The sequence below is a fragment of the Salmo trutta genome, chromosome 22 (assembly GCF_901001165.1).
Source record: "Salmo trutta chromosome 22, fSalTru1.1, whole genome shotgun sequence".
Lineage (NCBI taxonomy): Eukaryota > Metazoa > Chordata > Actinopteri > Salmoniformes > Salmonidae > Salmo > Salmo trutta.
In genome coordinates, this window is record NC_042978.1 from 28,369,268 (window position 1) to 28,513,446 (window position 144,179).

The window sequence follows — 144,179 nt, forward strand, 5'->3', positions numbered from 1 at the left end:
GATTCGGGCACCGCAGGAATATGTTGTTTATAGAGTTTCAATTCCCGAATATAACTCTTCAGATATTTTCATATCTTATCAAGTACAGTCTTGTATTAATGTTTTATTATTACATAATCAGTCATTTTCTTGATACGTCACAAACCCTTGGATATCTGCACAAACCCTAGCCTAAATCATGAATCAGCGATATACAAATTGGTTCAATTATTTATTTACTAACAAACTAAACAAATCACAGAAATAATATAGATATAGTATATACAATATAGTTATTGGTTACTAACACAATGCATTGATAAGTCCCTAGTGGGCTAAACCAGTATGACGGCTTGGTAGACAATGGAAAGGGGTGGGGACGGATAAAGAGCGGGAAAGACAAAATGGATTCACTACACACGGTTGATAATTATATTAATTGAAATGCTAATCCTTTGCACATGGACGGCTGCTCATTAGAAAATAATTGCCATATTTATCCCCTTATGTCGTTGTTGTCTTCTCTGTTGGAATCGTCAGTCCGTCTGCTGGAGAGTCAGTTCATCAGAGAGTCTCTGGTTAACTTCCCCAGAAGTCACAATGTCTTTCCTGGTTGTAGCTTTCTCAGCGGCTCTGGATAGTGTCTGTTGTAATGGATACATCAGGAGTACAGGTGGATGTTGCATAGAATAGATGTGTCCGCGGTTGTCGGTATTCTCGTACTAGATTTACGTAATTTCCAGCTGCAGACTAGTAATTCTACATCTAGGATTTGCTCTTATTCTGTAGTGAACGATAGTCTCAGAGTTGAACCATTTCCAGCCGTGTAGCCAACATTACACACTGTCTGGTCTCCTGGGCCTATAGAGTGGTAGCCATTTCAACGTGGGGACTCCGTCCCGGCGTTGTTTGACTTCAGTTTGTAGATTTCTTAACCATTCCAACATGTAGCGACAGCTCCATATTTTCTGGTCTAATGTACATTTCTTCAGGAGTGGGTTTTATACACTTCTGAGAAAAGGGAGGTCCATGACACCGACGTAATGTCTCTCATGGGCGTGGCCACTTATTTGGTTAAAGCTTCATATGGAAACCCATACTCTCATTTAGAAGGCTAACATCACATTTAATCTTTTCACAAATATTTTCATATGTACTCATATACGTTTCACAACATTTAGATAGATGTAAACCCCATAATTGAGAAGTGGACAGAACCAAAGACACATTAATGTCTGTTTCCTGTCCTTCATGAGATCACCAAATGAAACAAACTCGACATGACTGTCCCTTAATTGTCCACGGACCACTCCCACATTCTCAAATATATTGTTTACTTATTCAAACTTTTGATGTCCAAGGGTCTGTCTGTGTTCCACAGTTTACATTCCAACTCGAACACTACAGAGCATAGAGGCAGCATATTTTACGACCGCCATAAAACAGCCGACTTCCCGCTCTATCCCCTCTACAAGAGAGAGCACGCTGTAGAGCGGACCCCCTGTAACCTTATCCTTCAGATCGTCACAGGAGAGTTATGACACTGTTGAGCGTGAAAAACCCACCAGCGTTGCAGTTCTTGACACATTCAAACCGGTGATCCTGGCGCCTACCACCATACCCCGTTCAAAGGAACTTAAAAAAAAAGTTAAAATCCTTAAGGGGATCATAGCTTTCACCTTGACTCACCTGGTCATGTTGTTCTTAATGTTTTGTACACTCAGTGTAGGTCAAATTAAGATCCTACATCGGTAGCATTGATTGATTGACAGGGATAAACGTTGAGTAGAAATAAAAAGTTGAGGTAAGTAATTGTCTGGAGCCCTGTGATGTGTCCAGCCTGTCCACAGACAGCGGGACCATTTGAATACTTATTTGGCTCCTTTTTTTTTGTTGATTTGCAGACGCCAGAAACCGTTCATTGTGCTCCATCCCTGACCTTGTATTTGGATGAGTGGCCAAATAAGGCAGTTAAACCAGGAGAGTAGTCTCCTGTTTGTGACTGGAGTCTCCTGTTTATCAGTTACTATCCAACGCATCCCTCCGTCCCTCCCTTGTTCCCACTCCCTCCTTAACAAAACATTGCCAAAGTCACAACCTCTCTGCATATTCCCACCACAGCTCAGCTTGGATTTAAACCACTTAGATCACCACAGGGCCACGTTCTGCTGCAGGCTCAGACTCTCTGGAGGTTCCTACATGGGCTAATTGCATCGTTGCCTTTTATTCTGTTGCTTTATTTATTTTGGATGGTGGATCTATCTACCCACTGTGGATTTAGTGATTTCTCTTTCTTCTTATCTCTTTTTTCTTAGTCTGTCTCTCCTGCTTCCTGGCTGTCTGTTTTTCAGTCTTTCTCTTCTTCTAAATAAAAATGTTCCCCTTTCCCCTAATTTGCTGTATCTATCTGTGTCTGAATTCAATCACCACTCACCAGTTTCCAGTCTAAAAGATGGTTCCTCTCACATCTCTGTCCTCTGCCAAATCGTCTCATCCTTCAAGGGCTTTCCGTTTGTCTGAACTCTGCCAGCCATCTCCACTCGCATTTATGAATAATTTCCTCTTTTACCATTACTTCAAACGTCTCTTTTTCTTACTGATCCACGCACGCACGCACGCACTCACGCACACACACACACACACACACACACACACACACGCACACACACACACACACACACACACACACACACACACACACACACACACACACACACACACACACACACACACACACACACACATATATATACACAGTATACTCACTCCTGACTTTAATATAGTGTGGAATGTTAGGAACAGCAGGTAGTTCTGGGATGGTCCTGAGCTTTGCTCCTTCAGCCAGTGACTTTGAGGCCCAGAGAGAGGATCAGACCACACTTCACTCCTCTCAGGGGATGGGATTCCCTCAAAACTCCTCAGCATTCTTCAGTACTTCCACACCAACATGCAAGGCACCATCCAGTTTGACGGGTCCACTTCAGACCCCTTCAAAATCTGTGGCGGCGTTAAGCATGGATGTGTATTGGCACCCACCTTGTTTCAGGATATTCTTTTCCCTCATCCTCTGGCACGCCTTTGGAACATGTACTGAGGGAGTTTACCTACATACAAGAATGGACAGGAAACGATTCAATCTTGCTCGCTTAAAAGCTAAAACAACAAACAAAGCTAAAACAAAAGGGACATTCTTTTTGCAGATGACGATCGGATGGACAACAGACAAATTCCGAAGGACATTCCCTATGCAGAATTGTCTTCTGGAAAGAGACCAACGGGCTGCTCACATATCTGGGAAGATGCCGCCCAGGACCTTCTCCACTGGCAGCAGGCACGTCGCAATGGGCTGCTGACAAGCAAAACAACCCTGGCTCAACACCGAGAAGCAAAGACAAAAGAACATCACAACATCCACAACATCTACAACATCCGGGCCGGCCTACAAATGTGACAACTGTGGCCGAGTCTGCCTCGCACAGAATGGACTTCACAGCCACAGCAGATGCTGCGCTAAGACCTAACCCCTCAAGGCACAATAAATCTATGGTCTCCCGAGACTGTAATGCTGACGATTTTGATCCCACATACTGAGCCCTACTTCTCTCTCTTCTCTGACGGCCAATAGCCATGGAACCCCAATTGGTCCTCTCTGACCCATTCCTCCTCCTTCGGACTCATCAGCCACACAGGAATGTGCCTCCTCTCTCCGTATTTCTGTACTGCACTCTGTTTTGTACTCCTCTATGACAGTCCGCCTCTAAAGGCACTACAGTTCCTGCATACTGTAGATTGAGTTTTAATTAATTCATGTTTTATGGTGATTATATGCTGGGGCCAGAGGCAGAGTGGTGTGTGGCAGTTCTAAGCACTGATTAACCATTAAAAACTGTCCACAGTAATAATCCCCAGCTGTAAGGGTCATAGCCAACTCATCCTGCATATATCCATTCACAAATAGACCCATCCATCAGCCTTCTACCACAGGTCCTCATTTACAAGTCGTTCCACAGAGAGAAGCTGGCCAGGCCTGAAAGAGGGAACAGGCGGGAGGTTGGGCACCATCTCTGCCAGAGTATTTATAGATCAGTGTGTTTGGACACACACCTGGTGGAAAGCAGTCCTCTTGGACAGGCCTCGAACACCCACTTCACCTTCAGCCTGTACTGAAGTTTTTAGTTGGAACTAAGCGGGCATGGCGCCAGGCCGTGGCGGTGCGGATGGGCAGAGGACCCTGCCAATATCAGTAATACTCTCCCGCCTCCTCATCCCTGGTTGGCAGCCATGTGCTGCGCCTTGACAACGAGCCAGTCACATCAAACAGGAGGGAAATGGAACTCTGAATTTGGAAAAGCTCTTTGATCATTTAAGTTGCCAGACCTTTACCTTCTTTTCTTTTTTTTTACACCTTAAGTTTATTCGCCTTTCTTGTATCGCACATTAAAATGAATGACTTCCTGCGTTGTGTGTTCTGACTGCCAAAGGCTGACTGGCTACTCTCAGTTCAATTGTTAGACTCTATTTGTTCTTATTTTATCTATGAAGTGAATGTTTGCCTCAAGTTTTCCATGTGTGTTGTAGAATGTGTGAGCGAGCCACTATTCAGCCACGTGTGGTGTCAACCAGAGGTTTGAGGGGTGAACTGAACATAAGGTCTACGTGGCCTATTAGACCATTGGACAACAAAATCCTAGACCAACTCCAGCCATCAAGGACCACCACAGTCCTGTTTTTAATTTCCCATGGAACGTTCAACTGTATACTGTAGCAATTATTCTGCTGTTATGTCCGTCCAGGTTTAAAATAGATACAGTACTGAATTATCAAAAGATGAGGATGAAAAGTCTAATCAGAGGCACATGAGAATATAAATGTGTTCCTCCTAGAGTGGACTGGGTGTTGCGTGCTCTGCTCTGCGTGCTCAGAGCTCTGCTCTGGAGGCTATGATGGTCGCTTAGCTCCACCATACCCCACCTTTCCTTCAGGTAGGCCTCTCCTAGAGTACAGAGAATAGAAATTATAGAGGATTTCACATTCACATCTAGCAGTGTGAATCCTGGCTTAGGAAGGCCACCAAAAATTCTGAGATTTCCATCCCCAACTACAACATTTTCCGTCAAGATAGAACTGCCAAAGGGGGAGGAGTTGCAATCTACTGCAGAGATAGCCTGCAAAGTTCTGTCATACTTTCCAGGTCTATGCCCAAACAGTTCGAGCTTCTAATTTTAATTTTAATCAGTTCACATATGGTGCCCTGGACACCATATGTGAACTGATTGCCCCCCATCTATCTTCAGAGTTTGTTCTGTTAGGTGACCTAAACTGGGATATGCTTAATACCCCAGCAGTCCTACAATCTAAACTAGATGCCCTCAATCTCACACAAATTATCAAGGAAACCACCAGGTACAACCCTAAATCCATAAACATGGGCACCCTCATAGATATTATCCTGACCAACTTGCCCTCCAAATACACCTCTGCTGTTTTCAATCAGGATCTCAGTGATCACTGCCTCATTGTCTGCATCCGCTATGGATCCGCGGTCAAACGGCCACCCCCCATCACTGTCAAACGCTCCCTAAAACACTTCTGCGAGCAGGCCTTTCTAATCGACCTGGCCCGGGTATCCTGGAAGGATATTGACCTCATCCCGTCTGTAGAGGATGCCTGGTCGTTCTTTAAAAGTAACTTCCTCACCATCTTAAATAAGCATGCCCCTTTCAGAAAATGTAGAACTAAGAACAGATATAGCCCTTGGTTCACTCCAGACCTGACTGCCCTCGACCAGCACAAAAACATCCTGTGGCGGACTGCACTAGCATCGAATAGTCCCCGCGATATTGAACTTTTCAGGGAAGTCAGGAACCAATACATGCAGTCAGTCAGGAAAGCAAAGGTTAGCTTTTTCAAACAGAAATTTGCATCTAACTCCAAAACGTTTTGGGACACTGTAAAGTCCATGGAGAATAAGAGCACCTCCTCCCAGTTGCCCACTGCACTGAGGCTAGGAAACACTGTCACCACCGATAAATCCACGATAATCGAAGAATTTCAATAAGCATTTCTCTAGGGCTGGCCATGCTTTCCTCCTGGCTACCCAACCCCGGCCAACAGCTCCGCACCCCCCGCAGCTACTCGCACAAGCCTCCCCAGCTTCTCCTTCACCCAAATCCAGATAGCAGATGTTCTGAAGGAGCTGCAAAACCTGGACCCATACAAATCAGCTGGGCTAGACAATCTGGACCCTCTCTTTCTAAAATTATCCGCCGCCATTGTTGATACCCCTATTAATCAAATCAAATTAAATGTATTTATATAGCCCTTCTTACATCAGCTGATATCACAAAGTGCTGTACAGAAACCCAGCCTAAAACCCCAAACAGCAAGCAATGCAGGTGTAGAAGCACGGTGGCTAGGAAAAACTCCCTAGAAAGGCCAAAACCTAGGAAGAAACCTAGAGAGGAACCAGGCTATGAGGGGTGGCCAGTCCTCTTCTGGCTGTGCCGGGTGGAGATTATAACAGCACATGGCCTAGATGTTCAAATGTTCATAAATGACCAGCATTGTCAAATAATAATAATCATAGTAGTTGTCGAGGGTGCAACAAGTCAGTAACAAGTCAGTAACAAGTCAGTAACAGTCAGTAACACAATTACAATCTGTTCAACCTCTCTTTCGTATCGTCCGAGATCCCTAAAGATTGTAAAGCTGCCGCGGTCATCCCCCTCTTCAAAGGGGGTGACACGCTAGACCCAAACTGTTACAGACCTATATCCATCTTGCCCTGCCTTTCTAAAGTCTTCGAAAGCCAAGTTAATAAACAGATCACTGACCATTTCGAATCCCACCGTATCTTTTCCGCTGTGCAATCCGGTTTCCGAGCTGGTCACGGGTGCACCTCAGCAACGCTCAAGGTATTAAACGATATCATAACCACCATCGATAAAAGACAGTACTGTGCAGCCGTCTTCATCGACCTGGCCAAGGCTTTCGACTCTGTCAATCACGTATTTTAGCGGCAGACTCAACAGCCTTGGTTTCTCAAATGACTGCCTCGCCTGGTTCACCAACTACTTCTCAGATAGAGTTCAGTGTGTCAAATCGATGGGCCTGTTGTCTAGTAAAACTAAATGCATGCTTTTCAACCAATCACTGCCCGCACCCGCCTGCCCGACCAGCATCACTACTCTGGACGGTTCTGACTTAGAATATGTGGACAACTACAAATACCTAGGTGTCTGGCTAGACTGTAAACTCTCCTTCCAGACTCATATTAAACATCTACAATCCAAAATTAAATCTAGCTTCCTATTTCACAGCAAAGCCTCCTTCACTCACGCTGCCAAACATACCCTCGCAAAACTGACTATCCTACCGATCCTCGACTTCGGCGATGTCATTTACAAAATAGCCTCCAACACTCTACTCAGCAAAGTGGATGCAGTCTATCACAGCTCTCGTCGGCTGGCCCTCGCTTCATATTTGTCGCCAGACCCACTGGTTCCAGGTCATCTGTAAGTCTTTGCTAGATAAAGCTCTGCCTTATCTCAGCTCACTGGTCATGATAACCACACCCACCCGTAGCATGCGCTCCAGCAGATATATCTCCCTGGTCATCCTCAAAGCCAACACCTCCTTTGGCCGCCTTTCCTTCCAGTTGTCTGCTGCCAATGACTGGAACGAATTGCATAAATCACTGAAATCAGAGACTTATATCTTCCTCACTAACTTTAAACATCAGCTATCTGAGCAGCTAACCGATCACTGCAGCTGTACATAGCCCATCCAATCTACCTACCTCATCCCCATATTGTTTATATGTACTTTTTGCTCTTTTGCACACCAGTATTTCTACTTGCACATCATCATCTGCACATCTATCACTCCAGTGTTAATTTGCTAAATTGTAATTACTTCGCTACTATGGCCTATTTATTGCCTTACCTCCTCATGCCATTTGCACACACTGTATATAGACTTTTTTTCTGTTATGTTATTGACTGTACATTTGTTTATTCCATGTGTAACTCTGTGTTGTTTGTGTCGCACTGCTTTGCTTTATCTTGGCCAGGTCGCAGTTCTAAATGAGAACTTGTTCTCAACTGGCCTACCTGGTTAAATAAAGGTGAAATAAAAAAAATAAAAAAAATAAAATAGAGCTGGGAAAGAGAAGGAACTATTACAAATGATATTTCATCAAATGATTTTGGCCTTTAATTCAACGGTTCTGTGCAGAAAATAGCATGAGCAAAGATGCCTATTTGTAATACAGACATTTTCACACCCTCAACAACACTAATGGCAAGGATGTAAAGGTCAATGTGTGTGCCAGTGATGCCTCTGGAGCCATGTGTTATAATGAGACATTAGGAGGTTACTTCAGTGGAATAACCCACACTCAGTCATTCACACTATTTCCTGCTTTCCTGCTTTCTCTGACATTTTTCCCAACTTTCATGGGACTTCGAAAATGAGGATATTTCTTTCATAAGAAAATTGGCCAAAACATCTTGAGCTGTGTGTTAGGTGTAAGGGAGGGTCTGAGATGTTTTACCATATTGAAAAAATACTCTGAAGTCTGCTAAATAATTTGAACACAACTTTGGTTTGTTGCCTTTCCCTCCTACAGTGGGCTCAGCTACCTGTTCTAAATATGCTGTTTGAGTTAGTTGTGTTTGTGCAACTGCTGTGTGTCCTAAATATTCTGTTTGAAAGATTTTGATGAACATTTGTTTTGATGAAGCACTACACTCTGAAGTTACATTGTTAATTTATTGAGCTTTCATTGTTAAGTTTCCTTGCAGAAAGTTAAAATGGCTCATAAAGCTGTCCTCACTGCATAATGACTTCTAGATAAGTCATTATGTCATTTTTTCCACATTTTTACTGGAAGCTGAATAATAGAATCAGCTGACTGGCTTGCCTTTTGCCCCTCCTCAGGTGTGTATCATCCTCCTCCTCCCGCCCGGGTGCCGCAGCAGCCTCCTGAGCCGGAGTATTGGACAGTCCCAAGGCCTGGGAACACTATGCACGGCGGGATAGCGTGTAAGAGCGCCACAAGGAAAGAGACAAAACCAGAGAACATGGACATGAGAAAGAAAGGGAGAGGGAGCACAGCCCTTCTTTCCAGGCTGTCAACAGGTGAGTGATAATCTGAGAAGGAGGTTTTACCTCAGTATTGGCACTAGGACTCTTTATGGAAACACCATGATAATAATGCAATTTGAGTGGTTGTTATCATGAAATATATGTTAATCAATTATCTACACTTTACTCTTTTGCCCTCTCTGTCTCATGTTTTCTCCTTAGTAAACACTTCATTCTTCACTCTCTCTCTGTCCTTGTCACGTCCTGACCATAGTAGTTGTTATTTTCTATGGTAGAGTAGGTCAGGGCGTGACAGGGTGTGTTTGTCTATGTTTTGTATTTCTATGTTCAGTTTCTAGTTTGGTATTTCTATGTTGGTTTTGTTTGGTATGATCTCCAATTAGAGGCAGCCGGTTGTCGTTGGCTCTAATTGGAGGTCATATTTAAGTTGATGTTTGTCCCACCTGTTTTTGTGGGTGATTCATTCTTGAGTAGTGTGTTTTCTCTCTGCGTCACGGTTTGTTGTTTTGTGCATTCAAGTATTTAGTGTTTGCATTTTGTTTCACGGTAATAAAATATGTGGAACTACGAACACGCTGCATTTTGGTCCGATCCTTTGAACAGCCGTGACAGTCCTCCCTATGGGCCCCTCTCTCTCATCCTCGTCCTCACCACACACTCAATTGACTCCACTGTGGGGCAGTGCAGAGTGCAGACAGGTCTGAGCTGATCCAGTTTTGCCAGCTGTAATACTGTAGGCTGCTGGGTGCTGGTACTGTAGGTGCTGGTCCATTTCACCAGTCTGGCCTGGCATTCCCTCACACATGTGCAGCAGGCAGAGAGAAAGCGACAGCAGAGGGAGCGAGAGGGGAAATCAGAGAGGAGAAGGAAAGAGGACAGAATAGACAGGAGAGGAACACTGTCTGCAGTCCTCCAGACTAGAGGGTTGTCAGGTACTAATCAAATCAAATCAAATCAAATTTATTTATATAGCCCTTCGTACATCAGCTGAAATCTCAAAGTGCTGTACAGAAACCCAGCCTAAAACCCCAAACAGCAAGCAATGCATGTGAAAGAAGCACGGTGGCTGGGAAAAACTCCCTAGGAAAAACTCCTGAGAAAGGCCAAAAACCTAGGAAGAAACCTAGAGAGGAACCAGGCTATGAGGGGTGGCCAGTCCTCTTCTGGCTGTGCCGGGTGGATATTATAACAGAACATGGTCAAGATGTTAAAATGTTCGTAAATGACCAGCATGGTCAAATAATAATAATCATAGTAATTGTCGAGGGTGCAACAAGCACGTCCGGTGAACAGGTCTGGGTTCCGTAGCCGCAGGCAGAACAGTTGAAACTGGAGCAGCAGCATGGCCAGGTGGACTGGGGACAGCAAGGAGTCATCATGCCAGGTAGTCCTAGGGCTCAGGTCCTCCGAGAGAAAGAAAGAAAGAAAGAAAGAAAGAGAGAATTAGAGAGAGCATATTTACATTCACACAGGACACTGGATAAGACAAGAGAATACTCCAGATGTAACAGACTGACCCTAGCCCCCCGACACATAAACTACTGCAGCATAAATACTGGAGGCTGAGACAGGAGGGATCAGAAGACACTGTGGCCCCATCCGATGATACCCCCGGACAGGGCCAAACAGGCAGGATATAACCCCACCCACTTTGCCAAAGCACAGCCCCCACACCACTAGAGGGATATCTACAACCACCAACTTACCGTCTGAAGACAAGGCCGAGTATAGCCCACAAAGATGTCCGCCACGGCACAACCCAAGGGGGGGGCGCCAACCCAGACCGGAAGACCACGTCAGTGGCTCAACCTACTCAAGTGACGCACCCCTCCCATGGACGGCATGGAAGAACACCAGTAAGTCAGTGACTCAGCCCCTGTAAAAGGGTTAGAGGCAGAGAATCCCAGTGGGAAGAGGGGAACCGACAAGGCAGAGACAGCAAGGGCGGTTCGTTGCTCCAGCCTTTCCGTTCACCTTCACACTCCTGGGCCAGACTATACTTAATCATAGGACCTACTGAAGAGATAAGTCTTCAGTAAAGACTTAAAGGTTGAGACTGAGTCTGCGTCTCTCACATGGGTAGGCAGACCATTCCATAAAAATGGAGCTCTATAGGAGAAAGCCCTACCTCCAGCCGTTTGCTTAGAAATTCTAGGGACAATTAGGAGGCCTGCGTCTTGTGACCGTAGCGTACGTGTAGGTATGTACGGCAGGACCAAATCGGAAAGATAGGTAGGAGCAAGCCCATGTAATGCTTTGTAGGTTAGCAGTAAAACCTTGAAATCAGCCCTTGCCTTAACAGGAAGCCAGTGTAGGGAAGCTAGCACTGGAGTAATATGATCAAATTTTTTGGTTCTAGTCAGGATTCTAGCAGCCGTATTTAGCACTAACTGAAGTTTGTTTAGTGCTTTATCCGGGTAGCCGGAAAGTAGAGCATTGCAGTAGTCAAGCCTAGAAGTAACAAAAGCATGGATTAATTTTTCTGCGTCATTTTTGGACAGAAAGTTTCTGATTTTTGCAATGTTACGTAGATGGAAAAAAGCTGTCCTTGAAGCAGTCTTGATATGTTCTTCAAAAGAGAGATCAGGGTCCAGAGTAACGCCGAGGTCCTTCACAGTTTTATTTGAGACGACTGTACAACCATCCAGATTAATTGTCAGATTCAACAGAAGATCTCTTTGTTTCTTGGGACCTAGGACAAGCATCTCTGTTTTGTCCGAGTTTAAAAGTAGAAAATTTGCAGCCATCCACTTCCTTATGTCTGAAACACAGGCTTCTAGCGAGGGCAATTTTGGGGCTTCACCATGTTTCATTGAAATGTACAGCTGTGTGTCGTCCGCATAGCAGTGAAATTTAACATTATGTTTTCGAATGACATCCCCAAGAGGTAAAATATATAGTGAAAACAATAGTGGTCCTAGAACGGAACCTTGAGGAACACCGAAATTTACAATTGATTTGTCAGAGGACGAACCATTCACAGAGACAAACTGATATCTTTCCGACAGATAAGATCTAAACCAGGCCAGAACTTGTCCATGTAGACCAATTTGGGTTTCCAATCTCTCCAAAAGAATGTGGTGATCGATGGTATCAAAAGCGGCACTAAGATCTAGGAGCATGAGGACAGATGCAGAGCCTCGGTCTGACGTCATTAAAAGGTAATTTACCACCTTCACAAGTGCAGTCTCAGTGCTATGATGGGGTCTAAAACCAGACTGAAGCGTTTCGTATACATTGTTTGTCTTCAGGAAGGCAGTGAGTTGCTGCGCAACAACTTTTTCAAAATTTTTTGAGAGGAATGGAAGATTCGATATAGGCCGATAGTTTTTTATAATTTCTGGGTCAAGATTCGGCTTTTTCAAGAGAGGCTTTATTACTGCCACTTTTAGTGAGCTTGGTACACATCCGGTGGATAGAGAGCCGTTTATTATGTTCAACATAGGAGGGCCAAGCACAGGAAGCAGCTCTTTCAGTAGTTTAGTCGGAACAGGGTCCAGTATGCAGCTCGAGGGTTTGGAGGCCATGATTATTTTCATCATTGTGTCAAGAGATATAGTACTAAAACACTTTAGTATCTCCCTTGAGCCAAGGTCCTGGCAGAGTTGTGCAGACTCTGGACAATGAAGCCCTGGAGGAATACCCAGATTTAAAGATGAGTCCGTAATTTGCTTTCTAATGATCATGATCTTTTCCTCAAAAAAGTTCATAAATGTATTACTGCTGAAGTGAAAGCCATCCTCCATTTGCGAATGCTGCTTTTTAGTTAGCTTTGCGACAGTGTCAAAAAGAAATTTCGGATTGTTCTTATTTTCCTCAATTAAGTTGGAAAAATAGGATGATCGTGCAGCAGTGAGGGCTCTTCGATACTGCACGGTACTGTCTTTCCAAGCTAGTCGGAAGACTTCCAGTTTAGTGTGGCGCCATTTCCGTTCCAATTTTCTGGAAGCTTGCTTCAGAGCTCGTGTATTTTCTGTATACCAGGGAGCTAGTTTCTTATGACAGATGTTTTTAATTTTTAGGGGTGCAACTGCATCTAGGGTATTGCGCAAGGTTGAATTGAGTTCCTCGGTTAGGTGGTTAACTGATTCTTGTCCTCTGACGTCCTTGGGTAGGCAGAGGGAGTCTGGAAGGGCATCAAGGAATCTTTGGGTTGTCTGAGAATTTATAGCACGACTTTTAATCTTCCTTGGTTGGGGTCTGAGCAGATTATTTGTTGCAATTGTAAACGCAATAAAATGGTGGTCCAATAATCCAGGATTATGAGGAAAAACATTAAGATCCACAACATTTATTCCATGGGACAAAACTAGGTCCAGAGTATGACTGTGGCAGTGAGTAGGTCCAGAGACATGTTGGACAAAACCCACTGAGTCGATGATGGCTCCGAAAGCCTTTTGGAGTGGGTCTGTGGACTTTTCCATGTGAATGTTAAAGTCACCAAAAATTAGAATATTATCTGCTATGACTACAAGATCCGATAGGAATTCAGGGAACTCAGTAAGGAACACTGCATATGGCCCAGGAGGCCTGTAAACAGTAGCTATAAAAAGTGATTGAGTAGGCTGCATAGATTTCATGACTAGAAGCTCAAAAGACGAAAACGTCATTGTTTTTTTTTTTGTAAATTGAAATTTGCTATCGTAAATGTTAGCAACACCTCCGCCTTTGCCGGATGCACGGGGGGTTTGGTCACTAGTGTAACCAGGGGGTGAGGCCTCATTTAACACAGTAAATTCATCAGGCTTAAGCCATGTTTCAGTCAGGCCAATCACATCAAGATTATGATCAGTGATTAGTTCATTGACTATAACTGCCTTGGAAGTGAGGGATCTAACATTAAGTAACCCAATTTTGAGATGTGAAGTATCACAATCTCTTTCAATAATGGCAGGAATGGAGGAGGTCTTTATACTAGTAAGATTACTGAAGCGAACACCGCCATTTTTAATTTTGCCCAACCAAGATCGAGGCACAGACACGGTCTCAATGGGGAAAGCTGAGCTGACTACGCTAACTGTGCTAGTGGCAGACTCCACTAAGCTGGCAGGCTGGCTAACAGCCTGTTGCCTGGCCTGCACCCTATTTCATTGTGGAGCTAGAGGAGTTAGAGCCCTGTCTATGTTCGTAGATAAGATGAGAGCACCCCTCCAGCTAGGATGGAGTCCGTCACTCCTCAGCAGGCCAGGCTTGGTCCTGTTTGTGGGTGAATCCCAGAAAGAGGGCCAGTTATCTACAAATTCTATCTTTTGGGAGGGGCAGAAAACAGTTTTCATCCAGCGATTGAGTTGTGAGACTCTGCTGTAGAGCTCATCACTCCCCCTAACTGGGAGGGGGCCAGAGACAATTACTCGATGCCGACACATCTTTCTAGCTGATTTACACGCTGAAGCTATATTGCGCTTGGTGACCTCTGACTGTTTCATCCTAACATCGTTGGTGCCGACGTGGATAACAATATCTCTATACTCTCTACACTCGCCAGTTTTAGCTTTAGCCAGCACCGTCTTTAGATTAGCCTTAACGTCGGTAGCCCTGCCCCCTGGTAAACAGTGTATGATCGCTGGATGATTAGTTTTAAGTCTAATACTGCGGGTAATGGAGTCGCCAATGACTAGGGTTTTCAATTTGTCAGAGCTAATGGTGGGAGCCGTCGGCGTCTCAGACCCCACAACGGGAGGAGCAGAGACCAGAGAAGTCTCGGCCTCCGACTCCGACTCGCTTAACGGGGAGAACCGGTTGAAAGTTTCTGTCGGCTGAATAAGCGACACCGGTTGAGCATTCCTACAGCGTTTCCCTCCAGAAGCCATGAGAAAGATGTCCGGCTGCGGGGACCGTGCGAGGGGGTTTATACTAACGTTACTATCTGTACTTGCTGGTGGCACAGACGCTGTTTCATCCTTTCCTACACTGAAATGACCCTTGCCTAACGATTGCGTCTGAAGCTGGGCTTGCAGCACAGCTATCCTTGCCGTAAGGCGATCGTTCTCCTGTATATTATGAGTACAACGACTGCAATTAGAAGGCATCATGTTAATGTTACTTAGCTTCGGCTATTTGAAGTCCTGACGAACCATGTCCAGATAAAACCTCCGGGGTAGGAGAGTTGAATGAAAAAAAAAAAAAAAAAAAAAAAAAGTTGAGTGAGGGAAAAAGTAAAAATATACGGTGATGAAAAAGTAAAAACCGTCAGGTAGCAAAGTAAAAACGGCAACAAAAACGCACAACAGCGTAAACAAGTCTGCAAGTTGTGACCGGAAACAGGAAACAGTCCAGGAGGTACAGAGTGGCAGACAGGCTGGCTCGTCAAGGCAGGCTGGGGAAGTGGAGTGGATGTGCATGGGTGTTGTACTGGCTCTGGCACTGCGGTAGGAGTTGGGTAGTGGGTGGAACCCCTGGTTGTCTGCAACCCCTGGTTGTCTGCAACCCCTGGTTAACCCCTGGTTGTCTGCTCTAGAGCTGCTGCCGCCACAGGGGGCAGAATAGAGCTGGGAAAGAGAAGGAACTATTACAAAACACACAGGCTGTCTGGTGTTGAGGGGCCAGCAAGAGGAATGGGTAGAGATGGAGAGATCACATTCAGTCAGTGAAGGAGATGCAGAGAGCAATATAGAGAAAGTTGTATTCTTTCAACCAAATGTCCCAGTGTTTTCCAGTCCAGTAGATCTGTGCAGGGTCTCTGCTGCTCTCTTATAGATGAGCCCCGTCTGTCTTCTCTGTACTGGAGCTCTCTGCTGATGACCAGCTGATGACAAGCACCCATGTGATCCAAGCACATGTGCAATGCACAAACACACACCGTACAGTACACACATAGTTGTTGCGCAGCAACTCACTGCCTTCCTGAAGACAAACAATGTATACGAAACGCTTCAGTCTGGTTTTAGACCCCATCATAGCACTGAGACTGCACTTGTGAAGGTGGTAAATGACCTTTTAATGACGTCAGACCGAGGCTCTGCATCTGTCCTCATGCTCCTAGATCTTAGTGCCGCTTTTGATACCATCGATCACCACATTCTTTTGGAGAGATTGGAAACCCAAATTGGTCTACATGGACAAGTTCTGGCCTGGTTTAGATCTTATCTGTCAGAAAGATATCAGTTTGTCTCTGTGAATGGTTCGTCCTCTGACAAATCAATTGTAAATTTCGGTGTTCCTCAAGGTTCCGTTCTAGGACCACTATTGTTTTCACTATATATTTTACCTCTTGGGGATGTCATTCGAAAACATAATGTTAAATTTCACTGCTATGCGGACGACACACAGCTGTACATTTCAATGAAACATGGTGAAGCCCCAAAATTGCCCTCGCTAGAAGCCTGTGTTTCAGACATAAGGAAGTGGATGGCTGCAAATGTTCTACTTTTAAACTCGGACAAAACAGAGATGCTTGTCCTAGGTCCCAAGAAACAAAGAGATCTTCTGCTGAATCTGACAATTAATCTGGATGGTTGTACAGTCGTCTCAAATAAAACTGTGAAGGACCTCGGCGTTACTCTGGACCCTGATCTCTCTTTTGAAGAACATATCAAGACTGCTTCAAGGACAGCTTTTTTCCATCTACGTAACATTTCAAAAATCAGAAACTTTCTGTCCAAAAATGACGCAGAAAAATTAATCCATGCTTTTGTTACTTCTAGGCTCGACTACTGCAATGCTCTACTTTCCGGCTACCCGGATAAAGCACTAAACAAACTTCAGTTAGTGCTAAATACGGCTGCTAGAATCCTGACTAGAACCAAAAAATTTGATCATATTACTCCAGTGCTAGCCTCCCTACACTGGCTTCCTGTTAAGGCAAGGGCTGATTTCAAGGTTTTACTGCTAACCTACAAAGCATTACATGGGCTTGCTCCTACCTATCTTTCCGATTTGGTCCTGCCGTACATACCTACACGTACGCTACGGTCACAAGACGCAGGCCTCCTAATTGTCCCTAGAATTTCTAAGCAAACGGCTGGAGGTAGGGCTTTCTCCTATAGAGCTCCATTTTTATGGAATGGTCTGCCTACCCATGTGAGAGACGCAGACTCAGTCTCAACCTTTAAGCCTTTACTGAAGACTTATCTCTTCAGTAGGTCCTATGATCAAGTATAGTCTGGCCCAGGAGTGTGAAGGTGAACGGAAAGGCTGGAGCAACGAACCGCCCTTGCTGTCTCTGCCTTGTCGGTTCCCCTCTTCCCACTGGGATTCTCTGCCTCTAACCCTTTTACAGGGGCTGAGTCACTGACTTACTGGTGTTCTTCCATGCCGTCCATGGGAGGGGTGCGTCACTTGAGTAGGTTGAGCCACTGACGTGGTCTTCCTGTCTGGGTTGGCGCCCCCCCCTCGGGTTGTGCCGTGGCGGAGATCTTTGTGGGCTATACTCGGCCTTGTCTTCGGACGGTAAGTTGGTGGTTGTAGATATCCCTCTAGTGGTGTGGGGGCTGTGCTTTGGCAAAGTGGGTGGGGTTATATCCTGCCTGTTTGGCCCTGTCCGGGGGTATCATCGGATGGGGCCACAGTGTCTTCTGATCCCTCCTGTCTCAGCCTCCAGTATTTATGCTGCAGTAGTTTATGTGTCGGGGGGCTAGGGTCAGTTTGTTACATCTGGAGTATTCTCTTGTCTTATCCGGTGTCCTGTGTGAATGTAAATATGCTCTCTCTAATTCTCTCTTTCTCTCTTTCTTTCTTTCTCTCGGAGGACCTGAGCCCTAGAACCATGCCTCAGGACTACCTGGCATGATGACTCCTTGCTGTCCCCAGTCCACCTGGCCATACTGCTGCTCCAGTTTCAACTGTTCTGCCTGCGGCTACGGAACCCTGACCTGTTCACCGGACGTGCTTGTTGCACCCTCGACAATTACTATGATTATTATTATTTGACCATGCTGGTCATTTACGAACATTTTAACATCTTGACCATGTTCTGTTATAATATCCACCCGGCACAGCCAGAAGAGGACTGGCCACCCCTCATAGCCTGGTTCCTCTCTAGGTTTCTTCCTAGGTTTTTGGCCTTTCTCAGGAGTTTTTCCTAGGGAGTTTTTCCCAGCCACCGTGCTTCTTTCACATGCATTGCTTGCTGTTTGGGGTTTTAGGCTGGGTTTCTGTACAGCACTTTGAGATTTCAGCTGATGTACGAAGGGCTATATAAATACATTTGATTTGATTTGACATAGTAGGGCTCACACACATCGTACAGTACACACACAGTAGGGCTCACACACACCGTACAGTACACACATAGTAGGGCTCACACGCACCGTACAGTACACACATAGTAGGGCTCACACACACCGTACAGTACACACATAGTAGGGCTCACACGCACCGTACAGTACACACACAGTAGGGCTCACACACATCGTACAGTACACACATAGTAGGGCTCACACACACCGTACAGTACACACATAGTAGGGCTCACACACACCGTACAGTACACACACAGTAGGTCTCACACACACCGTACTATACACACATAGTAGGGCTCACACACACCGTACAGTACACGCATAGTAGGGCTCACACACACCGTACAGTACACACACAGTAGGGCTCACACACATCGTACAGTACACACACAGTAGGGCTCACACACATCGTACAGTACACACACAGTAGGTCTCACACACACCGTACAGTACACACACAGTAGGGCTCACACACACCGTACAGTACACACACAGTAGGGTTCACACACACCGTACAGTACACACACAGTAGGTCTCACACACCGTACAGTACACACACAGTAGGGCTCACACACACCGTACAGTACACACACAGTAGGGCTCACACACACCGTACAGTACACACACAGTAGGGCTGGGATGATACCAGTATCGCATTATTTCTTCCATGGCAAAAATGAAAACACAAAGCAGATATCATGGCACAAGGCGAGACCCAGATGCAGAGACAGGAGGCAGATGGTTGGAGTCTTACAATGTTTATTAATCCAAAGGGGTAGGTGGGGAATGGTCGTGGACAGGCAAAAAGGTCAAAACCAGATCAGAGTCCAATAGGTACCGAAGGGCAGGCAGAATCAAGGTCAGGGCAGGCAGGATGATCAGGCAGGCAGGAAAGTAGTCCAGAGTCAGGCAGGAGTCAGAACTGGGAGGACTATAAAAAGAGAATAGAAAAGGAGTATGGGAAAAGCACAGGAACAGGTGAAACAGATCAGGGCGTGACAGCAGACTAAACTCTTTTTTTCTTTAATGCTGTATGTAAACTATTGTGTGCTATAGCTTTAAAAAAAAAATGTGACTCTGGAGGACAAAATAATGATGTTTGTTTCCAACATTAGGGCTGTTTTCCTAAAGGTGTTAAATCCACTTCATATTTTGTTTCCTTGCCATGATACTAACGCGCATCGAGATACTGGTATCGTCCTGGCCCTAACGCACACACACACACACACACACACACACACACACATACGCCCTACATTTCCACAGCACACTCAGATTGACCAGTAGCTAGATGTGTCATTAATTCATATCAACTCGGACAAATGCCAAGTATGACACACATACGGCCTCTTGCCTCTTACTCACTCCTCCTCATGCCCACAATATCATGCAGCTTATCAACCTACACATTCACACTGTCCCTCCTACACACGCTATGACTATGTTCTTCTTAATCTAGTGTCTCTCTGTCTCAACTCTTTGCTGCAGTGGGTCGTGCTGAGGATCATATTGGGGACAGCTGTGTTCCAGGTTATATGAGGGAAGTGGGACATATGGGCAGCTGGGAAGCTGTGATGTAACCACAGGAGGAGAGGAGGAAGTCAGGGAGGGAGGGACAGCCATGTGTGTGACAGGCCCACTGGGACAGACAGACAGATCTGGCACTGTGGTTCTGTTCTGGTCCCCATGGAGAGCTCCGGTTTACCTGTCTCTCTCCCAGGATGTTAAGACCTCCAGGGTGTTGGGGTGTGTGCGCACTAGGGTTGAATATTTTCCCGAAATTTTACAAATGTTCCAGCCTGAGATTATATCACTTTTCTCCCAGGTAACTCGGTGTGTCATTCAAAAGCATATAAATATGTCTGGATTTGATTAGGGCTTTGATCAGCATGAACATTCAAACCTGATGATACATATATTAAATACATTTTAGGAGCCCTACATTAACAACATTTAATGAGCCCAAGCCCCAAATAGCCCAAATTATTGTGCCGTTATCCAATACATATGTGATATAGGCTACTGCACATTATGCACGTCATAAAAACATAAAACCCCATAAATGTAGCTAGATATATGCTCTCTTGGGTAAATAAATGAAACTAGCTCCAGTAAGCTTTGTTTTTATAGTGTGAACTGTATTACTGTACTGTGTTGTTTTATATTGACTGGAATAACGTCATGATAGAGCAGAAGAGAACATGTGTTTCTTGTGCAGCACATGCACACGATTTGATTTTAATTTTGAAATATAATAGGCCCTATTTGTATAATTAGTAGGCTGTCTTATATATACCTTACATATTATTTCCCTTAATGTTATTAGCCTACCTCCTCTTTCTCTCTCTATTGTTGCTTCATTCATTCCTCGCTTTCAACAGTTAAATTAAATACATTTTGTTGTCATTCTGATGACATCCTTGAATAATATTAGACTAGAATTAGATGCAGAAGGCTTTCACTTCTCTTCACGAAGATTGAATGGTCATGGGTCTGAATAAATAACTGCTTTAGCCTAATGAGGCTTCTAATGTTAACATGCATGAAACCAAGGCTATTACGGTTACAGAAGTCATCAAAAGAGAGCGCCTGGGGAGTAGGAGTGGAGCTAGGCACTGCAGGGCCTGGATTCACCTCTACATCACCAGAGGAACAGAGGAGGAGTAGGATAAGGGTACGGCGAAAAGCTATGAGAATTGGTCGTCTATGACGTCCGGAATAGAGAGTAAAAAGAGCAGGTTTCTGGGGCGATAAAATAGCTTCAAGGTATAATGTACAGACAAAAGGTATGGTAGGATGTGAATACAGTGGAGGTAAACCTAGGCATTGAGTGATGATGAGAGAGATAGTCTCTAGAAACATCATTGAAACCAGAAGATGTCATAGCATGTGTGGGTGGTGGAACTGAAAGGTTGGATAAGGTATAATGAGCAGGGCTAGAGGCTCTACAGTGAAATACGCCAATAAACACTAACCAGAACAGCAATGGACAAGGCATATTGACGTTAAGGAGAGGCATGCTTAGCCGAGTGATCATAAGGGTCCAGTGAGATTCAGACAGCTAGCCGGGCCATAGGTAGCAAGCTGGCAGAAGATGGAGGGAGGTCTGTTTTTAGCCACCTCGTGCGTTTCCGTCTGTAGATTAGTGGGGTTCCGTGTGGTAGAGGGGACCAATCCAATTGGCAAAATAGTTATAGTTATAGTGGCCCAAGAAAATTGTCCGATAGACCTATTCAGATAGCAGCCGATAAGACAGCTAACGATTAGCTGGCCGCAGATGGGCGTTCAGGTTACGTCGCGACGGAGGGGCCAGTTTGATAACTCCATGAAAGTCTACCAACGCTATCTATTTTCAGTATGAACACTTTAGTAGTGAATTACATTTTCTGTGTGTATGTTGCTAGCAGAGTAGAGGCTCTTCCCTTCTGGCGTATGTAGAGGTGTCAGTGGCATGTGTTCTGGTTACATACTGCTCTTTAAAGGGCTCTGCTTAGCACCACTGATACCATCTGAGTTACATCCTGACTGGGACAGCTCTCTCTGGGCACCAGCCTCTGGTGTTTGGGAGTTAGCACCTTGGCTTACACTCTGACTAATGCAACACAGAACAGTCCCACTCAAACCCTCACACATTTAGAGTCACTGGCACATCCCTCCTTCAATCTCTCCCTCTCTGTCTCTTCTGGCCGGTGCAGGCAGCCCGGGCAGCTGGCTGGCCATTTGGTGAACACTTGTCCTCTGAATGTGATCTCATCACATCCCTGTAGCTCAGTATGGAGGGGCTTGTCATCTCTCCAGCTGGCAGGGCATCACACACACACACACACACCACACACACACACACACACACACACACACACACACACACACACACACACGGATTGTATTAGTGTTCTGGGTGTTATTAATGGTAACCAATATGTAAGTGACACAAACGTTATTTTTCTGTGTTAATAGAGACTGAATTTGGAAACACATTCTTGATCCCCAGGCTTAGAGGAACACATAGCTCATTCTCTCGCATACACTTACAACGTTTTCCTGTATGAAACCTGCACTATGAAACGAACACTTCTTCATTCAGTGACAGTGACTCTGTGTGAAGTGGGTATAAGTGTGTTAGTGCTAACAACTGTGGAAGACTGCAAACAGGCCCTCAGGTCTGCACTCCCGCTGCTAAGAGAACTCCCAGTGCCCAAATATTTAATGAGTCCTTCAACTCCACTGCTCTCTCTTCTCTTTTCTCTCTCTCTGCTTTGGCAAGGGTGTTTTTCACGTTCCAATTGGATGAGCTGTCTATGTCAGATGGCTTTTGAGCACCATATGTGTCTATTTGTAAAGTTGATGCACATGTGTATTCTCTCTACTTAAAGAAACTGACACTTTTTAAGAGACTGGAGGTGCACGTCTGTTTCAGTTTCTGTCACTATGTCCAGCATAAAATACCCCTCCACCGTGTGTGTGCGCGTACATGTGTCCGTGTGTGACAAAGAGAGTGCTGGGGGGGGGGGGGGGATTAGTGAATGATGGTGTGAAAGAGTGTGGCCCTGTGGGACCAGGAGTCCTCCAGTAAATAATTGAGCTGTTTGTTGAGCCCAGAGGGGGGCTGCTTTCATCTAAAGGTCACAGGAGGACAAAGGTGGGCTTTGTGTTCAGCACAGGATGCTATTAAACTAAAGCCAAACAGAGAGCCTTGTGGGTAAAGGTGCTGCTATCATCTGGTCCCCTGAGCCCAGCATTTCTACAGAAATGACCCTGCAACACACGAGGAGAGAGAGCAGAGAAAATGGGACAATAGAATGTTACCTGGCTTATCGCACTACTTCTGCCACTCTCTAGTTTCCATTGTCTAACAAGAAGACTGTTTCAGTGATGTCCAGTGAGGAAGCAGTGTTTGTGGTTATTGACCAGTGAGTTGTTGTTGCAGTGAGGAGAAGTGGCACCGGTACAGGGACTACGGGGAGATGAGACACCGAGAGAAGAGAGACAGAGACAAAGAGGGGAGACATGCAGTCTCACACAGGTACAACACACACACTCCTACACACATTGTTGAGGTAGACAGTGTAAGCAACCAGTGATTGTCTGCGTCTGTTAACAGTAGCAGCAGGAGGAGACATGAGAGTAAGAATGGGGACAGCCAACCTATCTGAGCCCACAGTGACTCTCACCAGCCAATAGGAGGCCCCGGTGTGACCCTCATGCATTCTGTTTAACCTGTCAGAGACTGGACGGCTTCTCTTGATATTAATATGTTTTAGTTTACATTGAAGGTGAAAAACCAAATAATTGTTTTGTTTACGTTGAATACAACCTGTATATTTTGTCTCACCTGAGAGAGGTTTTGTTTTGTTGTATTTAAGAGATAGGTTTGGATAAAGGAGCTGACTGGACCTCAGCTGAATAGTTAGAAGTTCAGTGAGCTGTGCTAAATAATATCTTATCCCAGGTTATTTAACATGAACCCAAACCCCCAACCCTCGCCAAAGCGCTCAGACAGGTGTCCTTTTCCAATGACTTTATTGATTATTTTACCAAAGGTACCATCAGATATACTACGCAGGCCGAAGCATGTGACAGAACCGCGTTAAATGGCCCTAGACCAGACACATCCACGGAAACACACAGAAACCAAGTCAGGTTTTTTTTTCTTTTCAAAAGTAGGAAAATCAGTAAGGCCTCCACGATGTCACCTTAATATTACTTTTAACAGATTATGAACACATTTTTACTTAATTGTTTTTACTATACTTTTGCCAGTGGTTTGATAATTTAGCAACAGCTTCTGAAAACATCTCAACACAAATGACTACTTGGCAATGTGTCTTCAGTCCAACAGATGAAGATGATAACCACTGTTAGTACAAACGTAATAAAGCCTATACTGAAAGGCCATCAAACAAACATTGAAAGAAATAGAAACATAGTACAATTGCTTGAATCAGTATTATTTTAGATAGCCAACATTTACAATAAAGAAATGTGAGTCCAATTAAATGCATACTCTAACATAGAACCAATGGAATTGGCAATTTGTGTCCCCTCCCAACCACCCACCCCCCTCATTGGATGCGTTGTCATCGAACAAGCCTCTCCTCCAATCAGATTGCTCTGAGCATCCCAGGGGTAGGGCCACAGATCCAGCTCCTCCCAGCTCAGTGTCTCTGGGGGGTTTGGTCAAATTCCAGTCACATGGATGGTTGGCCTCCTCTGAACTCCTGGCAAAGTCTCAGCTGTCCATCAGGAGTCCGGGTTCTTAAGGCCCGCCTTCCATAGCTACATCACTAGTGAAAGCCCATCCCATACGGTTGGGCTCAGTGTTGTAATCCAGTTAAAAGCTCCGCCCACATTCCTGGGTCAGTGTTGGCCCCTCCCTGTGGCTGCAGCGGGGCTACAGCAGGCTTCCGGGCCAGGACACGATGGTAAGGGTGATTCTGCCGCGCAACTCCTTCAGCAGACGCACCAGGGCTGTGTGGGTCATCCCCCACGTACTCTTGCCATTCACCTCCAGCAGAATGTCCCCACATCTACACACACAGAAATGGGGGGGGTTAATGCAGGGTTTAACAACCATAGAGATGGACTCAGTATAGTAAAGGAGGCCCATATAGCAATGCTATCAGTGTGTAAATACAAGACTACTGTAACGATTAGGTAAATACTGGATATAATTTGTCACAGAAAAATAGAAAATTCAGCAGACATGCAGTGATATAGGTCCTCTGGCCAGTGTGTGAGATATAGGTTAGTAGTCTGTACCGTATCCTGCCGTCGTTGTAGGCTGGTGTGCCCTCCACGATGGAACGGATGAAGAAGGACTGATTGCAGTTGACCTCCTCCTGCCCCCCCACAATGCTGAAGCCCAGGCTGCCTGAGGTGCTCCGGCGCAGCACAATGTCTTTGCAGCAGTACAGGTGCCTGCAAGGGACAAAAAGGGGGATTAGGAAATCTCTAGACTGCTGCCAGCATTCAAATGTGTGCCCATCCTGTACTGTGTGCACATATGCAGCAGTGAGATTGCAGAGTCCCGTGGCAGTCTGTCATAAAAAAACAACGGCTTGGCTGTCATTCAATGAGAATGGAGACGTGACTTTTCCCCCCAGCTGAGGCAGAGCTGTGAAAATACAGTGCTGAGAAGGGAGGGATTTCAATATCAGTCTCTCACACTGCCCGGGGGTGAGGGAAAATTGCATTCAAATCCTGTTGGAACTGTTGCCCATTTGGACTGAATTCTCATGGTGATTCACTAGTTGGTTTTCACTTTTCTAATCAATTTTGTCGGTTGGGGAGAAATTGAGTTTCTATTTTACTCCAGTAGTTAAATAAATAAATAAATAAATAATTACAGTAAGGGCAGGTTTTTATACCAGCAGTGGCAGATCTATAGAGAAATGGACATACCCAGGGATGCAAACTAAGAATAAAAGCTTGGGGGGGGGGCTTTGGTTCACTACTGGCTGTAAACGGGTGATGCGCATTTGTAAGCGAACAAGTGATGCACGTTTGTAAGCGAACGAATGATGCGTGTTTGGTTGTAAGTGAACGAGTGATATGCGTTTGGAGCAATACTGGCTGTATCCAAGGCTCAGCCAATCGTTCACTTAACAACAGAATGCAGCACGCGACTGAAGAAAGAAGAGACAACCAATTTGCTAGTTACAGAATCTGCGTACGCTCTGGAAAGACAGCAGTAGGGTGCCAAGGCAGTTTGCCAGTTACAGCAGTGCATCCCTGAACAATAACGAAGAGGTAGGTGAGAAGCCTGACCACAGAGACGGGTGAGAAGGTGATGAAGTGTGCTTCATGAGCTGTAACCGAAAAACCACTGGCATTTGAAAAGTTTAAGGTGAGGGAGAAAGTGTGGTGGAACAATTAATGTTAGCATTGTTAAGTATCTTGCTATAGTAGCTGGGTTGAATTCTCTGTTAGCTAGCCAGAGAAATGTTGAGCAACATTAGCCAACTTAGCTGATCAAATAATTAAGTTTATTGTTTGAAAATTAGCTGGCTAATAAAGTCAGACAGCTAGCTAGCTAACGTTACAACATCAGATGAGCTAACGTTAGTAACCTAACCAATACGCTATAATATTAACTGGTATACGACTCCTTGCCGTTCGTAAAGTTATAACGCGTTAGTTGCTTACTGGGCCCTGGCAATCTGTGTGAAATGTTAGTAGTTAGTTCGTTAGCTAGTTAACTAGTTATCTGTGAACTAATGTTTTCCCTCTACGGTATGGGGTTAATTTTCAGAATGAGAGAATTTGGTAAAAATGAGGTGTTGCTTGTTAAACAAGTGGATTCAGGGATCAAGTGTATCTGTAGCTGGGATGCCAATAGAGGTGAAAGAAACGCCACACACTTCCCTCTTTTAATACAGTGGATAACAGGGGTATGCTAGGTGTACTCTCTGCCTGAAAGAGATCAATTATGCCTACAAAGGGTATCATGCTCTGCTGGCACATTGTAGAACAGATGTCCACAGGCAGAAAGTGAACAATGTAATATTGTGCAGTGTAGCCCAAAGATATTGCTTTTGTTGTGTTGAACTTGACAGTAACACTTGTGTCAGTGAGGGGGGATTATTACATTTTTTACTCAGTGAACGTTATTTTTGCACACATGTAGCCTTGATCGATGTCTACTGTAAAGTGGTTGTTCCACTGGATATCATAAGGTGAATGCACCAATTTGTAAGTCGCTCTGGATAAGAGCGTCTGCTAAATGACTTAAATGTAAATGTCTGTAGTAGACTGTAGAATGCCTGTTTATTCTACTTTTTTCCCAAGTGCAATATTTAGATGTGTGTGGTCACAAGCATTCTATTATAAAGGCTGTCATGGCTAACCGCAATATTAGTGTATTGTTTTTTCTCAAGACTTGAGTGTCATTTGCAGTAAAGTCTTGGCAACAAATAACAGTGGATTGCTTTCTTTACATGTTTTAGCTGTGTGTTAGGTTCACATCAACCACTTTTTATTTTACACACAGAGACTGATCATGTAGATCATATTCTTTGTTGTTTAATTAGTTAAACCTGCATTTCTCCCTAGCAGGGATTTTTTTGCATGTTTCAGTGCAAAAAAAAAGTATCACCAGTTTGCATCCCTGGGCATACCCCGCGCTCTGCCATAATCTGAACTCTATCCAAACGAGAGACATGGAAGGGGTTTAATCCCTCAATCCAACATCACACCCCAGGAGATGGGAAGACTTGTCTGATGAGCAAATCAACTTTAAAGATGGCAAGGTGAGCCATTTAAAAGAGAGTGATGGAGAGTGTCAGAGTGTGTCCACATGGGATGGAGAGTGTCAGAGTGGCCACTTTCTGAGACTGGGATGTGAGGAAGAGGATGAGCAAGAGACTGAAGGCCATGGCGAGAAGACCAGACGCTGTATACACTAGTGTCTATTCATCATTATAAACTGGGTGGTTCGAGCTCTGAATGATGATTGGCTGACAGCCGTGGTATATCAGACCGTATACCAAGGGTATGACAAAACATGTATTTTTATTGCTCTAATTACGTTGGTAACCAGTTTATAATAACAATAAGGCACCTCAGGGGTTTGTGGTATATGGCCAATGTACCACGGCTAAGGGCTGTATCCAGGCACTCCACGTTGCATTGTGCGTAAGAACATCCCTTAGCAGTGGTATACTGGCTATATACCACACCCCCTCGTGCCTTATTGCTTAATCCTGTCATCACCCTCCTTCTCCCCTTCCCTCTGTCCCATTACGGCCTTGTAATGTAGCCTGTTACCTCTTTAGGCCTCTCTGTACCCTCCAATATCTGTTGGCTAGTGCTTTTCATTAAGGGCCTTCATTTCAAGTAGCAAGCCAACACCTAACAATGTTCATCAACTCATTAAGTACATTGTTCTGTCAAAGGGGGCTTAAAAATATGCCAAACCGAGGCTATTGGTGTCTGGGCAACAGTATGGTTAAGACTGCGTCCTAAACATTGTGAGTGTAGTGTATATAATTATCATTCCTCCTCTCCCATCTGGCCCGGTCAAACACTGAGCTGGTCAGGGCAGAAGAGACTGAGATTGGAGAAGAGAACATTTTACATTTACATTTTAGTCATTTAGCAGACACTCTTATCCAGAGCGACTTACAGTAGTGAATGCATACATTTCATACATTTTTTTTTCCTGTGCTGGCCCCCCGTGGGAATCGAACCCACAACCCTGGTGTTGCAAACACCATGCTCTACCAACTGAGCTACAGGGAAGGCTAACATTTGTGCATTTGACATTTTAGTCATTTAGCAGACACTCTTATCCAGAGCGACTTACAGTTAGTAGATTCATCTTAAGATAGCTAGATGAGACCACATATCACAGTCATGGTACATTTTTCCTCAATAAAGAAGTTATCAGCAAAGATGGTGCTAGTAGAACAAGACAAGTGCAAGGTTTCTGAGATATAGAATAAGAAGGCTAGCTGAGGGGTACTGCTGCTCACCTGGGCAGCTGCAACCATGACACCCACAGTGGGGAGTAGTCATCGGTGTGTGGCAGCGTGGCGAGGCTCTGCTTGGTGCTGTCGGTGGGCGAGGGCGAGAGGCAGGGTGGCGAGGGGAACTCTGGCTGGCTCTCCTCCGGAGGCCTCATCTCCAGGACCTTGAGCACCACGGGGGAGGTGGTGTTCTTCAGGTTGGCCACAGCCTCGCCCCGCGTCACCCCCGTCAGGTCCAGCCCGTTAACATTCAGCAGGATGTCACCTGCAGGCAGAGGGGAGGACAGAACACAGCACCACTCAGCACAGTGTTGTTGCCATGACCACTGTCTGATTCTGATGCCTTTCAAAAGCAAAAGTTCCCAGAGACAAGGACTCGTCTCGTCTGCCTATTGAATATTCAATCTTCTCTCGCAGGAACACAAAGCAGTGGGACCAAATCATTTCCTGATAATCAAAGTGGGCTTAGACAGTGCTGTACACATATCACTGCACCGCAGCACACTGCACAGTCAGCTGGAGTGGAGGCTCATTCAAAGGACAACATCCACCCCCTTTGATTAGGATGCACTATGCAAATACACACACATGCTAGTGTACAATCTGGTTCATTATTATGTAGACAGCTGTATACACAAACATATGCATGTTACTGATACACACAGGAATACACACTCAGAATTATGCTTTTGATAAAGGCTAGGGGAATAACTAGAATAACTCTCTCTCTCTCACACACACACACACACACACACACACACACACACACACACACACACACACACACACACACACACACACACACACACACACACACACACACACACACACACACACACAGAGATGTAGAGTATTGTGTATTCAGAAGAACAGACAGGTGGTACACCCTGGCCTGGTCTCTCTGTACTGTGGTTATCTGAGGCGGATGCCTAGGATGAGTAGTTCTGGGTTTAAATGCCTCCACTGCCCTTTGATGTCTGGCCCGGCACAGAGAGCTCCCTCAGATGTTCTGACATCCCACACCCAGACACCCAAACACACACACACACCCAAACCCAAACACACACCCAAACACACTGCAGTATATAGCTGTAACAGGCCTGCCACAAGTGTATCCAATCATTTCGGGAGTCTGTTTGTGTTTGGTCTATTTCAGAGTTGACAGATTTTGTATAATGAGCTGATAAAATGCAGCCTGTCATTTCCTCTGGAACCTACTTAACAAAATCTGAGTTTGGTGTGTGTTTGTGTGTGTGTGTCAGTGGTTGTGTGTGTCGGTGGGGGGGGTGTGTGTGTGTGTTATACGAGCCCTGAACAGTAACCACCCCTGCATTTCCTGTTGAATAAATAAGCTTGGTAATGTTTCTTCTCAATCACCCTGTCTGTTCTACACAAGGGACATGTCACACACACACACACACACACACACACACATGACGCCTGTCTGCAGTACTGCAGCTCTGGCATCATGAAGACCAGCAGGGACTGCATGGAACAGAGAAACTATCAAAGTCAATATTGGAGCAATTCAGGTAAATATTAGCTAAATTCCCTGCCAGAACATTGGATTTGATTTACTGTATGACTGAGTGAGAGTGTAAGAGAGAGACTGTGCGTGAGTGTTTATAATGATGAGTGTGTGTGAGACTGTGATGTTTAAGGTTTATCACCAGGCTGGTACCTTTGCGGATGGATCCCTCCTGTCCCACCACTCCATTGGGGTCCACGTTAGTGACGTAGACAGGGAGGTCCCAGCCGCGGGAGGACATGCCCCCTGCCACTGTCATCCCCAGGGAGTCATGGGGCTCCTTGGCCAGCGTCACCGTCTTCTCATAACATGCCGGCTTCTCACATGAGTCCTGCAGAGGGGACAAGACAGAGGGGAGGGGTGCAATGTGAGAAATGTTAAGGGTTAAACTGTAATAGATGTGTGTTTACAATAGAGTGTTTCTCTGTGTTAAGGGTTAAACTGTAATAGATGTGTGTTTATAATAGAGTGCTTCTCGGTGAACTTCTTACGGATCATTGAGACGCTAGCGTCCCACCTCGACAACATCCGGTGAAATTGCAGAAAGCGAAATTCAAATGACAGAAATCGTAATATTAAACATTCATGAAAATACAAGTGTCATATATAATTTAAAAGCTTAACTTCTTGTTAATCCAGCTGCGTTGTCAGATTTCAAAAAGGCTTTACGGAGAAAGCACACTATGCGATTATCTGAGGACAGCGCCCTGCACACAAAAGCATTACATACATTTTCCAACCAAGGAGAGGCGTCACGAAAGTCAGAAATAGCGATAAAATAAATCACTTACCTTTGAAGATCTACATCTGGTTGCAATTACAAGGGTCCCAGCTACATAACAAATGGTCATTTTGTTCGATAAAGTCCTTCTTTATATCCCAAAAAAGTATGTTTCATTGGCGCGCTAGACTAAGTAATCCACCGGTTTCCCTCGTTCAAAATGCATACAAATGAATCCTGTAAGTTACCAATAAACTTCTTCCAAACATATCAAACAATGTTCCTAATCAATCCTCAGGTACCCTAATATGTAAATAAATGATACAATTTAAGACGGAGAATACCGGAGACCATTACCGGAGATAAATAACGAAATACGCGCACTCACCGGAACGCGCAACAAACACTACAGCCAAAATGGGAGCCACTTACTAAAACCACAAATTCTAGCTAATTTTTCAAAAAACAAGCCTGAAACTCTTTCTAAAGACTGTTGACATTTAGTGGAAGCCCTAGGAACTGCAATCTGGGAGGTATTCCGTTCACATTCCCAATGACAGCCATAGTAATCAAGGGTGAGCTGAAAAAAAAAATGTATGGATGGGCCTGAGTAACAGGCAGTTTACTTTGGGCACCTCATGCATCCAAACTTCCGAATACTGCCCCCTAGCTCAAATAAGTTAAGGGTTAAACTGTAATAGATGTGTGTTTACAATAGAGTGTTTATCGGTGTTGTTTGTTTGCGTCCAGTGTGTTTTCTTGTGTTGTGTGTGAGAATGAGTGTTTAAGGCTAAGTATGTGATGTTCAGTATGGTTTAGAATGTGCGCGTGTGTGTGTGCGTGCGTGCGTGCGTGCGTGTGTGTGTATTTTTGTGTCTCTAATTGTATCTCTGTGCCTGTGTTCAAATGAAAGGATTGTACAGTATGGTCCTGTTTTTCTTCCAGTAAAACAAGGATTGCTGACGGCCATGGAGTTCCTTCCAAGGCTTGGCTTGGTTTCCCTCCAACAGACACAAACACAACCACTAGAAGCCAACTTCATTAAGACCAATATTAAAACACAATATGAAGCCAACTTCATTAAGGGGGCAGTGTAGTTAAACAGATGATTTCCAGTTTTTCTAATGATATTTCCACATTTTGAGGTCGAAATAACACTCTGAAATTGTGAAAACAATGATAATGACCTTTTTGTGTAAGAGCTGAGGCACGTTCAACAAGGGGAATAGTTTGCAAAAGTTTGCTAATGTTAACTTACGCTCGTGAACATAATAATAAAAAAATTAAAAACAGTTTGTGGCAAGCGTTCGCACAAATAAGCTAAAAGCCCGAAGAGGTAGTGCGTGGTGAACAGAAAATTTACTGGGTTTAAGTAAATGTATATTATTTACATACGGTATGTATTGAATAACTACACGTTATAGACATATGAATCATGTATGATTTTTCTTCATTGCTTCTATTTGTTTTTCACATTGTTTTTGTTTTGTTTTTCCATCTTATTTGACCCTCTTCTTGGCGAGGCGAGGAGATGCACAACAAGATTGTCGGGCTACTGATTTAAAAGGTAGTTAGCCAGCCACGCCAACTTGTACAGTAGCCTAGCTACTATCACAAAACCATTATAGCAAGTGTGTCATTACTTAACTAGATACCCAAATGTTAATTTTCTTGTTGATCAAGAATTGGATATTGATGATGGAGAAAAGCCTAGGTGAGGATTAACGTTAGCTACCTTATGCGATCTAACTAAGTTACCTAGCTAACGTAATAGTTTCCCCTTTCATCTGTGGTTAGGTGTTACACAATATTGTTGTCAAGTTATGAAGACTAGTTATCTATATCTGGATTTAACAAAGTAGCTATGAATTAGCTAACTCGATCACATTGAGGCCCCTTTTTTAGCCGCTAGGCCCTAGCCACATCAGTTTGTACTATGCTTTTGCATCTAAGATGTAACTTGGTCTCACATCTTGCGTGTGTTTTTACCCAGGTATAAGGCTATCCTCGACAGGCATACGAAAACCGGCCAAGGAGGTCTTGTTTCTTTGTTCACTGACACACATCCCAACACCTCCACCTACACACACCGACATATACCTGCAGACCACAAAATTCCTACTTACATCCACAAAAACTGCACACCCAACTCTTACCCTTCTCACACTGACACACACCCCAAAAACTCCACCCACACACAGCCACGGGCACATACAGCACTCAACCTTCACATTCCTCACACTGACACCCACACACAGCCATGAGAACCTAAAAAGGTCAACCAAGAAAAGCGTGACCACAAACATCGAGGCGAAAATAAAGGAAATGCTCAGCCTGCAGACATAGCACCCAGATTCAGCAAGACAGGAACTCTCTCTTGGAAAAGTTTACTCATGCTTTGCAGCGTATCGCTGAGCAGTGATTGTGAAAATGTAAGTAAATCGTTTTTTGTTGAATGAGCAGTGACAAACAGTTTGAGTGAGCAGTGTTTTTTAATTGAAGTAAATGTTTTTTCAATGAGCAGTAATTGTTATTGAAGCAAATTAGTTTTGGAGTAAGCAATGAGTATGTTTTAAAGTCTAGCAAATCCGGTTTTTTTATGTTTCAAAATTGTATATTCGTGTTCTTCATGAATACAATATCATTAAAAAAGTATTAAGTTTTCTCTGTCAGTTATTTTTTTGTTCTCTATGCAAGTTCATTCTGGAATAAAGTAAGTCTATTACATTTTATTTATTCCATCTAAACCATTAAAAGTGCCATTTCTTAAAAAAATGGACACCAGAACAATTTTCTACATTGTGCAACAACAATTATTTTATTGTTTAGAGCCGGCCCATTTTGTTGTCCCTCTTCTGGGCAGCCTGGTTACGTAGGGCCACTCTGTTGTTGTCTGCAGGATTAGGGACTGGCTCGATGTTACATTACATTACATTTACATTTTAGTCATTTAGCAGATGCTCTTATCCAGAGCGACTTACAGTAGTGAATGCATACATTTTTTTTTTTTTTTTTGTACTGGCCCCCCGTGGGAATCGAACCCACAACCCTGGCGTTGCAAACACCATGCTCTGTGTGATGCCCTCATGGATGAGGACCATTTTGTGGAGGGCACAAGCACTGACGAGGACATCTGGAATCTTCTTCAGCAGCAGCATGTCAAGATGTTGGAGCCTCCTCCAAATGCACTTTAAGAGGCCAACGGATCTCTCGATTTGAACTCGGGTGGAGCTGTGGATTGCATTGAATCGCTTGTGCTCGTCCACTGGGTGACCATTGTCCCTGAATGGGACAATAAGATCCAGGCTTAGGGGATAAGAAGGTGGGCATCTAGGTGACGTCGCTGGTCCTGTACACCCTGCATCATGCACAGAACCAGCGTTTCCCCGCGAAGATGGCTGTCTCATACAGCTTGCAGCTGGAAGCTGGGCTGGCCTTTTCGGTTAATGTAGGCATCCCAATGTTCGGAGGGCCCCCTGATGGTAATGTGGGTGCCATCTATGCACCCAATCACACCAGGGAACCCTCTGATACCCTGGAACCCAGCCTCCAGAACTGAAAACTGGGTGGGTGTTTAATGCTTGTCGTCTGTAGAAGAAGGGGACCAAAGCGCAGCGTGGTGAGTGTTCATATTAATGATTTAATAATAAGAAACACTTCAAACAAACAAGAAAATGAACGACAGCCAACAGTTCTGTCAGGTCACAAAATGTACAAAACAGAAAATAACTACCCACAAACCCCAAAGGAAAACAGGCTGCCTAAGTATGACTCCCAATCAGCGACAACGATGTACAGCTGTCCCTGATTCAGAGCCATACCAGGCCAAAAACAAAGAAATACAAAGCATAGAAAAAAGGACATAGAATGCCCACCCAAATCACACCCTGACCAAACCTAAATAGAGACATAAAAAAGGCTCTCTCAGGTCAGGGTGTGACAGGGTGTTGGCCACTTGAGGTAGGTGGGCATCAGCTGGTTCTGGCCATCTACTATTTGAAGCAGTTGGCCAACAGCCACAGAGAGGCCAACACACAATCCTCCAGTCGTTCTCCTCTGTATGGAACCAGAGGGATGAGTTCCTCACACAATATCTGAAAAACAGCAAAATTGGATTTTGTCATCTTAGAGTTTTGTCCTGCCTTTGTTCTGTGTGTAAGACAGAGGCAAATAGCAATGATACAATGATGTATTATTCATTATAGGCTACACTGTACTTTTTTACATTGTACTTAATTCCCCTTTGTGCAACTGTCGATAGATAAGGGGCCGTATAAATAATATGCTTAATGTACAGCCATCTGGTTGGTTGACTGTACACCCCACCCACACAGCTGCCTGGTTGGTCAATTAACTAAGACTCTGGAATGCATTCGTGCTTATAGATAACTTTAGCTAGCTACATCATTGGGGATTTTTATGACACAAATTTATTTAGGATAGTTTAATCAAAACACAGAGATCATCTACTTTCTCGGCTTATCATAAAATGAGATCGAAAGGCAAAGTCGTTGTATCGAGGGATGACTTCCTCCACATAACCCTTGACTCTTCCAATCGGATGCTCACTTTTTCTTGTCAATACACACTAAAATAAGTAGCCACTACGTGACATCAGTACCAGGGTCTAAAGTAGAGGTCGACCGATTAATTAGGGCCGATTTCAAGTTTTCATAATAATCAGTAATCGGTATTTTTGGACACCGATTTGCAGATTTATTTATAAAAAAATTTTTACACACCTTTATTTAACTAGGCAAGTCAGTTAAGAACACATTCTTATTTTCAATGACGGCCTAGGAACGGTGGGTTAACTGCCTTGTTCAGGGGCAGAACGACAGATTTTTACCTTGTCAGCTCGGGGATTCAATCTTGCAACCTTACGGTAAACTAGTCCAACGCTCTAACCACCTGCTTTACATTGCACTCCACGAGGAGCCTGCCTGTTACGCGAATGCAGTAAGAAGCCAAGGTAAGTTGCTAGCTAGCATTAAACGTATCTTATAAAAAACAATCAGTCAATCATAATCACTAGTTAACTACACATGGTTGATGATATTACTAGTTTATCTAGCCTGTCCTGCTTTGCATATAATCGATGCGGTGCGCATTCACGAAAAAGGACTGTCGTTGCTCCAACGTGTACCTAACCATAAACATCAATGTCTTTCTTAAAATCAATACACAAGTATATATTTTTAAACCTGCATATTTAGCTAAAAGAAATCCAGGTTAGCAGGCAATATTAACCAGGTGAAATTGTGTCACTTCTCTTGCGTTCATTGCACGCAGAGTCAGGGTATATGCAACAGTTTGGGCCGCCTGGCTCGTTGCGAACTAAATTTGCCAGAATTTTACGTAATTATGACATAACATTGAAGGTTGTGCAATGTAACAGGAATATTTAGACTTAGGGATGCCACTCATTAGATAAAATAAGGAACGGTTCCGTATTTCACTGAAAGAAAAAACGTTTTGTTTTTGAGATGATAGTTTCCAGATTCGACCATATTATTGACCTAAGGCTCGTATTTCTGTGTGTTTATTATATTATAATTAAGTCTATGATTTGATAGAGCAGTCTGACTGAGCGGTGGTAGGCACCAGCAGGCTCATAAGCATTCATTCAAACAGCACTTTCGTGCGTTTTGCCAGCAGCTCTTCGCAATGCTTCAAGCATTGCGCTGTTTATGACTTCAAGCCTATCAACTCCCAAGATTAGGCTGGTGTAACCGATGTGAAATGGCTAGCTAGTTAGCGGGTGCGCGCTAATAGCATTTCAAACGTCACTCGCTCTGAGACTTGGAGTAGTTGTTCCCCTTGCTCTGCATGGGTAACGCTGCTTCGAGGGTGGCTGTTGTCGATGTATTCCTGGTTCGAGCCCAGGTAGGAGCGAGGAGAGGGACGGAAGCTATACTGTTACACTGGCAATACTAAAGTGCCTATAAGAACATCCAATAGTCAAAGGTATTTGAAATACAAATCGTATAGAGAGAAATAGTCCTATAATAATGTCACGGCTGTCGTTGAAGTGAGAAGGGGACCAAGGTGCAGCGGGTTGCGTGCTCATTATTTAATTTAATTAAAGTGAACACAAAAACAATAAACGACAGCTAACAGATTTGCAGGCTCAACAAACAGCAGTGCAAATACAACTACCCACAAAGAGACAGGTGAAAACAAGCTCCCTAAGTTTGACTCCCAATCAGGAACAACGATGTACAGCTGTTCCTGATTGAGAGCCACACCAGGCCAACAAAGAAATACAAAACCTAGAAAACCTAGAAACCCAAAACAAGAACATACACCAAAAACCCGGAACACATAAATACAATACCCCTCTACATACACATAACCCCCTGAACCATATAAAACAAATACCCTCTGCCACATCCTGACCAAACTACCATAACCAATAACCCCTATACTGGTCAGGACGTGACAAATAACTACAACCTAAAACTTCTTACCTGGGAATATTGAAGACTCATGTTAAAAGGAACCACCAGCTTTCATATGTTCTCATGTTCTGAGCAAGGCACTTAAGCGTTAGCTTTCTTACATGGCACATATTGCACTTTTACTTTCTTCTCCAACACTTTGTTTTTGCATTATTTAAACCAAATTGAACATGTTTCATTATTTATTTGAGGCTAAATTGATTTTATTGATGTATTATATTAAGTTAAAATAAGTGTTCATTCAGTATTGTTGTAATTGTCATTATTACAAATAAATGTAAAAAAAAAAAAATAATTTAAAATAATAAATAAAAAATGTGGCCGATTAATCGGCACCGGCTTTTTTGGTCCTCCAATAGCCGTTATCGGTATCGGCGTTGAAAAAGCATAATCGGTCGACCTCTAGTCTAAAGAGTCATCGATTATTGCAGAAGCTGCAGCTAAAATCAACATTTTACGTGTTCTATCCATTGTTTTACCAGAAAGAATCTGTTGAAAACAAACATAGTTCGCCATGAGCGTTCACAAACAGAAGTCTTGTTGAATGCACCTCTGTTTGGAAAAAAAAAATATCTGGAATTTCAGCCTGTTCAGGTGGGATGGAACTTTTGTCCCACATCATGATGTCACAATGTGATCTGATTATAATAGACCATTGACTGACTGTTCATCTGGGTAAGGGGGTGGGCTCTAGACCATCCTATCAGTCTGAGCATTTCAAGGGCCAAAGAAGAACAATAAATACTGAGTGTACAAAACATTAGGACCACCTTCCTAATATTGAGTTGCACCCCTGTTTTCCCTCAGAACAGCCTAAATTCGCCAGGGCATGGACTCTACAAGGTATTGAAAGCATTCCATGTTGACTCCAATACTTCCCACAGTTGTGTCAAGTTGGCTGGATTTCCTTTGGGTGGTGGACCATTCTTGATACACACAGGGAACTGTTGAGCATGTTCTTGACATACTCAAACTGGTGCCTACTACCATACCCTGTTCAAAGGCACTTACATCTTTTATCTTGCCCATTTACTCTCTGAATTGCACACATACACAATCCATGTCTCAATAGCCTCAATGCTTAAAAATAATGATTTAACCTGTCTCCTCCCCTTTATCTATAGTGATTGAAGTGGATTTAACAGGTGACATCCATAAGGGATCATAGCTTTTACCTGGATTCACCTGGTCAGTCTATGTCATGGAAAGAGCAGGTGTTCCTAATGTTTTTTTCATTAAATAAACACAGACAGTGATTTCTTAGACATACAGTGATGATTTAAAATAAAATTACCAAGACTGCATGGTGGCTTTAAGACCAATATTACAACACAATATAAAGGTCTGGTTAGATTTAGTCTAAATATGATCTATAGTCCTGCTGAAGGTGGCTTAGCTTATCTCAGAACGATAATACCTTGTTATTGTTGCTACCTGCTATCTCTGCAGGGTTCTTTCTATTACAGCCTCATTCTCTCTCAACTGGCTTTGATGCCAAGGACTTTACCTGAAGAATACAGTACCACTCCACTCTGGCGTCACACATTCTAAAGTTTTAACAATGTGTCTGAGAGAATTAGCACCTGAAATAGAGAAAGTGAGAAGAAAGCGAGACGAGAGCTGTGAAGTTGATCATTATCAGAACAACGGAATTCGTCAGCTCCAATAATGAGCTGGAGAAAATCCTGTTTAAGCGTGGAGGTGTGTTCATCCTGTCGATGTTTTCTTCATGGATAATAGTCTCAGAGAGAGAGAGAGGCGGCTGCTCTGGGCCACCGCACATGGCTCTCTGAGAGGAGCGGAACACTTTGGCACAGTCAGGGATGACACGCTCCTCTTTGATGGAGGAATAGTACGGCTCAGGATCATTTTCACATAAAAGGGAATATTTAACATAAGAAGAAGAGGCAGGAATACAAAGAGCTCTTTCAGTCTGTATCTCTGAAGCATTACAGATTGCGCAATATAAATGTTAAGGTAATTTCCGATTGAGCCGACATATGCAGCGTTTCCCGTAAATGCTGTCTCCGCTAATGCAGGAACATTGCCTTTACATTTCAATCACGCTGTAATGCTGAACTTCCGCAATACGGATTGAATAGAGCTCAAAGTCTGGGGTTTTAGTGTGTGTGTAACCTCAAGAAAAGCTCTTCAAACAAACCTGTGTCTGTGTTTTTGTGTTTGTGTGTGTGTGTGTGCCTATGCTTGTGCGTGCGTCATGCATTTTATGCATTGCTAACCAGTAGCGCAGGCGCCATGTCCACTGGGGAGTATGGAGGGGGGCCGTCCATTCCCCATGGAGCCTCTTGCAGGAGGTCAGGCGTGGGTAAACAGATCTGACGAGACACTATGAAGTGGACCTGCTCCTCACTCGCCTACAGGAGACAAACAGACAAACACAACCAAGCTCAGAACCAGACAGACACACATAGCAATTCAAAAAAGAATGCTAAACTAAAAACAGTCACTTTGTAGAAGAATATCATGGTTGAGCCCCATAAATAAACATTGAATAAGGCTTCACTGAAGTTGATCCAGATATCCAAACAAGCCCTTAATAAAAACAACTTCACTGCCACATAACTAGACTGAGACGCAGAAACTATAGCAGCTCAAACAGGCCCATGTTGCTCATCCCAGATGCTGTATTGAGGGTAGAGTGTGAGCGGCAATTCCATGGAATTACTCATTTCTTTCACTTTAAAATGTATGCCAAACAAAAAGCATTCATTTCAAAGTTTAACAAACCATACAACTCCATGCACTTTAGACTAACATTTACAAACATTTATTTTGTGGAAGAACTGTGCAGAAGCAAACTTTGGTAACAGAATTATGATAAGATCTCCCTTAGGTTTTAGTGTGACCACGTGACCACGTCTGCAGAAATAATGTGGTGTAAGCTACTGTATGACATGGCACCTTGAGTTAGAAAAAAATATGTTTTTGTTATTTTACGACAGTAAGTGGACTTACACCCGGTAATGGAATTACGGAATTAAGGAATTACATCATGAATTGCATTCATTTCTGGTAGATGTTTTCTAAGACCCCGAAATCAAAGCCTTTACTTATGCATATTTTTTCAGTTGGAATTTTATGTCTCAATGCCTTCATTTCTCCCTTAGCTTTCACTTGACACCCAATTTGATATAATCCTATGAACTTCACATGTTGGTGCTCATACATAGAAATGCCCTGAGGTAAACCTGTGGACATGTTCTATCTCCTCCTAACAACCCCTTAACACAGCTCAAGGGGAAAAATCACCCACACAGAGCTTGGGCAGGCAGTAAAATATGTAAAACTTTTATTACTCCTGAGAGGTTTACACAAATAATAAACATATGTGGTGTACAAAACACTCACTCACAAACACACATTTCAATTGCACCCTTTTACTTGCTTCAGGAAGCAGCCTGTTTAGTGTGACTCTCACCCCCATTTTCTCTTCTCTCTCATAATACTGCAGTCTTTCTGCTGCCCTCACCCTCTCCCTATGACTTTTCCAACTTCAACTCAAAAACTCACCTTTAAACTTATTTTTCTAACAATCTGTATTTCTCACCTCTCTACAACCTTTCCTCTACCTTTCTTTTTCATGCTCTTTATTACTCTCTTTTGTCTCTTTTTCAGGCTGTATTTCCACCCACTCACACAGCGACTCACTCCCTCGTTCACTCGGATGAACATGCACACTCTCGCACACACACACACTCACAGGCACATGCACACACATTCGTGAGTACACACACACAGCTCTCCCTCCCGTGTTGCTCATTTGAGAGTGCCTGTGCTCTCTGTGCCGCAGAGCTGCCTCCTAAATTACCCAGTCCAGCTCGTTATCGCCTTAATTTGACTAATTTAATCGGTTTCCAGCCAGTTCTTAATCTCTGACAACAACAGTCTGCTGTGTGCCATGTTGGGTCCTCAGAGAACCCCAAGAGCAAATCAGTCTCCTCAGACCCAGAGAGCACAGCTACAGCTACATCCCACAGTCAACCAGAAACACACCACCGCAATTACCCAGCATCCACCAGGAAGCAGGGCCTCAGCCAAGCAATAGAGCAGCGCCCAGTCGACCACAGACACACGACAATTAACCACAATTAACCTCAATGGACAGGGACAAAGCCAGCCAACAGAGTGCAATTATCCAGAACCACACACCACTATTAGCCATAATATCACAGGACCCAGAGACAAGAAATACATACCATTACTAACCATTGTAAACCACAACCAACCAATGCTCCCTAATCTCTAAACCCTGCAGACTGACCTGGATGAGTAAAGCGGCGTGTTCTGGCGCGCCGTAGCGCAGGTCGTGTCCGTTGATGGCGAGGACGCGGTCGTTGACGCTGAGCTGCCCGTCGTGTGCCGCCAGGCCGCCTTCCAGCAGGTGGAAGATAAAGACTCCATGTTCCTCTGGTCGTCTCACCAGCTTGATGCCCAGCTGCTCCTCTGGGGTGCTCTTAGCCAGGACCACGTGGATGCTGTCATCCCTCAAGGGCTGGCCATGGGGGAGGCCATGAGGCGGATAGCCCCCGGCTGCGTCGTGGGGGTGCCCGTGGTGCCCGGAGTGTGAGCGGTAACGGTGGCGCTGCTCTCTCAGCACTGTGAGTCGCAGCAGCTGGCAAGGCTTTTTGAGGGTGGCCAGGGCGTAGCAGTGGGGCACATTGCTGATGTCTATGCCGTTCACCTGAAGATGAGAGGGAGAGGTGGAGTTAAGTCTCAGATTATATGCTGTGATGAGAAATTCAAATACACAACACATACAGGGAAAGGGGATACCTAGTCAGTTGCAACAACTGAATGCATTTGACCGAAATATGTCTCCCACATTTAACCCAACCCCTCTGAATCAAAGAGCTGCAGAGGCGCCCGGGGAGTGGGCAGAATGGCACATTTTTCCACCTTGCCAGCTCGTGGATTCGAACCAGCTACCGGCCCAACATTCTTCACCACTAGGCTACCTGCCGCCCCTCAGTCATATACATGGCGAATAGTACTCCATCTTACTTTGAACAAAAACTGACCTTGAGGATCATGTCTCCGGGCAGCAGGCGTCCGTCCCGGGCGATAACCCCCTCCCTGTAGATGTCCTGGATGAGGATACGCACCAGGGGGGTCTCGTTGCCCCCCACGATGCTGATGGCCAGGGGCTCCGAGGGCTCACGGTTGATCTTAATACTGGTGACCTCACCATCAGGGATCAGGTGATGGAGCTGGGGTAGAGCCAGCACTGAGAGTGAAGGAGGGAAATATACAGTACCAGTCAAAAGTTTGGACACACCCACTCATTCCAGGGTTTTTCTTTATTTTTATTAAATCTATGAAATAACACATATGGAATCATGTAGTAACCAAAAAAGGGTTAAACAAATCAAAATATATTTTACATTTGAGATTCTTCGTAGTAGCCACCCTTTGCCTTAATGGCAGCTTTGTCTAGTACTGTATATATATATACAGTATATATATACAGTATATAAAGTATATATATATATATAGAGAGAGAGAGAGAGAGAGAGAGAGAGAGAGAGAGAGAGAGAGAGAGAGAGAGAGATAATGAGGGAGGGAGGGAGTGAGAGAGAGGAGAGAAAAATAGAGAGTGAGAGAATGAGGGAGGGAGAGACGTAGTGTGTTACTCTGATTTCAATGATGAAAAGGAACTCTCACAGAGGCAGAATGCAAGGCCAAGGAGAAAGCAAAAGAAACAGAGAGAGAGAGCTAGAAATAGACAGAGGGAGGAAGCCAGAGAGGCCGCGTAGAGAGGTTTAGCGTTGAAGCAGCTGTCTCTACTCCCCCAGGTTAGCAACACAAGCCTAAGGGGAAAATCCACTTGGCTGATCATCCTTCCACATGTTTGTACCATTAGTCACATATATCTATATGTACCAAGTATGCTTGGGAAAACCCTCACATTGACTTTTCCACAAGGTTATTGCTTGGGCGGAGATAAAATCACACACACACACACACACACACACACGTTTACACAGATACACACTGACTGTACTGACAGAGAACTGAGATATAAAGTTCTCACAAATACACAACCACAGCCTCATACTGTACACACTACCGTTAACAAAATGGGGGTCACTTAGAAATGTCCTTGTTTTTGAAAGAAAAGCACCTTTCTTGTCCATTAAAATAACATCAAATGTATCAGAAATACAGTGTAGACATTGTTAATGTTGTAAATGATTATTGTAGCTGGAAACGGCTGATTTTTAAAGGAATATCTACATAGGCGTACAGAGGCCTATTATCAGCAACCATCACTCCTGTGTTCCAATGGCACGTTGTGTTAGCTAATCCAAGTTTAAAAGACTAATGTATCATTAGAAAACCCTTTTGCAATTATGTTAGTGTAACCGATGTGAAATGGCTAGTTAGTTAGCGGTGGTGCGCACTAATAGTGTTTCAATCAGTGACGTCACTTGCTCTGAGACCTGAAGTGGTTGTTCCCCTTGCGTTGCAAGGGCCGCGGCTTTTGTGGCGCGATGGGTAACGATGCTTCGTGGGTGTCAGTTGTTGATGTGTGCAAGGGTCCCTGGTTCGAGCCCGGGTTGGGGCGAAGAGAGGGACGGAACCTACACTGTTACATTGCGCGCCACAAAAGCCGCGGCCCTTGCAACGCAAGGGGAACAACCACTTCAGGTCTCAGAGCAAGTGACGTCACTGATTGAAACACTATTAGCGCGCACCACTGCTAACTTACTAGCCATTTCACATCGGTTACATTAGCACAGCTGAAAATTGTTGTTCTGATTAAAGAAGCAATAAAACTGGCCTTCTTTAGACAAATTATGTATCTGGAGCATCAGCATTTGTGGGTTCGATTACAGGCTCAAAATGGCCAGAAACAATGCACTTTCTTCTGAAACTCGTCAGTCTATTCTTGTTCTGAGAAATGAAGGCTATTCCATGCGAGAAATTGCCAAGAAACTGAAGATCGCGTACAACGCTGTGTACTACTCCCTTCACAGAACAGCGCAAGCTGGCTCTAACCAGAATAGAAAGAGGAGTGGGAGGCCCCGGTGCACAACTGAGCAAGAGGACAAGTACATTAGCGTGTCTAGTTTGAGAAACAGACGCCTCACAAGTCCTCAACTGGCAGCTTCATTAAATAGTATCCACAAAACACCAGTCTCAACGTCAACAGTGAAGAGGCGACTCTGGGATGCTGGCCTTCTAGGCAGAGCTTCTCTGTCCAGTGTCTGTGTTCTTTTGCCCATCTTAATCTTTTATTTTATTGGCCAGTCTGAGATATGGCTCTTTCTTTGCACCTCAACTCACAGGTGTACCTGTGTAATGATCATGCTGTTTAATCAGCTTCTTGATATACCACACCTGTCAGGTGGATGGATTTTCTTGCCAAAGGAGAAATGCTCACTAACAGGGACGTAAACTAATTTGTGCACAAAATCTGACAGTGTATGGAACATTTATTAGATTTTTATTTCAGCTCATGAAACATGGGACCAACACTTTACATGTTGCATTTATATTTGTGTTCAGTGTAAATGATCCTAACATCTTCTTTGTGCTATTTTTTAATAATCACACAAACTCAGTAACGTAATCTGATTACTTTCACTTACTTTCCCTTTAAGAGGCATTAGAACAGGGGTGTCAAACACATTCCATGGAGGGCCTAGTGTCTGCTGGTTTTAGTTTTTTCCTTTAAATTAAGACCTAGACAACCAGGTGACCTTAATTAATCAATCAAGTACAGCGGAGAAGCGAAAACTCGCAGACACAGAAAACTTCCCTCCGTGGAATAAGTTTGACACATGCATTAGAAGAAAGCTTACCCTGGCGTGACGTTTTCATAACCGTGTAAATCTCTCAAGGACAAGATGACTTTTATCATTATATTTGCCTTTATTTACCCCCCCAAAATGACATTTTAATTAGTTGCTAATGCGGCTGTCATAAAGAACTACAAATGTCATGATGATCTGGAAGAGACTGCCGAATCCAGGCAAGGTTAGCTACATCTAATGTTAGCTACATCTAATGTTAGCTACATCTAATGTTAGCTACATTAGTAATGTATAAATGGGCAAAATGTCTTTAAATTGACAGTTCTGTGAACTGCCTTCTGCTCTGTATCTATCAGCCGTTCTACAGAGCCTTCAGAAATGTCACTGGTTTACAAACAATACCCCATAATGTCAGAGTGGAATTATGATAGGAGAAAAAAATGGTTTAACAAGTCACATAATAAATTGCATGGACTCACACTGTGTGCAATAGTAGTGTTTAACATGATTTTTGAATGACTGCCTCATCTCTGTACCCTACACATAAAATGATATGTGATGTCTCCTAGTCCAGCAGTTAATTTAAAACACAGATTCAACCACAAAGACCAAGGAGGTTTTCCAATGCCTTGAGAAGAAGGGCACCTATTGGTAGGTAGGTAAAAATAGCAGGCATTGAATATCCCTTTGAACATGGTGAAGTTATTAATTACAATTTGGAATGTGTATCAATACACCCAGTCACTACAAAGATACAGGTGTCCTTTCTAACTCAGTTGCTGGAGAAAATCTATGGCAAGACCTGAAACTGGTTGTCTAGCAATGAGAAACAACCAAGTTGACAGAGCTTGAAGAATTTTGAAAAGAATAATGGGCAAATGTTGCACAATCCAGGTGTGAAAAGCTCTTAGAGACATACCCAGAAAAACTCACAGCTTTAATCGCTGCCAAAGGTGCTCCCACAAACTATTGACTCAGGGGTGCGAATACTTATGTAAGTTAGATATTTCTGTATTTCATTTTCAATACATTGACAAACATTTCTAAAAACATGTTTTCATGTTGTCATTATGGGATATTGTGGGTAGATGGGTGAGATAAAAACAAATATTTAATCAATTTTGAATTCAGGTTGTAACACAACAAAATGTGAATAAGTCAAGGTGTATGAATATTTTCTGAAGGCACTGTATCTCTCAATCTGTCCCTCCCTGCTCATTCTCTCTTTCTTTCTCTCTGGCCCACTCTCTCCCCCATCTCTCTTGTTCCATAGCCTCAGTCCCTAGTTCTAATCGCGCTGCAGTTTCTCCCTTCCAAAGTCAATATTTTCTCTTCATTGCTTCCAGGGAGAAGATCAAATTAACACACAGACCTGTGGTTGTTATATAACCTCTCTCTCTCATCCCCCCTCTGTCTTCCTCTGTATCCCACACTGTACTATACAGTATCTCCCCTCCTCTTCTCCTACTATCCTTCTGTCTCTCTCTCATCCCACACTGTACTATACAGTATCTCCCCTCCTCTTCTCCTACTATCCTTCTGTCTCTCTCTCTCATCTCCCACTGTACTATACAGTATCTCCCCTCCTCTTCTCCTACTATCCTTCTGTCTCTCTCTCTCATCTCCCACTGTACTATACAGTATCTCCCCTCCTCTTCTCCTACTATCCTTCTGTCTCTCTCTCTCTCATCTCCCACTGTACTATACAGTATCTCCCCTCCTCTTCTCCTACTATCCTTCTGTCTCTCTCTCTCATCTCCCACTGTACTATACAGTATCTCCCCTCCTCTTCTCCTACTATCCTTCTGTCTCTCTCTCTCATCTCCCACTGTACTATACAGTATCTCCCCTCCTCTTCTCCTACTATCCTTCTGTCTCTCACTCATCCCACACTGTACTATACAGTATCTCCCCTCCTCTTCTCCTACTATCCTTCTGTCTCTCTCTCTCATCTCCCACTGTACTATACAGTATCTCCCCTCCTCTTCTCCTACTATCCTTCTGTCTCTCTCTCTCATCTCCCACTGTACTATACAGTATCTCCCCTCCTCTTCTCCTACTATCCTTCTGTCTCTCTCTCTCATCTCCCACTGTACTATACAGTATCTCCCCTCCTCTTCTCCTACTATCCTTCTGTCTCTCTCTCTCATCTCCCACTGTACTATACAGTATCTCCCCTCCTCTTCTCCTACTATCCTTCTGTCTCTCTCTCTCTCATCTCCCACTGTACTATACAGTATCTCCCCTCCTCTTCTCCTACTATCCTTCTGTCTCTCTCTCTCATCTCCCACTGTACTATACAGTATCTCCCCTCCTCTTCTCCTACTATCCTTCTGTCTCTCTCTCTCTCATCTCCCACTGTACTATACAGTATCTCCCCTCCTCTTCTCCTACTATCCTTCTGTCTCTCTCTCTCTCATCTCCCACTGTACTATACAGTATCTCCCCTCCTCTTCTCCTACTATCCTTCTGTCTCTCTCTCTCATCTCCCACTGTACTATACAGTATCTCCCCTCCCCTCCTCTTCTCCTACTATCCTTCTGTCTCTCTCTCATCCCACACTGTACTATACAGTATCTCCCCTCCTCTTCTCCTACTATCCTTCTGTCTCTCACTCACTCACTCACTCACTCACTCACTCACTCACTCACTCACTCACTCACTCACTCACTCACTCACTCACATGGTCCTCATCATCACCATCATAAACATTACGGCTCATCCTCCACTTTCTCATCCTACTCTTCACGACAACTTCCATCCCTCTCATTCTCCATGGTCGTCCTGTATACTGCATCCCTCTGAAATAGATCCTGTATGCCTCTGAAATAGATCCTGTATGCCTCTGAAATAGATCCTGTATGCCTCTGAAATAGATCCTGTATGCCTCTGAAATAGATCCTGTATGCCTCTGAAATAGATCCTGTATGCCTCTGAAATAGATCCTGTATGCCTCTGCAATAAACACAGTATCCCTCTACAAATCATGTATTCCATCACAGGCCTGCTATTAGCCCCATGTGCTCCTTCATCACCCTGTCATCTGGCCTGGTTGATCCTGGCTAGGTGAGGAGGTAGTGGAGGGACCAGCAGCTCTCTGTCCCTGTCCCCTGGAGGTCCCTCTCTCTCCTCCAACCTAGTCCACAGGCTGCCAATCTCCTATCTGATCACTCTCTTCTGCTCTGTTTTGTTCTGGGGGACCAGTGGACTCTTATGCAATGTGCAGCTGAATTATTAAAGGAACATATGTTGCTGCAGTTACGCTAGGAGCTATCAGCAGTGTCACCTCAGCACAGAGCCAAAGGAACTGCTCACAAATACATGCACAAAAAAACTAACACATGCAGACATTTACATAAACACAGACACACAAAAATCAATGCAAGCACAGGCATGCACATACACACACAAATGCACTGAGCTCAAACACACACGCACACCTAAAACCTCTACAGGGAATCACAAAAACTGCAGACACAGCATAAAGAGCACTGACATCATACTGAACTGAACACAACCCCCATTAACATCATACTGAAATAAACACAACCCCCACTGACATCATACTGAACTAAACACAACCCCCACTGACGTCATAGTGAACTGAACACAACCCCCACTGACATCATAGTGAACTAAACACAACCCCCACTGACATCATAGTGAACTAAACACAACCCCCACTGACATCATAGTGAACTAAACACAACCCCCACTGACGTCATAGTGAACTGAACACAACCCCCACTGACATCATAGTGAACTAAACACAACCCCCACTGACGTCATAGTGAACTAAACACAACCCCCACTGACGTCATAGTGAACTGAACACAACCCCCACTGACATCATAGTGAACTAAACACAACCCCCACTGACGTCATAGTGAACTAAACACAACCCCACTGACGTCATAGTGAACTGAACACAACCCCCACTGACATCATACTGAACTGAACACAACCCCCACTGACATCATACTGAACTGAACACAACCCCCACTGACATCATACTGAACTGAACACAACCCCCACTGACATCATAGTGAACTAAACACAACCCCCACTGACATCATAGTGAAATAAACACAACCCCCACTGACATCATAGTGAACTAAACACAACCCCCACTGACATCATAGTGAACTAAACACAACCCCCACTGATGTCATACTGAAATAAACACAACCCCACTGACATCATACTGAACTAAACACAACCCCCACTGACGTCATAGTGAACTGAACACAACCCCCACTGACATCATAGTGAACTAAACACAACCCCCACTGACGTCATAGTGAACTAAACACAACCCCCACTGACGTGATTCTGAACTAAACACAACCCCCACTGACGTGATTCTGAACTAAACACAACCCCCACTGACATACTGAACTAAACACAACCCCCAATGATAAAACACAGCATACACAAGTTTCATATGGTTCAGAAAAAGAACCACACAATCATTCACTCAAACAAACACACGCGTACCTTCCTGGGGCACACTGGCGTTCCTGGCATTGTCTCGTTCCTCTGCGGTCTCATTGGACACGGATGTGCCGCTCTTGGTCCTCCGCAGGACACTGAATGCACGGTTCAACCGCCTGAAGGAGCGGCTCCTGACCGAGGTGCGGTCATAGTTTCGGACTGAGGGGACAGAGAGACAGGGGCACACTTTATAGAGCAGCTCTGTTCTGACTGAACATGCCTGGACAAGTCTCTGAGCCTGCCTCACCACAGCCAATCAGATGCCTGAGATCTCTCGTTCCCTCTGCCTCTAAAAAAGCCATAACAACAGCTTGAACACATCTGTTTTCGAGAATCCAATCAAAATCATTCATGGATTCCCCAAACACTCATTGGTTTGTCATTATGTCAAAGCTGAGGAACAGGATGGAGAGGGCCTATAAACTCTGCAGGGGTGATGAGCTTCGTAAACTGCAGCAGTCATGTTTCATGTAATCAACAGATAAAATTTGGTGCAGTATAAATACACCAGTCTGACCCTACTATAGTCTACTGAGATTCTGACAGGGAGTGTGGCTCTACCAGAGTGGAGCAGGCTGCAGTGGAGTGTGAGCCCCAGCCTGGCTCCCCTGAAAGCGGGGCAGTGAGCCTCTGCAACGCCCCTCGCTCTGCGGGCCTGGAGAGTTGCATAGGCCTCCTGACAGCCATATTATTCTTTAAAAGCACCCAGCTCTTCTGCAGATGACAGCTTGTTCAGCAGCAGTGGCTCTGCATGGCGGTGGGTGCTCTGCTCGGCAGCCCGGGCCAAAAGTGCTGTTGCAGCGTTATTTGGTGTCCCCACCGGCAGCGCGTTCACATTGAGAAAGGGTTGTGAGTGAGTACAACAGGTGTGAGTGGATCCAGGGTTCACAGGTGGGATGAGTGGAGGGTGAGGGCCTATCACCTCATTCAATATTAATGGAACTGGGCTGTGTTAAATTCTCATTCCACCCACTCTCACTTCCTCTCTTTACATTCTCTCTCTCTCTCTCTCTCTCTCTCTCTCTCTCTCTCTGTCTGTCTGTCTGTCTGTCTGTCTGTCTGTCTCTTTCTCTCTCTCTCTCTCTCTCTCTCTGCATGCTGGGAGTGTTTGGTGCATGCTGGGAATTGTGTGAGTGGTGTGTAGAGTTAGATATCTTGGTTTTTCTTTTATGTTTCCCTTTCTTGGTGATATCTTTTTTTCCCCCTTCCTATGCATGATTAAGGTTATCATTATTTTTATTTAGTTGTTGTGGTAGAATTAAGTATATTGTTTTTTGTGTCGAAATTACCCTAGTTTTGGCGGGGATGGCGACCCACATGGGGACGCCGTCTCTGTCACTTCGGCACGGCTTTAGGTGTGTTACTGAAGCTACTGTCACTGTGGAGGAGTTTCTGGTCGCCGTAGGAGAGAAGGTAGGATATGAGAATGTTGCTTATGCGTCACGGATGAATAAAGCGGTGGTGGTTTTTCTTAAAGAAGAGCGCCTTGTTGATTGTATGGTTGAGCACGGCGTACTTCTTAAAGGAATGTTTATTCAAGTTACGCCGCTATTTTCTCCGTCAACAAGGGTAACGATTTCCAATGTACCGCCGTTTATTCTCAATGAGCTATTGGAGTGCGAGTTATTGCGATTTGGGAAGTTCGCAAGTTCAATTAAGATTGTCCTGTTGGGTTGAAAACACCCGGCTTTGAAACAGGTTATGTCGTTTCGGCGACAGGTGTTTATGTTTTTGGATTCACCAGAGCAGACTTTGGAGTTATCGTTTAAAGTCAAGTATGATGACAGACTGTATATGGCTTATGCTAGTACGGGTAGTCAACGGTGTTTTGAGTATGGGGATGTTGGTCATAAGCGACATGCTTGCCCGAAAAGGGAGAAGGCAAAGGGAGGGGCGCAGGTGGTCCTCGTAACGCCTGGGCCCACTGATGTAGGGAGAGGTGGGCCGACAGCGGTAGAGCAGCCACAAACACTTGTTGCTGAGGAACAAGTTGTCCGTGTTGAGGGCATGGAGTTGCAACTTGTACCAGAGGGAAATGTTATGCAGCAGAAAAATATTGTTGTAGAAGGTAAGGATGGATCTGAAGAGCCATTTCCTCAGACTGGTAAGGAGTTGCCCAGTACGAGTGCTGGGGTACAGGAGGGGGTTCATGTGGAGCTAATCTCCCAGGTAGTGGAGGAGATGCCCACTATGAGTAATGATGTACAGGAGGGGGTTCAGGTGGGGCTAGTCTCCCAGGTAGTGGAGGAGATGCCTGGTATGAGTGATGGGGTGCAAGTGGGGAGTGTTGAGAGGGATGTGGTAGAAGAGTCAGGGGTCTGTGGCCTCAGTTGAGGAGGATCAGGAGAAGGATATCTCTATTGATAAGATAGTAGCTGGTGACGACTCAATTTACAGTCTAGAGGAGGTAAATGAGTTCCTGGATCAGACTTTTGGGAAATCTGTCAAATTGGCAGATTTTTTTGATGTTGATAAGTTTGTGAGGTCAGCTGTGATGTTACAGAAGACGGTGGGGTTAGACCAGTTGAGTGAGAAGAAGCGTTTTCGCTTGAGGAAATGTGTTACTGCTGTCACAGCAGCAAAAGGTAGTGGGAAATGTGGTCAGGTTAAGAGAAAATTTAAATAATGGTGATAATCATGCCTCTTAGGGTGTCTTTTTTCTCTTTGTTTTTTCTGTGGTTTCATCTGTTTTTCCTTTCTCTTTTCTATATGGAGGTACTAAGGGTAGGTTCTCTTTTCTATATGGAGGTACTAAGGGGAGGTTCTCTTTTCTATATGGAGGTACTAAGGGTAGGTTCTCTTTTCTATATGGAGGTACTAAGGGGAGGTTCTCTTTTCTATATGGAGGTACTAAGGGTAGGTTCTCTTTTCTATATGGAGGTACTAAGGGGAGGTTCTCTTTTCTATATGGAGGTACTAAGGGTAGGTTCTCTTTTCTATATGGAGATACTAAGGGGAGGTTCTCTTTTCTATATGGAGGTACTAAGGGTAGGTTCTCTTTTCTATATGGAGGTACTAAGGGGAGGTTCTCTTTTCTATATGGAGGTACTAAGGGTAGGTTCTCTTTTCTATATGGAGGTACTAAGGGTAGGTTCTCTTTTCTATATGGAGGTACTAAGGGGAGGTTCTCTTTTCTATATGGAGGTACTAAGGGTAGGTTCTCTTTTCTATATGGAGGTACTAAGGGGAGGTTCTCTTTTCTATATGGAGGTACTAAGGGTAGGTTCTCTTTTCTATATGGAGGTACTAAGGGTAGGTTCTCTTTTCTATATGGAGGTACTAAGGGTAGGCTCTCTTTTCTATATGGAGGTACTAAGGGGAGGTTCTCTTTTCTATATGGAGGTACTAAGGGTAGGTTCTCTTTTCTATATGGAGGTACTAAGGGGAGGTTCTCTTTTCTATATGGAGGTACTAAGGGTAGGTTCTCTTTTCTATATGGAGGTACTAAGGGTAGGTTCTCTTTTCTATATGGAGGTACTAAGGGGAGGTTCTCTTTTCTATATGGAGGTACTAAGGGTAGGTTCTCTTTTCTATATGGAGGTACTAAGGGGAGGTTCTCTTTTCTATATGGAGGTACTAAGGGTAGGTTCTCTTTTCTATATGGAGGTACTAAGGGGAGGTTCTCTTTTCTATATGGAGGTACTAAGGGTAGGTTCTCTTTTCTATATGGAGGTACTAAGGGGAGGTTCTCTTTTCTATATGGAGGTACTAAGGGTAGGTTCTCTTTTCTATATGGAGGTACTAAGGGTAGGTTCTCTTTTCTATATGGAGGTACTAAGGGGAGGTTCTCTTTTCTATATGGAGTACTAAGGGTAGGTTCTCTTTTCTATATGGAGGTACTAAGGGGAGGTTCTCTTTCTATATGGAGGTACTAAGGGTAGGTTCTCTTTTCTATATGGAGGTACTAAGGGGAGGTTCTCTTTTCTATATGGAGGTACTAAGGGTAGGTTCTCTTTTCTATATGGAGGTACTAAGGGGAGGTTCTCTTTCTATATGGAGGTACTAAGGGTAGGTTCTCTTTTCTATATGGAGATACTAAGGGGAGGTTCTCTTTTCTATATGGAGGTACTAAGGGTAGGTTCTCTTTTCTATATGGAGGTACTAAGGGGAGGTTCTCTTTTCTATATGGAGGTACTAAGGGTAGGTTCTCTTTTCTATATGGAGGTACTAAGGGGAGGTTCTCTTTTCTATATGGAGGTACTAAGGGTAGGTTCTCTTTTCTATATGGAGGTACTAAGGGGAGGTTCTCTTTTCTATATGGAGGTACTAAGGGTAGGTTCTCTTTTCTATATGGAGGTACTAAGGGGAGGTTCTCTTTTCTATATGGAGGTACTAAGGGTAGGTTCTCTTTTCTATATGGAGATACTAAGGGGAGGTTCTCTTTTCTATATGGAGGTACTAAGGGTAGGTTCTCTTTTCTATATGGAGGTACTAAGGGTAGGCTCTCTTTTCTATATGGAGGTACTAAGGGGAGGTTCTCTTTTCTATATGGAGGTACTAAGGGTAGGTTCTCTTTTCTATATGGAGGTACTAAGGGGAGGTTCTCTTTTCTATATGGAGGTACTAAGGGTAGGTTCTCTTTTCTATATGGAGGTACTAAGGGTAGGTTCTCTTTTCTATATGGAGGTACTAAGGGGAGGTTCTCTTTTCTATATGGAGGTACTAAGGGTAGGTTCTCTTTTCTATATGGAGGTACTAAGGGGAGGTTCTCTTTTCTATATGGAGGTACTAAGGGTATGTTCTCTTTTCTATATGGAGGTACTAAGGGTAGGTTCTCTTTTCTATATGGAGGTACTAAGGGTAGGCTCTCTTTTCTATATGGAGGTACTAAGGGTAGGTTCTCTTTTCTATATGGAGGTACTAAGGGTAGGTTCTCTTTTCTATATGGAGGTACTAAGGGTAGGTTCTCTTTTCTATATGGAGGTACTAAGGGGAGGTTCTCTTTTCTATATGGAGGTACTAAGGGGAGGTTCTCTTTTCTATATGGAGGTACTAAGGGTAGGTTCTCTTTTCTATATGGAGGTACTAAGGGTAGGTTCTCTTTTCTATATGGAGGTACTAAGGGTAGGCTCTCTTTTCTATATGGAGGTACTAAGGGTAGGTTCTCTTTTCTATATGGAGGTACTAAGGGTAGGTTCTCTTTTCTATATGGAGGTACTAAGGGTAGGTTCTCTTTTCTATATGGAGGTACTAAGGGGAGGTTCTCTTTTCTATATGGAGGTACTAAGGGGAGGTTCTCTTTTCTATATGGAGGTACTAAGGGGAGGTTCTCTTTTCTATATGGAGATACTAAGGGTAGGTTCTCTTTTCTATATGGAGGTACTAAGGGGAGGTTCTCTTTTCTATATGGAGGTACTAAGGGGAGGTTCTCTTTTCTATGTGGAGGTACTAAGGGTAGGTTCTCTTTTCTATATGGAGGTACTAAGAGTAGGTTCTCTTTTCTATGTGGAGGTACTAAGGGTAGGTTCTCTTTTCTATATGGAGGTACTAAGAGTAGGTTCTCTTTTCTATGTGGAGGTACTAAGGGTAGGTTCTCTTTTCTATATGGAGGTACTAAGGGTAGGTTCTCTTTTCTATATGGAGGTACTAAGGGTAGGTTCTCTTTTCTATATGGAGGTACTAAGGGTAGGTTCTCTTTCTATATGGAGGTACTAAGGGTAGGTTCTCTTTTCTATGTGGAGGTACTAAGGGTAGGTTCTCTTTTCTATATGGAGATACTAAGGGTAGGTTCTCTTTTCTATATGGAGGTACTAAGGGTAGGTTCTCTTTTCTATATGGAGGTACTAAGGGTAGGTTCTCTTTTCTATATGGAGGTACTAAGGGTAGGTTCTCTTTTCTATATGGAGGTACTAAGGGTAGGTTCTCTTTTCTATATGGAGGTACTAAGAGTAGGTTCTCTTTTCTATATGGAGGTACTAAGGTTAGGTTCTCTTTTCTATATGGAGGTACTAAGGGTAGGTTCTCTTTTCTATATGGAGGTACTAAGGGTAGGTTCTCTTTTCTATATGGAGGTACTAAGGGTAGGTTCTCTTTTCTATATGGAGGTACTAAGGGTAGGTTCTCTTTTCTATATGGAGGTACTAAGGGTAGGTTCTCTTTTCTATATGGAGGTACTAAGGGTAGGTTCTCTTTTCTATATGGAGGTACTAAGGGTAGGTTCTCTTTTCTATATGGAGATACTAAGGGTAGGTTCTCTTTTCTATATGGAGGTACTAAGGGTAGGTTCTCTTTTCTATATGGAGGTACTAAGGGTAGGTTCTCTTTTCTATATGGAGATACTAAGGGTAGGTTCTCTTTTCTATATGGAGGTACTAAGGGTAGGTTCTCTTTTCTATATGGAGGTACTAAGGGTAGGTTCTCTTTTCTATATGGAGATACTAAGGGTAGGTTCTCTTTTCTACATGGAGGTACTAAGAGTAGGTTCTCTTTTCTACATGGAGGTACTAAGAGTAGGTTCTCTTTTCTATATGGAGGTACTAAGGGTAGGTTCTCTTTTCTATATGGAGGTACTAAGGGTAGGTTCTCTTTTCTATATGGAGATACTAAGGGTAGGTTCTCTTTTCTATATGGAGGTACTAAGGGTAGGTTATCTTTTCTATATGGAGGTACTAAGGGTAGGTTCTCTTTTCTACATGGAGGTACTAAGAGTAGGTTCTCTTTTCTACATGGAGGTACTAAGAGTAGGTTCTCTTTTCTATATGGAGGTACTAAGGGTAGGTTCTCTTTTCTATATGGAGGTACTAAGGGTAGGTTCTCTTTTCTATATGGAGGTACTAAGGGTAGGTTCTCTTTTCTATATGGAGGTACTAAGGGTAGGTTCTCTCAATATTAATGGTGGAAGGGACAGGAATAAGAGGGCTTGGGTATTAAAAGTAATAAAACAGAAAATACTTATTGTAGTTTTTCTACAGGAGACACATAGTGATGAGGCTAATGAGGTTGACTAGGGTATGTGGTGGGAGGGGCAGCATATACTCAGTCATGGTACTAATTTCAGTGCTGGGGTGGCAGTCTTGTTTTCCTCGGGCTTAGGGGCGACTGTGGTATCTACAACAGAGATTGTCAAGGGTCGGGTTTTATTGGTCAAGGTGGATGTTATGTTTTTTTTAATGTTTCTGCTCCTAATGAGGGTACAGAGCGTATTGCTGTATTTGATCAAATAAAGGAAACCTTAAGACAGTGTGACCAAGAGGGGTGTATGGTTTTAGGGGGGGACTGGAATTGTACAGAAGATTTTACTGTTGACCACACTGCTGAAGAATCTCATCTGCGGTCAGCCACTTGCCTGTCTGGTCTATTAACTGAGTTTGAGCTTTCTGATGTGTGGAGAGTAAGGAATGCAAAACGTTAGGCAGTACACATGGTTAAAAGTTAATGAAGGTGGTGTCAGTGCAGTAAGGTTAGACAGGTTGTATGTATCTGATCACTACTGTAGTAGGGTTGGAAGGTTAGACAGGTTGTATGTATCTGATCACTGCTGTAGTAGGTTTGGAAGGTTAGACAGGTTGTATGTATCTGATCACTACTGTAGTAGGGTTGGAAGGTTAGACAGGTTGTATGTATCTGATCACTACTGTAGTAGGGTTGGAAGGTTAGACAGGTTGTATGTATCTGATCACTACTGTAGTAGGGTTGGAAGGTTAGACAGGTTGTATGTATCTGATCACTACTGTAGTAGGGTTGGAAGGTTAGACAGGTTGTATGTATCTGATCACTGCTGTAGTAGGTTTGGAAGGTTAGACAGGTTGTATGTATCTGATCACTACTGTAGTAGGGTTGGAAGGTGTGATATTACTACTGTGGGTTTCTCACCATATTGTTACTGTTGATATTCACTTGTCCTGTCCACGAAGGCCATCACCTTACTGGTATTTTAATGTTAACTTGTTACATGATGTCATGTTTTGGGAGGGTGTAGTGGAGAAAGGGTGTGCCAGAATGTCAAGGTGGAAATGGGTGCTACCCCAGATGTCTTATAGGGGAAGGGTGGTAGCTAATAATCTTGCTGCCTCTACCCTGTGGCATAGACTAATGATTTTGCAGCCAGTACAAGAGCTTCAGAGGACTGTTGTCAATTTCTTCTGGTCTGGACAACATTAGATTAAAGCTGCAGCCCTGTACCTGCCACTGCATTGATCTGTTTATGAGTATATGGGTTATTCAGTCTGTTGTGTTTAGTTAGTGTGGATGAGGATTTAGTGTTGTGTTTTTAATTGATGTTTAACTACGGTTTTGTATGAGTTTTTATTGTGGTGTGGGTTCCCAGACCCAATAAAGATGATTTAAAACTCAAACTCTCTGTCTGTCTGTCTGTCTGTCTGTCTGTCTGTCTGTCTGTCTGTCTGTCTGTCTGTCTGTCTGTCTGTCTCTCTCTCTCCCCCTCTCTCTCTCTGTCTCTCTCTCTCTCTGTCTCTCTCTGTGATAAAAGATTAGTGAAGAAGCAATGCTACAAAAGCTAATTTAAGAATAGGATTTCTGTCAAAAATCTTGAAGTAGTACAGATACTGTGTTTCAGTGAGCATGGGTTCTGGGATGTTTACCTGTGTGTGGGTATGATGTAAAATGTATGTTTAAATAGTGTTTACTGGTGGTATCTATGTGAGTGAGGGACTATGAAACTGTGACTAGAAAGCCTCCACTGGCTCCCTGCTTTCTATTGCTTTTCAATCAGTCACACTGACAAACAGTTCGATACGCACAAGCACGCACGCATTTACGCACACACACACACTGCTTTATAGATCAGAGAAAGGTTACTTGGTGCAGAACTACACAATCACAAACACATCCGTATGTACGCACACTCACAATCACTTTTTTTGGTACTGCTGCGGGCTGCCAGGCTGGTGGTGCTGCCTGATTGGCTGTTGTCCTCCATGCTGGGGTCAAAGGCGGGGTTGATGAGGCCGGGATCATCTGATAGGAGGGCGACGGCAGCGGAGGTGGGGCCATCGCCGGGCAGGGTGGCAACGGTGAGTTCTGACGTGCTGTCAGTGCAGTCACCCTCCTGGGAACGCCGCTTCCTGTCTGCAGACAGGCCATAGTGAGACGCACCTTTACACCTGCAAATCCACACAGGGAGAGAAGGATGGTCAATCAGGGGGACACACCATAGGCCCAGCTGGATGAGGTGATGCATCAACAACAACATCCCAGCAAGAAAATATGGGATACTGGGACAGTGAGGTGTGTGGAACCTGTGATGGATAGAACCATTATTCTGCTCTCAATGACTCATCACCAATTACCATGTGTCATGAATTATGATGCACTGAACACACAACAGCCACTGAATCACGGAGCAAAATGGAGATAGCCATCAGTCAACAATGGCTGACAACATGTCAACCCTGTCTGAATCCTCCTGTACCCTCGGTGGATCAGTAGTGACAACGGTTAACAACACAGTCCAGTTAGAAACAATATGTACAGGGATTAAACCAGAGGGATAAAGGTTAAAGGTCACTACCATCTCAGGAGCATTAGTTAAAGTGTTGTGACCTCCAACCCATCACCCTCTGGCTGTGTCCATCTCCTCACCTCCACGTCCTGATCCTAGCTGCCCTGAGGCGACATCTATCTGACCTCACGACTGAGGTCATCATCTTGGTAAGTGATTCCTCCTCAGGCAACAACATCACATACCCAATACGCAACCTGCTAGTGTATAATTGCATATTTTCTTTCATACATCCCTGATCATTGTATTTGTATTTAATGGCTGTTCATCTGTAATAAAAAGTGGTTTGATAATGTCATACTGAGCCGCTGAGTCTCTGCTTCTTGTCATCCTTCCTGGCTTCTTTATTTTATTCATTCAGTGTATAATGATATGCATTATGCTGCTCTGTGAGTCGCTGTGGATAAGACCAGCTAACAGATTGAATGATGATGTGAGCAAACAAATGTATAGAACAGGTAACAGAAGAGACATCAGGAATACAAAACACCACGCAGGTCTTAAAGTCATATTCTCCCTCATGAAACTAATCGCATTCTCAAACTATTCTTCTTTCCCGTACCTACACTCGACATGCAATACAAACAGAACACTTGAAAGGCACAAACACACAAACACCCACGTGCACATGCACATACACAGGAACGTACGCACGCAAACACACACACACACACACACAAACACACACACACAAATCCCTACAATTGAAATCTTCACAAACTGATCATGTTGGGAATGTGTTTGCATATAGACAGCAAACAACAGTCTCTGTGTCTTCCTCTCCCATAGTAAAGGCTTTTGGTTGAAGCTCCAACAACGGAAGCTGAAATAACATTGTCCTGTCTCTGCATCTCTGTGGAGCCATACTGTGTTTTTATGGGCTGGATCAGACCCAGTTAGAGCTTCTACTCACACACAGACATACACAGCAAACTAGATCCATTTCTATATAAATCCTCATTACAGCAGCAGGTATTATTACTGTATATGGAGGACAGGATGCAATTAAGGCAAAATGGAGGACATAAAGCAATAGCTAAAATGGTGGCAGTCAGCCTCATGCTCCATTTGGGAGAATACAAATAGAGGAAATAGCATTAAATGGCGCTGAGTAATGGAAGCCCAGAAACAGGCTGTGTGTCTGAGGGAGAGAGGCCATTGGCTCTCTGGGGGCTCCAGCGTTTTGTCTCAATCAGAAGTCTGTCTGAGCAGGTCATGCTCTGTGTCCATACATCACAGACAGAGACATTTAATCCTGAACTGGCCTCTATATCTTACTTTTCCAGCCATTGGGCTTGACTCTCGCCAGTCAGCTCTAACACTCGGCTGACAGACACACAGAGAGTTTGGGGAGCAGTCGATTCAGTGTCGGTGTGGTGACTGACATTCAAAGAAGAGGATGAAGTTTCAGACAGTGGAGCCAAGCAGAGGCCCATTGATCATGATTTGTGGCCCAGTCAGAGCTCTGCTATGCAGGGATACTTGTGGTTACTAACTCCCCCTCCTCCACCTGTGTTCCACCAGGCTGTCAGATGGAGGGAGGCGTGTCTGTGTGTGTGTGTCCGTTCAAGCACGCGTGTGTGTGTGTGCATGTGTGTTTCTCTCTCTGCTGGAAACTCACCTTAATTCAGAGTTACTATATTGATTCTCATCAAGCGTGTCGAGTCAGCAATATACCACTTAAGCAAGGGAAGTGTTTGGATAGAAGAACACTATTTCAGTCAACAACACTGAGCCCTACACCAGTAGAGAGGAGCAGCAGCCTTTCACATGTCACTCAACATCCATTAGTGTAATTAAAGCTACATGCACATCAGACACAAAATACTGCTGTTACACCAGCATGTTACGTGCACGCTCGTATGCGCACACACATACAAACACACACACACACACACAAACAACACACAGACAAACAACACACACACACACACACATACAGACGCTGCGATACACCTACAGATGGCAAAGCCTGTAGTACAGTACATTAGGCCAAGCTGACAGTAAGCAATTAAATCCTTAGACAAAATTCCCATAATATTATTTCAACTTCGGCAGTGGAAAACCACAGTAAACATAGCTGTTCAGAGAGTGATGAAGAAGTTCCATTCAGATATGTAAATCTCAGAGACCACCCAACCAGCAATTTCCTTCTAATCCTGGTGCCATATTTGAATAACCATTAATAAAAACATACATACCATTTGTTCAGGTCTGTCAAAGGCTACTTCTTATGTCTACCGGTGTCCTTGTCTCCCCGTCTCTTTATCTGTCTGCCTCCCCGTCTGTCTCCTGGTCCGTCTCCCTGTCCGTCTCCCCGTCTCTTTATCTGTATGCCTCCCCGTCTGTCTCCTGGTCCGTCTCCCTGTCCGTCTCCCCGTCTCTTTATCTGTCTGCCTCCCCGTCCGTCTCCCTGTCCGTCTCCCATCTGTTTGTCTGTCCATCTCCCCGTCCGTCTCCCTGTCCGTCTCCCCGTTTGTTTGTCTCCCTGTCCGCCTCCCGGTCCGTCTCCCTGTCTGTTTGTCTGTCCGTCTGTCTGTTCGTCTCCCCGTCTGTCTCCCGGTCTCCATGTCTGTTTGTCTGTCCATCTCAGAGTCTGTCTCCCGGTCCATCTCCCTGTCTGTCCGTGTCCCTGTCCATCTCCCCGTCGGTGTCTTTCCGTCTGTCTCCCTGTCTGTATAACTGTTTTTCTGTCCATCTCCCTGTCCTTCTCCCCGTCTGTTTGTCTCACCGTCTGTTCATCTGTCCGTCTCTGAGTTTGTCCCCCAGTACATCTCCCTGTCTGTCCGTCTCCCTGTCCTTCTCCTCCTCTGTTTGTCTCACCGTCTGTCTGTCTGTCCGTCTCCTGGTCTGTTTGTCTGTCCGTCTGTTCGTCTGTTCGTCTCCCTGTCTGTTTGTCTGTTTGTCTGTTCGTCTCCCTGTCTGTTCATCTGTGGGTGTACCTGTCTGTCTTCCTGTCTTCATCCTGCAAGTCACCAGACGAACTTGCTGGGTATGAAATAAGCTGTAGCGTCTGTACCATCAAATTGATTGTATATCCAAATATGATCCAAGTAATAAGCTCACACAAGGTGTGTGACCAATGCATCACCCAGGTGGTTTGAAAATAACTAGAAGGCATTATCTATTCGAGCGGAAACTCACAGCACAATATGGTCTTCCCCTCAGAGATGACACGCTAGTCATTGTCTCGTGTGTGCCTTGTCATTAAGGGCTTTGGCTACCCTTAAATCAAATCCCCTTCCTTCTGGGCATCAGAGGCACAGTTCTGCCGTAGCCACTTAGGCATATCTCCACTGCTGCTAAGAGCTTTAATGGCTGTCTGGAGGAATTAAGGCCACAATCTCTCCAGTCTGAGGCCAGGAACAGGGAACCCAGACAACCGGCCCGAAGTCACAGAGGGACAGACAGGACCCCAGAGAAAGGATCCAATGTGACTACAAAGTGTCCTATGAGTATACAAGCTAACAAAAAGACAAATCTCACATAATTTTCTTCAGAACCAACTACTCTATCTTTTTGTCTGCCCTCCTATCTAATACACAAACACAACCTCCTCCTGTAGTGGAAGTTGTGTTTTTCTGCCCCCTCCTCTCCACTGTGTGTGTCAGTGAGTGATTTCTGGGGATCATGAAAAAACTTTGTGCTTGCGCAGCCCGCCTCAGCAGCAGTACACCAGGCCTAGTTCTCCACAGTTCCAGACACAGAGAGACGCTTCAACTATCACATAATCTCCCTCAACCCTGTGATCTGGAGAGAGATAGCAACTCTAACCCATTCCTTATCACTAAAACATTCTCACCAATCCTCCCTTCCTCTCCTTCTTTTCAACCTGCCCTCCTCCCCACTCCGTCTCTAGCACAAAAATAATTACCCAGCATGCCGTGGGAGAGGCGGCGGTGGCGGTGACGGTGGCGGAAGAGAGAGTGGAGGAAGCGCCCTTGCTGGCGGTGACACAAACAGTCCTGTTCATATGATGTGAAATAAACACCAGCTCACAACTTATCAAAGCCTGTGAGATTCTCCAATCCTCTTTAGGGGTGAGTGGATTATCCTCCCTAACCCAAATATACTACGCTACGTTCTCCTATCCCTCCCTGAGCGCAGCACAGAAACATATCTACACAGAATACACAGCCAGCACAAATAACCAGGCCACTATTAAAATATAAACTAGATCAGTCAGTCAGGTATGGACACAGGGTTCCCATGAATGGCCTTGACTACCCAGAGTGTGTCCTCATTCCCGTCAGTCAAGGATGGTGCAGTGTTGTGACCTGATCTCTGATGGGCGTATCCACTGTGAGGTTGGTGTATAGCATCCTCTCCTCTCTCAGATGGCTACTGAGTTACTGAGAGTCCTACAGGAACCAACCCAGTCCCCGCCGGCCCTTCCCCCCTTCGGGCAGTAGAGAATCCAGCAGTGTTAATCCAGACTATAGGAGTACTGCAGTGCAATCCTCTCCCAGCTCACTACATGACAACTCAGTTCTTAAAACACATTGGAATATAACTCCTGACATAAGAGTGGCTGAGAGAAAATAAACGTATCTATGTCAGTGTGAATGAGGGGGAATTTTTATGTGAAAGAGAATGTCGTTTGGGACCGACAATAGCTTTGCCCAGGTGGCCTATGTTGGTGTTATCCCATCATTCCTGAGCGTTTGTGTTAATCAACCTTCTTATCTTCTGAACTGAGGGGTATCCTCTTTCTAATCTCTATCTCTGCTTTATCACAAGATCAAACTGAAGCTCAGTGCCTCGGCAACAAAGCCTCTGGATTAAGAAACTCCAAATCTCACTAATCGTGAGAATAGAAGAGGGGAAAAAAACCTCTTCTCCTTCTCTCTCTCTGTGTCTGAGAATGACGGCATTCCTCTGGGCGTCTGCTGCAAAAGTAATTCACTGTCCCAAGGATTAAACTCTTGACAGGAAACTGTCTGCCTGTCTGGGAGAGCTTTTGGCTTGAACACATCACACAGGAACACTTACTTTAAACTGTTTGAAAAAACAAAACACAGCCGTTCCATTCTTTCCCTCAGGAATCTGTGTGAAAGGAGCTCCTAGGCCCTAGTTCCTCTCCTAGTGGATGAGAGAACACAGGAGCACCTAGGCCCTAGTTCCTCTTCTAGTGGATGAGAGAACACAGGAGCACCTAGGCCCTAGTTCCTCTCCTAGTGGATGAGAGAACACAGGAGCACCTAGGCCCTAGTTCCTCTCCTAGTGGATGAGAGAACACAGGAGCACCTAGGCCCTAGTTCCTCTCCTAGTGGATGAGAGAACACAGGAGCACAGGGGAGCACCTGGGGCATGGACACACACACACACACACACACACACACACACACACACACACACACACACACACACACACACACACACACACACACACGCGCGACATGGGGAGGGAGATTGTTCATTAATTAAATCCATAGTGACAAATGCCTGGAGAAAAGGAGAGAACATCTGTGTTCACTGGCTTCTTAATTAGATCAGTTTATCAATTACTAGTAGCTTTCTTTCTTTAGAGTAGACCATATAGAATATACAGAGAGAGGGAGGGAGGGAGATAATTGAAATGTCATTATTCTTTTGAAACTTTTGTGAGAGTAATGTTTACTGTACATTTTGTTATAGTTTGTAATCTATTTCACTTGCTTTGGCAATGTAAACATATGTTCCACAACTCCTACAGATCTGTCGCACGCTGGGTATGTACATAGTCAATGGTAGGCTTCGAGGGAACTCCTATGGTAGGTACACCTATAGATCATCTCTTGGTAGTAGTACTGCAGACTACTTTATCACTGACCTCAACCCAGAGTCTCTCAGAGCGTTCACAGTCAGCCCACTGACACCCCTATCAGATTACAGTCTACTTCAAATCAAATCAAAGTTTATTTGTCACGTGCGCTGAATACAACAGGTGTAGACCTTACAGTGAAACGCTTACTTACAGGCTCTAACCAATAGTCCAAAAAAGGTATTAGGTGAACAATAGGTAAGTAAAGAAATAAAACAACAGTAAAAAGACAGACTATATACAGTAGCGAGGCTATAAAAGTAGTGAGGCTATATACAGACACCGGTTAGTCAGGCTGATTGAGGTAGTATGTACATGTCGATATGGTTAAAGTGACTATGCATATATGATGAACAGAGAGTAGCAGTAGCGTAAAAGAGGGGTTGGGAGGGCACACAATTTAAATCGCCTGGGTAGCCATTTGATTACCTGTTCAGGAGTCTTATGGCTTGGGGGTAAAAACTGTTGGGAAGCCTTTTTGTCCTAGACTTGGCACTCCGGTACCGCTTGCCATGCGGTAGTAGAGAGAACAGTCTATGACTGGGATGGCTGGGGTCTTTGACAATTTTTAGGGCCTTCCTCTGACACCGCCTGGTGTAGATGTCCTGGATGGCAGGCAGCTTAGCCCCAGTGATGTACTGGGCCGTACGCACTACCCTCTGTAGTGCCTTGCGGTCAGAGGCCGCGCAATTGCCGTACCATGCATACAGAGCAATACAGAGCAATACAGAGCAATACTCAATCATGAGGCATCAAAGCCAAAGGAACTTAGTAATATTAAGAAATGCTATAGATGGAAGGAATGTAGTGTGGAAATCTACCAAAAAACTATTATGCAACAACAAATTAAATTCAATCCCTTTTAGACAACTTCCTGGACAAAACGTTCCAATGTAATAGTGAAGGTGTAAACTTGGCAGTAGAAAATCTAACAGTATATTTGACCTCCCTACTTCCCTATCACATCTAAAAATGTCAAACAGAAAACCCAAGAAAATGAACAACAATGACAAATGGTTTAATGAAGAATGCAAAAACCTAAGAAAGAAATTGAGAAACCTGTCCAACCAAAAACATAGAGACCCAGAAAATCTGAGTCTACGCCTTCGCTATGGTGAATCACTAAAACAATACAGAAATACACTATGGAAAAGAAGGAACAGCATGTTAGAAATCAGCTCAATGTAATTGAAGAATCCATAGACTCTAACCACTTCTGGGAAAATGGGAAAACACTAAACAAACAACAACACGAAGAGTTATCTATCCTAATGGAGATGTATGGATAAACCACTTCTCCAATCTTTTTGGCTCTATAACAAAGAACAAACAGCAACAACATATACATGATCAAATACAAATCTTAGAATTAACTATTAAAGACTACCAGAACCCACTCGATTCTCCAATTACACTGAATGAACGACAGGACAAAATACAAACCCTCCAACCCAAAAAGGCCTGTGGTGTTGATGGTATCATCAATGAAATGATAAAATATACAGACCACAAATTCCAATTGGCTATACTTAAACTCTTTAACATCATCCTTAGCTCTGGCATATTCCCCAATATTTGGAACCAAGGACTGATCACCCCAATCCACAAAAGTGGAGACAAATTTGACTCCAATAACTACTGTGGGATATGCGCCAACAGCAACCTTGGGAAAATCCTCTGCATTATCATTAACAGCAGACTTGTACATTTCCTCAGTGAAAACAATGAACTGTCAAATTGGCTTTTTACCAAATTATCGTACGACAGACCACGTATTCACCCTGCATACACTAATTGACAAACAAAGAACCCAAAACAAAGGCAAAGTCTTCTCATGCTTTGATGATATCAAAAAAGCCTTCGACTCAATTTGGCATGAGGGTCTGCTATACAAATTGATGGAAAGTGGTGTTGGGGGGAAAACATACAACAATATATAATCCATGTACACAAACATCAAGTCTGCAGTTAAAATGGACAAAAAACACATACATTTCTTTCCACAGGGCTGTGGGGTGAGACAGGGATGCAGCTTAAGCCACACCCTCTTCAACATATCTATTAATGAATTGGAGAGGGCACTAGAATGGTATGCAGCACCTGGCCTCTCCCTACTAGAATCTGAAGTCAAATGTCTACTGTTTACTGATGATCTGGTGCTTCTATCACCAACCAAGGAGGGCCTACAGCAGCACCTAGATCTTCTGCACAGATTCTGCCAGACCTGGCTCCTGACAGTAAATATCAGTAAGACCAAAATAATGGTGTTCCAAAAAAGGTCCAGTCACCAGGACCACAAATACAAATTCTTTCTAGACACCGTTGCCAAGGAGCACACAAAAAAGTATACATACCTCGGCCTAAACATCAGCGCCACAGGTAACTTCCACAAAGCTGTGAACGATCTGAGAGACAAGGCAAGAAGGGCATTCTATGCCATCAAAATGAACATAAAATTCAACATACCAATTAGGATCTGGTTAAAAATACTTTAATCAGTTATAGAACCCATTGCCCTTTATGGTTGTGAGGTCTGGGGTCCACTCACCAACCAAGAACTCACAAAATGGGACAAACATCAAATTGAGACTGCATGCAGAATTCAGCAAAAATATCCTCAGCGAACAACGTAAAACACCAAATAATGCATGCAGAGCAGAATCAGGCTGATACCCAACTAATTATCAAAATACAGAAAAGAGCTGTTAAATTCTACAACCACCTAAAAGAAGGCGATTCCCAAACCTTCCATAACAAAGCCATCACCTACAGAGAGATGGCAGATCTGGCTCTCAAGAGAAGACAGGCTATGTGCACACTGCCCACAAAATGAGGTGGAAACTGAGTTGCACTTCCTAACCTCCTGCCAAATATATGACCATATTAGAGACACATATTTCCCTCAGATTACACAGATCCACAAAGAATTCGAAAAAACAAACACAATTTTGATAAACTCCCATATCTATTGGGTGAAATACCACAGTGTCCAATCACAGCAGCAAGATTTGTGACTTGTTGCCACAAGAAAAGGTCAACCAGTGGAGAACAAACACCATTGTAAATACGATCCATATTTAGGTTTATTTATTTAACCGTTTGCACATCGTTACAACACTATATATACATTATATGACATTTGAAATGTCTTTATTCTTTTGGAAATTCTGTGAGTGTAATGTTTACTGTTCAGTTTTATTGTTTATTTCACTTTTGTTTATTATCTACTTAACTTGCGTTAGCAATGTTAACATATGCTTCCCATGCCAATAAAGCCACTTGAATTGAATTGAGAGAGAGAGGCAGAGAGAGAGAGAGAGGGAGAGAGAGAGAGAGGCAGAGAGAGAGAGAGGCAGAGAGAGAGAGAGAGAGAGAGAGACGGGAGGGAGGGAGGGAGGGAGGGAAAGACAGAGTGGGAGGGAGAGAGGGAGGGAGAGAGGGAGGGAGGGAAGAAAGGGGGAGAGAATTAATGATGAATTGAAAGAGCATTCATCAGTAGGCGTGCTGGTGTGTTGATTGGATTCTGCTGCTTTTGCTCAGAGGAAATGTCAGCTGTATGATGAATCGTCAGCTGAAATCTTCAATGACTGAATAGAGTTGAATCTCAGATATATGGTGTGACTTAACAACAAAGCCTGTCAGGCCCGAGACGAACACGTGCAGAGCCCATATCACAGACACCCACAAACACAAAAACAGGTGTCTCCGCTCTGCTGGCAACCGTAAGTCTGGCTGATCTCATTTGGCAGGGTTGGTTTACCAACCCTGGGGTGGCAGGTAGCCTAGCAGTTAAGAGCGTTGGGCCAGAAACCAAAAAGTCACTGGTTCGAATCCTCGAGCCAACTATTTGAAAAATCTGTTGACGTGAGCAAGGCACTTAACCCTAATTGCTCCTGTAAATTGCTCTGGATAAGAGCATCCGCTAAAAGATGTAAATGTAACGGTCTAAAATAAAACACCCCATCAGGGACACGGCCCAACCCTGAGTCAATGAGGTCATCAGCCTCAGCTTTGAATCAGGATATTTTTTCAATCAATATCCCATCATCAGCCAAATCCATGACCTCACATGACCAGCCAGGAACGCCGCATATACACCAGTCATTTTATTAGTGTGGCATTTCAAACAACAGTTTACCTCTCTGTACTCCTCTGTCCCTCATCTCCTTTTCCTCCATCCTGTGCTCTCTTTTGGACTCTATCCATCCATCCTTTCTGCTCTCTCCTCCTCTCTCTCCCTCCAACTTGTAACTCTCTTTCTGTCAGAGGAGAACAGCACAGCGAGTACAGAGCTGATTTATTCTCTCCTCGGCTTGGGAGAGTAGCTGGCTCTGAGCTCGCTACAATAACAGTGATGTCTCCGCTACATAACAAAGGCTTTGCTGCAGGAGCACAGCACAATAGTGCATACGGTACCTAATGGTATCTTTCATGCAAATTCTGGAAATTGTCAGTGCTTCAATGTAAGTCTATAAGGCCCAATCCATGGCAGCTAAGAATGACTGCAGTGGGAATTGTGCTTGTATCATTCTTTCCAGCACTGTGAGAGTATTTGATGTGTTTGAGAGACACACTAAGGGTTATTAGGTACAGGATGTGGAGGTTTTTGTAAGTGTGTATGTGTGTGCACGCTTGTGAGCGTGAGAACCTTTCATGTTAAAAGGCAATCAAGGACAGCCTCCAGAGGACCTGTGTGTGGATGATACAGTATCTTCTATTCACTGTGCCTTTAGAGGCCTGTGTGTGGATGATACAGTATCTTCTATTCACTGTGTCTTTAGAGGCCTGTGTGTGGATGATACAGTATCTTCTATTCACTGTGCCTCCAGAGGACCTGTGTGTGGATGATACAGTATCTTCTATTCACTGTGTCTTTAGAGGCCTGTGTGTGGATGATACAGTATCTTCTATTCACTGTGCCTTTAGAGGCCTGTGTGTGGATGATACAGTATCTTCTATTCACTGTGTCTTTAGAGGCCTGTGTGTGGATGATACAGTATATTCTATTCACTGTGCCTTTAGAGGCCTGTGTGTGGATGATACAGTGTATTCTATTCACTGTGCCTTTAGAGGCCTGTGTGTGGATGATACAGTATCTTCTATTCACTGTGCCTTTAGAGGCCTGTGTGTGGATGATACAGTATATTCTATTCACTGTGCCTTTAGAGGCCTGTGTGTGGATGATACAGTATATTCTATTCACTGTGCCTTTAGAGGCCTGTGTGTGGATGATACAGTGTATTCTATTCACTGTGCCTTTAGAGGCCTGTGTGTGGATGATACAGTATCTTCTATTCACTGTGCCTTTAGAGGCCTGTGTGTGGATGATACAGTATCTTCTATTCACTGTGCCTTTAGAGGCCTGTGTGTGGATGATACAGTATATTCTATTCACTGTGTCTTTAGAGGCCTGTGTGTGGATGATACAGTATATTCTATTCACTGTGCCTTTAGAGGCCTGTGTGTGGATGATACAGTATCTTCTATTCACTGTGTCTTTAGAGGCCTGTGTGTGGGTGATACAGTATCTTCTATTCACTGTGTCTTTAGAGGCCTGTGTGTGGATGATACAGTATCTTCTATTCACTGTGTCTTTAGAGGCCTGTGTGTGGATGATACAGTATCTTCTATTCACTGTGCCTTTAGAGGCCTGTGAGTGGATGATACAGTATCTTCTATTCACTGTGCCTTTAGAGGACCTGTGTGTGGATGATACAGTATCTTCTATTCACTGTGCCTTTAGAGACCTGTGTGTGGATGATACAGTATCTTCTATTCACTGTGCCTTTAGAGGACCTGTGTGTGGATGATACAGTATCTTCTATTCACTGTGTCTTTAGAGGCCTGTGTGTGGATGATACAGTATCTTCTATTCACTGTGTCTTTAGAGGCCTGTGTGTGGATGATACAGTATCTTCTATTCACTGTGTCTTTAGAGGCCTGTGTGTGGATGATACAGTATATTCTATTCACTGTGCCTTTAGAGGCCTGTGTGTGGATGATACAGTATATTCTATTCACTATGTCTTTAGAGGCCTGTGTGTGGATGATACAGTATATTCTATTCACTATGTCTTTAGAGGCCTGTGTGTGGATGATACAGTATCTTCTATTCACTGTGCCTTTAGAGGCCTGTGTGTGGATGATACAGTATCTTCTATTCACTGTGTCTTTAGAGGCCTGTGTGTGGATGATACAGTATCTTCTATTCACTGTGCCTTTAGAGGCCTGTGTGTGGGTGTGGCTGTATAGTTCTATGTACCTGAGTGTGCTAATAGATGTATCTCTCTTCTAACCTCCTATTAACTTAGGCTTGTATTGTATTTCATTCAAGTGGTTAGCTTTTGTGTGTGTGTATGTGTGTTTGTGTCATGGGTATAGAACAACACTCCAATATCACCCCCTGCCAAAGCATCCCTTTCTGCTAGTATCTCACAGTGCTGGAGGTGCCACTCTGTATGCCTCTGCTCTCTATGGTCTCATTTCTCACATGGTCACATGGTCAGGGAGGGGCGGGTGGGCCTTGTTGCCGTGGGACACTGCCTCCACCAGTCTTTCCAGCCCCCGTGGAAACAAGGTCACCACGGAAACTGTCCCTGCAGCGCCTTACCATAGTTCCGCTCGGCCCCGTTTGTTCCCACTATGTGCCACGGTCTCTAGATGACGTGTGGCCTGGGGTGTGGCCAGGGGCGTGGCACGAGGCAGCCAGGGCATCACATCACTGACATGACAGATTAGACTGGCTTCTGCTTTCCTCTCATCTCCTCTCCTCCCTCTCTCCTCTGTCTCACTCTCTCTCCCTTTCTCTCTCTGTCTCTGAGATAGCTGTGCTCCACTGTCTGTGCTGGCCACTCATAAGGAACGTGACCATTCTGTCGGGATAAGTCAGTCAGCAGAGGAGAGATATCCACCTTGTAGAACAGGCTGCAGCTCAATATACTGTACATACTGATGCAGGCAGACCAAAGACACACTGATGCAGGCAGACCAAAGACACACTGATACAGGCAGACCAAAGGCCAACCTGAGGTTGGTATGAATGTCTTGTCATTCTTCGGTATGTGTAATTATTTTACGATACGGCTAGGAAGTAGAATACTACAGTACCACAGTGGACATGCACAAACAAACATATGTGCTGCAACATTCATACCCACCCAATCAACACAGTATATTTAATAGAACTCTGCCTTGCATACAAATTGCATCTCTCTAACCACCCAATCTTGATCGCCTCCGCTTGTCCTCCAAGCTGACCTAGCGACCTGCAGGCCATGCTCAACATGTCTGCATGAATACAATGACATTAGAGGAGAAGACTGCCCTCTGCTCTCTTTCTCTCATGCATTCTTTCTTTTCTGTAAATAATTCAGCACTGCTTTTGGTGTGTGTGTATATGCATGGTCCATGTGATAATGTGTACCTCTGTGTGTGTGAGTGTGTGTGTGTATATGCATGGTCCATGTGATAATGTGTACCTCTGTGTGTGTGAGTGTGTGTGTGTATATGCATGGTCCATGTGATAATGTGTACCTCTGTGTGTGTGAGTGTGTGTGTGTATGTGTATGTGTATGTGTGTGTGTGTGTCTGTGTAAATGCAGTCTCTTTCTCTCTCTCTCTCTCTCTCTCTCTCTCTCTCTCTCTCTCTCTCTAAGTGTGTCCTAAACCAATCATATTGTTTAAGGCAAGCCAGCCCAGGCCCCAGAAATGAAGACGGATTCATAATTAACGCTCTATAGCACTGCAATGTGATTATCAGGGGAGTAGAGGGCATGTGTGCTGGGGGAGGGGTGAGACGTGTGTGTGTGTGTGGCAGTGCGTGTGTGTTTGTTATTGAAAAAATACAGTAGATTTTGTATATGTTTGCAATCACTGGCCACTTTAAATAATGGCACTTTAAGTAATGCCACTTTAATAATGTTTACATACTTTACATTACTCATACCATATGTATATACTGTATTTTATACCATCTACTGCACCTTGCCTATGCCGCTCGGCCATCTCTCATCCATATATTTATATGTACATATTCTCATTCACCCCTTTAGATGTGTGTGTATTAGGTAGTTGTTGTGGAATTGTTAGATTACTTGTTAGATATTACTGCACTGTCGGAAATAGAAGCACAAGCATTTCACCACACTCACATTAACATCTGCTAACCATTTATATGTGACCAATAACATTTGATTTGACTTGATTTTACACTCATGTTTGGGTGGAAGTGATATCACACATCACAGTTGTCTGTTCATCCATACATACTGTATGTTCCTACAGTATGTTAGAGTATAGCTACAGGAAGTGTGTTTTATGCATGGTATGTGATTATCAACCACTACTCATGTGGAGTCAGGTGGTCAGAATGGTCTCCAATGAGAACGTCGTTTGCGTGTCCAGTTGGATAAGATTTTGTCTGTTGTCCTGATTTAATCATAACCTCTATACTCTCCTCTGCTCCGCTCCTCTGACTCCAGCCTGACAGATGCGCTGAGACAGGGAGAGCCGCCTGACCGCAGAAAAAGGATTCATATTCAATCCAAACAAAAGTCTAATTAGTGAAGCCAGCCCTCCACCTAGCCGCGAGGCTGAGATGGGCCTGGGTCGGGATGGTAGTCGGGGTACGGTATGTCTTTCACTGGGGATGGGATGGACCTGGAATAAACAAACGCCTCTTATCGTTCAGATCACCTGCTCTGTGGCCGAGAGGCGGGCTAATCCTGTTAGGATGTGTCCGTGCGGAAGGCTCTGGGAGCACTGGGGTACGCCGCAGCTCTCTCCACGTCAGGCTTTAGGGGAGATCAAACACCTCTGAGATTCAGGTTGAAAGGACGGAAGCTAAACCAATCATATTGTTTAAGGCAAGCCAGCCCAGGCTCCAGAAATGAAGACGGATTCATAATTAACACTCTATAGCACTGCAATGTGATTATCAGGGGAGTAGAGGGCATGTGTGCTGGGGGAGGGGTGAGATGTGTGTGTGGCAGTGTGTGTGTGTGTGTTATGGAAAAATAGAGTGGATTATGTACATGTTTTCAAAAGGGGTGGTAAGTGGACGCAGCGCTCATGTCTTTTGTGTGATTGTTTTGTGTGTGTGAGCGTTTGTGCGGGTGTGTGTGTATAGTATGTACAGGGACACGTGGAGAGAAACGTCATGTATAGTAGGTGCTCTTGTGTGTGTGCCAGTGCTGCGTTTGAATTGGTGCTGACAGAGGGCAATGGTGGTAACTTTATTAAAGATTTCAATACGTACCAACAACACATATTCTCTCTCTCTCTCTATCTCTCTCACTCTCACTCTCTCTCTCACTCTCTCACTCACTCTCTCACTCTCTCACTCACTCTCTCACTCTCTCACTCTCTCTCTCTCTCTCTCTCTCTCTCTCTCTCTCTCTCTCTCTCTCTCTCTCTCTCTATCTTTCTCTCTCTCTCTCTCTTTCTATCTCTCTCTCTCTCTCTCTTTCTCTCTCTCTCGCTCTCTCTCTCTCTCTCTCTCTCTCTCTCTCTCTCTCTCTCTCTCTCGCTCTCTCGGTCTCTCGCTCTCTCTCTCTCTCTCTCTCGCTCTCTCGCTCTCTCTCTCTCTCTCTCTCTCTCTCTCTCTCTCTCTCTCTCTCTCTCTCTCTACTGTATACTGTGTGTGTATGTCTGTGCAGATAACATACAATACAATATCATTTCTCTCATAGAATAAAATCACTTTAGTGGTAAGCAGAGAAATGCAGGGCAGACAACTGAGAGAGAGGCAGAGAAAAGCGTAGTGAGAAAAGGAGAGAGCTATGAAATGCTGGAAGACTACTCCTGGCTGTCAGGGCTGTGGATAAAGATTAACGGTGTGCCATTGATCTCCAGCCGGTTCTCCAGCCAGCTCTCCAGCCTGCTTTCCACCCAGCTTTCCAGCCAGCTTTCCAGCCAGCTTTCCAGCCAGCTTTCCAGCTAGCTTTCCAGCCAGCTCTCCAGACAGCTTTCCAGCCAGCTTTCCAGCTAGCTTTCCAGCCAGCTCTCCAGCCAGCTCTCCAGCCAGCTTTCCAGACAGCTTTCCAGACAGCTTTCCAGACAGCTTTCCAGCCAGCTTTCCAGCTAGCTTTCCAGCCAGCTCTCCAGCCAGCTCTCCAGCCAGCTCTCCAGCCAGCTTTCCACCCAGCTTTCCAGCTAGCTTTCCAGCCAGCTTTCCAGCCAGCTTTCCAGCTAGCTTTCCAGCCAGCTCTCCAGCCAGCTTTCCAGACAGCTTTCCAGCCAGCTCTCCAGCCAGCTCTCCAGACAGCTTTCCAGCCAGCTCTCCAGCCAGCTCTCCAGACAGCTTTCCAGCAAGCCAGAAAAATACTATATCTGCATTTGTCTGCTCCCCTATCTATCGTGTCATAATCAACAAATGTCCCCTGTCACAGAGACAGCGATGCGCACAGACACATGGAAACACACACAGATACACACTCTAACACTCACAGAATTACGCACACACGAGGAGAGAAAGCGCTCATGGTATTTACAAACAATCCCTAATTGGAATGACCCACATGCTGAACGTGCTCCCAACGGGCCCCTCATGGTCCCATTGCTATGGCAGCCGTATGCATGGACAGATGGGATGCAGGGCCAGGAAGTGACCTTATCCTCCACTGTCTCCTCTCAACTCCACTTCTCTCTCTCTCCTCTCCTCTTTCCTCCTCTATACCCTTCTTTCTATTTCTAATCTATTCTCATTGCACCTCTTCTCTCCTCCTTTAACATCCTCTCCCTCCCCTCTTTCTCCTTTTTCTCCCCTTTTGTTACCTCTCCCACCTGTTCTCTCCATTTCTTCCCTTTCTGTTCTTGCCATCTCTTTCCCTGGTCTCCTCTCCTATCCTATTCTCTCCTCTCCTATCTCGCTCTTTCCCTCTCCTCTCCCCATCTTTCTAGGATTCATGGCTGTCCAACAGGGGATCTGAGTGTCTGCAGGAGCTAAAGCTCCACTCAATAGAGGATCCCCACAATGGAATTGGACAATTTTTAAAGCGTTGCATTGTTCCCTGTATTCATGCAGCATAATGGGACATTTCCGTCAGACTGGGGACTGGCGAGGACAGAAGGATCCCAGCTTAGAGATCTGTGAGCCCCAGGTTTCACGCGTCTGCTGAATATACCAATATCACTGAGAGAGACAGAAAGAATGCACTGTGGGCCAATATAGACTATTCCCGGAAAGACTCAGTCTATATGCATACAAAGAGAAGGAATGCCCACATGGTCAAACCGTATAAAGACTATACTGATATAGACACACTTAGAAACACACACACAGACCCAAACCTATATTCACAAATACAATTCAGCTGCACAGCCCAAACCTCCACATACAAAACGCAATTCTCCGCACTTGCAAACCTATAATGAAAATCAAAAGTATCTATGCAGTACTTGTTTAGGCTTATTTTATGGAGGACGGTGTCTATTTTAAAACATGAGAACCTGAGCCAGTGGAATGAAATACAGTAGGAAGTGAAATTATCATCCATTCCTCAGTATGATGAATTCAGCTGGCTGGATGAGAGGGTTGTTGCCATGGTGTCAAAGTGCCTCAGTAAGAGTGTGTTTCACATCAACTATGACTGAATGGGCTCCTGAAGTGTGTGTGTGTGTGGGGGGGGGACGAAGATGTGAATGAGCTGTGTGTGTGTGGATATGTTATGGTTGTTATTGTTGAATCAAACAGACACACTCACACAGGTATGGCCATGTATGTCCTCCACACCTAAATAACTCATGAATAACTCAATAACGCACACATACAGAGACCATCAAAGAGTTTAGCAATAGCCGTACACAGGTTCACATTTTGGTACAAATAAATAGACCGCACGCACACACACAAAACAGGAAACACACAGAAACATCCCACAGTCCTGATGAGAGCTCTCCCATGCTGCAGTGCTGCTCTGGAGCATCCAAACAGACCTTGTCTGCACAAAACCCACAGCAACCGCATTCCGCTGCCAAGGCAACCGCATCCCGCTGCCATGGCCACTGCTACAGAAACCATTACCCAAGTCAATAACTGAGCAAATGGCCATAGAGCCATACACTCTCTTTATAGCCAGATTAAAACAAACACACACACACACAAACGTGCACATACACAGACATACACCCTCTCATTCACAATTGCGTGTGCATGCTCACACAGATACACACACACACACACACATACTGCAGGGCTGCATGGGCTGCTGCTGTTGGAGGAGAGTGATGGGGTGAATGGATGCAGCAGGTCTATACTGAGTGGGACAGTGGTACAGTACTCACAGCTCAGAGTAGAGGATGTGCAGGTTGCCCACATTGTCAGTGTAGTTGGCTGGGCTGAGCCAGGGTAGAACCAGCAGCAGCAGAGCCTTCATGGTCAATACACAGTCAGCTCTCTCTCGCTCTCTTTTTCTCTTTTCTCTTCCCTCTCTCCTTCTGCACTGGAGCTCTCTCCTCCTCTTTCTCTTCCTCCACCTCCTCTCCGAGCCTGACCGTGCTGGAGCTCTCTCCTCCTCTTTCCCTTCCTCCTCCTCCTCTCCGAGCCTGACCGTGCTGGAGCTCTCTCCTCCTCTTTCCCTTCCTCCACCTCCTCTCCGAGCCTGACCGTGTTGACTTCTTCCCTTCTTTCTTCGGAGTAGCTCTTAGGTCTAAATTACTCCCTTTCTTTTTTCTTTTCCTCTTTCTCCTGTTCTCTCTTTTCTGTCTCCTCCTGTCTCACTCTCTCTCCCTTAGAGAGGCTGCCTGGTCATCTCAGCTGCAGAGGCGAGCAGGCCAGCTGCCAGAGGTTGAAGACAGAGTGGATGATGAAGAGGAAGAAGAAGCAGCAGCAGTAGAAGCAGGTGCAGAGAAGAAGTCCCGTGGAGGTAGATGATGAAGAGGAGGAGGAGGAGGAGGAGGAGGAAGAGGAGGGAGGAGACCCAGGGGAAAGTGGCACATTTGGAATACGATTTGAAATGTGCAGGCTATAATCTGCTCTGGGCACTAGCGAGGTGTAAGAGGATTTGCGCTCGTATGAATGTGTGTGTGTATGTGTGTCAGAGGGAACAGCACAGCCTGTGACTTATACTGCAGCAGGAACCACTGAGAGGGAGAGATGGAGCAGACCAAACAAATGGGGGGGGGGGTTACCTGGGGCTTCTCTGATTGGTCGCAACCCCCCTCCCTCCCTCCCTCCCTCTCACTCACACACACACACACACACACACACACACACACACACACACACACACACACACACACACACACACACACACACACACACACACAGAGCTACTGCATTAACCTCCCCCTGCCCACACATGAAAAATAATTGACAGTGAGCAGGGGAAAAAACACACTGCACACAATTTTCATTACAAAGATAGAAGCCTGTTTTTCTGAATGGAGTGAAACAGACTGATAGAGAGAACAGGAAAGGAGAGTTAACTGTTATAATAATTATTGACTGAACCAAACCAGTAGCCAAATGCCCAGCAATTTACTCAGGGAAAGTGTTGTGGGGGGGTGTGAATTGGAACAGGGGAAGGGGGGGGGGGCTAGGCCATGTGACAGAGGCAAGATCATGTTTGATAAACCTGCAATCTTAAGGCATCTGCACACTTCCCAGCCGAAACAGTTTGGAAAAGTTTGCGCATATATTATGACAACATTTTGCGAAATTTTTTTGGGGGCTGATTGGGCAAATAAAAAAAAAATAAGAACTTCTGATCCATAGTCTACGCTCCTTTGTCAGTGATTGGTCAACAGTAGGGATTCTTCAATAAAGTCTTTATTGTCATTCATCGAGACACATGAACATTTTTTCATTGTGAAATACTGCACCAAACATCTCCGTTAAAATTGCATGACCAAGATCTCCTTGGTTAAAACGACAAAATGAATGACACATTTCTTGCATTATCTTAGATGAATTCTGAATATTTTGAGGAAGTGTATACTAGCTACGGCATCTCAAAATGGACACACCGTACTATTGCAGCTTTTTTCAAATTTTTCAAGCGTCTTTTAAGGTAGTATGCGAGCACACTCATTCGGCTAGACCACTTCGGCTAGGCGCCAGCCAAACTGAAGCATGCTAATGCCTTTAGGCAATATCAAAACAAAAACAACTCCCCCAAATCATCATCTACCCTTGATTGGCTAAGCAGGCTTTAGGGGCTGAATTACAGTACACAGTGACTGACATTTGGCTGGGTATGGGTAAGAAGGTAGGTTGACATTTACACTACATGGCCAAAAGTTGAATATCTCATTACAAAATCATGGCCTAACATTAATATGGAGTTGGTCCCCCCTTTGCTGCTAAAACAGCCTCCACTCTTCTGGTGAGGCTTACCACTAGATGTTGGAACATTGCTCCGGAGACTTGCTTCCACTCAGCTACAAGAGCATTAGTGAGGTCGGGCACTGATGTTGGGCAATTAGGCCTGGCTCGCAATCGGCGTTCCAATTCATACCAAAAGTGTTCGATGTGGTTGACAAACCATTTCTGTATGGACCTTGCAATCACACTGCACACTGCCCTAACCCATCTAGACAAAAGGAATACCTATGTAGGAATGCTGTTCATCGACTACAGCTCAGCATTTAACACCATAGTACCTTCCTAACTCGTCATTAAGCTCGAGACCCTGGGTCTCGAACCCGCCCTGTGCAACTTTGTCCTGGACTTTCTGACGGGCCGCCCCCAGGTGTTGAGGGTAGGAAACAACATCTCCACCCTGCTGATCCTCAACACTGGGGCCCCACAAGGTTGCGTTCTCAGCCCTCTCCTGTACTCCCTGTTCTCCCATGACTGCGTGGCCATGCACGCCTCCAACTCAATCATCAAGTCTGCAGACGACACTACAGTGGTAGGCTTGATTACCAACATCGACGAGACGGCCTACAAGGAGGAGGTGAGGGCCCTCGGAGTGTGGTGTCAGGAAAATAACCTCACACACAATGTCAACAAACAAAGGAGATGATCGTGGACTTCAGGACACAGCAGAGGGAGCAGCCCCCTATCTACATTGACGGGACAGTAGTGGAGAAGGTGGAAAGTTTTAAGTTATTCTGCGTACACATCACGGACAAACTGAAATGGTCCACCCACACAGACAGTGTGGTGAAGAAGGTGCAACAGCGCCTCTTCAACCTCAGGAGGCTGAAGAAATTTGGCTTGTCACCATAAACACTCACAAACTTTTACAGATGCACAATTGAGAGCATCCTGTCGGGCTGTATCACCGCCTGGTACGGCAACTGCTCCGCCCACAACCATAAGGCTCTCCAGAGGGTAGTGAGGTCTGCACAATGCATCACCGGGGGCAAACTACCTGCCCTCCAGGACACCTACAACACCCGATGTCACAGGAAGGCCAAAAAGATCATCAAGGACAACAACCACCCGAGCCACTGCCTGTTCACCCTGCTACCATCCAGAAGGCGAGGTCAGTACAGGTGCATCAAAGCTGGGACCGAGAGACTGAAAAACTGCTTCTATCTCAAGGCCATCAGACTGTTAAACAGCCATCACTAACACTGAGTGGCTGCTGCCAACATACTGACTCAGATCTCTAGCCACTTTAATAATAAAAAATTGGATGTAATAAATGTATCACTAGTCACTTTAAACAATGTCACTTTATATAATGTTTACATACCCTACATTACTCATCTCATATGTATATACTGTACTCTCTACCATCTACTGCCTCTTGCCTATGACGTTCGGCCATCGCTCATCCATATATTTGTATGTACATATTCTTATTCATTTCTTTACACTTGTGTGTACAAGGTAGTTGTTGTGAAATTGTTAGATTACTTGTTAGATATTACTGCATGGTCGGAACTAGAAGCACAAGCATTTCACTACACTCGCATTAACATCGGCTAACCATGTGAATGTGACCAATAAAATTTGATTTGATTTGATTTGTGCACGGGAGCATTGTCATGCTGAAACAGGAAAGGGCCTTACTAGAATGTCATTGTATTCTGTAGTGTTAAGATTTCCCTTAACTGGAACTAAGGGACCTAGCCCAAACCATGAAAAACAGCCCCAGAACATTATTCCTACTACACCAAACTTTAACGTTGGCACTATGCATTCGGGCAGGTAGCGTTCTCCTGGCATCTGCCAAACCCAAATTTGTCCGTCGGACTGCCAGATGGTGAAGTGTGATTCATCACTCCAGAGTCCAATGGCAGCGAGCTTTACACCACTCCAGCCGAGGCTTGGCATTGCGCATGGTGATCTTAGGCTTGTGAGCTTCATGAAACCCAGAAGCTCTCGACGAACAGTTATTGTGCTGACGTTGCTTCCAGAGACAGTTTGGAACTCAGTAGTGAGTGTTGCAACTGAGGACAGACGATTGTTAAATGCTATGCGCTTCTGCACTTGGCGGTCCGTTCTGTGAGCTTGTGTGGCCTACTACTTCGCGGCTGACCTGTTGTTGCTCCTAGACATTTCCACTTCACAAAAACAGCACTTACAGTTGACCTGGGCACCTCTAGCAGGGCAGCAATTTGGCGAACTGACTTGTTGGATAGGTGGAATTCTATAACAGTGCCACGTTGAAAGTCACTGAGCTCTTCAGTAAGTCATTCTACTGCCAGTGTTTGCAATATGATTGCATGGCTGTGTGCTCGATTTTATACACCTGTCAGCAACGAGTGTGGCTGAAATAGCAGAATCCACTCATTTGAAGGGGTGTCCACATACTTTTGTATATATAGTGTACCTAATAACCTTTAGTGTGTTTCTCAAATACTTTTGGCCATGTAATGTATCGTAAAAATTGTCTATATTGTAAAAGTTACCTAAATTGAAGGATAGGGTTAGGCATTAGGGTTAGCAGTGTGGTAAGGTTAGGGTTAAGGTTAGGGTTAGGTGACAACTCTGCAGAGCTGCCTCCAGAACAAGATTCATGACGGAAAACGCTAACCTGCAGGAGGTCATGGGTGGGGGGCACTGTATTGATGAATAATGTTGGGCCCCTTAAGGTTGCATAAGAGCTGGTCACAGAGCTAGCAGACAGAGGACATGCAAATGAAGCAGACTGTTTTTGTTTTGAGTGTTTACAGGGCTAGATAGATAGATCTCTCTCTTTTCATCTCTCCTCTTTCTCTGCCCCTCTCTCTCCTCTCATCTCCCCCTTCTCTGTCATCCCTCTCTTCAGCTGTAAATAGAGAGCCTGATGGAGTTACCGACCGATGGTGGTTAGAGAACTTTGATCTCCACTCATGTTATCACGTAACACTTCAAGCTTGCAGCTTCCCTCATTTATCTCCTTTCTATCTCTCCATCTCTCCCTCCTCTCAATTCCTCTCCCACTATATTTCATTACCACTTTGTCCCACATTGATTCTCTCCTTTAAAGCTATCCTCTAACCTCTCTTGCTCTTCTCTTTTCATCTTAGTTTTTTCTTTCTTGTGCCCATCTCTTTACAGCAGGCCTATCTAACAGCTCCTCTCCTCTCCTCTCTGTGGTAGTGGTTAGTAGTGGTTAGTAGTGGTTAGTAGTGGTTAGTAGTGGTTAGGGACCCTGAAGGACGAGTAAGTCTCAGTGTAGTGCTGTCTTGTCTGGAAATGTGTAAGGCACTTAACTGGTGTAAATACCCCATCCCAATGAATATTTGATGGGTAAATATGAGAGAGATGTGTGGGTGCTGTGTGTTTAGGGGTAGAGTTGTGTGAGCTGGTGTGTGTGTGTTTAGTTGTGTGTGCTGGGCTGTGGTGTGTAAGCAGTGTGTACCACACAAGGCCACAGGCTGGCAGGAAAATGAAGGTAATTGGATTGTCACAGGATGCAGTTTGTGAAAAAGGAAAAACCAGTCTGGCCCAAAGGAGTCATGACACACTCAGAAACGCACACACACACACACACACGCAACCACCCAAACACACACTCAGAAACACACACACAACCACCCAAACACACACTCAGAAACGCACACACACACACGCAACCACCCAAACACACACTCAGAAACGCACACACACACACGCAACCACCCAAACACACACTCAGAAACACACACACAACCACCCAAACACACACTCAGAAACACACACACACACACACACACAAACACACACACACACACACACACACACACACACACACAACCCCCCAAACACACACTCAGAAACACACACACACACACACACACACACACACTAACACACACACACCCACACACACAAAACCCCCCAAACACACACTCAGAAACACACACACACACACACACACACACACACACACAACCCCCCAAAAACACAGTCAGAAACACACACACAACCACCCAAACACACACTCAGAAACACACACATAACCACCCAAACACACACTCAGAAACACACACACAACCACCCAAACACACACACTTCACACATTTATATTGTTTGCCTATTTCCATTCCTCTCAAACAGTCTTCCAGAAGCAGAGTAGTTGAGGCTAGAGGAATCAACAGAGCAAAGGTTAGTAAGGTGGCTTCTATGCACCCCTTGAAAAAGGAATGTTCTGGTGTGGATGAGGCATCCATCTGCCATGCAGTAGAACAAGTCAAATTATAGCAGCAGAATGTATGAGAACCTATGACAGGCCATCGTCAGGACATCACGATGTGACATCAGGAAGTGACAGGGCCTACAAGTTCAGTAGGGTCAGGGAAAGGACGGCCACCTGTCACTGTAGAATTCAGAGAGCGGAGATCAGCCCTCTGGCTTATAGCCAGGTGGACTTACCTCACACTCACACATACACAACACAAACACACAGGCCTGCACGTAAGCATTCAGTACATACACAACACAAACACACAGGCCTGCACGTAAGCATTCAGTACATACACAGCACAAACACACAGGCCTGCACGTAAGCATTCAGTACATACACAACACAAACACACAGGCCTGCACGTAAGCATTCAGTACATACACAGCACAAACACACAGGCCTGCACGTAAGCATTCAGTACATACACAGCACAAACACACAGGCCTGCACGTTAGCATTCAGTACATACACAGCACAAACACACAGGCCTGCACGTAAGCACACACACGCAACCACCCAAACACACACTCAGAAACACACACACACACACACACACACACACACACACACACACACACACACACACACACACACACACACACACACAACCCCCCAAACACACACTCAGAAACACACACACACACACACACAACCCCCCAAAAACACAGTCAGAAACACACACACAACCACCCAAACACACACACTTCACACATTTATATTGTTTGCCTATTTCCATTCCTCTCAAACAGTCTTCCAGAAGCAGAGTAGTTGAGGCTAGAGGAATCAACAGAGCAAAGGTTAGTAAGGTGGCTTCTATGCACCCCTTGAAAAAGGAATGTTCTGGTGTGGATGAGGCATCCGTCTGCCATGCAGTAGAACAAGTCAAATTACAGCAGCAGAATGTATGAGAACCTATGACAGGCCATCGTCAGGACATCACGATGTGACATCAGGAAGTGACAGGGCCTACAAGTTCAGTAGGGTCAGCGAAAGGACGGCCACCTGTCACTGTAGAATTCAGAGAGCGGAGATCAGCCCTCTGGCTTATAGCCAGGTGAACTTACCTCACACTCACACATACACAACACAAACACACAGGCCTGCACGTAAGCATTCAGTACATACACAACACAAACACACAGGCCTGCACGTAAGCATTCAGTACATACACAACACAAACACACAGGCCTGCACGTAAGCATTCAGTACATACACAGCACAAACACACAGGCCTGCACGTTAGCATTCAGTACATACACAACACAAACACACAAGCCTGCACGTAAGCATTCAGTACATACACAGCACAAACACACAGGCCTGCATGTTAGCATTCAGTACATACACAACACAAACACACAGGCCTGCACGTAAGCATTCAGTACATACGCAACACAAACACACAGGCCTGCAAGTAAGCATTCAGTACATACACAACACAAACACACAGGCCTGCACGTAAGCATTCAGTACATACACAACACAAACACACAGGCCTGCACGTAAGCATTCAGTACATACACAGCACAAACACAAAGGCCTGCACGTTAGCATTCAGTACATACACAACACAAACACACAGGCCTGCACGTAAGCATTCAGTACATACGCAACACAAACACACAGGTCTGCACGTAAGCATTCAGTACATACACAACACAAACACACAGGCCTGCACATAAGCATTCAGTACATATACAGCACAAACACACAGGCCTGCACGTAAGCATTCAGTACATACACAACACAAACACACAGGCCTGCACGTAAGCATTCGGTACATACGCAACACAAACACACAGGCCTGCACGTAAGAATTCAGTACATACACAGCACAAACACACAGGCCTGCACGTTAGCATTCAGTACATACACAACACAAACACACAGGCCTGCACGTAAGCATTCAGTACATACACAACACAAACACACAGGCCTGCACGTAAGAATTCAGTACATACACAGCACAAACACACAGGCCTGCACGTTAGCATTCAGTACATACACAGCACAAACACACAGGCCTGCACGTTAGCATTCAGTACATACACAACACAAACACACAGGCCTGCACGTTAGCATTCAGTACATACACAACACAAACACACAGGCCTGCACGTTAGCATTCAGTACATATACAGCACAAACACACAGGCCTGCACGTTAGCATTCAGTACATATACAACACAAACACACAGGCCTGCACGTTAGCATTCAGTACATACACATGCACACAGACCCAAGCATTCAAGCACACATCCTCTAGAACTGGCTATCCATATTGACAGACAAGAATCAAATCTAACTTCATGTCCACAGGGTCACAGCTGTGTCCCAAATGGCACCCTATTCCCTTTATAGTGCACTACCTTTGACCAGGGCCCATAGTGGACTTCACTGGGTACTTTTTGGGATTCTCACCATGTATGAACACAAAACAAGGACCTAAATCTCACCAATACTCAACCCACAAAAAGCATCGGCACGCAAAGGGATTTGTAACTTTCTGTTTATCACATGCTTTGACAAAGTTATTTATTTGACTTTTGCAGGGTAATCTGAATTTAGACAGATCCCTCTCCAATCCCACACTACGTAGACAGCACTCCCCGAACAGCGTGTACGTATACTGAGAGGCATGAAACACCAGGCTACAGGCACAGCAACCTCAAACATGGGAAGAATCAATGTACACCTGCCTGGACAAGCTAACAACCCAATGGCCTGTCCGAAATATAAACGGACAAATACAATAATCACATCAAATCGAATTTGTCACATGAGCCGAATACAACAGGTGTAGACCTAACAGTGAAATGCTGAATACAACAGGTGTAGACCTTACAGTGAAATGCTGAATACAACAGGTGTAGACCTAACAGTGAAATGCTGAATACAACAGGTGTAGTAGACCTTACAGTGAAATGCTGAATACAACAGGTGTAGACCTTACAGTGAAATGCTGAATACAACAGGTGTAGTAGACCTAACAGTGAAATGCTGAATACAACAGGTGTAGACCTTACAGTGAAATGCTTACTTACAAGCCCTTAACCAACAATGCAGTTTTAAGAAAATATGTAAAAAATACGAAATAAAAGTAACAAATAATTAAAGAGTAGCAGTAAAATAACAATAGCGAGGCTAAATACAAAAGAAAGAGAATAGCAGCAGAATCTAAACACAACATTGCCACTACACACACGCTAAAGTACAAATAATTCACATATTTTCACTGGGAAAGGCACTTTATAAACTTACATGGAAAACTCACTGTAAAATGATGTGTAAGCAAAACACAGGCTATAAACACCTGCCATGAACACACACCTAATGACTTACGACCTTAAGTACTGCATCATAAACATAACACATACTTGCAATCCTGCATGACCACAAGGACACAACCACAATTACTGGACCGCAACCACAAACACAACCACAAGACCACAAACACTGAACCGAAAACGCACAACCACAACCACAAGCAGACAGGACCAAAGTTCAACTACCAGTATGACCTTATGAAGAGTGTGAATCAGGCTGGATGGGCATCCCCAGTCAAGCCAGAGTGCCTCTTATCTTCCCCCTAGGACGTAGCCTCTCCCCTCCACAGATAGATAACACCTCCTGAATCCTCCTGACTATCCCAGAGAGGAGCTGGTCCCCAGAGAACCCCTGCCCACTCACATCACATCACCTCCACATACCGCAATACAACACTCACACACCATGAAAGAAACGGAGAGGAAACCTGGGAGCCTAGGGAGCGATAGAGAGAGAAAAAGGGAGGAGGGAGAAGTAAGTGGGAGACCCAGGACACCAGAGGATGAATATGGGGGAGGAGAAGGGAAGAGAAAGGTGGTAAACTTTGAGGGGATTGCAGTATCAGGAAATAGAGGTTATGCAATCACTATCAATATTCAGTTCAATGGGAAACACATTGTTGTACAGTAGCAGTGCATAGCTAGGGAGATGCACTTGTAATTATCTCCCAGGCCTCTGGGCTAACAGAGTGTTAACGAGCGCTAATGATGAGAGGATCCCAGACACTGAACAACGAGCAGTCAAACCTCTGGCTCTTTAATGATATGTAAACAGAGGATCTAGGTTGGTTCAGATGAAAGAGCCAGGGTGAGGAAGTGTACTCTCTCCCCCTGGGACTGGGGGGGGGGGGGTGTGCTCTCCCCCCCTGGGACTGGAGGGGGGGAGGGTGTACTCTCTCCCCCTGGGACTGGAGGGGGGGGGGGTGTGTGTGTGCTCTCTCCCCCTGGGACTGGAGGGGGGGGGGGGGGTGGTGTACTCTCTCCCCCTGGGACTGGAGGGGGGGTGTACTCTCTCCCCCTGGGACTGGAGGGGGGGGGGGGGGTATGTTAACTGGAGGTCAACACAGTTTTATCACAACAACATTATGAGCCCTGAGAGAGAGGAGCAGATGAGGAGAAAAGAACACAAAAAAACACATGCAGCAGTTATTATGGGTGCTGCAATATCTAACCATATTTAGGAAAACATACAGTATAGTCACACTGTGTATACAGTGGGTGTGGAAGTCTCTCTGCTCTTACAGTAGATTGTGGGTAAAAGTGTGTAGGGGTAGCCTCCTCTCAAAGTGTGTAAATGCATGTTGGGGTTTTCAGTGTTTCTGCTACCTGTTCTTGATGTGAGCCTCCATCTCTCTTTGAGGCAGGGTGTCAGTGCAATGGGCTAAGGTGTGTTGGGGTAATATGTTATACAGTAGATAGTGGGTTAGGGTGTGTTGGGGTAATATGCTATACAGTAGATAGTGGGTTAGGGTGTGTTGGGGTAATATGTTATACAGTAGATAGTGGGTTAGGGTGTGTTGGGGTAATATGTTATACAGTAGATAGTGGGTTAGGGTGTGTTGGGGTAATATGTTATACAGTAGATAGTGGGCTAAGGTGTGTTGGGGTAATATGTTATACAGTAGATAGTGGGTTAGGGTGTGTTGGGGTAATATGTTATACAGTAGATAGTGGGTTAGGGTGTGTTGGGTTAATATGTTATACAGTAGATAGTGGGCTAAGGTGTGTTGGGGTAATATGTTATACAGTAGATAGTGGGTTAGGGTGTGTTGGGGTAATATGTTATACAGTAGATAGTGGGCTAAGGTGTGTTGGGGTAATATGTTATACAGTAGATAGTGGGTTAGGGTGTGTTGGGGTAATATGTTATACAGTAGATAGTGGGCTAAGGTGTGTTGGGGTAATATGTTATACAGTAGATAGTGGGTTAGGGTGTGTTGGGGTAATATGTTATACAGTAGATAGTGGGCTAAGGTGTGTTGGGGTAATATGTTATACAGTAGACATGTTATACAGTAGATATTGTGTTAGGGTGTGTTGGGGAAATATGTTATTACAGTAGATATTGTGTTAGGGTGTGTTGGGGTAATATGTTATTACAGTAGATATGTTATTACAGTAGATATTGTGTTAGGGTGTGTTGGGTTAATATGTTATTACAGTAGATATTGTGTTAGGGTGTGTTGGGGTAATATGTTATTACAGTAGATATTGTGTTAGGGTGTGTTGGGCTAATATGTTATTACAGTAGATATGTTATTACAGTAGATATGTTATTACAGTAGTTATTGTGTTAGGGTAATATGTTATTACAGTAGTTATTGTGTTAGGGTGTGTTGGGTTAATATGTTATTACAGTAGTTATTGTGTTAGGGTGTGTTGGGGTAATATGTTATTACAGTAGATATTGTGTTAGGGTGTGTTGGGGTAATATGTTATTACAGTAGATATTGTGTTAGGGTGTGTTGGGCTAATATGTTATTACAGTAGATATGTTATTACAGTAGATATGTTATTACAGTAGATATTGTGTTAGGGTGTGTTGGGTTAATATGTTATTACAGTAGTTATTGTGTTAGGGTGTGTTGGGGTAATATGTTATTACAGTAGATATTGTGTTAGGGTGTGTTGGGGTAATATGTTATTACAGTAGATATTGTGTTAGGGTGTGTTTAGGTAACATGTTATTGCAGTAGAAATGTTATTCCAGTACATAGTGGGTTAGGGTGTGTTGGGGTACGGGACCTACCTGTTCTTGATGTGAGCCCCCAACTCTCCTCGGGGCAGTGTATCGGTGCAGTGGTCAGAGAAGGGGCAGGCCACGGCCAGCTTGTCCAGTAGCTTGTGCACCAGCAGGCTGGACTTGCGGCAGTTCTGCAGCATGAGATGGGTGCGGTCCACGGGGCAGAAGTCACTCTCCAGCAGGAAGCTGGTCAGACACTCCTGGCAGTAGGTGTGTCCACAGGGCGTGTCCAGCGGCCTGATGAGTGGCTGCAGACAGATATGACACATGAGGTCATCGTCCACCTCGTCTTGGTACAGGTACTCATGGTTCTCCTCTATCAGGTGTCTCTGGCCGCACGACTGGCACAGGTCAGGGGGAGGTGACTCCAGGCCGCCGTAGCCAATCATGGCAGGTGATGGTGGTCGTGGTGGGGGTGGTCGGGGTGGGGGTGGTTGTGGTGGGGGTGATGATGCCATCGCCATTGCCATGGCAATCTCAGGCACCTCAGGCACCTCCTCCTGGCTACTCATGAAGAGGGCGGGGCTAAGTTTGGCCGAGGGAGGCTTGGTATGGTGCTGTGAGGGATCAGGTGAATTTCACTGAATGTAGAGGTCCATGGAGCTGTATAGAGAGACAGAGAGCACCATTGATATTGTTTCAAGCTGGAAGCTGTTCATAATCTTAGTATTCTCTGAGATGAGCTAGAAAACTTGGTGTTGGATATGAACATAGGCACGCACACACGCACGCACACACCCACACACCCACACACCCACACTCACACACACACACACACACACACACACACACACACACACACACACACACACACACACACACACACACACACACACACAAAGCAGTGAAATACTGAGCAGAAATCCAGCCACTGTGAGAATAGCATCAGAACTAATGACTCTTTTCTCATTTCACTCCTTTTGATATAGATGTTTCTCTTCTGGCAGAGAAGACTCTCTGGCTACAGAAACATCAATGCTCCTTATCCCAACACCAAACACAGAGAGAGAAATAATCTATGGCACACACTTTACTGTCTGCAGCTATTCAGAGTCAGTACATGTGTACCGTGTGGGACATACAGACACAGGATCGTAATTTGGTCACTCATTGCTGAGAATGTTCCTGCACAGCAGGAAATGCAAACTTGTAGTGTATTTGAGCTTTAAAAAGGCTTCTAAAGTTTGTTATTTCCACTTTAAAATGTCCGACATTAAAAATGTATCAACCCGTGTGAAGAACATTTCCATTCATTATAATCCACATAATAATTCACATTTCCCATTGCTGCAGAATCATTTTCCTGCTGTAGCAAACTGGCTTAAATTAAGATCTCTCACGGATTCCCCCGGTACTGCTGCTCATTCCGTGCACCAGTCTCGGAGGTCTACGTCACCGGCCTCTAGGCGTCACTGAACTTTCTCATTACGCACACCTGACTCCAATTCCCTGATTTAATAACTGTATATATGTGCCCTCTGTTCACCATTCCCTTGTCGGTTATTGTTCCCATGTCCGTTGGTCTTGTGAGTACCTGTGCTTTGTTGTTTCGGCATTCGTGCTGCATGTATTGTGTACTCGTTATTACTGGTCTCGTCCCGTGTATTGTTATTACGGGTCTCGTCCCGTGTATTGTTATTACGGGTCTCGTCCCGTGTATTGTTATTACTGGTCTCGTCCCGTGTATTGTTATTACGGGTCTCGTCCCGTGTATTGTTATTACTGGTCTCATCCCGTGTATTGTTATTACTGGTCTCGTCCCGTGTATTGTTATTACTGGTCTCGTCCCGTGTATTGTTATTACGGGTCTTGTCCCGTGTATTGTTATTACGGGTCTCGTCCCGTGTATTGTTATTACTGGTCTCGTCCCGTGTATTGTTATTACTGGTCTCGTCCCGTGTATTGTTATTACGGGTCTCGTCCCGTGTATTGTTATTACGGGTCTCGTCCCGTGTATTGTTATTACTGGTCTCGTCCCGTGTATTGTTATTACTGGTCTCGTCCCGTGTATTGTTATTACGGGTCTCGTCCCGTGTATTGTTATTACTGGTCTCGTCCCGTGTATTGTTATTACTGGTCTCGTCCCGTGTATTGTTATTACGGGTCTCGTCCCGTGTATTGTTATTACGGGTCTCGTCCCGTGTATTGTTATTACATGTCTCGTCCCGTGTATTGTTATTACGGGTCTCGTCCCGTGTATTGTTATTACGGGTCTCGTCCCGTGTATTGTTATTACGGGTCTCGTCCCGTGTATTGTTATTACGGGTCTCGTCCCGTGTATTGTTATTACGGGTCTCGTCCCGTGTATTGTTATTACGGGTCTCGTCCCGTGTATTGTTATTACTGGTCTCGTCCCGTGTATTGTTATTACGGGTCTCGTCCCGTGTATTGTTATTCTCGTCCCGTGTATTGTTATTACTGGTCTAGTCCCGTGTATTGTTATTACTGGTCTCGTCCCGTGTATTGTTATTACTGGTCTCGTCCGTGTATTGTTATTACGGGTCTCGTCCCGTGTATTGTTATTACTGGTCTCGTCCCGTGTATTGTTATTACGGGTCTCGTCCCGTGTATTGTTATTACGGGTCTCGTCCCGTGTATTGTTATTACTGGTCTCGTCCCGTGTATTGTTATTACGGGTCTCGTCCCGTGTATTGTTATTACTGGTCTCGTCCCGTGTATTGTTATTACGGGTCTCGTCCCGTGTATTGTTATTACGGGTCTCGTCCCCGTGTATTGTTATTACGGGTCTCGTCCCGTGTATTGTTATTACTGGTCTCGTCCCGTGTATTGTTATTACTGGTCTCGTCCCGTGTATTGTTATTACTGGTCTCGTCCCGTGTATTGTTATTACGGGTCTCGTCCCGTGTATTGTTATTACTGGTCTCGTCCCGTGTATTGTTATTACGGGTCTCGTCCCGTGTATTGTTATTACGGGTCTCGTCCCGTGTATTGTTATTACTGGTCTCGTCCCGTGTATTGTTATTACGGGTCTCGTCCCGTGTATTGTTATTACGGGTCTCGTCCTGTGTATTGTTATTACTGGTCTCGTCCCGTGTATTGTTATTACGGGTCTCGTCCCGTGTATTGTTATTACGGGTCTCGTCCCGTGTATTGTTATTACTGGTCTCGTCCCGTGTATTGTTATTACTGGTCTCGTCCCGTGTATTGTTATTACGGGTCTCGTCCCGTGTATTGTTATTACGGGTCTCGTCCCGTGTATTGTTATTACGGGTCTCGTCCCTTGTATTTCTTAGAGGTTTTACCTCGCTCTTTTGTTTGGGTTACATCCGTGTGGTTTTGTATACATGTTTGTTTTGGGCTTCATCCCCGTGCCTTTTCATGGCATGTTGTATTTTTGGGTGGAATATTAAAACCCCCTATTACATATTCCTGCGCCTGTCTCCAATCATTTATACAACGTGACAAGATCCTACATCTGAAATATATACAGTTTCAAATATCTCTCAAAATACACTGTGTGTACATTTAAACAGTATGCCGTATTCATGAGAGGTAGGTTGGGACTGTAGTGTCACTACGTCAACTCTGAGACAGGCCGTTCCCCTGGCACACCGTCCTGAACAGATGGGCAGAGACGACTGGCATCCAAGGACTACGTCACCCTGGCAACAGCCATCTTTTTGCCACCCTTATGGCCCATTTTTCTGAAGCAACTCCTGATTGGCTATAGCTTTTGCTGATTATGTTATAGATAATCCGACAGGACATTGACTGACATCATCTAACCTTATTGGGTTTCAATTCACTGAGCATCAATGTAGAGTACTGTAATGGACATTGACTAATCAAGCACAAAGTATGTCATATAAGAGAGGACCTTTTGCATAGTGTGAGATGTCCTCTATAACCTATAGTACACCTCTCCATCTGTGTGTGTGGTTGGCGGTCATGTGAGAACCCAGCAGGTACTGAGACAGTTTCCATGACACGCTCCATAGCCTTCCAAAGGGGATATACCTGACTGTCACAGAGGTCATTCACTACCTGAGCTGAAGCACATACACACGTCCACACCAACTACTGTAAATAGTGCACATACTGTACACTAACAGGCATGCCCACAAACATAAACATGGACAGAGTACACATCACCTAGTTGTAAACACACACACACACACACACACACACACACACACACACACACACACACACACACACACACACACACACACACAGGCCTTAGCCTACATAAGAGGGAGAGTTGTGAGTGCTGTCTGTTTGCTGTGTGTGTCTGGGAGGAGGACTGTGGTAATAACAGCAAGCTGAACCAGACTATAACAAAGCTGAAGCTCCCCGCGGTGGGCCGCTGTGATGAAGTGACTATTTTATCCTGCTACTCTCTGGTACCTGCTATGGAGAAGACCAGCCATGTCCTGCTCTTCTTCACTCTCTTGGGAGGGGAAGCTTTCACCTCAAAACAGACAGAGAGAGGGAGAGACAGAGAGAGACAGAGAGAGAGAGGGAGAGACAGAGAGAGACGAAGAGAGGGAGAGACAGAGAGAGGGAGAGACAGAGAGAGGTAGAGACAGAGAGAGGTAGAGACAGAGAGAGCTAAACAAAGAGCAAAACATCAGCATCAGCGTCAGGAGCCTGAGGAATGAGAAAAATCCAAACCCTACCCTCTAATCTGAGTTTGACTGGAGCAGTCCCGTGTGGCTCAGTTTGTAGAGCATGGTGTTTGCATGGTGTTTGCAACACCAGGGTTCGATTCCCACGGGGACCAGTACGGGAAGAAAAAAAATGTATGAAATGCATGCATTCACTACTGTAAGTTGCTCTGGATAAGAGTGTCTGCTAAATGACTTAAATGTGAAATGCAGTGTACAGACAGAAACCTTTAAAGCTGTACATCAGCTTTAGAGAGAGAGAGAGAAGTACAGCTTTAAAGGTTTCTGTCTGTACACTGCTCCAGTCAAACTCAGATTAGAGGGTAGAGTTTGGACTTTTCTCATTCCTCAGGCTCCTGACGCTGATGTTTTGCTCTTTGGGTTTAGCTCTCTCTGTCTCTCCTTCTATCTGTCTCTCCCTCTATCTGTCTCTACCCTCTCTTTCTCTCTTGGTCTCTCCCTCTCTCCGTCTCTCTCTGTCTCTCTGTCTCTCTCTGTCTCTCCCTGTCTCTCCCTGTCTCTCTCTGTCTCTTTCTGTCTCTTTCTGTCTCTGTCTCTGTCTCTCTCTGTCTCTGTCTCTCCCTCCCTCTGTCTCTGTCTCTCCCTTTCCCTGTCTCTCCCTCTCCCTGTCTCTCCCTCTCTCTGTCTCTCCCTCTCTCTGTCTCTGTCTTTCCCTCTCTCTGTCTCTCTCTCTCGCTGTCTCTACCTCTCTCTCTCTCTCCCTCTCTCTGTCTCTCCCTCTCTCGCTCCATCTCTCCCTGTCTCTCCGTCTCCGTCTCTCTGTCTCTTCGTCTCTCCCTGTCTCCGTCTCTCTGTCTCTCCCTGTCGCCGTCTTTCCGTCTCTCCCTGTCTCTCCCTGTCTCCGTCTCTCTGTCTCTTCGTCTCTCCCTGTCTCCGTCTCTCTGTCTCTCCCTGTCGCCGTCTCTCCGTCTCTCCCTGTCTCCGTCTCTTCGTCTTTCCGCCTCTCCGTCTCTCTCTGTCTCCCTGTCTCCGTCTCTCCATCTCTCCCTGTCTCTGTCTCTCCCTCTCTCCCTGTCTCTGTCTCTTCCTGTCTCCGTCTCTCCGTCTCTCCCTGTCTCCGTCTCTCCGTCTCTCCCTGTCCCTGTCTCTCCCTGTCTCCGTTTCCCTCTCTCCATCTCTCCCTGTCTCCGTTTCCCTCTCTCCATCTCTCCCTGTCTCGGTCTCCGTCTCTCCGTCTCTCCATGTTTCCGTCTCTCCCTGTCTATGTCTCTCCGTCTCTCCCTGTTTCCGTCTCTCCCTGTCTCTTCGTCTCTCCCTGTCTCTTCGTCTCTCCCTGTCTCTGTCTCTCCCTGTCTCCGTCTCTTCGTGTCTCCGTCTCTTCGTGTCTCCCTGTCTCCGTCTCTCCGTCTCTCCCTATTTCCGTCTCTCCCTGTCTCCGTCTCTCCCTGTCTCCATCTCTCCCTGTCCCGTCTCTCCGTCTCTCCCCGTCTCTCCCCATCTCTTCGTCTCTCCTTCTCTCCGTCTCTCCGTCTCTCCGTCACTCCCTGTCTCCGTCTCTCCCTGTCTCCGTCTCTCCCCGTCTCTCCGTCTCCCTCTCTCTCCCTCTCCCTCTCCCTCTCTCTCTCTCTCTCCCCTATTTTAAGGGCTTTATGTTTATATTGCCAAAGCAAGTGAAATAGATAAGAAACAAAAGTGAAATAAACAATAAAAAATGAACAGTAAACATTACACTCACAGAAGTTCCAAAAGAATAAAGACATTACAAATGTCATATTATGTATATATACAGTGTTGTAACGATGTGCAAATGGTTAAAGTACAAAAGGGAAAATAAATAAACATAAATATGGGTTGTATTTACAATGGTGTTTGTTCTTCAGTGGTTTCCCTTTTCTTGTGGCAACAGGTCACAAATGTTGCCGCTGTGATTGGACACTGTGGTATTTCACCCAATAGATATGGGAGTTTATCAAAATTGGATTTGTTTTCGAATTCTTTGTGGCATAGTTCCTTTTGATGGCATAGACGGCCCTTCTTGTCTTTCAGATCGTTCACAGCTTTGTGGAAGTTACCTGTAGCACTACTTTTAGGTCGAGGTATGTATAGTTTTTGTGTGCTCTAATGCATGGGTGTCTAGATGGAATTTATATTTGTGATTCTGGCAACGGGACATTTTTTGCAACACCATTATTTTGGTCTTACTGAGATTTACTGTCAGGGTCCAGGTCTGGCAGAATCTGTGCAGAAGATCTATGTGCTGCTGTAGGCCCTCCTTGGTTGGTGATAGAAGCACCAGATCATCAGCAAACAGTAGACATCTGACTTCAGATTCTAGTAGGGTGAGGCCGGATGCTGCAGACTGTTCTAGTGCCCTCGCCAATTCGATGATATATATGTTGAAGAGGGTGTGGCTTAAGCTGCATCTCTGTCTCACACCCCGGCCCTGTGGAATGAAATGTGTGAGTTTTTTGCCAATTATAACCGCACACTTGTTGTTTGTGTACATGGATTTTGTAATGTTGTATGTTTTTCCCCCAACACCACTTTCCATCAATTTGTATAGCAGGCCCTCATGCCAAATTGAGTCGAGGGCTTTTTTGAAATCAACAATGCATGAGAAGACTTTGCCTTTGTTTTGGGTTCTTTGTTTGTCAATTAGTGTATGTAGGGTGAATACGTGGTCTGTCGTACGGTAATTTGGTAAAAAGCCAATTTGACATTTGCTCAGTGTATTGCTTTCACGGAGGAAATGTACGAGTCTGCTTTTAATGATAATGCAGAGGATTTTCCCAAGGTTGCTGTTGACGCATATCACACGGTAGTTATTGGGGTCAAATTGTTAAATTTGTCAAATTTGGGTGATCAGACCGTGGTTCCAAATAATGGGGAATATGCCAGAGCTGAGGGTGATGTTAAAGAGTTTAAGTATAGTCAATTGGAATTTGTGGTCTGTATATTTTATCATTTCATTGATGATACCATCAACACCACAGGCCTTTTTGGGTTGGAGGGTTTGTATTTTGTCCTGTCGTTCATTCAATGTACTTTAAGAATCGAGTGGGTTCTGGTAGTCTTTAATAGTTAATTCTAAGATTTGTATTTGATCACGTATATGTTTTTGCTGTTTGTTCCTTGTTATAGAGCCAAAAAGATTGGAGAAGTGGTTTATCCATACAACTCTTCATGTTGTGCTTTGTTTTCCCAGAAGTGGTTAGTCTATGGATTCTTCAATTACATTGAACTGATTTCTGACGTGCTTTTCCTTCTTTTTCCTTAGTGTATTTCTGTATTGTTTTAGTGATTCACCATAGTGAAGGTGTTAGTTGGACAGGTTTCTCAATTTCTTTCTCAGGTTTTTGCATTCTTCATCAAACCAATTGTCATTGTTGTTAATTTTCTTAGGTTGTCTGCTTGACATTTTTAGATTTGATAGGGAAGCAGGGAGGTCAAATATACTGTTTAGATTTCCTACTGCCAAGTTTACACTTTTTATTAGAGTGAAACATTTTGTCCAGGAAATTGTCTGGAAGGGATTGAATTTGTTGTTGCCTTATTGGTTTTTTTGGTAGATTTCCACACTACTTTCCTTCCTGCTATAGCATTTCTTAATATTATTCAGTTCCCTTGGCTTTAATGCCTCATGATTGAGCAAAGCTCTGTTCAAGTAGAGTGTGATTTTGCTGTGATCTGATAGAGGTGTCAGTGGACTACCTGTGAACGCTGTAAGACACTCTGGGTTGAGGTCAGTGATAAAGTAGTCTACAGTACTACTGCCAAGAGATGAGCTATATGTGTACCTACCATAGGAGTCCCCTTGAAGCCTACCATTGACTATGTACATACCAAGCGTCCAACAGAGCTGCAGGAGTTGTGACCTGTTTTTTGGGGTTATGTTGTCATAGTAGTGTCTATGGGGGCATGTGTGGGAGGGAATGCTTTCACCTCCAGGTAGGTATTTGTCCCCCTGTGTGCTGAGGGTGTCAGGTTCTTATCCAGTTTTGGCATTTAGGTCGCCACAGACTAGTACATGTCCCTGGGCCTGGAAATGGTTGATCTCCCCCTCTCGGATGGAGAAGCTGTCATCGTTTAAGTATGGGGATTATATTGTGGGGGATATAGGTATCACACATGAGGACATTTTTCTCTGTTGAGATAATTTTTTATTAATTTCTAGCCAGATGTAAAATGTTCCTGTTTTGACTAATTTAATAGAGTGGGTTAGGTTTGCTCTATACCAAATTAGCATACCCCCTGTGTCTCTTCCTTGTTTCAGACCTGGTAGTTTGGTGGATGGGACTACCATCTCTCTAACCTAGAGGGCAACCAGTGGGTCCGTCTCCTTTATTCCATGTTTCTTTTAGTATGACAATGTCTGTATTTCAAATTTTGTTGATGAAGTCTGGGTTCCTGCTCTTCAGGCCAAAGGCAGATGACCTCAGACCTTGTATATTCCAGGATGAGATAGTACAAGTTTTGTGTTCCATAGTGTCTAGTGTTGTTTTTGTGTGGTTTAGGCCCGGACCATCACAGTAGGTGTGAGCAGAGGATGTTGAGCATCTGATACATACCTCTTAGGTTGCAGGATGGGGCTTGGGCAGGTGTAATAGCGGGGGTTGGGCCTGTTGCTCTGCTCACGGCCTGGGTATATGCCCTGCTGTCATGTTGAGGTCCTTGCCGCAGGGGCAGGGGGCATGGTGTGGGCAGAAGGGGCATAGGTCTGATATGGGGGGCCTACAGTATTTAGAGTGTGGCCAGGGTTTGCTTGGGGTTGTCTTAGCTGGTTGGGGTGTGGCTGGTGATGCTGTGGTCTGGGTGAAGGTCCTCTTGGCATGGGTTCTCTCCCTGCAGGTCCTTCAGGAGGGGTCTTGCAGGTCTGGGAGGGTGTTTCGCTGGTCTGGGCGGGGTGTCAATTGCTCTGTTGCTCCTGTGTGAGGTGCTAGGGCTATGGTTGAGGGTGACGTCCTTCAGGGTCCTTGCAAAAGTTGGGATTGCTGCCTTGTAGAGGTGGACCTGGTCGTAAAGATTGTTCAAGTCCAGGGTGGAGTGGTGGGCCAAGTAGACATTCAGTTTTGAGGCCAAATTTTGTGAAATGCTTGCATTCACCCACTGTATAGTGGCAGGGTGAATGTCTTTTCATGGTAGCAGTGTGGAGATAACCACTTCTGCATTGGGGAAAGTGAGTGCTGTGGCCACCTGTTCCTGCTGGGCCCTCAGGTCATTTGTTCCTTTGTGAATTATGATATGACTGGGTGACCCTAGTCTGTCCTCTGACAACAGCTCCAGGGCATGCCTAGTGTTTGGGCACCAGAGTTTAGCCACTTTGTGTTTGGGAAAAAGTTTATCCTCTTGAATGTATTTGCCATTTGAGTCAATGAGGAGCACAATCTCTGGCTTTTGTGTGTTCTCAGTGGATCTGTTGGGGTTGTCAAGAGAGCTATCAGTGGAGCTGACAGGGGGGCTGTTAGGAGGGGGTGGGGTCTGTTGGGTTGGTGGGTCCTGTGTTATCTGTTCCGTTGAGGTTGTGGTCCGGGTCTGAGGTGGGCTGTTCTGCTGGCTTCTCTGGGGGAGTGTCCTGCTCTCTGTCACACCACAGCTTAGTCACCTCCTCCTTCAGTGCCATGTGTGCCTATTTAAGTTGTCTCACCTCAGTCCATAGAGCAGCCATCTCTCTCAGGCGGCCATCCAGCTCCACCTTCTGCCCTCCGGGTCTTGTTGGGGGGTGTTGCTGTGCTGGTCTGTTTTGTGGGTTTGTTCTGTTTGGATTGTGTGGACTAACTCTCTGAGCTCCACCATGTCTCTCTCCAGCTCGGTGAATTTATCCCTCTAAATGATGGAGGAGCAGTGCAGTTGTGGGACCTGGGTGGGTTCAGTGCTGGGGGGGGTGACTATCCTTGTTTGCAGGACAGTTTGAAGAGGTGTGATCAGACTCACTCAGGATGGTGAAGTCGTCACAGAGAGAGATATTTTCCTGCTGTGCTCTCTATTTGACGACGCCGGGGTTTGCGGCCACAGAAAGCCCAAGGACAACCCCAAGATTTTTTTTGGGGGGGCACAAGGGGTGACCGGTCGAGCCGAGGAGAGTGCCAGAGCCCGAATGGCAAACTCTGGAGGAGCGTGTCATCAGACCACGGCCACAGAAACCCCAAGATTATATTAGGGGAGGGGGGGGGGGGGGGCACATGGAGCAGGCGGCTGAGCAGAGGGAAGAGCCAGAGACCACCTGGGAGGAAATAGAGAGGTGGTCGGTCGACCCAAGGAGAGTACCAGAGCCCGCCTGGGATTCGATGGAACAGTGTGAAGAGGGATACCGGAGAATGTAGTTGGCTAGGAGTATGCGGCATCGCAGGTGTTTGGAGGAACGTGTCATCAGTCCGGTGAAACCTGGGCCGGCTCCACGTATCTGGCCTCCAGTGCGCCTCCCCAGTCCGATACGTCCTGTGTCTCCTCCTCGCACTCTCCCTGATGTGCGTCTCCCCAGTCCGGTACGTCCTGTGCCTGCTCCTCGCACTCGCCCTGAAGTGTGTCACCAGTCCGGTACCACCTGTGCCGGCTCCACGCACTAGACCTCCAGTGCGCCTTCCCAGTCCGGTTCGTCCTGTGCCTGCTCCTCGCACTTGCCCTGAAGTGCGTGTCACCAGTCCGGTGCCACCTGTACCGGCTCCACGCACTCGGCCTCTAGCGTGCATTCCCAGTCCAGAGCTTCCGGAGATGGTCCCCGGTCCGGAGCTTCCGGCAACGGTCCCCGGTCCAGAGCCTCCGACGACGGTCCACAGTCCGGAACCTCCAGCGACGGTTAACGGTCCGGAACCTCCGGCTCCATGGTAGGAGCCTTCCCCTGCGCCGATGCCCAGTCCAAGCACGGCGTCCAGTCCAGCTCCAAGGCCAGAGTCTTCTTCTGCGCCGATGCCCAGTCCAGGCACGGCGTCCAGTCCAGCTCCAGGGCAGGAGTCTTCTTCTGCACCAGTGGCCAGTCCAGGCACGGCGTCCAGTCCCGCTCCATGGCCAGAGCCCTCCTTTGCGCCGGTGCCCAGTCCAGACACGGCGTCCGGTCCAGCTCCATGGCCGGAGCCTTCTTCTGCGCTGATGCCCAGTCCAGGCACGGCGTCCAACCCAGCTCCAGGGCCGGAGCCCTCCTCTGCGCCGGTGCCCAGTCCAGGCATGGCGTTCAGCCCGGCGCCATGGTCGGATCAGGGGTCTGGGGGGGGCTACGACCCGCACCGGAGCCGCCACCGACACTAGTCACCCCCCCTAACCCCCCCATTTGGTTTCAGGTTTTGCGGCCGGAGTCCGCACCTTTGGGGGGGTACTGTCACGCCCTGACATAGAGCCCTTGTTTCTCTATGATGTAGTAGGTCAGGGTGTGACTAGGGGGTAGTCTAGTTTAATATTTCTATGTTGTGTTCTAGTTTATATTTTCTATGTTGGTGTTTTGTATGATTCCCAATTAGAGGCAGCTGGTATTCGTTGTCTCTAATTGGGAATCATATTTAAGTAGCTATTTCTCCCACATGTGTTTGTGGGATATTGTTTTGTGTTTGTGCCTGTGCACCACGTAGTCACGTTTAGTTGTTCGTTTATTTGATTTATTTGTTTTTGCTTGAAGTTTCACTTTGGAATAAAGATGTGGAACTCTACACACGCTGCGCCTTGGTCCCGTTCTTACGACAACCGTGACACCATGAGTTCAGTAGCTCACTACCTCTCTCTCTCAGGAAGACGCAGGTTAAGAAGAAAGTACGATATAGAGGTAAAATGTGAGGATAGAGAGAACAGAATGTATACATGTTTAATGTATGTGTAGTCTATACAGACAACGGCAGCAGAACAATCAGTCACAGAGTCCTCTGCAGTATCTGGAACTCATAAAGCAATGCCTTTGTGTAATAAAACAGTAAAATCTCTGAGGTTTCCATTCACAAACACCTACACACACATACGCATGCATGCCGGCACACACACACATGCAACAAAGCACTCAGAGGGGACACACCCGTGCCCGGGGAACACCTCCCAGAGATCATTATCTCAGTGTTAATCCTCAGAGTGACAACATGGTGTCACAGAACCAACCCTGGGGAGCTCCAACCCACCCTGCTCTAACCTGTTCTGGAGGGAATTAGAGTGACACACAGCTGATGGCCATGACAGGCTGAAACGTGACCAGGCTAAAGCCCACCTCACCAGCCATCCAATAACCAGGCCTACATAATTAATAAGAAAGAGAAATTAAGCCTCAGCCTTTCTAAAGTAATCTGTTTGATTGGACTTTCTTCATTGGCTTTTGTTCACACCACGTTTAATGAAATCATCCCTTTTCTAGAGACAAGTCCTTTGTGTAACCAGGGTAACCTTTGCCCAACATTCAGGGAGGAAAAACGATGAACGATGGCATAAGGAAACCATTAAATGTAGACGGAGGCCAGAACCACTCATACGAGACTTAATCCAATGACTCATGAGTACAAACGGCTCACATACCGTACACATTACACAGACAATCATACAATGCACAAACAGTCTCACACATACACTGGTCAGTGACCGTGTGATACAGTGTGAGTTGATGAGTTAGTAATGATACAACCCAGTGCTTACTCAGCTCTTTTCCTTATGGCTCTGGTTGAAAAACAACCTTTTGACAAGTTAAGTGTGTTATTGTCAGCATTTTAATGTCTGCAGTATATCAGTGTGTAGCTCTGTAAATTTGTCCCATACTCCTATGATAATGTAAACTAATGCAGCTAATGCACATCCTGCTAGCCCAACAAAAGGCAGTGACACTAATCCACAAAAACCTGCGTTGACCTAACAAATCTAACTCTTTCAAAAGCACACAAATTACAGTTCCATAAAAAACACATCCTGTCCCTCACCCACGCAGAAACAAACTGTAGGCGTATACAGCACATGGGGGTCAGAGTATCCTTTGACATGTAACTATGTGTATGTCATGTGGAATGGAACAGCATGAGTGCAATGTGCATGCTACAGTGGACATAATGAAGGTCCCATTTACTGTACTGCTTCTCTACTAACCTATGCCTGGTTCTTCAAGAAGTTAACAGCTCACATAGCCAGAGTATGGTATGTTATGCTTCACTACTAACATAGCCAGAGTATGGTATGTTATGCTTCTCTACTAACATAGCCAGAGTATGGTATGTTATGCTTCTCTACTAACATAGCCAGAGTATGGTATGTTATGCTTCTCTACTAACATAACCAGAGTATGGTATGTTATGCTTCTCTACTAACATAGCCAGAGTATGGTATGTTATGCTTCTCTACTAACATAGCCAGAGTATGGTATGTTATGCTTCTCTACTAACATAGCCAGAGTATGGTATGTTATGCTTCTCTACTAACATAGCCAGAGTATGGTATGTTATGCTTCTCTACTAACATAGCCAGAGTATGGTATGTTATGCTTCTCTACTAACATAGCCAGAGTATGGTATGTTATGCTTCTCTACTAACATAGCCAGAGTATGGTATGTTATGCTTCTCTACTAACATAGCCAGAGTATGGTATGTTATGCTTCTCTACTAACATAGCCAGAGTATGGTATGTTATGCTTCTCTACTAACATAGCCAGAGTATGGTATGTTATGCTTCTCTACTAACATAGCCAGAGTATGGTATGTTATGCTTCTCTACTAACATAGCCAGAGTATGGTATGTTATGCTTCTCTACTAACATAGCCAGAGTATGGTATGTTATGCTTCTCTACTAACATAGTCAGAGTATGGTATGTTATGCTTCTGTACTAACATAGCCAGAGTATGGTATGTTATGCTTCTCTACTAACATAGCCAGAGTATGGTATGTTATGCTTCTCTACTAACATAGCCAGAGTATGGTATGTTATGCTTCTCTACTAACATAGCCAGAGTATGGTATGTTATGCTTCTCTACTAACATAGCCAGAGTATGGTATGTTATGCTTCTCTACTAACATAGCCAGAGTATGGTATGTTATGCCTGGCCCTGCAGGTTCCCAGGCCGGTAGGTTCAGTGTGTTGTCTGAGCCAGGCAGGGCTGTTCCGACATGTTCGTCACAGGCAGAGCATTCCACAGCCCCGTGTTCCTCCTCCAAACACACAGGCTCAGAGCAGCAACAACAGAGACGGGCACCTTGGGTAATAACATAGAAACCCACTTGTGCCCTATGATGAAATCAGGTGATCATAAAGCTGATTTTTAATAAACAGACAAATTAATAATTAATGTGTCACACTGCAGATAATCATGACATGTTGAGGTTAGGGGACACACAAGGAGACTGTAGGTCAAACAAAGCAATTGTACAGAGAGAGAAAATGGGAGTAAGATAAGATACAAGGACAAGATCAAATATATTCACACTGAGAACAAGAGACCATGAACACACGAGCACACACGCTGTCAACACACGCTGTCAACACACCCTGTCAACACACCCTGTCAACATACTCAAGGGGTTCCCAAACTTTTTTAGCCCAGGACACCATTTTGATATCAGAAAATTCTCGCAAACCCAACCATATAAAAAAAAATGTAATTAACAGCCAATGTTGACTTTTTATTTGGGGCTATGGCAGTCACAATTGAAAACATTCTAACAGTATTTGTGATTGTCTGTTAGAAACATGCACAGCTATGGGGGCATAGTTCGCTTTTGAAAGACACTCTCTCCAATAAGAATTATTTCCTCTGAATCCACTGATTCGGTAACTCGTCTGTAGAATGTTTTTGTATTTCCCTTGTATGCTTGCATTCAGTCCGTTCACTTTCCCAAATATATCTATGACATAAGCACGGAAACACATTTTCTTTTCATTACACAGAAAGTCAACCAAGTCAGTTTTTTTACATCCATTGTGAATGACAACAGCTCCTCTCTCAATGCGAAACATCTTTCCAACTCTCCCCCTCGATAACCACCAAGCCTTGGTGTGAAATAGAACATTTTCATGTTCTGATCCCATATCTCCACATAATTTTGCAACCAGGCGTGTGCGCAGTGATGTGGTTTGATGTAGTCTACAATCGAAGTTGCCTGCTGCAGTATATCTCAGAGTTCTGTGCTCAGATATTTTGCCTCCAGTTGCTCTCGTGTATCATACAATGCGTCCATATGGCAGAGGGAGACACATTCATAACTAGAGTACAGAGTCCTGCCCGCCATACTACCATAGATGGAGCCTCATCTGTGCAAAAGCCCACCATTCAATCCCATGGAATCTGTTTTTCGTAAATATAGCCACACAGCACACTGAACATCCCCTGTGCTGTTTCATGCTCAGGAATCGAGAAACAGAACAATATGTCCTCCTGAATAGCATCTCCGACATCTATAGCGAACAAAAGTCAATGCATGTGCATCTCGGCACTCACAGCTATCGTCCATTGGAGATCATAAGCTGGGGAGTTGTCGAGTTGTTCAGTCAGTTTCCTCTTGATTGCTAGCTATAGCATGAATATTTTATTGTTAGCCACATTACGATGAGATACAAAGACGATATTATAATATATACATTCTTTTGTAGATATTTCGTTTTTTCATGATTTTGGAAATTCTCCCTCAATTTTCATATCAGGCAACCCAATGTGGGGTCGTGACCCCTAGTTTGGGAACCACCGACAAATCCTATCTACACAACCTGTCAACACCCTCTGTCAATACACTCTTTCAACATACTCTGTCAACAGCCTGTCAACATACCCAGTCAATACATTGTGAACACATCCTGTCAACACATTCTGTCAACAACCTGTCAACACCCTCTATCAACACAACCACATACTTCACTAGGGTTGCATAATTCATGGAACTTTCAATAAATTCCCTGTTTTTCCAAAAATCCTGGTTGGAAGATTCCGGATTTCCTGCTTATTCCCTCCTGATTCCAGGAATTCTTTGGGAAAAACAGGGAATTTATTCAAAGTTTTTTTTTGCAACCCTATTCTTCACACATGGTTTGGTTTGATGTGTGTACACATATCAAGTGTATCAACCTGGACTAACATAGTAAACATACATTTGTCTCTCCCCATTTGTATGATGTTACGTTTCGTATGGTATGTATTAATTTGTGGATGTCCATCATCCATTTTATATGATATTTTGTTACTAATTACAATTCATATGATATGTTACAAATTGCAATTTGTACAATATGTTATGAATTTGTAATACGCTGTGGCTAACGTTAGCAAGGTGGCTAGGTAGCTAATGCTAGCGTTAGCTAGGCAGCTAGCGTTAGCTAGGCTAGGGGTTAGGGTTCGGGGTTAAGGTTAGGGTTAAGGTAAGGGTTAAGGTTAGGAGTTAGGTTACATGTTTAGGGTTAGGGGAAGGGTTAGCTAACATGCTAAGTAGCTGCAAATTAGTAAGTAGTTGCAAAGTTTCTAAGTAGCTAAAATGCTAAAGTTGTCCTTGATGAGATTCGAACATGCAACCTTTGTGTTACCCCCCCAACCCACCCCACCAAACCGAACCCAACCAACCAACCAACCAACCAATCACGTAATCTTCATTTTTGCCTTAAGTAACCTTTTGTCTTATGTAACCATACCAAACATAACATATCATGCTAGTTTGAGTGTCCAGGATTTACGTTTACCATGTCTAGTCTATGAGACCAGGCTGAAGTGTAAGCACACAAATATCAAGTGCATGTACACAACGCATGCAAATTACATGACATGACAACTTAAACATTCATCCCTGTAGAAGTATGTCATTGATATTTTACACTTGTGATATGAGACCTACAGCCAGTCCATGAAGGTTAGACTATTTAACATAATGTGTGTTAGTTATGTAATATGCCTACTGTAGGAAAGTCATTAGTTCATCATTATCCAGCCAGGTGGTTGAGATCTAAGGAGCTCCAGCCTAGAGGGTACTGTGTGTACCGTGACTTCTAATACCACACGTAAACAAACAATTAGATATTAGTAAATAAGCTTCCCAGATCCAGAAATCTATCAAACATTATTTAAGATTAAAACACAGACTATGGTAATCAATGCCCTCTCTACACTCTGTCCATCAAGTCTACTGTCTGGAACAGCAGAGCTCAGAGGACAGGGGAGAAGCAGGCAGCCAATGAGCTCAATGGAGTGGCTCTAATGGCTCAGTCTGTCTGGATCAGCATAGAGTTACACTCAGAGGCTCAAAACAGATAATATGGATAGGTTACTGTACAGACACTTACAGAGACAGGAAAAATATAGGGAAGAGAACATGTCTGACACACACACACACACACACACACACACACACACACACACACACACACACACACACACACACACACACACACACACACACACACACACACACACACACACACACATACATACATACATACATACATACATACATACATACTGTGGCAAAGAAGGGGGTCGAGTGATAAATGGCAGATATGTGAGGGCAGAACTAATAAACGGGCTCTGCCCGATCACTAAAATGGCCACCCCGATCAGAACTACAGATCACAAAATGGCCGACTGCCAAAACTACAATTCCCAGAAGCAAGGGGAACCCTCAGAAGGTGGAGCCGACCCACAGATAAAAGGTCAAGAAAAACCAGGAAGAGGGAGAGAGAGCGGGAAGGATCTATGAACCATAGAGAGAGAGACATTCTACATTGGCTGGATTTACCGTGTACGAGCTGGACTGTTTTGGACTTACCTGTTGGCGTTTAGACCTGGACCTACCGAGAACCAGATTTGTGTACCGAACCCTGCTATCCTTGACCTTACCTGCGGCCTGGGTGGACCAGGACAGAGAAACAAACATACAGGTACTGTCATGTTCGAAAGAACTTTAATTCTGGGCTGACTTTGGTGACAGTTTCTCACTTAATTTGTGACAAACGCTCCTAGCTTTGAAGAGGTTTGCCACAATACATACATACATACATACATACATACATACATACATACATACATACATACACACAATGCAAACAGCATTCAAATGACTTTCATGGAGGCAAATACACAAACAAAAGTATGAGACAATAGACAAACTGTCAAGTAGCCTCCTCTACTTACTGTTAACCTTCAGAGCTGTGTAGATAGGTAGCAGTCATACATTCTGACCACAGAGTTTGTTGTAGTACTTACAGAACTCACAGAGCAGCATTCACTTCAGGCAAAGCGGCTTCACCTGGTCAGGTAATACTTAGGAAAGGGTGTAACTCTAGATCTGTCAAAGAGCCAGAGAGGGAGAGGGGGGAAAGAGGGAAGGAGAGACTATGAACTGCAGGTGAACACAATACCTGTTGATTGGCTGGTGGAGTTCAGTAAGGAAATGTCCCAGTCACAGAACCTGTTGATTGGCTGGTGGAGTTCAGTAAGGAAATGTCCCAGTCACAGAACCTGTTGATTGGCTGGTGGAGTTCAGTAAGGAAATGTTAGGCTGCTGCCGGTCCTGGGGGAATTCTGGGATAGAGAACAGGACAGAACAGAGTCAGAGAGTTGTGGATGTGCTGTGATGACCCAGAGCCGGCTGCTAACATCTGGAAGCTGGTCCAGGTGACCAGGAAGTGGCAGAGAAGGGCGGGGCCAGAGCAAAGGTAGACAGAAAAGTGGCTTAACCTGCTCTGGGAGGGAGGGAGACTGTGAGAGGCTTGGACTGTTTCCCATACAGGGATAGACAAATAGCCCTGGAGGGAGGGAGAGGGCGAGAGAGGGGGAGGGGGAGGGAGAGCAAGGAGGAAACAAAACTAAACAACACACAACAAACCAGACATATTTTGTTAATAGTCAGATAATGAGGGATATTCCAGATTGAATATTGTATGTATATTACTGTAAATATTGAACACGTTCCCTGTGTATAACCATATATTTTGATACATTGAATGTTAATATTGTGAAACTATGTTATACATGTTTTACCTCCTGTTTCAGGAAGTGATGTCACTGAGTACTGCCCCTATATAGGACCCCCCCCCCCCCCCCCCCCCACCTGCATGAGCAGCAGTGTGCGGCGTTTTCCTTTCTGTTCCCCATATTACAGATGAATACCAGCTGTAGGCTCAGCAGGACTGTGTACCACCTACACACAACGCTAAAATACACACGCACACAAAACCAGGGATGGGCAACTATGATGGCGGTGGGACCCACAAAAAATCTAAACTCATCACGAAGGGCCGCAGTGGCTCACGGGTCTGCATGACCACATCCATACCCACGCATGCAGTCAACTGATTTGTGCAATCAATCTATTTCTGCAGTTAAACTACTTAACTCTCTTAAATGCATTATAGCATTAACCAGGGCTGGCTCTAGCCTTTTGGGGGCCCTAAGTAACATTTGGTTGAGGGACCCCCACACCTTGCGGGCACATTTTTTTACTGGTCCCGTCCTGGCGGTAGAGTTTAATGTTAATTTCCTGCAATTCTACATACAGTGGCAAGGACAAGAATGTGAACCCTTTGGAATTACCTGGATTTCTGCATAAATTGGTCATCAAATTTGATCTGATCTTTATCTAAGTCACAACAACAGACAAACACAGTCTGCATAAACTAATAACACATAAATTATTGTATTTTTCTTGTCTATATTGAATACAACATTCTAACATACGTAGGTTGGAAAAAGTATGTGATCCCCCAGGGTAATGACTTCTCCAAAAGCTAATTGGAGTCAAGAGTCAGCTAACCTGGAGTACAAACATTGAGACAATATTGCAGATGTTGGTTAGAGCTGCCCTGCCCTATAAAAAACTGTCACAAAATTTGAGTTTGCTATTCACAAGAAGCATTGCCTTGTAAATCATGTCCCGAACAAAAGAGATCTCAGAAGACCCAAGATTAAGAATTGTTGACTTGCATAAAGCTGGAAAGGGTTACAAAAGTATCTCTAAAAGCCTTGATGTTCATCAGTCCATAGTAAGACAAATTGTCTATAAATGGAGAAAGTTCAGCACTGTTGCTACTCTCCCTAGGAGTGGCCGTCCTGCAAAGATGACTGCAAGAGCACAGCGCAGAATGCTCAATGAGTTTAAGAAGAATCTTAGTGTCAGCTAAAGACTTAAAGAAATATCTGGAACATGCTAACATCTCTGTTGACGAGTCTACGATACGTAAAACACTAAACAAGAATGGTGTTTAAGGGAGGACACCACGGAAGAAGCCACTGTTGTCCAAAAAAAACATTGCTGCATGTATGAAGTTCGCAAAAGAGCAGCTGGATGTTTCACAGCGCTACTGGCAAAATATTCTGTGGACAGATGAAACTACAGTTGAGTTGTTTGGAAGGAACACAACAACACTATGTGTGGAGAAAAAAAGGCACAGCACACCAACATCAAAACCTCATCCCAACTGTAAAGTATGGTGGAGGGAGCATCATGGTTTGGAGCTGCTTTGCTGCCTCAGGGCCTGGAGAGCTTGCTATCATTGACAGAAAAATGAATTCCCAAGTTTATCAAGACATTTTGCAGGAGAAGGTAAGGCTATCTGTCTGCCAATTGAAGCTCAACAGAAGTTGGGTGATGCAACAGGACAACGACCCAAAACACAGAAGTAAATCAACAACAGAAGTCCAGACCTCAACCCGATTGAGATGCTGTGGCATGACCTCAAGAGAGCGGTTCACACCAGACATCCCAAGAATATTGCTGAACTGAAGCAGTTTTGAAAAGAGGAATGGTCCAAAATTCCTCCTGACCGTTGTGCAGGTCTGATCTGCAACTACAGAAACGTTTAGTTGAGGTTATTGCTTCCAAAGGTTGGGTGATGCAACAGTTATTAAAACCAAGGGTTCACATACTTTTCCCACCATGCACTGCGAATGTTTACGCTGTGTGTTCAATAAAGACATGAAAACATATCATTGTTTGTGTTATTAGTTTAAGCAGACTGTGTTAGTCTATTGTTGTGACTTATGCTGCAGTAGTTTATGTGTCTGGGGGCTAGGGTCAGTCTGTCACATCTGGAGTATTTCTCTTGTCTTTTCCGCTGTCCTGTGTGAATTTAAATATGCTCTCTCTAATTCTCTCTTTCTCTTTCTTTCTTTCTCTCTCTCGGAGGACCTGAGCCCCAGGACCATGCCTCAGGACTACCTGGCTTGATGACTCCTTGCTGTCCCCAGTTCACCTGGCCGTGCTGCTGCTCCAGTTTCAACTGTTCTGCCTGCAGCTATGGAACCCTGACCTGTTCACCGGACGTGCTACCTGTCCCAGACCTGTTGTCCCAGACCTGCTGGAACCCTGACCTATTCACTGGACGTGCTACCTGTCCCAGACCTGCTGTTTTCAACTCTCTAGAGACAGCAGGAGCGGTAGAGATACTCTCAAAGATCGGCTATGAAAAAGCCAACTGACACTTAATCTTGTGTTACTGACTTGTTGCACCCTCGACAACTACTATGATTATTATTATTTGACAATGCTGGTCATTTATGAACATTTGAACATCTAGGCCATGTGCTGTTATAATCTCCACCCGGCACAGCCAGAAGAGGACTGGCCACCCCTCATAGCCTGGTTCCTCTCTAGGTTTCTTCCTAGGTTTTGGCCTTTCTAGGGAGTTTTTCCTAGCCACCGTGCTTCTACACCTGCATTGCTTGCTGTTTTAGGCTGGGTTTCTGTACAGCACTTTGAGATATCAGCTGATGTAAGAAGGGCTATATGAAATAAATTTGATTGATTGACTTAGATGAAGATCAGATCAGATTTTATGACCAATTTATGCAGAAGTCCAGGTAATTCCAAAGGGTTCACATACTTTTTCTTGACACTGTATTTTGCCATAGGCTTCGAGAAAATGTTGCCGTTTTAAAGCAAGTTTTCTTCAATTCTACACATTTCGCCATTGGGCGGAGAGAACATATAGAAATTTGATGACAATTTTCATCCAATTCAACTAATTATTCAGAGAGAAACATTTTGCAGTTTTGCAGCTAATTTCTTGCAATTGTGTAAATGTTGACATCAGGGGAATTTTTGCAATTTTAAAGCATATTTCCTGCAATTCTGTGCGTTTTGCCGTGGCTTTTGCCATGTTAATTTGATATCTGAGTGAGAGTGACTAACAAAATCAATGGGAGCCACCAGGAGGTCAGGGCAAGTGCCCTGCGTGCCCTGTCGGTATTCGGCCGTGATTAATACAAGTTTAGATAGATGGCTAGACTAATTTACCAATCTATAAATTGTTAGCTGGCATGGGCTAATTGAGTGACTGTCAGTGACTGACAGAACAAAAGAAACTGCTGATGCACAACAACATTTCGAAATTGCACTTTTTGTATTCTAAAATACTAACTCTCAACAGCAAGTTGACAGAGATTTCTCGGAAGTAGATCGGGGTGCCTTGTGAGGATTAGGCGAGGAGTGGCTAATCTGCCTTTGCCCTCCGTACTGTTAGCCAACATAGAATAGCTGGAAAATAAGTGGGATGAACAAAAAGCACATATATCCTACCAACGGGACATTAAAAACTGTAATATCTTATGTTCCACCGAGTCGTGGGTGGACGACATTAATAACATACACACTATTGGCAGGATAAAACAGCAGAGGTGGACAAGAGGTGGCGGTCTATGTATATTTGTAAACAACAGCTGGTGCACGTTGATAGCACGCTGTCCAGGCCCTGAGGCAGCAAAGCATTTCCATCCCCCTCTATGCTGCTGATACTCTCTGTTATTATCTATGCATAGTCACTTTAATAACTCTACCTACATGTACATATTAACTCAATTACCTCAACTAACCGGTTCCCCTGCACATTGACTCTGTACCGGTACCCCTTGTATATAGCCTCGCTATTGTTATTTTACTGCTGCTCTTTAATTATTTGTTACTTTCATTTCTTCCTTTTTTTTAGGTATTTTCTTAAAACTGCATTGTTGGTTAAGGGCTTCAATTCACTACACATGTTGTATTCAGCATTTCACTGTAAGGTCTACACCTGTTGTATTCAGCATTTCACTGTAAGGTCTACACCTGTTGTATTCGACGCATGTGACAAATACAATTTGATTTGATTTGAAGTTGAGACCCCGACTGAGTTCCTTTATTTATTTTTGTTGGGGACCTGTTTTTGGAAATTGATCTGAAGCCATCAGTTAGTTGCCCATCCCTGCACTAGACCAACCAGATCACAATCTTGTTCTAGGACATACATGGTCATATACTACAGAGACAGACTCTGTCCTAGCATGTTCCTGCTCAAGGAAAAACATCACTTCGTAATCTGAAGCTTAATCATCAGAGTATGACACATCTGATGATTGAATCACTATATCTAGATGTGATCCTGCTGATTGCATTTCGGCTGCTAGTCCTGCGTTAAATAAACCCCCACACACTCCTGTATATGCCAGTCAGTGTTTTATTTCATTACAGAAGTTGGAAACGAGCTGGCATTGGACAGGCAAAAGTTAATCCTTCAGTCAGACAATTTGCAGTCAGTTTTTTTTGGCATCAACCCGCTCTGGAGTCCCTTAAGTTGATGGAAGTGGGTGTGTGATTCAATAAAAGTCTACATGTTTGGTGCTTAAATTGACAGTAATGTGTGTATCTCTGTGTGCATGTAGGGTTATCCTGCCACACAGCACCAGTAACTACTATGGTGGCAAATAGGTAGGACAGAAGTAGTAACCCAATGAAATATATGGCAGCATTGCTAAATCCTCCATTGAAAATCCTCCCCCATCAAAACAGACCTAAACAAAGGAAATCAAACACACACACACACACACACACACCACACACACACACACACACACACACACACACACACACACACACACACACACACACACACACACACACACACACACACACACACACACACACACACACACACACACACACACACACACAACATCAAAACAGACACTGTGGCACGTAGCCTTAGTGACCCTTTGTCAAACCTCAAATTAATCTTGTCGCCTCGGAAAATCCCAGCAGAAACTCCACAAGTCCATCTGTCAAAAGCATCAAATCCTTTCTAAGTGCTCATGCAGATTTCAGTTCCCTTTACATAACATCTCCAGCCATTCAGTGGACTTTAATGACCCAAACCAATTCTCCAGAATGTGAGAATGGCATCTATACATCTCATTTGATTTTGTAAGGGTCTCTGTGTGTAAATGAGCTGCCATCTGTGCATGGTTCGCCATATGATCATTTGTTCGTTATAATAAATAAATATTTTTTATTTCACCTTTATTTAACCAGGTAAGCTAGTTGAGAACAAGTTCTCATTTACAACTGAGACCTGGCCAAGATAAAGCAAAGCACTGTGACACAAACAACAACACAGAGTTACACATGGAATAAACAAACATACAGTCAATAATAGTCTATATACAGTGTGTGCAAATGAGGTAAGATATGGGAGGTAAGGCAATAAATAGGCCATAGTGGCGAAATAATTACAATATAGCAATTAACACTGGCGTGATGGATGTGCAGAAGATGAGTGTGCAAGTAGAGATACTGGGGTGCAAAGGAGCAAATAAATAACAAAATGGGGATGAGGTAGTTATCACCCAACATCTTTCTGCTGTCTTTTCCCTGAAGCAAAGTTGTGTTAGGCCTGGTCAGTAGTACCTGGATGGGGGAGCGGATGCTGCGGTGGAAATGGTGTTGTAGGGCCAATACAGCAGACTGCTTCCTCTAATAGTCAACAGGAGCCAAATGACCCCTGGTAGGTTAAACCAAAGACCTGACTTTCAGAGGTCATTAAATAACCCACAGCACTTGTTACAGCATCTCTTCATCACATAATGGTTGGGAATGTGTTCCCAATCTTCCTACCTGGTAATATAAAGTTCAACACCAGAGATAAATGTGCTTTTTGCATGGGTTTAGATTGCCTCTTCATCAATGATGTACATGCTTGGGTTGTGCTTTTTCACTTTCTACCACTTGTCTGTTTTTAGTTGGCAATCACTCAACTTCTGCCACCTCTGGTCTCTTCGCCCCCCATGTCATGTAAAATATTATAAAGGGTCTATATAGCACATGTAAAGGCTTCATAAGCACTACATAAATGCTTCACAAATCATCCATAAACTTATCTCATACTCTATTAATGGTGTATAAAGAGTGACATAACAATTCTCACTGTAAGGTGTATTGCCAAATTTGAGATAACTCACTATGTATGATTAATGTTTATACACAATTTATAGAGTATGACATACGCTTATAGATGATTTGTGAAGCATTCATGCATTGCTTATGAAGCCTTTATGTATGCTATATAAAGCTTTTATAAGTTGTACTACGTTTCAAGTGGGACCCAACTCGGTCGCACTCACATCACCCCTCTCTCTCTCTCTCTCCTCTCTCTCTCTCTCTCTCTCTCTCTCTCTCTCTCTCTCCTCTCTCTCTCTCTCTCTCTCTCTCTCTCTCTCTCCCCCCCACATCATCCCAACCACCACCCCTCTCTCTTCCCCTCAACCCCCCCTCTCTCTCACTCTCTCTGTCTCCCTCTCTTTATCTCTCTACCCCTCTCATCAGTCTGTGATTGGGAGTGGGGTATTTGTCACAGTGCTATCTCCGGCTGGGTTTTTGAGCCCACCCAGCAGCCAATCAGGCTGACGAGGGTCTTTGTGAGTGAGTAAGGGTTGATGAACTAACAGCTCTGTTTCGCTGAGTGACCTTTATTGCTGTCATCTATCACTCGGTCCATCCAGACCCTCCTCCCCTCCTCTCCTCTGCTCTCCTCTACAGGGCCAGGGATGCTTACTGATTATGTGTTTACAGGTTTGATAAAATGCAACAGGTATTAGGTCCCTACTAGGCTTGGTTCTACATTTGCAGCCCCAAAGAATGTGCAATACATGCAAGATTCTGTTCAGTATTTGTTGTAACGTGGCTTGGTGATACAGTAAATGGTATTCTACACTATTCAGGCCCATCTCAGGTGTAGCTGTGGCTACTGTCACTGCAGATGCTCCTCTGAGCCCTTGCAGTGTCTTCTATCTGCTGGTGTGAAATGAGACTTCATAGTGATGAAGTTACTACTGTCTGACAGGGCCCTGGGGCTTTGACCTGACAGTGATGTGAACTGGTCGATTGAGACACCACTGCTCTCCATGACTCCCCCCCCCACTGACCCACTGTCACCCCCATCAACACACCTGCTGGGACCCAGACAGGAGTCACCCCTCTGCTCTCTCCCTGTCGTTCTCTAGCTCTAACACACTATCTCTCTCACCCTCTCCATATTCCCCCTCTCTGTGGCTCAGAAGTAATTACACTGTAGTCACTACAGAGCATCACTATCTTTGTCCATGCAGACTGTCCAGGGACGGTTCAGAATGGGCGTGAAGATGAATCTTATTCTGGGAAGTATTGGGCTATGCAAAAGGGAGCTATACTACTGTGGGACTAACCTGGCTCTTTCACACTATCTGTAACTCTGGGAGTAGTGCAGCTTAACTTCCTACAGATGGATTACATAGAGTGAAAACTCTCCCGTTTCATTTCTGCTGAGTCTCCTACTGCACAGTAGGAGTCTATAAAAACACTGGGATGCAGGTGAAACCAATCTCCCTCTCTCTAGGACACTTTCTCTTTCACTTTCCTCTCTCTCTCTCTCTCTCTCTCTCTCTCTCTCTCTCTCTTTTTCTAGGACAGTCTCTTTCTCCCTCTCTTTCAATTGAACTTTGTCCTCTCTCCCTCGCCCCAGTCTCATTTTCCCCTGCCCTTCTCATTTTCTCTCGGTCTCTGCATTTAATTACATTCAGGTTGCATGACGAAACTACAATCTTTTATAAAACCAGGTATGAAATATAAACACTAAATAAAACAAATACAGAACATACATTTTTCTATTTTCTATGCATTTTTATCCCTCTCACCTTCATCCAAGATCCCTCTCTATCCCTGTTGCCCATCTCTCTAGTGACTAGGAAAGGCTCGCTCCTCCACATACGTCATCAATTTTTCATGGTAACAATGCCAATGTTCCCCTTAGCATGAATATTGAAGAGGAAGACTGCAGGAGGAAGGTCACCATGAAGAACTAGGTCCCGCTCGATCACCACGGAGATGCCACAGACCTCTGTCTTGCAGAACTAATGTGATAACTTACTGAAGAGAGAGAGAGGGAGGGGTGGGGGGTGGTTGTAAGGGTGAGGGTGAGGGTGAGGGTGAGGATGGCGTCTCAATTAGAGAAGCATGAAGACCTGATATATGACAGGGAGGAGGCTGAACATGGGATATGTCTATAAGAGAAACCAGTTCCATTGGCTGTACTAACCCTCAGCCCATCTCAAACGTTAACCCCCATCCCCATGCCTTTACACAACTATTAGCATGTAGTTTGACGTGTATTTCAGTATGGTTGGTGTGTATTGGTAAGTGTGTAGGTAGTACAGTATGTACAATAGTTCTTTTTTGTGATCATGTGTGCTGTTGTTTGTAATGACACTGACTGAGTAATGTGTCGTGCGTTACAGTATGTGCTGTTTTTAGACAAGCATGTTAAGCTGTTTTATGCTTTCATAGCTAAACTAAGGCAACGCTTCTAGACCTGGCCTCTGTTTTGTCACCTGGGTAATTATTTATGGAAGTGCACAACACAAGAAATGTCTCTCTCTCTCTCTCTCTCTCTCTCTGTCTCTCTCTCTCTGCTGTGCAGCCAACTGACGTATGGACGCAGAAAATACAAACAACTCTGATCTCAGTTTTCTCTTATTCCTGTCCATTTGGTTTTACTCCACACCACTACCCTCCTCTCTTTTCCTCTGTCCTGGCTTCAAATGCACTTTCTCTCTCGTCCCTTATTTCCTTCTACCGTAACCAGACTGAGTATTTTGGAGTTAGGTGTTTTTTTTGCTTTGTTCAAGTTTTGGTCAAACACAGTTTTTCAGTGCTGCAAAAATGCACTTACCATTGTATGTTCTACATCACTGATGCAAGGTGGCATTTGCAATGCACTGGCGCTCCCATCTCATCTTGTTTCCCCTACTCTCCTCTTACACGAGTAATGGAGTGTGCTTTTTCTCCATCACTCTGGCCCAGACAGGCACTAAAGAATAAACCGTTTCACATATTTAAGCACACAAATACCCTGAGTCAGAGAGGAGCACATCTATTACATCTGTCTGTCCCTCCCCACCCTGAGCTCTCTCCCCTGGCCTGGCCGCTTGCCGAATGTCCCTCCCCACCCTGAGCTCCCTCCCCTGGCCTGGCCGCTTGCCGAACGTTCCTCCCCACCCTGAGCTCCCTCCCCTGGCCTGGCCGCTTGCCGAACGTCCCTCCCCACCCTGAGCTCCCTCCCCTGGCCTGGCCGCTTGCCGAACGTCCCTCCCCACCCTGAGCTCCCTCCCCTGGCCTGGCCGCTTGCCGAACGTCCCTCCCCACCCTGAGCTCCCTCCCCTGGCCTGGCCGCTTGCCGAACGTCCCTCTCCACCCTGAGCTCCCTCCCCTGGCCTGGCCGCTTGCCGAACGTCCCTCTTCACCCTGAGCCCCCTCCCCTGGCCTGGCCGCTTGCCGAACGTCCCTCTCCACCCTGAGCCCCCTCCCCTGGCCTGGCCGCTTGCCGAACGTCCCTCTCCACCCTGAGCTCCCTCCCCTGGCCTGGCCGCTTGCCGAACTTCCCTCTCCACCCTGAGCCCCCTCTCCTGGCCTGGCCGCTTGCCGAACGTCCCTCTTCACCCTGAGCTCCCTCCCCTGGCCTGGCCGCTTGCCGAACGTCCCTCTCCACCCTGAGCTCCCTCCCCTGGCCTGGCCACTTGCCGAACGTCCCTCCCCACCCTGAGCTCCCTCCCCTGGCCTGGCCGCTTGCCGAACGTCCCTCTCCACCCTGAGCTCCCTCCCCTGGCCTGGCCGCTTGCCGAACGTCCCTCCCCACCCTGAGCTCCCTCCCCTGGCCTGGCCGCTTGCCAACGTCCCCTGGCTAGCTCTTATCAGCTCCAGGTGCCCAAGTACTTTACCTCAGTAAAACCATCTGGGTGCCAAAAAAACATTACATCAGTACAGTGAGTGTCAGTGTGGGTCAGGAGGTGATGAGGTAGCTGGAAGCAGGCATCACTGCCTGAGTTGTGGTGGCATAAGTGCCCCCTTCCTCTTTCTTGTTGATTGCGTCATGTGCTCAAAAAACAACCCAGTAATGATAAAGGAGGACAGTCTATTTACAGTTTCTCTGCTCTGACAAATTAATATGGGATAATAATGGTGTGTCTGATGTTAAAGGGTTGTTCCGTTATCCTGTCAGTCTGATCACAGTGTCTGTTCTGCTCCTCAGTCTGGCCCATGCAGCTACACACAGACCTGACAACAAACGTTTGCATGAGCAGTAAACAATAGCTTCAAAAGCAGCCTTTTAAAACATATGGGATTGATAGTATTATCTGTCACAGTGACAAACAGAGCGAGAGAAAAACATGAGCACAAGACATACCGTGTGTGTCGAAAGAGAGGGACATGATCATAGAGAAAAAAAGAGAGGGAGACAGAATGATGGAGAGAAAGAAAGAGAGATTTTGAGTGTGCCTCAACAGTGAGGTGTCCCAGCCCCAGCCCCAGGACTAACTCCAGCCCCAGCTGCAGCCCCATTCCCAGCCCCAGCCCCAGCTCCAGCCCCATCCCCAGCCCCAGCTCCAGCTCCAGCTCCAGCCCATCCCCAGCTGCAGCCCAATTCCCAGCTCCAGCCCCATTCCCAGCCCCAGCTCCAGCTCCAGCTCCAGCCCATTCCCTGCTACAGCCCCATCCCCAGCTCCAGCTCCAGCTCCAGCCCATCCCCAGCTGCAGCCCCATCCCCAGCTCCAGCTCCAGCTCCAGCCCATCCCCAGCTGCAGCTGCAGCTCCATCCCCAGCTCCAGCTCCAGCCCATCCCCAGCTGCAGCCCCATTCCCAGCTCCAGCTCCAGCCCCAGCTCCAGCCCCATTCCCAGCCCCAGCTCTAGCTCCAGCCCATCCCCAGCTCCAGCCCCATTCCCAGCCCCAGCTCCAGCTCCAGCTCCAGCCCATCCCCAGCTCCAGCCCCATTCCCAGCCCCAGCTCCAGCTCCAGCCCATCCCCAGCTCCAGCCCCATTCCCAGCCCCAGCTCCAGCTCCAGCTCCAGCCCATCCCCAGCTGCAGCCCCATCCCCAGCCCCAGCCCCATTCCCAGCCCCAGCTCCAGCTCCAGCCCATCCCCAGCTGCAGCCCCATCCCCAGCTCCAGCTCCAGCCCCATTCCCAGCCCCAGCTCCAGCTCCAGCCCATCCCCAGCTGCAGCCCCATCCCCAGCCCCAGCTCCAGCTCCAGCCCATCCCCAGCTCCAGCCCCATTCCCAGCCCCAGCTCCAGCCCATCCCCAGCTCCAGCCCCATCCCCAGCTCCAGCTCCAGGCTCAGTAAGTGGTGTCCCGGTGGTCTGGGTCTCACAGTTACCAGAGCGTTTCTGTTCCACCAGATAACACTGCTCCTGCTCACGCCAGCCACCAAATGAAGATGAATAGACTTAATCTCCTCCGCCAAAACTCTACCGCTAAGTATTGACATCTCACTAAATCTGATTCTAATTCCAACCAGTCCAATGGTAGCAGCACTTTCACCCAACAATTAATACAGTTCAATTACTGGTGGTGTTCTCCTGGAACATATTAACACAATGATAGATGTGGGCCTCAAACCAGTTCTATTGCACTCAGTTATCCAAGAGATTCCTATGTATGTTCCTTGCCTACAAAAATTGGCAGTATGTGACTCACCAGGTGTGTGTCTGTGTGTGTGCAGGGTGTCTAAAGAGCCATATGAGTGTATGGGACAGTCTCATTGTCATTCTCCACTGTTGACCCCTGCCTGCCCTAGCCTGGCTGACACGCGACCCACGTGACTACACAGCAAGTCAAGAAGACTTTGAGAGCTGGGCTGCAGTCCAAATAAGTTAATTTGACCCCCTCTGTCCTCGCACTAGCCACTTTCCCTCGGGGAATCCCAGTCGCAACCGGATGCAGTTTGATTGCCATCTTAAGCGGAGGTCCAATTCACAAACATTGCCCCCGTCGGCCCTCGATTTAGCTTGAGGGAGCGAGTGAAGAACTTGGATCACTTGTGGGGTTGATATGTGTAAGGGGTGTTGAACTGGCGGCAGAGAAGTCAGACGCAGGAGAGAAATAACTGTGTTTCCAACGGCGCAGTTTATTACAAAAAACCCACCGGAAAACATAATAATAAAAATCAATGGGTAACATAACCCGACGCACACCAGTACAGACGTACACAAACACTTACAATAAACAATCTCCGACAAGGACATGAGGGGAAACAGAGGGTTAAATACACAACAGGTAATTGATAGGATTGGAACCAGGTATGAAGGAAGACAAGACAAAACCAATGGAAAATTGAAAATGGATCAGTGATGGCTAGAAGTTCGGTGACGTCGACCGCCGAACACCGCCCGAACAAGGAGAGGGACCGACTTCAGCGGAAGTCGTGACAATATGACTTGCCTGACTAAATAAATTGGATGCATGCATGGTGATTTTTCTGTATTTTTCTATGTGGCTGACGCAGGCACACATAATAAAGCCATGAATAGCGGTAGCATTAATCTCACTATTTGAATCTCACAATCTGTGTTTTTATAAAGAGAAAACGACCAAAAACCAGGTTTATTTTGTAATGGAAGGATTTTTATGGAGAGCCGAGTTGAAGCCAGCGTTAGATGTTGTCGAATCATCATAACTGCATGTGGTTTTACTGCAACAGAGTAGCACAACATCCTTCAATTGAAACAGTGGGAAACAAACTAAGGTGGCCACATCTCTCACAAAACTGATCAAAATGAAATCACTGATAATTGTAAGGGAGCAGGAGAACTTATAAATTGGCTACAATAACCACCAAATTGAATTTGAATTTTTCAACCACCAGTATTTGAATTTCTGAGCGTCAAATTCAAGTTCAAGTAGGCTACTTCAAGCCCCTTGAATTGTTTAACATTGCAGGTTTAACATGGAAACTTAAATGTACTTGTCATGATATTTCATTACCAGATCATAGTGTGAAGTCCACTAGGCTATGTCATTTGTTGAACCAGGTTAAAGGCAGTATTGATTTAGGTTTTAAGTGTCGAGGTAAGGCTACTCTTTCAGTTAGAAGCATTCCATTTTGCAATTGCATACATTTTGGGGGATTCGTGTGCCCATGAAAACTGTTTTCACCCTGTAACATAAAGAGGCACACACTTTTAAGTAGCTACACTGCATTTACTAAAAACTGTCCGACAGCTCTTACAGGGTTCAAGTTCAATGTCTAATTTAACTGATTAATGCTTAATATATGACATAACAACAACTTACACTGCCATAAATGGAAGGACAGAAAGTAATGTTTTATGTCACACGATTTTTGACAAATCCGTCAACCATGAGAAAGGTTTATACAGGTTTTAAAGCAACTCGTGAATTGTATTCAATATAGCTACAGTATGTTTCCCCCTATATCTTAATGTAATGACGTGAAAGAAATTGGCAGTTTATTAGTAATTATTTATCAACCGATGTAACATGTTGTCCTGCAGTAAATCCTTACTGGTAGCCTAGTTTATAGAAAAACCCATGTATGTATGTATGTGTGTGTGTGTGTGTGTGTGTGTGTGTGTGTGTGTGTGTGTGTGTGTGTGTGTGTGTGTGTGTGTGTGTGTGTGTGTGTGTGTGTGTGTGTGTGTGTGTGTGTGTGTGTGTGTGTGTGTGTGTGTGTGTGCCTGCTTATATCATTCCACTGCAGTTCTGTATGAGCCGAACAGACAGACATCCCAGAATCCAGTGTGTCTCAGGGGGAGGTCTCTACTCAAACTACTGACATCTATCTCCCCAAATCCCAGCCTTAAACAATCACTGTCCCTCACAGCAGCAGGACTTAATGCCACTCAAGAGAACTGAGCACACAGATAGAGAGACAGAGATCATACAGACAGACAGGATAGGAAATAATACTATATAACATTTGCATCAGGTTCATGCAGTAGAGATGGGAGGAAGGGCTCTCCAATCTCCATGCATCATCTCAGCCACTCCTCTGAGGAGTTGAAACCCTCCCCTCTCTTTTCTTCTGTCACAGCACAGCATCATGATGATGGAACTTCACACCTGTCTGTTAGGGATGTTATAAGGTGTAGGTAGATTTGTACTGTGGATGTTTGAATGGAGCCTCTGTCTGTGAGCAGTATGGTGGTGGGTCATTGCTCTCCTCAGATCCTTTGGGAGGGAGGGTTAACTCCATGGGGGAGAAGTGATTCAATTGGGCTTTATGATGCAACAGTCCAGATGAGCAGGACTTACGGTATGTGAACAGACGGATTCATTCATCATAGACTGAATCCTCTCATCCTTTTGTTAGACATAATTGCACACAATGCCATGCAACTCTCTCACACACACACATACAGGTAGCTATAGGAGGACAAGCTCATTGTAATGGCTGGAATGGAATAAATGGACTGTAGTCAAATATGTGGTTTCCATATCGTTGATGTGTTTGATACCATTCAATTTATTCCATTCTAGCCATTACAATGAGCCCGTCCTCCTATAGCCCCTCCCATCGGCCTCCTCTGGAATACATGTACCATGTGTTTATACACAATGGGACAAGTTGCACACTCACCAACTAGCTCTCTGTCTCGTGTCAGAGTTTCTCAAACAACAAATTTCAACGTTGTTCCAAACATCAGGCTTAAAACAAAAATCTAAAAAAACAACTTTCTATCGTTGGATTAGAACTTGCAATGTCCTCAGACATGGATGGATGTCGATTACTGACTTGTATCCCGGGTGACCTGGCTGGCAATCACAAAGGGAGCCATCCTGCCTACATCGTCACATAATCACACACACACACACACACACACACACACACACACACACACACACACACACACACACACACACACACACACACACACACACACACACACACACACACACACACACACACACACACACACACACATGCTACAGAGAGTTGAGATTCTCCTGGGAGCCAGAGCTGGGAGCTGTGCTCCTGTTTAGTGTTTCTGAGAGCATCATTTTGGGGAGGTCTGTCGAGCGTTGGATGAATTAAGAGCTATAAATATTCATGAGTCTCTCCTCCTCTCTCTACCCTCCTGTGAACGCTTAGCCGCCCGTTCAAAAAGCCTTAGATCTCTCCATGAGCTAAGTTCCTCAGGGACGCTGGGTAATATTTACTGGGAAGGAATTTTGACATGTTTATAAGTGTTTTCTTCCAGTATGATATTCACATAGAGACTAGGGCATGGCTGCCTCTGGTTAGTGTGGGTGGAGAAGTGGGAGGCTAGAATACAGTCAAACTTTGCACTAGCTCCAATTGAATGGTTTATCTTAATCTGTATTGAGATATTGTAGTTTGTTTGAACCCACGACCCTGGCATTGCAAGCACCACACTCTATCAACTGGGGACACTGCTTTGCTATGTTACCTTTCATTGTTACATCACTCTGCTTGTTCTGTTACCTTCCATTGTGCCATCACTGCTTGTTCTGTTACCTTCCATTGTGCCATCACTGCTTGTTCTGTTACCTTCCATTGTGCCATCACTGCTTGTTCTGTTACCTTCCATTGTGCCATCACTGCTTGTTCTGTTACCTTCCATTGTGTCATCACTGCTTGTTCTGTTACCTTCCATTGTGCCATCACTGCTTGTTCTGTTACCTTCCATTGTGCCATCACTGCTTGTTCTGTTACCCTCCATTGTGTCATCACTGCTTGTTCTGTTACCTTCCATTGTGCCATCACTGCTTGTTCTGTTACCTTCCATTGTGCCATCACTGCTTGTTCTGTTACCTTCCATTGTGCCATCACTGCTTGTTCTGTTACCTTCCATTGTGCCATCACTGCTTGTTCTGTTACCTTCCATTGTGCCATCACTGCTTGTTCTGTTACCTTCCATTGTGCCATCACTGCTTGTTCTGTTACCTTCCATTGTGTCATCACTGCTTGTTCTGTTACCTTCCATTGTGCCATCACTGCTTGTTCTGTTACCTTCCATTGTGCCATCACTGCTTGTTCTGTTACCCTCCATTGTGTCATCACTGCTTGTTCTGTTACCTTCCATTGTGCCATCACTGCTTGTTCTGTTACCTTCCATTGTGTCATCACTGCTTGTTCTGTTACCTTCCATTGTGCCATCACTGCTTGTTCTGTTACCTTCCATTGTGCCATCACTGCTTGTTCTGTGTTACCTTCCATTGTGCCATCACTGCTTGTTCTGTTACCTTCCATTGTGCCATCACTGCTTGTTCTGTTACCTTCCATTGTGCCATCACTGCTTGTTCTGTTACCTTCCATTGTGCCATCACTGCTTGTTCTGTGTTACCTTCCATTGTGACATTACTGCTTGTTCTATGTGACCTTATATTGTGACACAGCCCTGCTTGTTCTATGTTAACTTCCATTGTGACATTACTCTGATAGTTATATCAGTGCTACCATCTATATTGACATAATACTACTGTCTTCCTCATGTTATTACTATTTGTGTTTCCATCAACCGTGACATCTTTATGCTCCAGTTTGGTTCTAGAACAACTGTTCCACGCAAATGCCAGTGTCACTCTGCTTGAGGTCACATATCCTCTTGATCCATCTGACCTTCCAGTTATGTGTGGCTTTACGGCATCACAGCACATTGACCCAGAAAACAGGCACGTAAAAGAATGAATAGCATATGACATCATATGTACCAGAGATTGGTCAGAAGATAATGATGTACAAGGACGTACTAAAATGGCTCTTGACGAGTCTTCCCTGTGGCTCAGTTGGTAGAGCATGGTGTGTGCAACGCCAGGGTTGTGGGTTTGATTCCCAAGGGGGGCCAGTACAAAAAAAAGAAAAAAGAAAGAAAAATAAAGAAAATGTATGAAATGTATGCATTCACTACTGTAAGTCGCTCTGGATAAGAACGTCTGCTAAAATGACTAAAATGTAAAAAATGTAAAAATAAAAGCACTAGTTTATACATATAATCACGCGGAGGATGCTATGGAGCTCTGAATAGATGACCAGCAGAAGCCTTATCCGGCCAGTGCATGATGTCTTGGTTATTCTCCAGGACTATTGGACAATGTATATTTGTCATGCTGGGGGGTCCATATTGTGAGCAGTACTGTTAATATCTCTAGCACAAGCACAGAATGTACCATTACTGCACCAGGTGTTAAGATAAAATAAAACACCAAAGTAACACTGTCCGATCATGTGGGAAATGTTTGGAAGAATCCGTGTATCACTGAAACGGCCTAGCATATAGCTGGAATGGCCCAGCGCATCGCTAGAAAGGCCCAGCTCATCACTGGAACGGCCCAGCTCATCACTGGAACGGCCCAGCACATCGCTGGAACGGCCTAGCGCATCACTGGAACGGCCCAGCACATAGCTGGAACGGCCTAGCGCATCACTGGAACGGCCCAGCACATAGCTGGAACGGCCCAGCGCATCGCTAGAAAGGCCCAGCACATCGCTGGAACGGCCCAGCTCATCACTGGAACGGCCCAGCACATCACTGAAACGGCCCAGCTCATCACTGGAACGGCCCAGCACATCACTGAAACGGCCCAGCTCATCACTGGAACGGCCCAGCACATCACTGAAACGGCCCAGCGCATCGCTAGAAAGGCCCAGCTCATCACTGGAACGGCCCAGCGCATAGCTGGGGGTGAGCTCCCAGCCATCCAGGACGTACATGCCAGGCGGTGTCTGAGAAAGGCTAGAAAAATGTCCAAATGGGAGCATGGACTGTTCTCCATGCTCCCATCCGGCAAGGCTCAGATCAACAGACTCCGAAACAGCTCTATCCCCTGGCCATAAGACTGTTCAAATTAAATCACATCAAATGGCTAACTACTGCTCCCTCTCACACCTATGCTGCTGCTAAAATGATATTTGACTAGATTTATTACCACAACTACACTGCTGTTCATTGATTATTGATTGTCATTACCATTAGTATGTATCTATTTAGCCTGCTACTGGTCACTATTACTACTGTTTACATGTATACTGTATATTACCATTAGTATATTACCATAAGCATTTATATATTCAACTACCACAGTCAGACACTCATGCTAGCACCTACATGCTTACACCTACATACACACACTCCACACCATGCACACACCCACCTGCCGCTTATGCTGCTTCATATATGCCTCTCCCCTATGTTACCTAGATATTGTGTGTATGTATTGATACAGTATGTATGCTGTGTGCCATTTTTACATTTATGTAGTTCTGTCCTTGAGCTGTTCTTGTCTATTAATGTACTGTATTATGTCATGTTTCATGTTCTGTGTGGACCCCAGGAAGAGTAACTGCTGCTTTTGCAACAGCTAATGGGGATCCTAATAAAACACCAAAATACCAGAAACGGTTTACTATTAATATTATTATTATTATTATTTATCCTCCTAATCCCTGCCTACCTCAAATTCTCCAGTATCCCTGCACATTGTAAATGTGATAGTGAAACTGACCCTGTATATAACTTCCTCTCCTACTTATTTTCTTTTTTTTCTTATTAGTTACACTATTTGGATATTTATTTATTATTATTATAATTTTTTTTTAATATACCCCTTTTTCTTCCCAATTGGTAGTTACAGTCTTGTCTCATCGCTGCAACTCCCGTACGGACTTGGGAGAGGCGAAGGTCGAGAGCCATGCGTCCTCCGAAACACAACCCAACCAAGCCGCACTGCTTCTTGACACAATGCCCACTAAACCCGGAAGCCAGCCACACCAGTGTGTTGGGGGAAAAACCACACACCTGGCAACCGTGTCAGCATGCACTGCACCCGGCCACCACAGAAGTCACTAGTGCACGATGGGACAAGGACATCGCTGCTGGCCAAACCCTCCCCTAACCCAGACGACGCTGGACCAACTCTGCGCCACCCCATGGGTCTCCCGGTCACGGCTGGCTGCAACAGAGCTTGTACTCGAACCCAAAATCTCTAATGGCACAGCTAGAACTGCGATGCAGTTCCTTAAACCACTGCACCACTTGGGAGGCCTACTATTTTGATATTGAATACTGCACTGTTGGGTAGGGCTTGCAAGTTAAAACGTCTTAAGGATCGTACCCAAAATCGAACTGCATGTAGCTCAGGCAATGAAGCAAGGATATGCATATTCTTGATACCATTTGAAAGGAAACACTTTGACGTTTTTGGAAATGTGAATGGAATGTAGGAGAATATAACACAGCAATTTTTTTACGATCGTCTTTGAAATGCAAGAGAAAGGCCATAATGTATTATTCCAGCCCAGGCGCAATTTAGATTTTGGCCACTAGATGGCAGCAGGGTATGTGCAACATTTTAGACTGATCCAATGAACCATTGCATTTCGGTTCAAAATGTTGTATCAAGACTGCCCAAATGTGCCTAATTGGTTTATTAATAACTTTTCATGTTCAAAACTGTGCACTCTCCTCAAACAATAGCATGGTATTCGTTCACTGTAATAGCTACTGTAAATTGGACAGTGCAGTTAGATTAACAAGAATGTAAGCTTTCTGCCAATATCAGATATGTCTATGTCCTGGGAAATGTTCTCGTTACTTACAACTTCATGCCAATCGCATTAGCCTACGTTAGCTCAACCGTCCCGCAGGGGACCCACCGATCCTGCATTTCACTGTACTTGTGTATGTGACAGATAATAACAAGGCCAAGCCAGATAAATAGTGTCAGTATTAGAAAGATGAGAGGAGGCAGGATAAGGAAGAGAATGAAGGGGAGAGAGACACTGTGGTAAAGCAATATGAAACTGTCTGTGTGAGTCAGAGAAGAAAAGGAATGAACAAGTGAGAGAGGGAGAAGGGAAAGAATGTGCAGAAAGTAGAGCCTTTAAAGCTTCCTTGGTCAGGGAGGAGAGGAAGGGGAGGATGAATAAGCAAGTAAAGAGATTGTGGGATGATGGGGATCGGTGATGGGGAGAATTGAGCCTGGGATTAATGGATGTGTGTAAAATGAGACCAATGAGGCCAAGAGTGACACTTGGAGCTCTGCCCCCCTCACCCTTCCCTTCCTCGACCCTCCCTCAGTCCCCCTCTGTCTGACATTGAGCAGATGTGGAGGTTAACATCCCTAAAAGCGGGGAGAATGGGGGAGAGGGGGTTTAGGCCAGACACTAACAGAAACAGACCAGTCATACATAAACAGCACACACAAACACTGATAGACCGACAAACAGACTCGAAAATACGCATGTAAACAAAGGTCACAGGGCTAAAAATACTGAAATGTAATCCCCCGCTTTATGGTAAATCATGGTCATGTAAATTCAGAATATCATATAAACCTAGTTTTTCAGATTTGATATAATCCAGTTTTCTGTGTAAAATGATAGATGAGACAGTGTGTCTGGCTGATGATTCAGAGAGATGATGTCATGTTCGGGTTGTTGTCTCTCCCTAGCCTGAGCTTGGCTCTACAGTAGAGGTATGCCAGACTGTTCAGTTGGAAACAGCAAGGCATTGGGGTGGCAGGTAGCCTAGTGGTTAGAGCATTGGGCCAGTAACCGAAAGGTTTCTAGATAAAATCCCTGAGCTGAGGGGTCTCCTGACCCCTCCTGTGTCAGCATCAAATATTTCTGCTGCAGTAGTTTATGTGTCGGGGGGCTAGGGTCAGTCTGTTATATCTGGAGTATTTCTCCTGTCTTATCCGGTGTCCTGTGTGAACTTAAGTATGCTCTCTCTAATTCTTTCTCTCTCTCGGAAGCCCTGAACCCTAGGACCATGCCTCAGGACTACCTGGCCTGATGACTCCTTGCTGTCCCCAGTCCACCTGGCCATGCTGCTGCTCCAGTTTCAACTGTTCTGCCTGCGGCTATGGAACCCTGACCTGTTCACCGGACGTGCTACCTGTCCCAGACCTGCTGTTTTCAACTCTCTAGAGACAGCAGGAGTGGTAGAGATACTCTGAATGATTGGCTATGAAAAGACAACTGACATTTACTCCTGAGGTGCTGACCTTTTGCACCCTCGACAACCACTGTGATTATTATTATTTGACCCTGCTGGTCATCTATGAACATTTGAACATCTTGGCCATGTTCTGTTATAATCTCCACACGGCACAGCCCGAAGAGGACTGGTCACCCCTCATAGCCTGGTTCCTCTCTAGGTTTCTTCCTAGGTTCTGGCCTTTATAGGGAGTTTTTCCTAGCCACCGTGCTTCTACACCTGCATTGCTTGCTGTTTTGGGTTTTAGGCTGGGTTTCTGTACAGCACTTTGAGATATCAGCTGATGTAAGAAGGACTTTATAAATACATTTGATTTGAGCTGAAAAGGTAAAAAATCTGTTGTTCTGAACAAGGAAGTTAACCCACTGTTCCTAGGCTATCATTGTAAATATGATTTTTTCTTAACTGACGTGCCTAGTTAAATAAAGGTTAATTATAAAAAATAAAAGTGTCTTTATGCTCTATCTACCAGCATCCTGGATCCACTGTAAGGCACACACACACAGCGAAAGGCAGATACTGAACATCACATTTTAAATTCAACAGTCTGCAAAAACAGAGACCAGACACAAAGAGAGAGAGGGAGATATACAAAGTAGAGCCAAAGAAAAATTTAGTAAAACTTCAACCAATATACGCCAGTCTGGGAACATGCAGGAAATGTCACGCTTGTACTGTATTTAAGGTTTCAAAAGGCTTCTGAAGTTTGTAATTTCCACACATTCCCTTATGAAAAATGTATCACTCCCTACAAAATATGTCATTAATTATAATCCACATAATAATTCACATTTCCTGTTTTTGCTGCAGGATCATTTTCTTGTTGTAACAAACTGGCTTTTATCTGTAGAACTCTGGCACTTAGCGATAACAAATTGGAACCAAACTTCAACATTTCACATCGCAATATTAAGACTGCAAAACAATTGAGGAAAGTTTGAAGTGTAAAAGGGGCATAACTACAAGAGGTTAACATGTAGCTAGTAAGTTTCCATCTAAGATGGCTGTCTGTTTGTTATTCTGTCTAATTTGGAACAAGCCCTAAGAGAGACCACGTACAGTAGCAATTGGGAGATGAGGGGGGTGGGTGAGGGAGAGAGCGAGTCAATGACACTGGGTCCTTGGCCTGGTCCTAATTCCACCTCTACTAGCTAATTCTGGGGAATGGATGGATGGTCCTTTAAACATGTCAACAATCACTCAGGGAGCTGTGTGTGTGTGTGTGTGTGTGTGTGTGTGTGTGTGTGTGTGTGTGTGTGTGTGTGTGTGTGTGTGTGTGTGTGTGTGTGTGTGTGTGTGTGTGTGTGTGTGTGTGTGTGAAAGTGCATGTCTCCTTTTGTCATGTGGGTGCTGTGTATTGCATTGAAAGATGGAAAACAAGAGCTATCTAACAGCCACATACAATAAAACATGGGCATGGAACTGCTGGAGCAGGAAATTATTTACAGACCAAATTCAATCCATTATCTTTTGTAATTTTTACTACCAGAATGATTAAACTCTGTGGTCATTAGGCATATGCTGAATCTCTTTAATTAAACCATGAGCACCTCCACAGAACACGGTAACATATTTTCCTTCTCACAAGAAGGAAAATCTTGAGACAGTTATTTTGATGAAGAATACAGTGATTATAAAGGTAACTGCCAGAATAATGGAAACACTTGAGTAAATCAGGTATACAAAGTATATTGTAAGCAGGTGATTCCACACAGGTGTGGTTCCTGAGTTAATTAAGCAATTAACATTCCATTGTACTTAGGGTCATGTATAAAAATACTGGGCAGGCCATTATTTTGGCTACCTTGGCTATGCCCCCAAAGTATGACAATGCCTCCATTCACAGGGTACGAATGGTCACTGAATGGTTTCATGAGCATGAAAACAATGTAAACCATATGCCGTGGCCGTCTCAGTCACCAGATCTCAACCCAATTGAACACCAGAGAGCGTGTTCCACCACCATCAACAGAACACGAAATTATAGAATTTCTCGTGGAAGAAGGGTGTCGCATCCCTCCAATAGAGTTCCAGACACTTGTAGAATTTATGCCAAGGTGCATTAAAGCTGTTCTGGCTCGTGGTGGCCCAAACCCTATTAATACACTTTATGTTGGTGTTTCCTTTATTTTGGCTGTTACATGTAAAGGGACAGTTAGAGCAAGCAGGGAATAGCGTGTCTCTGACCACACAGCCAAACAGACTCTGTTTCCTTTACTATTGATCTCATCCCTCTGTTGTAAACACAGATTTGTTCAAGTCTCCAGTGTCCCTACATGTTTTATGTATGCAGTAAAAGTTCCTCTACTGTTGGTGTAATGATGCAGTCTGGCTGGTTCAGTGAAGGTGTCATTTAATATATCCCCCAGTAGTCCACTTTGAAGCTTAAACTGAGAGAAATAACTAAGATAGACACAGACTGTGAGCATGCACACACACACACACACACACACACACACACACACACACACACACACACACACACACACACACACACACACACACACACACACACACACACACACACACACACACACACACACACACAGTTGTGTAACATTCAACATCCCAAACTGAGATTGCACAGCCCCAACATACAGTAGCATTGAACCCCCAGAGCTCTGGAGCTACTCTCATTAAGCCACCAATCATAAAGCACAGCCCAGCAGACAGCATGCTATTGAAGATAGGCAGAGTTGGGTTTAGCTGGGAGACTACCTGAAAACATCTTGTATCAGTATTGAATCATCCTTGTTTATTTCATAGGCCAATGAGGAGGTAAAATTCCCCTTGATCAAGGTTGCATTTTTTCTGTATTTCAAGGTGTCACTGGCACTGCACCCTAACCCAAGCTGTATGTCTGCAGCTGTTCATGTGCAAATAGGTAGACCTACACACTGTACATGTGTATGAGTGTATTTCATATGTCCCACTCCAGCAAACACTAACTAACAGGCCTATAAACTACAGTAACAGTGGACATAAACTCTGAGTCGAGCAGACCAGTCCACATCATTACACAGTGGTCAGCCCAGCCAGTGCTGGAGTCATCAGGATGCTGCTTGCTTGGTGCTTGCCAGAGGAGCTGCTGCGGGTGCTGAGATTTAGTGTTTCTCTCTAATGAGCCTCTGACTTTGAGACACATCAATGAGGAGCCTCATTCCTAATGAAGACCCACAATCCCATGGGTTGAGGGCTAAATTAACTGGGATTAAATGCAGCCAAACAATTTACACTCTCTCTCTCTCTCTCTCTCTCTCTCTCTCTCTCTCAGAGAAAGCTAAGATAATTAGTGAAGCAGCTAAAGACTACAGATTCCTGTCAAGGTTACTAATTTTAATGTTTGGCTGGCAGAGCACATACCACTAGAAGGCCATGGGGTGGCTAGGCATGTGAGCACTGCACACAACATGTGAAACAGGACAACTCATCATACGCTAGCCCAATTCAATATTTACATAAGGCCGTGCAATAAGTCAAATCAGGTTACATATGGTACAACCTAGGCAGAAATGCAGACATGCACCATATACACAATAAAACAGACTAAGACACATGCAACAGTCCAAAACCGAAAAAAGGAACCAAAGATTAAATGCCAATAAAAACAAATCAAGGATACTACCATTCATTCCTAGTAATAACTATTGAAATGGGAAAGAGACATCTGGGGATATAGGGGTCAGGGTGAGATACATTTTAGAGGAAGAAAAAAAAGTAATCTAACAAAAGAAAATACAAAGAAACAAGAGCCATGTTGTGCCAGCCTGTGGATCCACAAATAAACTCCCCACTTTGCAGCATGCGCTTCATAAATCCCTGGACAACTGATCAATGGAAAAGGGCACAGATGATAATACCCGCCACAAAGAGCACAGGGATTAGTAATGTTTATCATCATTATTCTAATAGTCCCCTATCCAAATGAAATGAATTCTGGGAACTCCTTTGCACTTCAAAACCCTTGAGTGTCAGAGAGGGCGTGCGGCAGCGGCATTTATGAACCCCATCGTGCACCTCAGCAAAAGGAAGTCATGATGGATAGCAGCCATGCAGGTCAGCTCTGACTGTGATTCATCAGCCTGGAAGGCCAGCGAGCTGAGGGACACAGCCCAATGTGAGAAATGGGGGAGATAGGAGGGGGCAAAGAGGGGCATGACAGAGTATTCATCACACGTCTGTATGTCACATGTTAGACTGAAGGACGCTTCCTCAACTCACATACTGTAACATACCATCACCTGTACTAACATACCTCACTTGCACTAACATACCATCACCTGTACTAAAATACCTCACCTGTACTAAAATACCTCACCTGTACTAACATACCTCACTTGCACTAACATACCATCACCTGTACTAAAATACCTCACCTGTACTAAAATACCTCACCTGTACTAACATACCTCACCTGTACTAACATACCTCACCTGTACTAACATACCATCACCTGTACTAAAATACCTCACCTGTACTAACATACCATCACCTGTACTAAAATACCTCACCTGTACTAACATACCATCACCTGTACTAAAATACCTCACCTGTACTAACATACCATCACCTGTACTAAAATACCTCACCTGTACTAACATACCATCACCTGTACTAACATACCTCACCTGTACTAAAATACCTCACCTGCACTAACATACCATCACCTGTACTAAAATACCTCACCTGTACTAACATACCTCACCTGTACTAACATACCTCACCTGCACTAACATACCATCACCTGTACTAAAATACCTCACCTGTACTAACATACCTCACCTGCACTAACATACCATCACCTGTACTAAAATACCATCACCTGTACTAACATACCATCACCTGTACTAACATACCTCACCTGTATTAAAATACCTCACCTGTACTAACATACCATCACCTGTACTAAAATACCTCACCTGTACTAACATACCTCACCTGTACTAAAATACCTCACCTGTACAAAAATACCTCACCTGTACTAACATACCATCACCTGTACTAAAATACCTCACCTGTACTAACATACCTCACCTGTACTAACATACCATCACCTGTACTAACATACCTCACCTGTACTAAAATACCTCACCTGTACTAACATACCATCACCTGTACTAACATACCTCACCTGTACTAAAATACCTCACCTGTACTAACATACCTCACCTGTACTAACATACCTCACCTGCACTAACATACCATCACCTGTACTAAAATACCTCACCGGTACTAACATACCTCAGCTGCACTAACATAGCTCAGCTGCACTAATGGACATTTGAAATTCGATTATTTGTGGAAAAACTACGCAAGCATACACATGCAGACACACTACTATGTTGCCTAAAATCAAGGTAAATATACTCAAACTCCAAATTAGCACACATTCTTACCTTTGAAATCAGTCTTAAAATTGAGCCTTTGCTAACAGCGCTTCACTTGTCTTCTTCTAAGTTTGAATATATCACAGATTTTGACATTAAGACACTAAAAGTCACAAAGTTACATAAAAAGCGAAGGCTGAACTCCATTGGAGTTGCTGTGGGGAGGACGGCTCATAATAAAGGCTGGAACGGAGCAAATGGAATGGCATCAAACACATTAGAAACCATGTGTTTGATTTATTGGATACCATTCCACCTTTTCCGCTCCAGCCATTACCACGAGCCCGTCCTCCCCTATTAATGTGCCACCAACCTCCTGTGCTGAACTCACACATCAAATCAAACATTATTTGTCACATGCGCCGAATACAACAGGTGTAGACCTTACAGTGAAATGCTGAATACAACAGTGAAATGCTTCCACATAAACTTGTCCTCCTAAATAATACAGAAAAGTGTAAAATGGTGCAGTGACAGGAGAGTGTGAACACTGTGATCATGGCATTGCCCTTGACCCTAAGCCAACACTAGTCTAGAAGAATGGACTGTTTCATTGTTCACAGATTATAAAGGGTAGAATGTACCAACACGTGCAGTACAATGAGGTCAAATTGAAACATTTCAAACACACACTTAATTTTAACATGTATGGACTTTGAACAGTTCTTACTCAACTATGTATAGTAAAACCATAAACAAATTGATTCTGTCTTCATTACACGGTGCACTATTCTAACAGCATATGCAGTATTCTAGCAGCACATGCACTATTCTAACAGCACATGCACTATTCTAGCAGCACACGCACTACTCTAGCAGCACATGCACTAATCTAGCAAGACATGCACTATTCTAGCAGCACATGCACTATTCTAGCAGCATATGCACTATTCTAGCAGCATGTAAACTATTCTAACAGCATATGCACTATTCTAGCAGCAGATGCACTATTCTAACAGCACATGCACTACTCTAACAGCATGTGTACTCTTCTAACAGCACATGAACTATTCTAACAGCACGTGCACTATTCTAACAGCACATGCACTATTCTAACAACATGTGCACTATTCTAACAGCATGTGTACTATTCTAACAGCACATGCACTATTCTAAAAACACATGCACTACTCTAACAGCATGTATACTATTCTAACAGCACATGAACTATTCTAACAGCACGTGCGCTATTCTAACAGCACATGCACTATTCTAACAACATGTGCACTATTCTAACAGCACATGCACAATTCTAACAGCATGTGTACTATTCTAACAGCACATGCACTATTCTAACAACATGTGCACTATTCTAACAGCACATGCACTATTCTAACAGCATGTGTACTATTCTAACAGCACATGCACTATTCTAACAACATGTGTACTATTCTAACAGCACTTGATCTATTCTTAGAGCACGTGCACTGCTGTGTGTATAAGCAAAAGTACAACAAAGGTACGCTGCTAATTGAACAATGATCTGCCTCTATATACAAGCAGTTGAGCTATTCTTAATGCTTAATGAGACAAAGCGATAGAGCAAGAGAGATTAGGTGAGGGAATAGATTTCTGCCAGTTCAAAGTTGCACTGAGTTGCCATCAGTCTCTTTGGTTTGACGTAGGTCTGTCAGTTGTCCATACATTTAATTGAAGTTAAATGTCTTGCTATTTATATATTTTTCCCAGTATACCTTTGTCATGGTTACTAATTCATTGGAGGTTTTTGGACGGAAGTGAAATGAAATTGCTTCGGTAACAGCTTTGAAAATGGCAACCCTGGAGTGGCCACTGGCCTTTCCAGTCCTGAATCGACTGCAATCTTGTGGAATTATGGGTATTAAAAAGGTATTTCACAGTGTGGTGGAGCGTGAGTAGTAATCAAGAGTGAGACATCGGCACAGTCATCCATTGTGACTCTAATGCTAAATTGCATGTGCAACATAAAGACAGACATGCCTACCATGGTAACAACTTCTCTGAAAGAAATAGAGGCAGGAAGCAATGGAGCTCCCCGACATATCCTTTACATGTGTGCACTCACAAAAACACATATGGACGCACTGATACAGAACACATCGTTTTCATGTATGAGAGATATACATCAAACATTTGCCACAAGCAATACAATAACCACATCTACACAAATACTACACACATTTTCAGAAATACTACACACATCTGCAAACAGCTTTGTAAATGTATGGTATTTCCTTTCTATGCAAATGAGCGAACTTACCCTGTTGGTGGGACTCCTTCTCTCTCTGTTTGACAAGGCTTTTCATAGCTCAGTCCTACATACTGACAGACACGCAGGCACACGCACACACACACACGCACGCGCACGCACACGCACACACGCACACACACACACACGCACAAATACACACAAAAACGACTCAGAACTTTGGATTGTTCTCGGGTTGTAAACTTCCTTCCCAACCAGGATGAGATGGGAACATTTGGGACACAACTGTTTTTTATCCAGACATAGAGGTCAAGTCTACAACAAACAAGACTTCGGGCCAGATCAGGGCTGTATCACTTGGGTCCAATTAGATGTGCTTTCTAGGAACTTAGGGGTGGATAGGAACACTGAGGATTGGCAGAACTTTGACCTCAGTTGCTCGTACTGTGTATTCTTAAACGCTCAACTATAACTGATCTCTAGGAACATCTTTTCCAGGTACCCTATTGGGATACAATTTATTTTATGCAAATAGCAGCACCTTGAACATAGATATAGTAAAAGTTGAGCAAAGCTCATACAGTACCCACATATACCACAAAATGTATATGACATACACATACACTACAGTGAAGGCTGGTAAGGGGAGGACGGCTCATATTAATGGCTGAAACGGAGCCAATGGAATGGCATCAAACAGATGGAAACCATATGTTTGGTGTTTTTGATACCATTCCACCTATTCCGCTCCAGTCATTACCACAAGCCCATCCTCCCCAATTAAGGTGCCACCAACCTCCTGTGATTCACTATATATACAAAAGTACTTGAACACCCCTTCATTCGTGGATTCGACTATTTCAGCCACACCAGTTGCTGACAGGTGGATAAAATCGAGCACACAACCATGCAATCTCCATAGACAAACATTGGCAGTAGAATGGCCTTACTGAATTGCTAGGTGACTTTCAACGTAGCACTGTCACAGGATGCCACGTTTCCAACAAGTCAGTTCGTCAAATTTCTGCCCTGCTAAAATCGTCTGTCCTTGTTGCGACACTCACTACCGAGTTCCAAAATGCCTCTGGAAGCAAAGTCAGCACAAGAACTGTTCATCGGGAGCTTCATGAAATGGGTTTCCATGGCCGAGCAGCCGCACACGAGCCTAAGATCACCATGCACAATGCCAAGCGTTAGCTGGAGTGGTGTGAAACTCATCGACATTGGACTCTGGAGCAGTGGAAACGCGTTCTTTGGAGTGATGAATCACGCTTCACCATCTGGCAGTCCGACAGACGAATCTGGCTTTGGCAGATAACAAGAGAACGCTACCTGCCCCAATGCATAGTGTCAACTGTTAAGTTTGGTGGTGAGGAATAATGGTCTGGAGCTATTTTTCATGGCTCGAACTGGACCCCTTAGTTCCAGTGAAGGGAAATCTTAACGCTACAGCATACAATGACATTCTAGATGATTCTTTGCTTCCAACTTTGTGGCACCATTTTGTGGAAGGCCCTTTCCTGTTTCAGCATGACAATGCCCCAGTGCACAAAGTGAAGTCCTTACAGAAATGGTTTGTCGGGATCGTGTTGAAGAACTTGACTTGCCTGCACAGAACCCTGACCTCAACCCCATCTAAAAACTTTGGGATGAATTGGAACGTCGACTGCGAGTCAGGCCTAATCGCCCAATATTAGTGCCCAACCCCACTAATGGTCTTGTGGTTGAATGGAAGTCCCCCCAACAGTGTTCCAACATCTAGTGGAACCCTTCACAGAAGAGTGGAGGCTGTTCTAGCAGCAAAGGGGGGACCAACTCCATATTAATGCCTATGATTTTGGAATGAGATGTTCGATGAGGTGTCCACATACTTTTGGTCATGTAGTGTATCATTACCCCTCCCACTCACTGCTCTCCTCTTGGCTGTGCTCCACCAGTGATCCATCATAGTGCAATCATGGTGACATTTAGTTTAGCTCGTAAGCTAAAGCACAAGGAGCTCTCCTGCAGGCGGGAGTACAATAAATAACATGGTAATGTGTTAAAGTAACAGTCCAGTGAAAATCTCCCTTTTAAAAGTTCATACCCAAATAATGTTGACGACCTGTCCTATAATCGTATCTGTGGCCAAAGAATAAATTGGAGAAAAAACACTTTAGAAACCCCACTTCAAACTTGTGTCTAAAAAAGACCATTTCAAAAATGTTTACAATTTCCTCATAGCGAATTGTGTTATCCTTCCTCAATGACTGAGCTGGCCAATCAGCGGTCTACTCGCATGTCTATTTTTAATGACCGGTATACTCCCACACGATTCTGCTGTTGGGGAATGCCCCCCAAATTCCAACATAGAAAACCTGCTTTTTAACATTCTTAATTACAATTTCTTTGGAAGGAAAATTATTTCACTCCTATTGTAATTCATTTTAGGTCATTGTTCATAGAAATCTGGAAACACTGGACAGCTACTTAAATATCTTTATGAATGTGATCTTTACGTAATACACAGAAAGAGAGATAGTGAAACATTCCCTGTGTTTGTTATTTCACTATTTCACAATCCCTTCCTCTCCATCCATCCAATCCATCTCTCCTCTCTTCCATTTTCTCATTCATCCCTTCATTTTTCTTTCACTCCCTCTCTCTGTTTCTCTTTCCGCCTCTCCCTCTATCTCTCTCTCTCATCATCCTTCCTTCCATTGTATCATTCTGGACTGGTTTCTGTACGTTTCCACTTGAATAACTCTGAGGGGAGGACACCATGTCTTCACTACCAGATATATGTATACAACTAATGACTGAACACAATTACAGTCAGGCCTCTGTGAACACTTAGGCCGGAAACAGCCTGACAGAGCCAGAGCGTGCCAGGTGAGAGATTCATGAAGCCCAGAGCCAATCACCTTCCTCCAGGCTGGAGGCACAAAGGCATCATGGGTACAGTGACTGTGGCTTTTGCTCAGATGATGCCCACTCGGCTCAGGCCCAGGGGTGCCTGATGCATCAACCGTTTACACTCAGTGGGGATATGGCTGTAGCAGGCTAGGGATTATGCCATAATGGTTACACCATAATATCACATGTAGGCTCAGTTCTTGTGGTGACGTCATTTCGGCAGTCACCCACGGCAACACTGTGAGAGGGGCCTTGTGGGCTCTGCCAAGCTTCTGATGGGCTTTTTTTTATGACTTTACAAAGAGTCACTCTGGTGTCAATCAATCCCATGTAAGCAGAGTAGGTGTTTGATTCCCTTGTCGTTTCTTCCTTCATTCAATTTTCCAGAACTGATGATACCACAATATACATAATTATATTTCTACTTGATATTTTTGATTTTATCTCAATAAGACGCATGACTCACACAGAGCAAGTGTTCCCAAGCGAGTGGGTTTTTATCAATCCCTCCTTTTCCCCTTTTCCTGTCTCTCCATCTCTTCTTGCTATCACGTTTTGTCATTTTCCACCACACTAACATTCCTCCATCTCTCTCTCTCCTCCTTCAGGCCCTCCAGGCTGTGGCTGGCAGCATTACTGTAGCAGACGTTTGTAAGGCTGGTGCAGTGTCACCCTCCTTCTCCAAATGTCATGATGTCACGTGGCATTTGGGACGAGTCCCTTGAGTTTGAAGTATTGATTGAAGGAGGGAGGGGGAGAGAGCGAGAGAGAGAGAGAGAGAGAATGAGAGAGAGAGAGAGAAATGTAAGAGTAAGAGAGAGAGACACAGAGAGCATGGGCTCCTGAGTTCTTCTGCAAAGATATAGAATTAGAGTTGGATAAATGTAGATGACCTTGAATTTTCACAAGTAATTTATACAGGAAACTAAGCTCAACATCAAAACATTATATCCAAATCACAATTCCATACCTAAAACCTTGATATTGGGCAAAATTACCTGAATGGTGTCACGACTTCCGCCGGAGTCGGTCCCTCTCCTTGTTCGAGCGGCTTTCGGCGGTCGACGTCACCGGCCTTCTAGCCATCATGATCTACTTTTCATTTTCCATTTGTTTTGTCTTTGTTTTTTACACACCTGGTTTAAATTCCCCCATAACATGTTGATTATTTAACCCTCTGGTTTCCCCCATGTTTGTGTGCGTGTTTGTTTTATTGTAAGGCTGTATCTGACGGCTGGTATTATTGTTACCGGGTTTTATTATTACGCCCGTTTATTTCGTGGTACTGGTGTTTTTCCAGTGTCACGACTCCCACTGAAGGTGGCGCCCCCTCCTGCTCGGGTGGCGCTCGGCGGTCGTCGTCACCGGCCTACTAGCTGCCACTGATTCCTTTTGTTTTCCCCCCCTTTCTGTTATTGTTTGCACCTGTCCTCAGTTGGGTTGATTAGCGGGGCTATATTAGCTAGTTGGCCCGCCTGCTCTTTGTGCGGGATTGTTTCTCATTTGTATTGCTTGTGTATACGCTGTTGGTGTTTTGCGCTAGTGCGTGTTTTTGCGCCGACTGTGTTTGTCCCCTGTGTTTGGGGCACTTTGTTTTGTGTGCGCTCATATTGCTATTTGGGGTGGCTTGTGTTTTCGCCGTTGGGCTCATTAAAAGCCATTACCCGATATCGCTGCTTCCTGCGTCTGATTCTTCTCCCACAATGCTCAAGCCTTACATCCAGCACCATTGTATTGTGTTTAAACTGGTGTCTTCTTGAATTAAATGCCTTGTCCACACATCTCAGCTCTCCTGCGCCTGACCCCTTTCACCAGTTACCCATAGCCTTGACAAATGGACTATTACTCCCAAGGACTATCAAGAAAAAAACTAACAAACCAGAAACTGCAGAAACTGCAGAAGAAACACAGCGGAACCTGGAAATACCATCCAACACAAAACTGAGTGAGTAATGTTCAGCCTGAACCAACATCTGAAGGAGAAAAAGTAAAAGACAATCTCTTGGTAATTCTGTTATATAAAGCTTAATAAATATTTTTTTATTTTTTTATTTCATCTTTGTTTAACCAGGTAGGCCAGTTGAGAACAAGTTCTCATTTACAACTGCGACCTGGCCAAGATAAAGCAAAGCAGTGCGACACAAACAACACAGAGTTACACATAAACAAACGATCAGTCAATAACACAAAAGAAAAGAAAAATAGAATAATCTATGTACAGTGTGTGCAAATGTAGAAGAGCAGGGAGGTAGGCAATAAATAGGCCATTGAGGCGAAAATAATTACAATTTAGCATTAATACTGGAGTGATAGATGTGCAGATGATGATGTGCAAGTAGAGATACTGGGTTGCAGGAGGGTAAGTAATAATATGGGTATGAGGAAGTCGGGTGTGCTATTTACAGATTGGCTGTGTACAAGTACAGTGATCGGTAAGCTGCTCTGACAGCTGATGCTTAAAGTTAGAGAGGGAGATATAAGACTCCAGCTTCAGAGATTTTTGCAATTCGTTCCAGTCATTGGCAGCAGAGAACTGGAAGGAAAAGTGGCCAAAAGAAGTGTTGGCTTTGGGGATGACTGGTGCAATATACCTGCTGGAGTGCGTGCTACGGGTCGATGTTGCTGTGGTGACCAGGGAGCTGAGATAAGGCGGGGCTTTACCTAGCATAGACTTATAGATGACCTGGAGCCAGTGGATTTGGCAACAGATATGTAGTGAGGGCCAGCCAACGAGAGCGTACAGGTCGTAGTGGTGGGTTGTATATGGGGCTTTGGTGACAAAACGGATGGCACTGTGATAGACTACATCCAGTTTGCTGTGTAGAGTGTTGGGGGCTATTTCGTAAATGACATCGCTGAAGTCAAGGATCGATAGGATAGTCAGTTTTACGAGGGTGTGTTTGGCGGCATGAGTGAAGGAGGCTTTGTTGCGAAATAGGAAGCCGATTCTAGATTTAATTTTGGATTTGAGATCCTTAATTTGAGTCTGGAAGGAGAGTTTACAGTCCAACCAGACACCTACGTATATGCAGTTGTCCACATATTCTAGGTCAGAACCGTCCAGAGTAGTGATGCTAGTCACTGAATGGGGCATGCTTATTTAAGATGGAGAGGAAAGCACTTTTGAAGAGCAACCAGGCATTCTCTACTGACGGGATGAGGTCAATATCCTTCCAGGATACCCGGGCCAGGTCAATTAGAAAGGCCTACTCACTGAAGTGTTTTAGGGAGCGTTTGACAGTGATGAGGGGTGGTCGTTTGAACGCGGACCCATTACGCATGCAGGCAATGAGGCAGTGGTCGCTGAGATCCTAGTTGAAGACAGAAGAGGTGTATTTAGAGGGCAAGTTGGTCAGGATGATATCTAAGAGGGTGACCATGGTTACGGATTTAGGGTTGTACCTGGTAGGTTCCTTGATAATTTGTGTGAGTTTGAGGGTATCTAGCTTAGATTGTAGGAATGCCGTGGTGTTAAGCATGTCCCAGTTTAGGTCACCTAACAGTACAAACTGTGAAGATAGATGGGGGGCGATCAATTCACATATGGTGTCCAGGACACAGCTGCGGGCTGAAGATG

At 44.7% G+C, this 144,179-nt stretch overlaps 1 protein-coding gene across 9 annotated transcripts; it reads right to left on the bottom strand.

The window, feature by feature from the left end:
* Positions 1–23,769: 23,769 nt before the first annotated feature.
* Positions 23,770–108,578, bottom strand: LOC115158526 (E3 ubiquitin-protein ligase LNX). 9 transcript variants are annotated; one of them, XM_029707591.1, is made up of 11 exons: positions 108,556–108,578; positions 89,598–90,194; positions 58,517–58,776; positions 49,718–49,873; positions 42,482–42,687; positions 41,725–42,144; positions 39,683–39,817; positions 30,414–30,591; positions 28,739–28,997; positions 25,026–25,184; positions 23,770–24,793 (listed from the first exon to the last, which is right to left on the bottom strand). In XM_029707591.1, the coding sequence occupies exons 2-11, from the start codon at positions 90,101–90,103 to the stop codon at positions 24,658–24,660; spliced, it is 2,415 nt and encodes an 804-aa protein (XP_029563451.1). In that variant the 5' UTR covers positions 90,104–90,194; positions 108,556–108,578; the 3' UTR covers positions 23,770–24,657. The 9 variants fall into 9 exon arrangements, with proteins under 9 accessions (XP_029563451.1, XP_029563450.1, XP_029563449.1 ...); XM_029707590.1 differs by lacking the exon at positions 108,556–108,578 and adding an exon at positions 108,456–108,549; XM_029707589.1 differs by lacking the exon at positions 108,556–108,578 and adding an exon at positions 108,301–108,398.
* Positions 108,579–144,179: the final 35,601 nt, after the last annotated feature.

Coding starts and splice junctions, on each gene's coding strand:
- LOC115158526 (XM_029707591.1), bottom strand. CDS start 90,103: ATGAGTAGCCAGGAGGAGGTGCCTGAGGTGCCTGAGATTGCCATGGCA. Junction 58,777..89,597: donor GGGGCTCACATCAAGAACAG/GTAGGTCCCGTA, acceptor GTGGATTTGCAG/GTGTAAAGGTGCGTCTCACT. Junction 30,592..39,682: donor ACATGGCGCCTGCGCTACTG/GTTAGCAATGCA, acceptor TCCCCTCTGCAG/GACTCATGTGAGAAGCCGGC.